General features: G+C 38.2%; 12 protein-coding genes, 1 long non-coding RNA gene and 1 other non-coding gene across 15 annotated transcripts; 4 read left to right on the top strand and 10 right to left on the bottom strand.

Moving 5' to 3' along the window:
• Positions 1 to 3,257: 3,257 nt before the first annotated feature.
• LOC116248914 (calmodulin calcium-dependent NAD kinase-like) lies at positions 3,258 to 8,693 on the bottom strand. Its single transcript, XM_031621953.2, has 8 exons — positions 8,332 to 8,693; positions 6,702 to 6,925; positions 6,564 to 6,625; positions 6,267 to 6,482; positions 5,974 to 6,100; positions 4,913 to 5,238; positions 4,258 to 4,402; positions 3,258 to 3,970 (listed from the first exon to the last, which is right to left on the bottom strand). The coding sequence occupies exons 1-8, from the start codon at positions 8,435 to 8,437 to the stop codon at positions 3,737 to 3,739; spliced, it is 1,440 nt and encodes a 479-aa protein (XP_031477813.1). The 5' UTR covers positions 8,438 to 8,693; the 3' UTR covers positions 3,258 to 3,736.
• An 8,715-nt stretch (positions 8,694 to 17,408) lies between these two features.
• LOC116246166 (uncharacterized) lies at positions 17,409 to 18,764 on the bottom strand. The gene is made up of 2 exons (XR_004170660.2): positions 17,846 to 18,764; positions 17,409 to 17,701 (listed from the first exon to the last, which is right to left on the bottom strand). It is a non-coding gene; the product is annotated as an uncharacterized LOC116246166 (long non-coding RNA).
• Positions 18,765 to 19,986: 1,222 nt separating this feature from the next.
• On the bottom strand, positions 19,987 to 25,725 carry LOC116246052 (probable prefoldin subunit 4). The gene is made up of 3 exons (XM_031617740.2): positions 25,516 to 25,725; positions 25,273 to 25,383; positions 19,987 to 20,480 (listed from the first exon to the last, which is right to left on the bottom strand). Exons 1-3 carry the CDS (start codon positions 25,693 to 25,695, stop codon positions 20,220 to 20,222), a joined length of 552 nt encoding a protein of 183 aa, XP_031473600.1. The 5' UTR covers positions 25,696 to 25,725; the 3' UTR covers positions 19,987 to 20,219.
• Positions 25,726 to 27,613: 1,888 nt separating this feature from the next.
• On the bottom strand, positions 27,614 to 37,486 carry LOC116265247 (E3 ubiquitin protein ligase DRIP2). The gene is made up of 7 exons (XM_031645808.2): positions 36,744 to 37,486; positions 35,712 to 35,811; positions 34,210 to 34,537; positions 33,274 to 33,719; positions 33,080 to 33,130; positions 29,675 to 29,747; positions 27,614 to 28,136 (listed from the first exon to the last, which is right to left on the bottom strand). The coding sequence occupies exons 1-7, from the start codon at positions 36,856 to 36,858 to the stop codon at positions 27,963 to 27,965; spliced, it is 1,287 nt and encodes a 428-aa protein (XP_031501668.1). The 5' UTR covers positions 36,859 to 37,486; the 3' UTR covers positions 27,614 to 27,962.
• A 9,730-nt stretch (positions 37,487 to 47,216) lies between these two features.
• LOC116258246 (magnesium transporter MRS2-I) lies at positions 47,217 to 56,074 on the bottom strand. The gene is made up of 11 exons (XM_031635366.2): positions 55,615 to 56,074; positions 55,129 to 55,158; positions 54,849 to 54,999; positions 53,247 to 53,368; positions 52,187 to 52,261; positions 49,968 to 50,195; positions 49,788 to 49,832; positions 48,615 to 48,659; positions 48,507 to 48,536; positions 47,932 to 48,051; positions 47,217 to 47,850 (listed from the first exon to the last, which is right to left on the bottom strand). The coding sequence occupies exons 1-11, from the start codon at positions 55,897 to 55,899 to the stop codon at positions 47,764 to 47,766; spliced, it is 1,218 nt and encodes a 405-aa protein (XP_031491226.1). The 5' UTR covers positions 55,900 to 56,074; the 3' UTR covers positions 47,217 to 47,763.
• Positions 56,075 to 67,926: 11,852 nt separating this feature from the next.
• Positions 67,927 to 74,614, top strand: LOC116246004 (probable galacturonosyltransferase 6). Of its 2 annotated transcripts, XM_031617672.2 has the most exons (10): positions 67,927 to 68,157; positions 68,274 to 68,440; positions 68,597 to 68,631; positions 68,748 to 68,789; positions 68,900 to 68,987; positions 69,061 to 69,125; positions 71,652 to 71,881; positions 71,969 to 72,326; positions 72,934 to 73,482; positions 73,925 to 74,614. In XM_031617672.2, the coding sequence occupies exons 2-10, from the start codon at positions 68,320 to 68,322 to the stop codon at positions 74,198 to 74,200; spliced, it is 1,764 nt and encodes a 587-aa protein (XP_031473532.1). In that variant the 5' UTR covers positions 67,927 to 68,157; positions 68,274 to 68,319; the 3' UTR covers positions 74,201 to 74,614. The 2 variants fall into 2 exon arrangements, with proteins under 2 accessions (XP_031473532.1, XP_031473531.1); XM_031617671.2 differs by having other exon boundaries at positions 67,927 to 68,440.
• A 7,366-nt stretch (positions 74,615 to 81,980) lies between these two features.
• On the bottom strand, positions 81,981 to 85,104 carry LOC116248549 (pentatricopeptide repeat-containing protein At1g08070, chloroplastic-like). Its single transcript, XM_031621405.2, has one exon. The coding sequence runs from the start codon at positions 84,665 to 84,667 to the stop codon at positions 82,484 to 82,486; it is 2,184 nt and encodes a 727-aa protein (XP_031477265.1). The 5' UTR covers positions 84,668 to 85,104; the 3' UTR covers positions 81,981 to 82,483.
• An 834-nt stretch (positions 85,105 to 85,938) lies between these two features.
• On the top strand, positions 85,939 to 88,851 carry LOC116249331 (histidine biosynthesis bifunctional protein hisIE, chloroplastic). The gene is made up of 5 exons (XM_031622583.2): positions 85,939 to 86,221; positions 86,580 to 86,825; positions 86,921 to 87,016; positions 87,124 to 87,275; positions 88,492 to 88,851. Exons 1-5 carry the CDS (start codon positions 86,018 to 86,020, stop codon positions 88,694 to 88,696), a joined length of 903 nt encoding a protein of 300 aa, XP_031478443.1. The 5' UTR covers positions 85,939 to 86,017; the 3' UTR covers positions 88,697 to 88,851.
• A 2,739-nt stretch (positions 88,852 to 91,590) lies between these two features.
• On the top strand, positions 91,591 to 94,387 carry LOC116248025 (protein OSB2, chloroplastic-like). Its single transcript, XM_031620587.2, has 5 exons — positions 91,591 to 92,109; positions 93,365 to 93,503; positions 93,590 to 93,671; positions 93,776 to 93,882; positions 94,004 to 94,387. Exons 1-5 carry the CDS (start codon positions 91,742 to 91,744, stop codon positions 94,181 to 94,183), a joined length of 876 nt encoding a protein of 291 aa, XP_031476447.1. The 5' UTR covers positions 91,591 to 91,741; the 3' UTR covers positions 94,184 to 94,387.
• A 1,576-nt stretch (positions 94,388 to 95,963) lies between these two features.
• LOC116246468 (mediator of RNA polymerase II transcription subunit 14) lies at positions 95,964 to 109,282 on the bottom strand. The gene is made up of 8 exons (XM_031618360.2): positions 108,890 to 109,282; positions 106,109 to 107,185; positions 105,575 to 105,669; positions 103,555 to 103,729; positions 102,014 to 103,055; positions 100,891 to 101,921; positions 98,725 to 99,842; positions 95,964 to 97,245 (listed from the first exon to the last, which is right to left on the bottom strand). The coding sequence occupies exons 1-8, from the start codon at positions 109,091 to 109,093 to the stop codon at positions 96,438 to 96,440; spliced, it is 5,550 nt and encodes a 1,849-aa protein (XP_031474220.1). The 5' UTR covers positions 109,094 to 109,282; the 3' UTR covers positions 95,964 to 96,437.
• Positions 100,049 to 100,196, bottom strand: LOC116246508 (U4 spliceosomal RNA). Its single transcript, XR_004170696.2, has one exon. It is a non-coding gene; the product is annotated as a U4 spliceosomal RNA (small nuclear RNA).
• Positions 109,283 to 111,890: 2,608 nt separating the features above from the next.
• On the bottom strand, positions 111,891 to 114,001 carry LOC116246190 (auxin-responsive protein IAA4-like). Its single transcript, XM_031617930.2, has 4 exons — positions 113,457 to 114,001; positions 112,754 to 112,971; positions 112,540 to 112,630; positions 111,891 to 112,439 (listed from the first exon to the last, which is right to left on the bottom strand). Exons 1-4 carry the CDS (start codon positions 113,666 to 113,668, stop codon positions 112,355 to 112,357), a joined length of 606 nt encoding a protein of 201 aa, XP_031473790.1. The 5' UTR covers positions 113,669 to 114,001; the 3' UTR covers positions 111,891 to 112,354.
• A 9,700-nt stretch (positions 114,002 to 123,701) lies between these two features.
• LOC116253573 (auxin-induced protein 22D-like) lies at positions 123,702 to 125,750 on the bottom strand. The gene is made up of 4 exons (XM_031628462.2): positions 125,212 to 125,750; positions 124,770 to 124,987; positions 124,556 to 124,646; positions 123,702 to 124,474 (listed from the first exon to the last, which is right to left on the bottom strand). The coding sequence occupies exons 1-4, from the start codon at positions 125,400 to 125,402 to the stop codon at positions 124,390 to 124,392; spliced, it is 585 nt and encodes a 194-aa protein (XP_031484322.1). The 5' UTR covers positions 125,403 to 125,750; the 3' UTR covers positions 123,702 to 124,389.
• A 10,930-nt stretch (positions 125,751 to 136,680) lies between these two features.
• Positions 136,681 to 139,650, top strand: LOC116260995 (auxin-responsive protein IAA16-like; the record flags this gene model as incomplete). The annotated part of the gene is made up of 5 exons (XM_031639599.1): positions 136,681 to 137,042; positions 137,148 to 137,368; positions 138,263 to 138,386; positions 138,531 to 138,592; positions 139,350 to 139,650. Coding segments are annotated over 5 exons (807 nt in total), but the record flags the coding sequence as incomplete, so codon positions are not given.
• Positions 139,651 to 142,419: the final 2,769 nt, after the last annotated feature.

Raw genomic sequence — 142,419 nt, forward strand, 5'->3', positions numbered from 1 at the left:
CGTGTTCGGACTCCTAATTCTTACGAGGACTTCAGCGTATCGGATTTTCACCAACCCCGATAGACTTTATCTGGATTTTACTTTATTAAGCAAATGACTCTGAACTTCTCCACGGACCATCAGAATAACATGGAGCAGACTTGATATATTAATAACGACTAAATTATGGATTCCTGGTGACACCAATTAAAAAAATGAGACATTTTACTGTATTCTTCGCCTTGAGACGGTCCAGTTACTAAATAAACAGACAATTTATCGCTTATACCGATTTCATCTTAGCTTGCAAAAGCATTGGAGAGGGAAGCAGTAGATAATTCTAAATACGAGCATCACGAGAGGCTGATGTTGACAAATCCGGATATCCTACTCAAACTGTTAAAAAGAAAAACTGGATATGTAAAAAAAAAAAATCATTCAATTAAGGAATCGAATCAGATTCGGCCTTAAGAATGACATCGATTTGGGTTCTGATTTAGATAAATATCCAATCAGATTTAGGTTTGATTTTACATATATATCCTACATCAAATCTTTTCATTTTGAAGGTAGATTTGAGGTTCAGTTTAAAGTCGGATTTGGATTTGGGTGTGGATTTGAAAACCAGATCTGAATTGTAAATTCGAATTTGAACACTGATATGGTATTAGACTTTTCTTTATACACACTTGAATCCGAATATATGAACATTATGTTTCAAAAGGCATGGAGCATAGCAGACCGGGCTAAGGCTCTGTTGAAAGTAGACATCTAGTTTGATTTCCAAGGTGATATGCTCATGCGTTTTAAAGCAGTGGGGCACAACATCCAAGTTGAGGGGTGCACCATGGCCGTCGCTGATGCTTACACTGATGCAGCTCATAGGACCCTAGAGGCAAGAGGAATGAAGGGCCTTTGCCCTTTTTTTTTAGGAGTAGGGATGAACCTCTCAGTTATTCAAAATGTATGAACATTCTATAATCGAAATACGGCAAAGAATACATCTAATCCAAATCCAATCTATTGACATCAAAACGATAATACTGTTCCAAGCAAGATTCGAAAGAAATTTTTTTCAACTATTCGACCCTCATATGGATCAATTGACTTACTCCAGCAAACATTTGAAACGTTTTTTAAGTGTATATCAAAACCACAGGCCACTGGTCAAGCTCTTATACATGAACCAAATTTTGACAAAACTTACACAAAAGTGAACTTTTAGGCCATAATATAATATGTTCCGGCAGACTACCCACCACTTTGTTGGGTGTAGGAGTATTGCATGTCTCCACCCTTCATCTCATTCTCTCAAGTATCAGGTTTGCTTTTGGTGCTTTGGGATGACGATCGCTTTTGCGATACTTCAACTTGTATATCATTGTCTTTTTTTTGCAACATTTGAAGTTTATACCCTGAAAATTCGAAATAGAAACAGCCTCTATCAACTTTTTGCCCCAAAAATTGTGCCAATCCATTCGTCATGCTTACCAGGGGCTTCGTCGTCAAGAAAATAGCGCGTAAGGGAAACGGTCAAACACGTTGAGACTTTATAACCGAGAAATTTTAAGTACCAGGTTTGTTTTTGGTGTTTTGGGATACTGTGATACTTCAACTTGTATATCATTATCTTTGTTTTTGAAGTTTACATCCTGAACATTTGAAATAAAAATGGCCTCTATCAACTTTTTCCCCATCAATTGCGCCAACCCCCCTCGTGATGCTCACCAGAAACTTTGCCGTCAAAAAAATAGCGCGTATGGGGAACGGTCAAACACGTTGAGACTCAGTAACGTGAAATGCAAATGTATGATACTACGCTTATGCGCCACTCTGCATAACAGGAAAACCAATCTGTCAATTGGTTTGTTGACGAAGACATTTTATTTTTTAGCACGAGGTGGTCGATCCGTCACCCGAGCACTGCAGATGGATCACTTTTGTCTGCAAACGCCTCTTCATCGCCATGAAAAGGTGCGCAACTTAGCATATAAGTTGGACTTAGCATTGGACTTTTAAAGTGCATTCCATATTTCATTAATGTTAATGAAATATGGGACCTAACATTTCATCTTTTCAATTTAAAGTCATTCATTAATGTTGATGTGAGAGCCCACTCATAGTTGTGACAAGCCGAGTTTGAGCAGAGCTGGACCAACTCAAGCTGGGTGGGATTGCCTAGAACTTGATCGGAGCTCGAGCTCGACCGAGCCTACATGGAAGACCTTATGATCTCAAATATGGTGGAGGAACCGTGGTTCTAAACTCCTTTAGCAAAAAATGACAACAAACTGAAAGATGAAAAAGATGCATTGCCTCATGGTGCATTACTTGTGCAAGCCAAATAAATACTTAGTGCTAGTTCGACTAGTCAATGTGGAAGTATGTACGCTGTATTTTACCTCAAACAAAGGTACTTAGGCAAGTGTAAGTCTAACCCATTTGACAAATAGAATAGTTACAAACTGTTCAAAAATTAGGGCAGATTCATGAATCACTTTTTAAGGTATTTCATAAATCTGCCCAAACCTTTAGACCATACTTATAAAACAGTTACATACTATTCCGTTTACTAAACGAACCCTAAGCTGAAGTAACTTGTGAAAAGGATCGCGGATGATTTGGAAGGGAATTAAGTTAGTTGATTTTTTGTACAGAGTTGAATTACTGTATTATCTAGCTTTGTTGAGTATGTAGGTAATGTTGTGTTTGTCTTGGAAGACCAAATGGATGTAATAAAGACTTTGTAATGCTAAGAAGGTTGAACGTTCCCCCAGGCAGTAGCGAGATATTTGTTGGCTGTGGTGGGCCACTGCCCACACCAGCCCATCAAAAATCTCATTATAATGTGTTAACTTCACATTGTTATGATTCTAAATTTATATGTAGTGCCCACACCAAAGTTGTGTCACCTACACAAATGCTTCACCGGTAAAAAATCTTGGCGCCGCCACTGCCCTCAGGATGCAAGTGTTCATTACATTACTTGTCCATGTTTCGCTGGTATTTGGCATCAATAATGGGATTTTGAAAGTGGATATATTCAATGCGTCAGAATCAATACTCTATCTATGTGCTAGCCAGTTGACATGGTGCATTGGTTGACGATGAATATTTGCTATTGGAAATCATGGTTGCAAAACTATTTGGAGAACATCCTTTAGTTTATTATACTTATCATAAGGTAGGATCTCAGTTGATGAACAATCCTCGATAGGATTATCTATTGCAAATAATTTCAAAAGACTGGAATTTTCAACAGAAAAACATATACCATATGCAGTCTAAGGCCTTGCTATTAGATTAATTTCTTGGTAAACAAAAATTCCGACCCAAACTACACACTTGTTCACATCTAAAAGAAAAAGAAATTATACATAAAGATACGTAATATGTCTCAATCTCCTAATCTCCTGTAAGAGTAAATCATAATATGAACTTAGGAACAACCAGCTTATGTGGATAAAAAGACTTTATTGTTTAATAACACACCATTTCTTTCGATCCCACTCACCAATACGTGCTCTAGGCCGATAAGTGGATCTCTAGGCTCGAAACCAGCCAAGGATCCTGTTTATTCTTGCAACTAGAAGGATTAGTACATATAGTGAAGCAATTGCATTCTAAATGTTTGCCGAGAAAACTAGCTGGATGGCAGATTTTCTGCGAATTACATGGCTAAGTGAGATTCTGAGAACTGATGTTATGAAGGCTCAAAGATTGCAGATTATCTGCAGCTCTCAGTTCAGTTACCAACTCATGTGAATTCAGCCTTGGTAATGGCATTCAAGAGTTGAAGTTGGTTCTCTTTTCTGGATGGAAAATCAATCACATCTTTCCACACCTCGCTTGCCTTACTGCAATGGTTTGCGTTACTGTACAAATCTTCCACTGATTTTGCATTCATGTTCAGCATCGACACCTTATTAAGCCAATCATAGTCTGAATCAACTGGCTGGATGGTTGCTCCCTCTTCCTTCTTTCCAATCAACTGAAACCATGCCATTGAAAACCTTGCATTAGAAAAAGTACAGAATGCACATAGATTAACAGATTTCTATATGAACAGTCTAATGAAGTATAATGAACGTCTTTTAAGCTTCCAATGATATCAAGTTATCGGAAGTTTCTTGGTCGTCAATTTCTTAATCTATCCTTGCTTGCCATCACTGTATTTTATTATCTGAATTTGGGTGCTGTCTTTGTATGTGATGTTGATGTCTTAGCTAGCATTCGAACAGTTATGAAGGACATGGTTTCTTGTTTCTGGAAGCTTACCTTAGCAGGACCTCCCACAGCATTTGTGGAGAAGAGCATGGCTTCATCTACCAGCTTACAGTACTTAGGGAAGCCAGTGGCGAACATCTTGTGAGATCTCAGTTGGGAGCTTACCCTCACTGCTCTCCCCATGATAATGGCCCTCCTGAAACCAAAACTTTGATCAGAAAACCTATACAATATAATGCATATATGTAGACAGGGAGACATATACAAACGCATACATATATACATACACATTTCTGCACGGACCGTAACTTATGGAAATGAATAACCTGGTTGTGTGGCATAATAATAATACATCTTCAATGCATTATATATATTTCATATACTATGTCTTATTCTCTTACCTTTTCCAGAGTTGAAAACAAAAGTAGGATCAGGATCGGATTCTGATTGTAAAGTTAAAAGCAGATTTTGATATCATATAAACTTTTTTGTTGTTCATATTTGAATCCTAATCTCAATTCGAAAGTATGAAAATTCAATAATTGGTATACAATATCCAATTCGAATCGAATGCAACCTTTTCAACGTCCCTATCCATGCATGGAAGGAACATCAGAAACCATCTCCTCCTTCGAGAAGCGTTCTGTTTTATGTCCTTGGGAACACACATCAAACACCCTCGATGGATCTCAAGTAGTTGAAGTACCTGATCCCGCGGACGACCGCAAGGTGAGCATCACAAACAACACCCACAAGCTCAATCTTGTAGGGATGCCTTTCCTTCACTCCCTTCTCGCTTGGGACGTCGTCTTCTTCAGCTTCCTCCCAGTAACTCTCTGTCACAGAGCCATCATCTGCAACCTTGTACCCGACTCCCATCCTGTAGCGCTTCCGGTGGACGTTCCGAACCATCTCAATCGTCTGCCGCACGAACGGCTCCCACGACAAGGTCCCGTCCATGATCACGTCCCGCCCTTCGTTCAGTGCGGTCACCAGCAGCGATGAAGCCGCATCGGTCGATGACTGGTGCACCTGATTTTACCAAATGCATCGAAGAATTCAAATCAGTATTCATGCACGGCAAAATTTCATCTCCTCTTCACATTTGATTCGCGTACATCATATCTGTTTTGTTTCCCTTTTTCTTATTCTTTTATGCAGCAATACGTGGTCTTCTGTTCTGTTCTGTTTTCCTGCTCAGCATTTCTTCCTCTCTCTCTTTCTTTTTTTCCTTTTTTTTTTTTTAATTTTATTTTATGGCAGGTCAGCTTTTCTCACTTTTATTCGTCAAATTAAAACTCTCTTTTACTTGATATTCGGTATTTCCTTTTTCGATAATTAATAACATAATTTTTCATTGAGTAGGGAGGTCCTAAGTCTCTTTGCTTTAATGCCGATGCACTCATTAGATTAACTATAATTTTACATTCATGAGGAGAGGCCCTCAATTTATTTGCTTTAATGTCGATGAACTCATTAAATTAACTATAAGGAATCAAATATCAATATATGAACTTTTGATTTTAATTTCTTAAAACATGCAATATAAATGTAATGGCAAGTTGTATTTATTGGATTAACTACAATAAATCAAAAAATGACTTAAATCTTAATTATATTGATACTTGTGATTTTAATCTCTTAAATCATTCAATATAAATGTAACAACAAGTTAAATCCAACCTAAATACATTGTGTTTGTGCGAAAGTTTCGACCAATTATGCTATAAGCCAGTTGACAAGGGAGAGAAAGGGGGAGAGAAATACCAACTCGGCCGTGTGGATAATATCATCGTGTCCTCTAGCACTAAGGGCTCGAAAAAGAACGTCTGTCTCCTTGAATGCATCCGCCTCAACCACCACTGCCTCCTTCGCCGCCTCTGCCCAATAACCCCTGCATTTCAGCCCACCCATTCAGTCCTATTAGCTCCTCATCAAGACCCACCCACCCACATGGGTCCGAGCCATCTGGAACCCACTTTGCCTAAATACCCACAAGAAAAGTAGAAGAGGACCGTAACGGTCCGGTTTAGGTCAAGTTCAGTTTGCCCGGCTCATACTTTCTCATGATCTTCTTCAGCACCGTGCTCTTGCCTGCACCCATGCCACCACCCATGAAAAGGAGGACCGGTCTCGGGTCTTTGGTCTTTGCGGTGACCGTCTCGACGGCACGTGGCAAGTCCCGCTTCGTTCTGATTGCATTGATCTCGTCAACCAACGTCGAGAAAACCCTAGTCACCTTGAGGTTCTTGGTCACCTTGTCGATCCTTTGTTTCCTGTGGGCATCAACGGGCTCAGTGCAGGTCAAGTGAGTCTAAGTTGGTCCGCACCCGGTTAAGTTAGATTACAAAACTCACCTAGTAGCTGACATTACCATGCTTTTGAGCTTGCTCTTTTTCAGCTTACCGACGCTTAAAGCCTTCATAAAAGAAGCAAACAAGCACAATAATGAGCTAACTTTAGAGAGAGAAAAGGCCAGTAAATTCATTGTTAACCTCGTTAATGAAGGACGATGCGTGGCTCCAATGGAAGGCCAAGTAGCTAAGGATGCATGACTCGAGCTCATTAGTGAACAGCTCATGGAGTGCCGTTGGGTCATTTTGATTCTCGAAAAAATCGTAGATTTCTTCCGGGCTACCCTTTGGATCTCTTAGGTAGTCATCAGCTAATTTGCAGAAGTTTGGGTATCGCTCTGCATCTTTGATGCCCAAGTGCCTAGCTGCATTTTCCAAAAACAATCTCCTCATATGTCTTATACTAAATGAGGGAAGATAGCTTTAATTAATTATCCTTATAAATACTCTAATTTAAATAATTCACACACACACATATATATATATATATATATTAAAGTTATTTAGATAAGATTTATTGATACATAGTATTGCATCGGGCAGTGTGTTCAATCACATCCTAAGCATGTTATGATTGGATGGAGAGCTCGGAGGATTTGAGTTCATATAAATATATATATAAGTTGGTAAACAACTTGGATAAGGAACAAAGACCAAACCCATTAAAATTATTATTAAAGTATTTTTTTTGGCAACCTAAGAGATACAATTACTTTAAGCGCGATTCGTCAAGAAACATAGTTTAAGTTATCATTTTTTAATTTAATAACGTTTTCTGAATAATTGAAAAAATGAATGGTTTTTATAGTATTAACATTTTTTATAGTAGAAAGATAAACTTTTTTTCATAAAAATAATATGAATTAAAGCACGATTTGTATTAAATTAATGTTTATAAACGCATAAAAATTCATTTAAAACAATTTTTAACACAAATTTAAGAGATTCGGATTTTACCGGTTTTTACCAAAATATGTATATAGCGGGAACCCCTTTCTGTGAAAATTTTCATTATTTGCTTTGCTGTTGTCGTTCGCTTTTCTATAATTCAATACGGATGATGGATGTGACCCCTCACATTTAGTTGGTTCCAATGGGTTTCTTTTTATATAAAGATAATTTTCTGTCGGTGGTTTTTTGCTGAGAAACAAAAATATATGCGTGGCATTTAACATGATCTGGGGCCGCCCATGGAAAGGTTTGGCCAATATCATTTTCCAAGACATAGAGTTTACCGTCCTTTTATGATGAATTTAACTATGCAAACATACTCATAAGATTGTTTAATAAGCTTATGTCATAAAATTCATTGAACACGTTAAAGCTAAGATTGTTTGACCCATTGTTTCATGATCTTTGGTGAATGAGAAGCAAATGACTATATCTAGAGAGAAAGAGAGGTTTGACCCATTGTTTCATGATCCTTGGTGAATGAGAAGCAAATGACTATATCTAGAGAGAAAGAGAGAGCCGATAAAATGAGAATGTATATCAAACTTTAAAGACAAGAAATCTTCCGAAACAAACCCCAAAATAGAAGCAATAGGAAAAGATTATGTTTGTAGGAGTGCGTTGGAAAGGAAAACAAGTAAAGAAGAAATTTTTTTTTATGGAGCTTTCTTTGCAGCTTTTTATATATGAAAGGGCATTTACATACATAACAACAGACATATTTAAAGATATTAATTTGAAAATGAAGATGTCAATTTGAAAATGAAGAAACCTTGAAAGGAAAGGTTGAGGGAAAGGAAGATGTAGCAGTGAACGTTACCAACGTAGTGAGAGAAGCGTTCAATCTTCTGGAGGCGACCATCGTCGCCGAAGACCAGGAAAGGGACGAGCTCCCGCTCGCTCCCTCTCGTCAGCTCGCGCTCCATTGCAGCGAAGCAGCCGGACAGCACCTTGCTCCGAAACGCACTTGGAAAAGAAAAGAACAAGAAGATAAAAGAGAGAACAGCGACGCTGGCTCCAAGAAACGTGATCTCTTCTGTTATGTCTTCCTCCCTTTCTCCGTGGAGAAATGTCTGTTTTCCCTGCGGCGGAGAAATAGATGCAGGAGTTTTGACTGCGAGAGGAAGACGAGACGGAGACGGATGGGGGGACTGTTCAGTTGTTGAAACTTGATGAGAGTGGTGGGTCGGTGGGGACTGCAGAGTCCCCATAATTAAATATGACGTTGTGCGACTCGAGGTAACTCGAGGTTGATTATGTTACAAACAAGTTGCGCTTGAACTTAATGGAAAACTCGAGTTCATGAACGAGTAAAGTTTAAATTACGTGAACTCAAACTCAATTAAACTTAGAATAAGCAATTTCATTCTAGTTTTTGATTTGTAATTTTCAAACTTAAAATTATAGGAAGAGATTAAGTCAAATGAAGAGTTTGGTAAATTAGCTTAAACGAATCAAGCTCGAGCCGAGACTTGGTCTATTGAGTGAGTTTGACCGAGCTCAACTTGCAGATGTGCAGCCCTATTTAAATGGTTGTGGAAGTTTCTTATTGATTTAAAAGACTCGGGATGGCGTCTGTTGGCATGAGAAGGATTTAGAATGAAGAGTTTCGAGTAGATTTTTTTTTTTCTTAAAAAACGGTCATTTGTAGTCGCAGAGGTGAATTCTCTCTACTTTTCTTGGGAACTTTTACGCCTTATACGGTATGAGATGTTTGAAATTTGACTAATTAGATTCAATATAGTCAATTTAAGATTCAAAATGAGAGCTTAAATAAGATGCAAGGCTAAGAGTTAGATGTGTTTGTTAGATCTCAGTTGGATATCATGTTCTTTCACAAATCCAACCAAGTGAATTCAACATGAGACATAAAATCAAATATATCTAATCCATCCACATCTCTACCTTTTGGTGGTTCCCAGCGAGCTATATTTTATATAGCCTTGGGTGAAATTCATCGATGAGGTGAACACGGCGTATTTGAGATCTTCATTACTAACTAATTGAATCTAAGACAAACGCGTATCACCATATCTGCTTATCGCATATATTTTCAAATGCAGTAAGAATATCTAACGTATTTTTAACTAAAAATATAGGTTAACAAGTGCTTTTCAAGTGTATGCTGAGGTCAAAACAACCATTGAATTTGTGATGGACTCCAATTTTAGATATGAAGCTACCAAGAGCACAGCCATAGGGTAAGGACAAAAATAAAAAATTAAAGTGGGTAGCAAGATCCTTTGGATTTGTGGTAGCATCCAATTTATATATGTATCATACATAGCCAAAGGTAAGGAAAAAGAAGAAAAAACAAAAACAAAAAGACAAAAGTAAAATGGGTAGGCTTTCAAAGTGGGGGAAAAAAAAAACAAAAGAAAAACTCTCATTTTTTATGGCCTCTATATTCTTCACGTTTAGGGTTTATAAAACATGTTAGTACAAGTGCATTGAGGATGTGACGGCGGTCACATTGAAAAGTCCCTTTATGAAGTGAACTGTATATGGATTTACTCAAGATCATGTCTGATAATGTTAGATATTTCAGGGTATATCATGTATATGTCAATTGTCATGAGCCACAAAGTTTTCATCACTTACTTTAAGGTCGACTGGTTATTTTTTATTTTTTTTTCTCATTATTTTTACTTTTTTTTTGTTCAAAAAATAAAAAAGGCCGATTCGCAAGAAATTGTTCGTCCCAGTATGGAAATCTAGCTCTTAAATTTGTTTCCGACGAAAATAATATGTTCTTTGAGACACAAAATTTGATCTACTTTAGCTAGTCGCTTGTAGATCTGGAATACAATTGAATTCTTGATTTTTGAATCATGAAAAGAACCAAAATACATGTAGGACTTCCAAAAAAAAAAAAAAATCAAAGATTGATGAGTTTCAACTTACCAACCTCGTGAATCACATGCTGAGGTTTAGATCTAAACATCCAAAGAGAAATAAAAGCTAATTATTAATGGTAGATGCACCTAAGAAATATACTGCTAAAATACACATGTTTGTTGGATACTGACTTGGGCTTCCGTTATTTAAAACATTTAATATATTTTTTAATATTTTTACAGTGTCTTGACAGGTAATGCATTCCTGATACAATATGCAAAATAAGAGTTTCTTCCATGGAGTAAAAAGACTGACGAACTTAGGTGCCTCGAAACTGATGCCGCACCATTCGCGTGGGGCGGGACGTCGGACTTAAAATATTCAAAGTGGTAAGAATATGCCACAAATGTTCTGAACGCTCTACCTGTCAAAAAATGAACTTGACTGTCCTATTATCTGTCTGACGTAGGGGTGAACAATGAGCTTAACTCGTTAAATCTTGACTTGTAAATGAGTTTGAGTCAAATCATTTGCTTAATGAGTCGAGCTCCAGTTTCATGAGTCGACAGGTTCAAACAATCAAGTTGAGGTGAAGCTCAACACGTAACTGCCAAGTCGAGCTCGAGCTTTAGTCGAGTTTGTCGAGCCTTAATCAAGTCGATATATTCAAACAAGTTTACGAGTTTGTCGAACCTTAATCGAGTCAAGCTCGACCTCAACACGTAATGATGAATATCTATTCTATTCAAACGAGTTTGTCGAGCTTTAATCGAGTCGAGCTTGAACTCAACACGTAACTGCCGAGTCGAGCTGCTTCTGTCGAGCGAGCTTTCATTAGTTGAGCCGAGCTCAATCTGACTGAACTCGGGCTCGACTCGGCTCGTGTTCACCCATATCCTGATGCCGATACAACTCTAAAACAAAAAGGGGGTTGTGGAGGAGAAGAACGTTTTACTCACGTTTGGGTGGTGGGATAACCTTCTGTTCACCCAACGAATGATCTTGACCAATGGTTTAACGAATGATCTTGACCAATGGTTTTCTTCATAGATACTGTTGCAAGTAAAAAACTATGTATACACACACACAAATAGCTATCAACGAAGAGTTCCTCATCACAGAAAACCCAAAAAAAGAAAAATTAATGTTACTATTTCACTGTTGGGGCAATTCCATGGCTGACATGAAATCCAACATCAAAGCTGAAATGGGTACTCAGAACTACCGCCAATAAAGCAGCATTTTCCATGAAGGAAGGCCCACAAGCTGACAGCCAAGATGCATTCTCCTAGCTAGTTCAAATTCACCTTCAATCCCTTGCATCTAAAGATCAGTAAGCTACAAAAAAAGGTTGAGAAAATACGACAGACATTTAGGTGGAAGAAAATAGGAATGTGAAGATGCATATCACCTCTAGTCAAGGGAATCTGGAAACATTTCCTAATCTTGGAGATACAATGGGAATACCAAAACCCAGTCCAACAAAAATTTGTTTGGATGTGAAATGCACGGCTGTTTTGGTTCTAGCTTTGCATAGTGCTCAAGACCCAAGTAGGAGACTGAGATGGAGATCATTAAGTGCTAAGTTGAAAAATACAAGCTAGAAAGTCAATAAGCTGGGCCACACATACTTGACTAATTGGCTAAACTCAAGATTCTGTGAACAATTGCGATCTTTCTACCTGGATGTTGGTGCTCTATCTTCGCTTGTTGGTTCTTGTCTAATCTGTCCACAAGGCCAAAAGAGGTGGAAAGACTTTCTCTGTGGACAGGAGGGAATGAACAATAGGTTATTGCAGGTGGTGGACAAGGAGATAAACTCCTCACCGTAGCGACAAAAAAGCGTATTATTAAAAAAAAAGTGTTCGAAATGTCAAAAGCTGGTTAGCCGAATAACATGTGGAAAAAAAGTTCTCTTAAAAAAAACATCAAAAATGAAAAAACCATTCGCACTTTTTTCACTTTTTCATGTTTTCCACATTTTTTCGTGTTTTTTGCAGCTTGTACTTACCAAAATTTTATTTCCACATTCTCCGCATTTTAATTTTAAGATTTGGGACACTTTTCTTTTTCTTGCCAAAAGATTAATTGTTTTAAAAATTTGCTGAAATTTTGCATTTTTTTTCCGTAAAAAACAACTTTGTCGTCTTATACCTGTACAAAAGCTCATCATGTAAAACCCGAAATCGATATTTGTGGCCATGTTCCTCACATACAATTCGCAAAAGGAAAATGGATCCAGTGCCAATGCTAACAACAATGGCTTTTTAAGTGAACCAATTAGGGTTCTGGTCCTCACACATGATGGTAAGACTAACCAGCTTAGAATAGAACTCAATTACTGGCATTCTCATACTATATGATCAGATATAGAACCTCCTTTTTCTACTTAATGAGTTGAAAGAAAAAAAAGATATTAACAGTGGCTGATGATTAAACAACATTGTGGAACCTTGAATCGCATTTAAGGTTTGGTCCATGGCTTCGTCCATTTCAAAATACTGGATCAAATGTCACTGATTTTCAATTGATTAGTTAGATTCTACAAAAAGTTTCTACATTCAGTTACCAATCCAATTCATATTTTGGTATGTAGCAATCGAATCTGAATCCAAATTTGATATAAGACTGAGATTGAATAACGATCCAATCCATGGATATTCTTATGCTAGTCTAATCTTAATTAGATTTAAAAGAAAATGTTCCAAACTCAAGTGGAAATTTGGATTTGATTACCTAAAACATATTAGGTCGAATTTGTTATCTCCGAGAGGGTTGGTACAACGGTCTAAGCGGGGCCAGTAGACAGCAAGTTTCTGTATCTTCAAGTTGAAGCATAATTGTTGTACTTTTTTCAAGGCATCATAAGCAACTCTAGACCTTAAAAGATGGATGAGCGAAAGTAGGAGGGTTGCTTCAGTGGCAAAGCACGCACTCTCAAAGCGAATCCCCAAAGCACTCGTAACTTCAAATTGCTGAAGCTTCTAAATGAAATTGCTGAAGCTGACTGATTCATATCAGAGCAAAGTCAGTAACTTTAAATTGCTGAAGCTTCTAAATGAAATTGCTGACCTCTTATGAAGAGTGTTTATTCAGATAAAACTCTTTGGTAATGATCACCATGAATGACATACAATTGCCTCCATCAAACTTAGTATGGTGAGCACTTTTTAAGATTTGTCTAACTTGAATCAATGACTTTTAGTATCAAGAACCATTCAATACGATTGCAATGACCATCAAATTTCATAAGCACTTTGAACGATTTGTCCGACCTGAATGAATCATCAGTCATTCACTCACTCGATGAGCTCTAAAATCAAGTTGAATTTGTTAAAGTTGGATTCAGCCATAACCTGAACTGTTTAAATATTCATAATCATAGTCCACAACTTAACATATGCACAATTATTGCAACTTCAACTTATAGGTGCAATTAATTCAACTTCAACTTATGGCCCATGAACTAGCTCCCATGAGCAAATGAAAACGAGATCCAAGGTTCTTTTCGTCACACATTATTATATCTCGACTCTTCGTGTCAAATTATGTAAGTATTGTCACCTCCACACAATTAAACAAAATGCAAAAAATAAGGGAAATTTTTAAAAGCACGCTTAAGAATTGGCAGTAATGAAAAACATTACTAAATTTTTCTTATTTTTTAAAGGAAATTTAAATTTTTCTATGGTTAGTCAAAGAGATATTGCTTAGCGCATTTAAACTTTTGTTCAATGGCTACTAAAACCATCATGTAATCATGTATTAATATTAATGAAATTATAATTTATTTTCACTAGAAGTATTTTGGTTTTTTATCAGCTTTTCCTAAGCTTAAATTAATAATAACCTACCATTAGTAGGCAGATTATCATTTTTTACTAATGGTGTAAACTTAGGCGACTTGTTGCGGGCTCCTCCTGAAAATTTACAAAAAGATAATTGTAGCAAAGTTAAATAAAATCCTTGACGCATTTGTTTTGAAACTTTAGTTTTTTGCTCCAAAAAATTCTGGCATATATGTTAATGTTAGTGTAAATATGTCAAATAAATTAACCAAACCACTAATTTTCACTGCCAATATTATTACAAACATATAAACAAATGGCTTTCATAATACATTAATCCCTTCAGAATCCTATCCGATGCATAATATCACCAGAAACATGCTGAAATTTGTGAACTATGATTGTATTTCTCTTTTTGCTTTCGAGTTCCAAAGGGTTAGGCACACCCCTCTTGTTCATTCCGAAATAAGGTGATTTGTGTAAAGCGATCAGGCATACATCAGAAAACACTGAATCACCCAACATACCCAAGAAATCCGCAACTCCTATTCTAGTTTCTTAATTAGAAGGAAAGAAAAAGATCACCATGTTCATGACCATGGTTATTTACACCCCAATAATCCAACCTTTACCCAACACCAACTTTACCTTGTTCAACAGATAGATAATATGAAAAAGAAGAAGGAAAAATAACATGAGAACTTTGGCTAAATTTTCTTTCTGTCGCTGTCTAATTGCCTAATGATATGAACAACAGAACAAACTCCTGGGTATATTGGCAGGAAGCAGAAGGAAAGAGTAACGAGAAAACTATTGGTATGAGTGGAATAGGAAAGACATAACATTTACAATATGGAGTAAAAAGCGTCTTCCCTATTCCACCTAACCTGAGTCTTCCAGAGACTCCTTCCCTCTTCTCACTGCCCTTTCTCCATTGCTGCTGCTTGCGTTCTGCTGCTACTGTTGTAACAACAAGCAAAAGAAGCACAAGGAAAGAGTGAAAGAAAAACCATGGCATGGGTGGTATGGGGAAGCCAAGAGCTCAGTTGTCTGCCAAAAGCATTAATGGCCTCCCCGACACAACCCAGCCTCCGTTTTTCTGAGCACTCCCTCCCTCTGCCCTTTTGTCGCTTCCTCTTCAACTCTCTCCACCAAAGCTCCTAACCAGAAGAAGGGGTTAGATTACAAGCCAAGCGAGTAAAAGGCCATGGATGGCAGGACAGTGGTTTTGTAAAACTGCTTTAGTTGCCCATGGTTTCAAAGGGCAGCTTCCTCCCGCTGTCCCTCTTTTCAATTCTTTAATGGGGATGCTCCTGCATGGAAGAACTGGTTTTAATGCGGGTGTTGACTCCGTGCTCGACAATAATGCAAGCTCTGGTGGCCCACTGGTCACGGCCATCGAGGCAGCCGAGAAGCTGCCGGGTGGCGGGTGGGTATCCCATTTGAGAAACTCGGAAAACTTATTGAAGTGCTCGTGAATTGCTGGATATTTCCGAAGGACTACGCCCAACAATAGTTGGGCACCCTACCATACTGTGGACACGTTTGCTTCCTGCAAATTCAGATAAGGATTTACTCATCTGTCAACAATTGATGGGAGGGACGGCGGTCTGTGGGTCTGTATCTGACGCCTCCTAGTTTGACAGCGGAAAAGGCGGAATCTGATTAGATGGTATCTGTTTTTAATTGATTTCTAGATATTGTTTTTTAAAATTTCAGACTAATTCGCTGGCTTGGTTGGACTTGGCTAAAAGTGTTAAATAGTTAGTTTCAGAAATAATAAAGGAAAAGTAAGTAATTAAGTAATATGTAAAAAAATGTTTAACGAAGTTTAGACTATACATGGCCTCCTTGAATCAAACACCGAATCAACCATCAATTCTGGACTTATAATAACATTGAGTTAGGCTATATATATGATTTGTAAAGATTACATGGCACCTGAGAAATGGAAAAAGCAGCTAAAGAATGGTTATAAAAGAACGACCGTTAGGGCTATGGGCTAAATAAAGTCAGGGGCATGGACTATGGGCAAATGTGTTTTCAAAGTCAGTAATCCTGTTGTGGAAGCAGTGAGCCTAGATTCCAATGAAATTTTTATAGCATTTTGAACTTTGTTGGTGGCTGCCATTTTTTAGAAAACTTTATAAAATTAGTTGTAAATGAAGGTTATTGCTGTAATTAACCATCATATTCGCATTTCTAGCTCTTTTGAGAGTTAACACAAAAAGGTAGGTTGAAGACTGAGCTAGCGGCTCATTGAGGGGGCATTTGATTGCCCTTGTTCTAACATCCTCACGATTTGAGAATAATGGATTTAAGATCAAAACTCTACTTTCTCCTATCTTATCAACTTGATGTTTCTTGTATAGTTTTTCACACTTACTAGTATGATTAACGGACAAGAGATGAGAGATTAGTTCCTCATACTATCAATTTGTTCTCTTCGCTTTCCGGACATGAACATTTTGATGCTGCAAACTGATAGAGATTACCTTAACCTCAGCTTTGTTTATCATTGGATTAAAATGCGTCTGTTGTCAAACATAAACTGCGACAAGTGTCTACATGTGAATTAACCACAGCTTAATTTTTTTGCAGGCTTAGAATTGTGTGTTTGATTGGAAAGAGCTTCATTGGTTACCAGGGAGCCTTGCCTATCTACCAATTCTATAAATGCTTAACTTGATCGTGAAAACCAACGGAGCTAAATCAAGTTACCCATTATGTCGTTGTTTTATGTTTGGTACACATCTCAATCAATAATTTTCTTGCCCAGTGATTCTTGGGTAATGGATGTGATGGAAACTAGTAGGCAGCTGCCCAAACGCTCTCTTGTTTGGCGGTAGGATAAAATACTCTACTAGATGCACAGTATGAACCAAAAACGTACTTATACAGAACAATCAAACTGACCTAGCTGGAATAAGCTCACAACGCCTGAATGTGGGCTTGGCCAGTCTAACTCAGCGCAAGGCTCTCATTACCGCGCAGACCATGCTTCTAAGTCCCATTAACCGGGTTTTTAAACCTTTGTATGGAATAAGTTTAACCTATGTGACTCAAAACTCAAAATTTCAAGACCTGTGAAGATGAAGTAGGATGTAACCAAAGTTGAAGAAGGGAAATAGTTACCAAAGTTTGATTATCTTACAATGTCTTTTCTTATCCCTTTTTATCTGTTTCTTCATCACTTATGGTGTGTTTTGGCTGCCACAAATGTCATTTTTCAATTTCAGAAAGATACGGAGAGAGTGGGGGTTAAAGACCCTTCAATCAAAATCTGTTTGCTTCTTGGCTCACATTTCCTATTTTTGATATGTACATGGCGGAAATTTATCCTCAAGCACCAATCTTCTGTTTTCATTTCCACGCAGAAGATAACTAAGAGCCAGCCTTTGCTCAAACATGGTGCAAAATCAACTGATCTTTAATAAAAAAATAAAAATAAAAATAAAAATTAAGCAGCCTGCTATTTTCTTATACTCAGCAAATCTTCGTTGAAATCCATGTCTAAATGGCTTTTAGGAGCCGTGGAAATCCATTGAGCAGTCCTATATCACCCTTCTCAGTTGGTCCAAAAGTGATCAATTTCCAAAGGATCAGTCATGTTATGTCACAAGTTGAAGAAGATGAAGTTACGAGAAAACATCTTTCTAAGTAACAATACTATGCATAAATAAGCCATATTTGAATTAAGGAACATACCTTTGCAGCATCAGGGTTCCTCCATCTTGGCAAGGAGTAGAAGGAAAGAATTATGAGAAAAGTTAGGAATGGGTGGCATTGGGAGGGTTCACGACCCAACTTCCACGAAGGCAAATCAGGTTTAGTGAGCAACCTTTCTAAAATAAAGCACTACCAGAGATCACACCGTTTTTTGTAACAAAAACACTGCATTAGTGTTTCATAAATCTGTCCCAAAAATTGAGGCAGATTCATGAAACACTGAATTCCAGTGTTCCATGAATCTACCCCAATCTTTGAGGCAGATTCATGAAACACTAATGTAGTGTTCATGATATGAAATGCGTTGTATAGTTTCTAACAGTCCTTCATTTGAAAGAGATCACTCACCAAATTACCTTATTTTCCTTTGAGTATTTTGAGTGGAAGAGCATCTTCCCAGTGCCACACACCCTGGATTTTCCAATGACTCTTTCCCCCTGCCACATGCCTAATAACATATCAAAAAGGTTAAGGAGCCAAGAAGCACGAACCATGGCTAAAGAAAGAAGGAAAGATTGATTGGAAGACTACGGAATTGGTGGATTTGGGAAAACAAGATTTGTGTTGTCTTTTCCAATCCAACCAAACGCTACTTTTCCAGTCTCTCTTTCATTCCCAGTTTGCACATGTAACTGGGCAAAGTCATCAGGTAGAGGAAAAAAAAAAAAACACAGGGAAAGTAAAGAGGATGAAATTGAAGGAGCCTCCTGGAGGAAGCCATTGCCATTGTTGATCTCATCTGGTACCCATCTGCAAGCATGAGCCTCACATTTATCAGCAGAAGAAAACAGCTCATCACAGCCCATTGGTTTACCAATACCGCTAACTTGGCAGGTGTCGGATTCAATTCTTCTAGTTTACAGCAGTAAAAAGGTGAAAGAAAGCATCAATAATTGAATGTTACTGCTCATTGGGATGCTATACTTGACTTTGACTAAGCATCGGCGATGGTGGCCTCACATCACAATGCGTTAATTTAGTTGATATAAAGCGCTGGCATACCCAGAAGGGGCATTGAGATTCGGTCTCAGAATGGAACTTTGGTGCAATCCCCAGTTAGTTTGGATAAGGGATGCCAATGGCGTGGATATAAGAAAAAATTACATATCGATGTAGTAAAAATGGTAGAAGGCTTTTGGAAAGGAATACGATGGGTGCCTCAAATGGCTTACAGTGGTAGTTGGGAGAAGGTACTGTGGAACGTTGAGTCTTCGTTTCAATTCTCGTGACTCGTGGGTGTTAGGTTCTCGGGCCATGTGGAATGGGTTCCGGTACCTACCTGATGTGAAAATGCATCAGTATCATGTCTAATGCTGAAAGCAGATCAAAACCAAGAAAGGTTTGGGGTTGCTCTTTTTGTGGCAGTAAGTCGTAACCTCTTGTTCATACAGAAGGAATATGATAGATATTCATAATTACCAAAATTCCGATGTGATTACATCTTAAACTTTGGATGTGTTTTTCATCAAACTAATCAATATCCAGATACTCGAACATGGAACTGGTTATCTCTGATTGGAACTCATCTGCTTAGTTTGAACTTCGGATTTACAGTCTTCCAAGCCATATTTAAAAAGGGACTTTATTTTGAAACTAACGTTCTTTTAACATGATTTTTTTAAATATTTATCATTATCTCAATGAAAAGGGGATATATATATATCAAAACACTAACACGGCCATTGTGAGGACATGCATTAAAAGCTGGATTTGATCTTTTGAATGTACTTTCTGTCTCATGTTAGTCGGCTTTGATTACCTTCATGTAGTAATAGAGAACGAGCGCCTTACAATTCTCGAACAATGGCCATTTTAAAATGGACCAGTAAAACATATTAAGCTCCATTTTGTACTTAGATTGCCATGGTTAAACAGGTAACTCATCTTCAGAAATTTCCCAGCACCAACACAACTTTTGCAAATAATTGTCAAAAAAGAAGTGTCAGGTTGCACCTTCAAAATGACTAGCTCTCAACTTATGGAAGTTGGGACCTCGGAGACTGGAGAGATGCTTCAGCTTGTAAGCAAATTGCGAGAAAAGTTATCTCAACTATAGCTAAAGCAAATGGTTTGCATTCAACTATAGATCAATTATATACATATTGAGATTAATACTCAAAGACAAAGCAATTTCAGCAGGAAAATTTAACTTCCAGAACAAAATTCATTACATCAGGGAAATAACCTTTGACAGAGTAGCCCATGGTTCTAGGTTAAACTCTTCACGCCCATCAATATATATCCCATAATTAGAAGCGACACAAAACTGTCCTAAATCCAAGCAAAAGCTATGAAATAGACCTTCGTCACAATCGATAAAGTCCAACGAAGAGACAACATAATTTTGTTCTTATTAATCCTCCTCCAAATTGATGGAGTCCTTGAATTTTCCATACAGAATCTTCTTCAGATCGGCCATCTGCAATAATACCGAGGACTTCTCATCCTCCAGCTTCTCCAAATTCTTACCGACCTCCTCTTTCATCTTTTCCAGTCTATTCTCAACATCTTCCCTTGGCATGTGAGTGAAAACCTCCCCCATTTGGAACCTCACCATGTCTTCATCTGACAGAATCAGCTCATTGCTGGCATCCTCCAGGTTCTCACTCATTTCCTATAGACAAAGTGAACCGGTCAGTAGATAAATGGGTCTCATTCAAAGATGGAGAGCAACAAAGGGAACAAAATAGCATGAGATTGTTTTATAGTATAGGCACACAAACACGAAAATGCTTCCTCATCCTGAAACAAAGAGCAATAAAGAGACAGTAAGATAGCATGGTGTACAGTTCTCGATAGAATAGGCAGAAAAACAAGAAAATGATTCCTCATCCCAACTGCACCAAAATTTGCAAGCTTTGTCCTTGGATGATATCAAATGCACCTGAAAATCTTGAACCAATTAGTAAAATTTTTGCACAATCTGCAGTTAGTTGCAACAAAGCATTTTATATTTCACCGGTTACAAAGATTAAGGCAGGGAAGTGCTTTGTATGACTGCAATGCCCCTATAGCCCATTGAAAGGACAGATACGATGCCTCCTATGAAAGAATCCTCTACTCCAACTTCCATGAGAAAAGGCATGACAGCTTACTACAAGGTTTGCTTAGGCAGCCATTCTCACTACACAAACCAATAAAAATTTAAAAAACAAATAAAATAAGGCTTAGGTGAAAAGAGATACTTCTCTCCTCAGGATGCTGAATTGCTGACCTGTTTTGCATATCTCCACTATGCTTCATGGACCATGTCCACATCTAAGCGGGAAGCGGAGACAGTCACCAAAGTTACTAAAAAGCTATTGGGCACATTCAACCGCAATAAGTTAGTGTCATGCTGCTAACCACAAAATCCACTTTAGCAGGGACTCATAGGGGAGACTAGAAGAGTTGAAACTTGAACCTAGACCTAGTGCAGGACCATGAGGAGGCTTAGAAAGAAGGTATTTGGAGAAGCTTTGAAATCTAAAGGTAATCACTTCCAATTTTGGATAACCTAGAGCAATGGTGCAGTTGAGCTCCTATCACTTGTAAAATTAAGAACTATAGGACATAAAGCACAGACAGCGCTCCTGTAGCAAAAGGATTGGAGAGAGAATGAGATACCTTCTATTTTCTTACTGCATCCCTAGTTGAAGTCTAAGTTGAGGATAATGACTTGTTCTCTCTTAGCCACAAAATGTTACAAAATGAAGCTAGTGAGCTGCTGATTTATATTCAAGTAATCTCTGTTCGGGTAAGTGCCCTACTTAGTTTGGGTTGGCAATTATGAATGTATAGGTATGGTTATGTGCAAAGGCTATTTATAATCTGGACGTATATGATTATGTATGTGTAGTGCAAGGAAGGAAAATGAACTGATCATTCATAATTAGCAGGACTGCCTCTGTCCATAAATTTTTCAAGTACGTATCTAAAAACAGAAACAGGCTCATGCTTGGACATCTATGCAGTTTTCAATGAGTATGTTATGATCTGATCGTAAATATATACACATATATATGTTGCAAGGGTGTAGAGAGAGAGAGAGCTAGTGCAGTAACTATAGTAGATTAGAGTGTTGGTGGACTGTACTTGAAGTACACAGATCCATAGGCAGATTGGGTGAGCAGACCTTATAATTTTTTCATGTATGAGAATATTTAGACCGAAGTGCAGCATGTAGTTCTTGTATGTTGTTGTGTTTAGATGTATACAAAGATATCTAAATGCATACATATATGAAATAGAATATATATATATATATAGAGAGAGAGAAAGATGCATTCAACAATATGTCAAGTTAAACATTTATTTGTTAATGAGCATGGAATAATGTTGTTTATAATAACATGTTATGATAAAACTGTGCAATGCATAATTCTATGAGGCATGCCTACTAGCTTAAAGAAAATAGAGATGAGATAACATCGTTCTTATATGAATATATATGACAACCATGTGAAAATATCAGAGATAAGATAATATTGTTCTTATATATATATAATACATATATGACAATCAGATGGACATATCAGAGAAGAGATAATATTGTTCTTGTATGTATGTATATAACAATCATGTAGACATATCAAAGAAGAGATGATGTTGTTCTTCCATGTATATATATATCAACCATATGGGTATATATCAAAGATGAGATAATGTTGTCCTTACATGTACATATATGACAACCATATGGACATATCAGAGAAGAGATAATATTGTTTTTATATGCAAATATATGACAATCATATAGATATATCAGAGATGAGATAATACTACTCTTACATGAATATATATGACAACCATGTGAATACAACAGGGATGATATAATATTGTTCTTATATGTATATATATGACAATCATATAAATATATCAGAGATGAGATAATATTGCTCTTACATTAATATATATGACAATCATGTGGACATATCAGAGATGAGATAATATTGTTGTTATATATATATATATATATATATATATATATATATATATATATGTATGATAATTACATAGATATATCAGAGATAAGATACTTACTTGTTGTTCATACATGTATATCCATGGCATAAATTTGTGCACGTTAGAGTTGAAATAATGTTGTTCTTACGCATATATATATTAGGCAACCTTCTGTGCATGTTAGAGTTGAGATAGTGTTGTTTATACATATTTGTATACATGTCAACTGTATGAACACACTAGGGCAGAGATAATGTTGTTCATACATATGTATATTCAGGAACACATGGACAATCTTATGGATTTGAGCATCAATAATGTTGTTCATAAAAATGTTATATTGCGGGTGTAAATGAAACGGGTGCCTAGAGGGGTGTGTTTAGGTTGAGTGGTTGGACCATGTTGTTGCAGCGATGATCTGGGATATCTCAGGAGGTTTTACTACAGGTTACTCTTGGTCTTTGTAAATTGTCTAGTGAATATTGATTTTATTCTGCCTATGTTTGTGCCCGCAAGGATTTCTGTTGATGCACGTCACTATAATCATGTTTGGTGGTGGTTAGACTATTGGTGTATCTTAGTCACCCACAATGGATTGTGTTACTACATTTATGGTAGTAAACTTAGCCTTGGATTGACTTAAAGTTTCAAGTCACAGACAGTAGTTTGAGCTGCATGCTAGTTTTTGTTTAATATAACTACATATTTATTTTGTCGAACCATGCTCCACCTATGGTTGGATATTGTCATACTCAAAGCAATCTGACCCCATTTCCCTTCTATCTCTACAAGTAGTTCTTGATTGACTGATGGCTTTTGGAGGAACTCCTTCAGTTTTGCGACGGACTAGCATTGGCGATCTAGGCATTGAGTCAAGTTTGGGATTTTTTGTGACTTCATTTTCATCGAGTCGTTGTAGTCTTTTGATTGGGCTCTACACGGGTCCTTGACTCTTTGGGACATTGTTCTCCTTGTTGGATTTGTTTTTGTTTGGTAATTACCCAAGATTTGATTTGACTTTTAAGACTTGATGTTCGTTCTGCAATACATTTATATTTTCTTCTTATATATATATATATATATATATATATATATATATATATATATATATATAAGAAGAAAAAAGAAAAAAAAATTGTGTCAAAACTTGGGTCGTGACAAGAACACTACCTCAAACACAGATCTCAATATCGCTTGGTATAGTATACGAAGCAAAATTCATGCAGCAGGAGAGAGACAAAAGGTCTCACAAACTAAAGCACGATTGAACAAACAAAGAAGCCCTTGGTAAGCAGCACATATGCAATGTTAAATGCAAAAACGAACATAATCTTCTAGAACCAAGGGGATCACAAAGGAAGCAAGAAGGATGAAACGAAAGTCATCCATGTTTAATACTAAAGAGCTTAATAAGAACCATCCGTGACCACACCTCTTCAACTTAGGAGGAACTTCGTGGCATTCCATGTCAATCCAAGTAGATTTTGCTCTCGAAGAGAAACCAAGTTTCCTTGATTCAATTATTATGCTTACTTCTTTTTTTTTCTTTTTGTTGCTTCTCATTAAGAGTCTGAAGACCAGGGGATAAGATTCAACAGTGCAGCCACAAATAATTTAAAATGCTGCAGACATTGCAATCAATGTGGATACTATCAAGAAACAGGAAAATAGTTTATCATGAATCTGCATCGGGCCTAATTAAGCTAATCTTTCTTCTAATGTAGCTCTCCAGAAATCCAAAATAAAATTCAGGAAGAATCAAATGAAAGGGAAGTAGTTCCAGTAGCTCCAAGGGCATCAACCTTGTAGGCAGTTGTACTTTTGTCATATCACTGGATCTTAAGTTATTCAGAGTTTTGATGTGGGGAACATAGTTCATTCTCCAATGGTTAATTGACAAATCGATACAGTTTTGAGAGTATGTTTTATGATCTAATTTTGTAGCAAAGAGCAATTTTCGTAATTAAATGGCAAGTTTAACAGGTTAATCTTGTGGCCAGTTAAAACTGACACATCAACATTAGACCATGAATGCATAAGAGATTTCTTCTTTTCATAGCTACGGACTAGCCCACAATAGACAAATTATGAAATGGAAAATGATCGGTACAGATGGATCTTCATCAACAATTTATTTAAATGGAAAACTGTGCTGCTGGAAATGGTTTTATTCCCTAACTGCGGTGAATCATAGGCCCGATTCTTAAATGGCCTGAGACGAGAATCTCAGGAAGGAGACCATCGAACTCGAGTGCACAAGAAACAGAGACGGGTACCCAAAACTTTCCTCAAAAGACCAGTTTCAGACGCTAAACGACACACGCTAATTCGGATATCAAAAAGAAACTGATGGTTCCCAATATCTTCACAAAGAAGACGAAAGCCCACACACAAACAGCAACCAGAACTAAATGCGCATAAAAGAAAAGCGAACAAAGAACTCAAAAGGAAGAATATGGAACCTTGCTGGCTTTGATCTCATCTTCAAGCTCGTGGAATCTGCTGTTGAGTCTACCAAAGCGGTTGATGTTCTGCTGGTCTTCCCATGTAACCTCGGCCTCCACTCCAGAACCCTAAAATCAGAATGTAAACCATGACCTTCCGCAAATAATTAGAACGAAAAACAGGATTATTTCTTGCCGGTTTGCATGTTGGTACTTGTAATTTTGAATCTGAACATCCTAAGCTTCATATTTAACATTCACCTGCTGCATATTCGGCGAACAGCAAGATCGTGAAGATCTTCTATCTCCGGGGGCTTCCCTTTGTGTTTTCTCGGCTTGCTTCGAATCTGAAGGATGGCACGTTGGTATAATGGGTCTACTAAAGAAACTGTACTGTGTTTCTATGATCTCCTGCGAACAGAACGAATTTGATCCCAGCATTACGATATAGCAGATTGGATATTATCAGCACCTCAGGTTTGGACCCGTGCTGTCAGATGTCCAACCTGCAGATGGATCCATACTCATCAACACAACTTAGATCCGATACGAATTCGGCTTATTCATATTCCTACACTTTTAACATGGCCAACTTCTAAATTTGTCAATCATTCTAAGATTATGTTTAATTATTATTCAAATACGAAAAACAGAAAATAGGCCGATACGGTCCAATGCAGGTGGGTTGATATAACATGTTAGCAGAGCTTGACCTCGGCCACCTCGTTCTCGGCTCGAGCCACATATTGCTAGGCTCGAATTTGATTCGAACTTGAATCGAGCTTCATAAGGCGAGTTGGAGCTCGACTCCGTGAACCCAGTCTAATCTCGAGCTCGACTCGTTTAAGTTTGGTCACTTGTTTCATATATTTTCTTTAAATGAAAATGAAAAGCAACAAAAATGTATTAAATTCATCAAAAAATTAATGACATACCCTGAAGATTAACAAACAAGGAAGACACATTTAAACAAGTCAAGCTAGTGTAACTTGAACTCAGCTGTTTATAACTCAAGTTTTAACTCTAGCTCGAGCTAGACTCATTTATTAAAAGAGTCAAGCTTACACAAGCAAGTTCGAGTCGAAAGGCTCGACTTGTTGTACACTATAAGTGGGCGTATATCAACTGAAACACCATAGTGCTGAGGATTCCGAGATGAAACGAATCCGTAACAAAAATCGTATTTCAGTAAACTCTTGACCTCCTTAACTTGAAGTTCTAATGTCTCTAAATCCTAGCCAGGATGTCAAAATCGGTTAATATTACTTATATATTTTTTGTTTTCTATTGATAAGCAAGCTCAGATTAGGCGGATTGTTATATCAAACTCTTGCAATTAAATTCAGCTGGGGTGTTAGAAAATGCATTGTCATCCAAATATCCGTTCAGGCATCGCATGTTTATCCAAATCATATGGCATATCGGCCGATACATGCCGATGCGTTTCCACCCATATTTGTGATATAAAAGATATACACATATGTATACATATACCATTAACAAGTCTCAAAAAATAACATTTGAATATTGTTTATGCGTATATTTGTCGAGACAAGGAGACAAATTAGCATGCACAATAAATATAAAAAAATATTTGAAGTCGATCTTTTTCGAAAACGATGCCTTGCATTGGTCCGCAGTTTTCCATATTGTGTCATACTGTAAAGGTCATCCATCTAACTTTATATTTAAAACGAGTTTGCTCATATTCAATATGTTCGGAAACTGTGTTCGGATAGCTTCTGAAGCATTCCACCCTCCTCTTTTGAAAGAATTTTGATTCGGAAACTGTGTACTTCTGAAATTAGAATGACAATTTCAGTTCCATTTTCATTTGAGCTTCATAGTATGGACTTTTTTATTGTAGAATTAAAAATGTGTTGTTTGATAAAAAAAAAGGAGCTAAAATTATAGAATTTTGCCTTGCGCTCCAAAAAGAGAGAAAAGAATCTAAATTCTGGAGTCGTAATGCCACCCCTAAGGTGGGATCATAGTTCTGGAATGTTGATTCTAAAATGAGTTTGCAATTCTAAAATCGAAATTCCTTATTTGCCAACACAATTCCCATTTTTAAAAAATGACAATAATGGTTCCAAAATTTCATTGATTTCAAGTCAATCAAACATCCCCGGAACCATCAGATTAGGTTTTCGACATCAAGAATGTGGTCCTACTGTTAATTTTGCACATTAAACCTGTTTAATCTAGGCTTGTGCTTTGCTAGAATACATCTGCAGGTCAACAATGATCTACTCAATAATATATGACGACTCCTGAATCCTCTCTCTCTCTGTCCATTATACTTTTTGTTAACGTAGTCACTGCATAAAATGTCACCCCTCATGCCACTTAATCATACTGAATAGAAGATGGAAAATGGGTTCATAAATGCCAGCATTAACAATGTTTTGTTCTTAACCGTAATACAATGTAGAACATACTCATAATAGGAGACCTCTCTCTCTCTATCCCCCCACCCCTCCGATTAACTCAGTCCAGGTAAGTATCCCTCTCCGACACATACCCACACAGCAAAACATTCACACAGGAAAAAAATGACTAATGAATCCACGAATGGAAGAAGAACGCCAGATATCTCTTCAGGACAACCAATAAACAATCATAACAACTGAATTAATACTCAGCTAGTCCATACAAAAGGAGGGGAGAAGCGCAACTTATTTATTCCAAGAAGCAGCTTTCTTTTTTCAAGAGACTGAAGATTTCCTAGCATAGGCGAGCACCATCACCAAATCTTTGGCTGAGGAACCTGAAGCAGCTGCTACCCTTTTCGAAGTGGATGACTTTCTCAGCCACAAGTCTACAAGGCTATGCATTGCCAAGCTTGGGAGGACAGGTTGTCCACAACATGAGATTTCCACCTGTTAGGGGGAGAGAAAGGGAAACATTATCCATCTCAACGAACCTTTCATACTGTTTTCTAAACTAAAACATAGACAGGTGGCTAGCATCAAATTCTCATGAAAATAAATCATCAGCATACACTAAGACTGATAACGCTTTTCATCAATTTATTCTGCTGACAGAAATGGAAATGCATAAATTTTTCTAATAGAGATAGAGAATCAACTAAAGAATAGTTTTTGTATGAAAAACGTTGAGGCAACACAAAGGGATTATGAAATCAAACTGCAGATAAAAAAAATGCTCTAATGAAATTCAGGTAGAAATATTCAGATTTCAGAATGCCCTTTTCTGACATTATCATTTGCATGGTCTAAGTACTCTCTCGGAAAAATTCTAGACCAAGAACCATAGTATAAAGTACAATTTACAATTCATGCAAGCTGCTGTTGCAAACAGCAGGAAACAAATAAAAAAGGGAGGTGAATACACCAAAACAAAAGGAAGCTGGTAGCCTCAAGATACAAGTGAAAACATTCACGATGCTCAATACTGAAAGTGAAGAAAATTAGTTCAAGAAAATATCAAATGGATTCAGCCAATAGACCTACTAGCATACTTAAATCAGTCAGACAAGAGTTATGAGTCAATATATGCAAGCAAGAAAATGTAACAGTAAATTACAACGTACAATCAGCTACCAAATTACAAACAAGGCAAAATGAAAGTGGTAAACATAGATATGTTTTGCAATTCAAACAACTATTATGTTACAACTGTGATACTATATCTCGAAAACATTTGAGAACATGATACAAATAGAGGTTTGACTATGATGTTTGCAGCTACTCAAACAGCAACCAACATTACTGACATGCTAAAAATGTTAATTATGAATTGAGAGCTGCTTCTGGACACTTGCACGCATAGCACATAGAGGTAGACAGAAATTGATAATTTAGAGAACTGCAGCTATGGCCGTTTAACATATTCCTTGTCTAAAATAACATGAAGCTACACTTAGATGCATGCTGCCTACTTGGACTTGCATAGGCAAGCTGCAGACCAAGCTCGATCCTGCTTTAGCTGGGTCATACAGGCATCTCACAGTCCAACTCTACTGGTTAATATGTCTCAGTTTATATCTGATCGGTAGGCAACAGTCCATGAGGTCAAGTAGCCAATTAAAGAACACATAACCACTAAATCCCTGTAAATTTTGAAGCAAAATTAAACCCAACAGAAAAAACCTGGCACGCAGGATAGATAAGAGAATTCAATATCATTAAGACATTAACCCTAATCCATGACTTAATAGTGATTAGGAGGCGGAAACTTAAAAATTACATTAAGAGTCCACAAACTTATGAAAATAATAAGAAAACTATCTCCTAAAACATAAGAGCTTCACACGACCCCAAACTTATTCACTAAAACTTCATCTTTTTAAACACTCAACAAAATCTACAATTGTAATAGCTCCTCTCTGTGACAGTAAAAAACAATATAGAATGACTGTTTCTCTGAAAATTCACCAATTGGGCAGAAAAATTACCTCTGCTTCACTCTTGAGATCTAGTTTCTTGACCAGGTATTTCTTTATAAATGACACTGGAATGTTTCCATCTCTGCAACAGGAATACCAAAACACATGATCAGTGTTTAATATCTAAGAAAGAAAACTAACTTCCCATGAATAGATTGCAGAAGCTCCATGTCTGGAAAGGAGATAGTAAAACCATGAACAATTGAGTATCACTGGCTATTAAGTGCATAGACATTAATCGACAATTTGTTGGCTCTGAAACACCTAGCGGCTTACTATTTTAACAGGTCCACATACTTCAAAGAGAAAAGGAGAAAAAGAAAAAAAGACACATGCAATATGATAACTAAAAATGGCACTGCAAAAATTTTATTAAAACAACTAAAAAGCAACAAACTTTTTTGCACTAGCAAACATAAGGAATACGATACCCCAACTAGAAAGAAGTTTAATCATTTCGAGAATCAATTATTTATGCTTGTGAAATAAAGTTGTATATCCTATAAAAGTTAAATGAATTTTCCCCAAGATTTGATCCAAATATCCTATGCTGGGAGAGATGAAAAGAATATGATCTTTTATAATCAGTAGCACTGTAGCAGAGCCAACCAGGGGAAAAGATACTGTTTTCTTGGCAACCACCCCCACCCAACCCCTATCAGAAAAAAAAAAAGTTGGGTGAGGAGCAAACTCAGCTAAAAGCTCTCTAGGATAAGTGGATAACTGAAATTTCCCATCAATATGCTTAGGATAAAAAATGGCATCTGGGATATGAGGAGGGAAAAGCAACAGAAGGTAAAACCTCGCACCAGCACAAAGTTGTGATGCATTAATTTACCAAATAAAGATACTGATATTCAGCTAGAAAAGAGGATATAAATATAAAAAAGAGAAAGCTGTTTCATATGAAGCCTTCAGTCATTACTTGCTTCCCTCATGGATCTTCATTCAGACACTTGCTAATCAATTGTAAAAGGGAAGCAGATTAAAAAATGAGCAAAAAACCTTAGTGCAGATTATGCAAATAAAGTATTATTCAAAAAACAAGAAGACTGTACATACCATGTATATGATAAATCAGCTATCTTTGAAGATCTTGAATAGGAAATGTCCTTCTTTGTTACTTATGAAAGCACCTTGAATATGAAAACTTAAGGGCTTTCGAGTTTCAATAGCATTTGGAAAGTATATGGCAGGCGTGTCGCAAAAGGTTTTACTCTAAAACATGGGTTGGCTTATGATGAAACCTTCAACCTCATCATAAAGATAGGTACAGTTTGAAATTGTTTTTGACAGAGGATCAAGGAGGAATAATAATTAAATCGATGTAAAGAATTCGTTTCTACATGGAAATTTTTAGTGTACCATGAACAGCCCTACAAATATGTTTATGTAGACCATGTTGCCTATGTAAATAAAAAAGGATCTATTTATGATTTAAAGCGACCCACATGTTCATGATTTGAAAGTTTTTATCAAAAATTCGAAAATATGGATTTATTCGTTCACAACTTGATTATCTCTTTTCTATTTCTGAGAAGAAAAAACGTGTGAAATTTTTTTCGCATATACATGGATGATATGATAATAATAGGAACCCTAAATAGAATATTAAGATATTAAGGGTCTTTTTAAGAAAAAAATTTCGATTGACGGACCTTGGAAAGCTACAATGTTTCCTTGAAGCTGCAAATGACAGGATGGAAGATAAACTTGTTATGAGTTATGACTCAACAGAACACACTTGATTTGTTTGCCAAATTTGGTATGCAGGATTGCAAACCTGTAGCTACTCCAACTCCAATTCATTAAAAATAAAGTGAGAATGATGGAGAAGTATATTAGATCCTACCAATAATCGAAGCGCAGTTGGCATTGACCTTCACTAGAGCATACATCGACCACATAATCAATCGGAAATCGCATTTCATGCACAAACCAAGAATTGTGCACATGGAACCCATTAAAGGATTTTATGATACTTAATGGCACAATAGTAAATGGCTTTATTTATGAGAGAAGAAAGCAAAACCATGATATTTAATATTGTCTGCAAATTCAGATATGGATTAGGTGGTGATCTAGATGAGAGACGAATCAGTATCTGAATACTATATCTTTATTAAAGGGAAACCTAATTTCATGAAGCAGCAAAAACAAAAACGTAGCACTACGTCAAGTACAGAAGTAGAATATCGAGAAGCGGCATCAGCTGAATACAAATTAACTTGAGGATGAACTTGGAAAAATTTTACCAAAATCAGTTCTTTATTGTGACAACTAGATTGCCATTTAGAATTCATTGAATCTCATACAACAAGGAGAACAAAACATATTGAATGGAGCAGCATTTCATTAGACAAAAGATTGAACATTAAAGACCAGAAGCAACATATATTGGCAAAGAGAATCAAATTTCCAGGGGCGAAGGGAGGGGGGGCCCACCTAGGCCGTGGCCCCACCCCAACTAATTTAAAAAAAAAAAATTACATTACAAAAATTGAAATTTTTTGGTTGAGTAATGTATCTTTTAGATTCGGATTTAATTTGGCCCTACCCAGATTTAGTTTGGCCCTACCCGAATAAGTTTGATGGACCGTTTGGCCCGCCCCTGAAAAAAATCCTGGCTCCGCCCCTACAAATTGCAAACCATATTCACAAAAAGACTAATAATTGAGGAGTCTCTAGTTCCTTAAATCAAATTGAGCATGGTATAAAGGTACGCACAACTTGAGGGAGGTGTTAAGATGTGCTTATTTATATTGTATCTTGCATCTAATAACGCCCTTTTTTCAAACAAAACACAAATAGTGCCATTTTATAGCGTCATTCATTATCTAGACATATTACTTAAGGGCAGTTTAGTCTTTAGTGCCCCAGTATATCTTATTTAGAGAACTTGCCCATTGCAGAAGCAATTGCTCACACATCTCTTCTACTGAAATCTGGTTCGGATCTGCTCACCTCTTCCTTTTTTAAGCATATAATTCAAATGCTAATATGAACATACTTTGTTTTCAGGAATTCTGAGGAAGGAATTCTCAAGATTATTTTTTGAGCATAGTTATGCAACCCCTTCATTTATATCACAAGAAAACCTCATTATAACTTGTACTTCGCATGATAAAACTTTTCTTAGCAAGAAAAATTCAAAATACTGCTTCAAAGATATGATATGATATGTTTGAATAGAAAAGATGACAGACACTATAGAACCAATGAAAATGCAACAACCTTAAAGATGGTTCAACTATTCAAAAAATTAATTACCAATGCATCTTAGATCAGCCAATGAACAAATGAAAGACCAGATGTAAAGATGAACCAAACTGTACAGCATGCCAGAGATCACAGAAACTATAACAATCATGATGAAGAATTTTAGAGGACAGATGATGAACCTGCACAACTTACTTTATTCTTAAATAGCACGCAGAAATTTGTGGCAGAGCCTCATCTCCTTCCCTGAATCAACCAAGCAACAAGATAGAAAAAAGAAGAGTTAGTAGACCATAAGAACATTAAAACCATGATCACAAGAGCGCTTTATCAATAGTATTTTCTGGACGCATTTGTCATTATTGGAGTAATAAGAGAACTGTTCTCACTGGTTATCAGAAGCCACAAGGGAGAACCAAACATGACTTATTTTCTTTTCACGCTTCAAGCAGGAAGGAGTAACCATGGGTTGAGATGGGATGCTTATCTCCCTCGACATAGCTGCTCGCTTCCGGCTAATCCCATGAAGCCTTCTAGCTTTACCCAACCCTGAACGTGCAGAAGCAGTGCCTTTTTTATCATCCTGAAGTTTTGGTTTACGAGCATGCTCCTTAAACTTGGCCTTGTGAACATTCACACCACTATCGGGGTTGTCAGCTTGCTCTGCCTTGACAGAAGAAGCTTGAAAGTTTGACTTAAATGACTTCGACCTAGTTGCAGCCTCTAACAGACAATTCAAAGGTTTCCAAAGACCAGATTTTCCAAGCTGCTGCTCTGCTCCATTCTCTGTATTGATATTACAAACGTAGTTTGATGGCTCTCCATTGGATGGATTCTGCCAAAAGATTTCAAGGTAAACAGTTAACATATACTTTTGACAATGTAGTCGACAAAGAAAATAACCTTATTCATTAACTATAAAAGAAAAAGAACTCCATTCCTAAGAGAGAAAACAGCATAGAAATAAGCAAACATGGTAAAACCTCATCTTGTTAAATTGTGCAATACTAGAAATCTCACTTCAATAACTCCAGTTCCTTTGCTATATAAGAGTAATTCTGTAACAAGTTTTTGGTTGAACCTGATGAAAAGTTTCCCTGAAAATTCTGGTTAAAAGAAATCATTCCAATCCCATTATATATTATGTAGGCATAATGTGATATGAGGAAACCATGAAAACATGGACATAGAGACTTTTAGAGCATAGAAATGTAAGAGAGAATGGAACCTGTGTCCTCCAATGTCGCTTTGAACAATAAATAATGGCTACTACAAACTTTCATGCCAATTAACATATGCTATTAGCAGACCATTCCCTTACTTACCTGCCTTTGTGTGATTGTGTCTTGGGTCTCATGAGAACATGAGCTATCATGATGGTCTTCTGCATTTTCTGCTTTGATTTTTACAGGTTCGTCTTTGGCAAAGTTCGACCCACGTAAAGAAGCAGCTTTTCTAGCAATAGATTTAGTTCTTCTCCCAGTTAAGCCAGTTTGTGTTGTTACACGTGGGGTACTAATAACCAATGATGAAAGAGACCTCTCCTTTCTCCTAACAGGCAATGTAATGGAAGGCACAATATCTGCTGCTTTGCCCTTGCTTCCTTTGAGAGGAAATATTTTGTTTCTCACATCTTGCAAATTATGATCTGGCCTGAATAAGGATTCAGTCATTCAGTAGCGTTATTCAATGCAAAAATAAGAAATGGGATATAGTATCCCAAATCAATTTATTTACAACTCCAACAGAAACAGTCTCCAATGAAAAAAAAGTTATGGTGCAACCACTCTATGCAGGGCTAATCACATCCTAAAAGCTAGGGCAAATGTGACTCAGTTCCAGTCATTTCATGCAAAGAACTCATAGTGGTATTCACCAATTCAAATGCACTGACTTAAAGAAACAGATTGTCAAACAGAGACACATACTAAGTACTGATAAAATTGTTTGACATTGATAGTGTGAAACAAACATAAACTAGATTCAGATGGAGAAGATTGAGGCCAGATGATTACGTGTAGTGTGGTTACGGATGAAATGTTGGCAGTTCCATGTAAGACTGGACAATGAAATGTCAGCCAGACCAATTCTATTTATGCAGCAAGGTGACATAAGTAATGATGTCTGGCTTGTAAACATCAGAAACAATTTAATCAGAGAAAAATGAGGACTACCAAATCACAACATTAAATTAGAAATCAAGTGCACACCTAATAATTAATATGTGAATGATTTATTTAATGACCTCTAGGAAAAGGACATGATATCAAGCAATGGTTAATCCTCATTTCAAACAGAAAATCAAAACGCTACACCCTTTTATTTTTCACCATCGTTGGCTAAGATGGAGATAGAGAAACAATTATCACAGTTCTTCTAGTCAAGAAAAGAAAACACATTTGGCATTGCCTGCAAAGTAGTAATTATTCCATACTGACATAGTTCTAAGGTTGGTAAAATAAGTATCTGGATCAGTTAGTGATTATACCTTCACCATTAAAAAAAAAAAAAAAACATTTTATTTAACACAAAAAAAATGGTAACTCCCAAGTATAAAATTTTGGAAGGAAAGATGTTGAAATGAAATCCTTAAGAAAATACCCAAATCAAGGGGACTGTCATCGCAATAAACGTCTAAGCAGAATGTTTCTCAAAAGTTACTTGTGAGTACAGATCTAATGCCTCAAAACTTGGAACTTAGGGACCAGTTTTGAGAAGGATTCAAGGCTCGCACGAATGAAAAGGAACCCAACAAGATGAATTGACAATATCACATAAGAACAAATCAATTACATTCTAAACAAACAAGATAGAATGACAGAGCTACCTGAGTTTCTCCACAGGAACACAACCGAGATCAGTGTTGCAAATAGGGCAGCAGTCAACCTCCTCATCAGTGAGTTTCTCATAAATACACCTCCTGCAGACTACCACATTTGAAAACAAAAACGTGTCAGACACAACACTAGAAGCATTTTACTGATACACTACCCAGAAAAAAAACTTTGCCAATTGAAAGCAGAAGTAAAAATAAGCATGACCAATAAATGACAACTACAAATCACCAATTCTGACAAATACATGCCCATTCACGTCTGGCTGTCAAGCTGTGTCATCCAAATTAATTATCTTCTGCATCCAAGTGCAATTTTCTCCAGCCGCTTTGACCAAAGATAGAGAGACACAATGAGGATCTCATCTTTGAGATCCAAAAGTAACTAGATATAGAAAGTGAAAGTGTTTACACCTGTCTTAGTGTATGCTATATTGCTATATGATTGCAGTTACCGCAGATATGTCCAAATTCTCCTATAAGCCTACAAGTCGGCTAACAAAAAATACGCCCTGTTTCCATGCCAATCCCAAAGTAAATCATCAAACTTACGCATTTTTACTTCATTATGGACTTGACTTCGCAGGTTCATAAAGAATCATCCACACCCGTTTCATTACTTATGGACCTTTAAAAAGTCAAAAAGAAAGAAAAAAATTTACATTAATTTCACATTGTTTCTTCAGCGTTTCTGCAGATAGGATAACCCAACTTTCTTCATGTTGATTACAATGAGTCTTCAAATTTTTCACGCCACATGGAGACATGAACGTCACTATTTCAACTGCGGCTCACAAACTACACATCCAGGGCCACCGATTCACGAGTGCATGCCATGCATATGCACAATATAAACATAAACGTAGATCCAATACGGATTCGTGCACTTCTGCCGTCCGCGTGCATAAGCACAGAGAGAGAGAGAGGCTCGTACAGATCAGCAGCTTATTTATGCAGATATTAGAGTAATCGAGTAGAAGAATAAATCAAACTGACTTAAGGAGCAAGAGAGACCCAGAATCTTACAAGTGTGAAGGCATTCCGAGATGGTGGTGGCTTCTCTGAGCAGTTTCTTGCAAAGAGGGCATGTCATGCAAGCTGCAAGGGTCACCCTCCGGACCTTCACCACCTGGTTCATCATCTGGACGCCGTGAACTTCAGAACCTGCAAAGCTCTCATCTTTGCCTACATCCTGCGACCATTTTCTTACGACGAGAAAAGATCGGCTCTTCTTCCTTCTCTTGAATCAAGCTTTACGATTTCCGCCCACCACTCATCCGTCGATAAGCGAACAACAGAAGAGGGGTTGGAAAAGAGGGTAAGTACGAGCACTAAGCACGGGGAAGGAGATGACCATCGACTCAAGAACGGATTTTGATAAGAGATCCTTAAAATAAAGCGCTGCCCAATTCAGAAATGGTTGCTTGGAGCATGCCTCTGGGTCGAAATTGGGAGACAGAATGATGGGGAGCTAGAGAGAGAGAGAGAGAGAGAGAGAAGTGAAGAAAAGGGAAAACCAAATATTAAAGCACCCAAAAAAAGAATTTTGTGCTTCGACAGAAAAACACTCTACTTCACGCAATGGTTTGAGATGAATTACAGTTTGCAAAAGAATTTATTTTATCCCGCGTAAAAATTTACGAATTTTGTTCCTGACCTGGTGATTGACTCCAAACCTAGGCAATTTCCTACGAGGTTTTCCCCCTTCGCCGGTTAGCCCACGCCCAGCGTGAGCCTTAACCCGAAAGATGTACTCAACTTTGGAGGCACGAGTTTTCTCCTTGTCTTGGACTTAAAAGGACCAGACCAGGGCTCCCACTCGGAAGTAGTTTCACTGTTAAAAAAAACAGTTGGCCAATTTAGAGTAAACCTTTGAAATGAGAAATTGGAGAAATTGAGAGGAAAACACTATTCCTGAAAAAACATTTCGTACTCAAAAAAGGGATTCCTTCTCCCTCTTTGTCTCTTCATTTTTCTTGGCTGACGGAAATTTTCCTCATTTTGAAGGATACCCATAAATTGCATTCGATCGTCTCGGGTTTGAGACGTCAGTTTTGGATGCGACGTAGGATTCAACAGCTATGCCCTCGAGTAATACAAACAAACGATGTGATATCCGAGGACATGAGATCCCCATAGTTCCCCAGTGAGGCCTAAAACCTCCCATACAAACTTTTTTGGCAGTGGCGGAGCACAAGTTGGCAGTTGCTCCCACACCAGCCTTACAATGATAGAGGCTTTCAAATATTTGCTAATTTACATGGATGGCTGTCTCCTAAGGTATGAAACCTTTTACTAGACATTGAAGGCCCATGAGCCTCTGTTTCGAGATACATATTGACTTGGATCGGAATCCTTACTGCTTTCTAATTCTGGCATTGGAGTTTCGAGAAGGTTTAGTCCAATGACGTGTCATTCCTTCCTGTATATCTAGAGATGCGAGGATGTAGGAGTGCTTTGCCTTACAGGGAAAAAATTTAGATCCAAGGATAGGAGATCTTGTTTGAGATATTTCAGTCAAGGTGGATGATCCCTAATGGGATGCTTGAATTCCTCAACATCTTCAGAGATGTGATTACACCTAGATCCATGCCTTTCTCTTTCCCTTAATTTTTGCATGGATCCCAGGACTGTAACATTGATGCGGAGATTTTCAAATCCATGGTTCTTTGCCCTCCAAAAGAAGCAACACCACAAACTGTATGCACAGAGCACGTGCACGCACACACACACATAGCACTTGTCCATGAATAAACATGTGAAAGTCCAGGAAGGCAGTTTTCTCCTCCACACAGAGTTACAATATTTTGGTCTTCATGAAGATCTATCGTTTAAATAACCTCAAATTTTCAAACTTAAGAAGAAGAAAAAGGATGCGTGGAGGTGGGCTGCAATAAGTTGCCGCAAGCAGAAAATGTCTGACAGTTCATAACCATAGTCACGTTCAGCATGATGCCAAGACAACTAAAGAAATATTTGGCAGAAGGCAACTCATACGGCCTTTGGTTCTGAAACCACTGAGTTATTCTGGATTTAGGATGGGATGGTAATAAGATTGAGATCGATGATGTTTTAAGATCAAAATGGTTTATTATGGATTTTCACGATTATATAATCTTTTTATCTGTTCTGCATCTTGGCAGCAAGGTTAACGACTTTGTATCATACTTTAAAAAAATATTTGCTGCAATATTGAAATTTCACGGTTGTGTTGCATAGATTTGAAAAGCTGTCAGTCTGCCACCTGTTCAGAAGCTATCATGGTCTTCCTTTTCTTAGTTTTTGTCGACAAGCTGGCGCCTGGAAAACGTTACTAAATTTTATACCAACAGATTTGCACTATGGGTATGAAACTCTCTGACTTTCTTTTTTAACTCTAAAAATATTAAATCTTAGGCCATGCAACAGCAAGGTAGATGGAGTTAGTTCTGGATGAGCTGCTGTCATGAACTTTGTGCGATGGATGCAATGATATTATTGTGTTCTATATATCCGTGTGTATTTTTGTTATTTAAAAAAAAAACCTTTATTTTACCAATATTTTTCCATGTGAACATGATTTCTTTTATGAGTTCTTCCTGAGATTTTTCCCACATAAAGTCTGTTGACATCTATCAAAATTCCTTTTAATGCAACCAGGGGCATTGACCCCTTATCTTAGGGGGCAAGAAGTTGGGTGAAAGCTTTTGCTCTTTTTTGTGCAGAAAAATTAAATACTCCTCTTGCTCACGTCAAAACTTTTGAAGATTGAGATCTAATAAAAAGAAAAATATTTTTATGAGTATAATCATATAACCCTACGAAAATAAGAACATTTTTTCACCTCTTTGAACTTTTTCTTTGTAATCACATCCCCGTTTTTCTTTCATAAAAAACAAAAGAAAACGAAGTTCATCTCCCATGTTTTCCCTCAAGAATTAGAGGATCAATTTTTTGGCACCAGATCAAATAAAATTTCAAGAATCCTAATAAAATTCTACACAGAGCTGTGCTCTGTACCTTTGAAAACAATTTTGTATAATTAAGCTCCTTGGCACGAAAAGTCTCACCCTTCATCCAAGCCAACAACATGTTATTTTCATAATTTTGTTGTTATCACAGTCATTATTATGTAACAAGCTATGGAGATACAAACGGTCTCGTGTATGGGGAAACTAAATGGCTCATCCCTCAAGAAACGTAAGCTTTCAAACTTGAGCTTTATTTTGAAAGCCCACACACTAGATCAGAGAAGACAGATTATTATTGTTGGACTTACTTACTTGGTGTGTATAATCTAACTTCTCAAATAATTATACATGAAATCTCATGATGGCAGTTTGGATCCTTATATATAGTTAATAGTCAAACGTCACATGTCCTTAATTTTGTCCATGATGGCAATTTTCCGGGTGAGAAAGATGGTTCTCCCACCACCCACATAAGAGCCAACACCCTTCTCTTTCCCCTTGGGTCCAAATTTGTGTTAGTAGTAGGTGTTGAGATCTTCGCTTGGTTTAACTGATACATAGGACTCATACTCCTGTACAATACAGGAGCATAGCCACCCACGGGTTTCAAAATGGAGACATGCCTGAGTTCTCCACGAGTCCGCCATTTGATATATGACCCGAAGAGCTTCTATGAAAACAGCTTTTTCAGAAAACTTTTTTTTCTTTTAAATGTTGTTTTCATGTCACTAAACAAGTCAAAAAAATGAGTTTTGAAGGCAAAACAGCGTTTTACCTTGAAAATGATTTTTTTTTTTTACATGCATCCAAACATGCCCTAAGAAGTTGCATGAAAATTGAATCCAGGATGGCAAAACGTGAGAAAACCCTAATTTCAGGTCCAACCCATGTGCCCCCATGCTTTTAAGGCTGGAGCCTGCCCAGGCCCATTATAAGTGTGTCAAGAACTGGTTGGTTTGTGTTAACTTGTACTGGATCTGGCAGGGTCTGGGTTTTGTGGACAAAATCTTTAATGAACCTGTCTCCCTCATCATTTTCGAAGCCATGGATATGGATCTTCTTATGATAGCCAGATCTACACTGAGGTATTGATGGTGATTCTCAAATATCGCAGAACAGAATGTCATACAATGAGATAGAATGTAATAGAAACGCTGGTGCGTCTGATAAGAAGAACATTATGCTTTTGGAAAATATGTGTTTATAATGTGTGCTTGAAGAATGCAATCTTCTCAATTCAGAAAATATAACATGAAACATATTGTTACGTCCTCTAAGTTCAATGTTAAGATGTTAAGTCCAAAGTCACATTATGATCTGATATCATTAACACGTCAAACCAAACAACACCAACTATCCCACCTTTCTTTTAGATAAGCAAGCTGGGATTAGGTAGAGTGTGACCAAATTATCAGAACGTCAGTGGACAAAACTCTTGTCCTTACCCGTCATGAATGTATTTAAGACGGATACATGAAATAAAATGCGAATAAGATGAGTTCATGACAGATCTCGCAATTTCTGGCTATTAAAATATCCAACTTTCCCCGTATTTAGCTGTTCCATGTTTGACTCATTTGCAGCCTGACATCACAAAAGGACCACAAATGAACAGTAGATCGTACCATCTTCTACTTGAAACAATAGATGAAAAATGGGAACATCCTTGGACATTCTGTGCCAGACTTTTTCCACCATCACTCAAACACGCCCTCAGTACATGCCCAAAAGGTGTCCGTGCATGTAATAAAGGTGATACTTAGTAGATGCCACCAACTTGATTAACTATGATGAGTTGGAAACACGTAAGAATTATTTCTTGTCGCAAGGTCGGCGCTGAGTAGGCATGAAAACCTTACCAACCGTGGGCCGACCTAATTGTGACCAGTGAGTAGGAGACTCCCTTTTCCCCTTCTCTTGACCTACCAAAGAAAAGTTGGGCCGACCCACATAATGGGCAAAAGTTTGTTCCTTGAAAAGAATTTTACGCCATGAAGACGAACAGCTTTTGAAGGTCCCCGGAATTTGGTTGGTACCAAACACAGGAGAAACTTGAACAAGTTTGAAAGGAAAAAAAGAGAGATTTAATTGATTGAGATTTCAAATCAAATGGAAATGCGTGTAGAGCTCAATGGATGCCTCTGCTAGCTCATGTTTTTTTTGTGAAAGTATACCAAATTATTGACTAGAAAGACTTGAATGGTTTGGATTTGGGTTGGGATCGATTTAGTATAATCTTTCAGGAAACAAACATAAGATTCTGAATTGGTCCATTAGGATCTGGACTCAGCTGATTGTTTCTGTTTCGGATAATTTGAAGAATCATCAACTGAAGTTCAATAATCTCCAGTTCTGCCCGAATCTGATGCATTTACATCCCCTAAAAAAACAAATGTAAGATGCCTAGCTATTCAGTTAGAACTTGGTTTCCGCTAACCTAGTATCTGTTTGGTATAATTTGGAGAATCATCAATTGAAATTCAATAATGTTCCGATTTGACCTCATTAGTAGCTGTCGATCTTAGGGGTAAGGGAGACACTTTTATAATACCTCAAAAATTTAATCTCATGTTAAAGATTATGAATTATCTTTAAGAGCTTATAAAAAATGTAATTAAATAGATGGTTATTCTTTGGAGTCGAAACTAGTAGGAGGCGGGTTGGAATCCGCCGAAGCAAGGGCTCGAGCCTAGAAGTGGGTTGGGTTGTTATAGTGGTATCAGAGCCGGTTCAACACTCGGACCTATGGTCCCACACAGGCAAATGCATGTGCTTTAGAATGGGTGGATTGTAACATCTCAAAAATTTAATCTCGTATTAAAGATTATGAGGGATCTTCAAGGGCTTATAAATGAGGTTATTAAATAGATGGTCGTCCTGAATCCTAGTCTTTTTGAGGTTGAAACCGAAACTGCTATGAGGATGGTTGGGATCAGCCGAAACAAGGGCCCGAGCCTAAAAGTGTGTCGAGTTGTTACAACTTCGGCTCTCGCTTAGATGATGGGATACTTGGATTTTCTCCCGCTCAACCAAATCAACTAAAATTGAACAATTTCTAGATCTGACCAGAAGCGAACCCATTTAGATCCCCAAATAGTTGTTGATAACTCATTCTCTGACCTGTTGTGTGCCAACTAAAAGGACCATCTTTCTATCTTCATCTTTTTCTGCTCCAAAGGTGAAAGAATTTTGACTGCTTGATTTGCTTTTTGAGTTGCTGGCCAAGGTCTAGGGTGGAACAATCATGTCAAGCAATTTAAAATCTTATTTTCTCTTTGCTCATGATTTGAAAACTTTAGTGCTGGTGATCCTGAGGCCCTGCATAACTTGGGCACCCAACTTTGAAACCCCTTTTTCCCCAGTCTGACACAAAGCAATCGAGTTGTCTATGTGCACCCCATTTACACACCCATTTCTTGAGAATCAAATTGTAAAAGAAAACATTAAAAGGTTTTGGAAAAATGATGGGTTTCTCTTCTTTTTTTTTTTTTTTTACTTATGGAAGGAAAAATATGAGTCAAAGGAGACATGATATAGATTGGTAACAAGCATTGATGGTGTTGAACACAATGATGAGCAGGGAAACCTAAAGTGACAAAATATAAAGATCTTCCAACTCTGGAAATTATTTTGTTTTAAAAAGAAAATCTCAGGAAAACTTTAGCGCTTGTAAGAAGTACGAAAAAGCTAACAAGAATGTCAACAATATAAGAAGCAAGGCAAACTATTTTTTCACAGGTACGAAATCCTAGAAATAAGTGTTTTATTTATTTCCTTTTATTATCATGATGTCTGGTGTTAAGTGTACCAATATCTTTCTTACTAGGTTTCATGTTGATATGCCAGTTTTAGAGTCAAATGACAGATCTTGAACACCTTTTTGCGCAAAAGGAAAGAAACTTTTGTAGAATATGATCAGTGCAATGTTTGGTGAGTTTATAAATGCATGCCATATCATTTTCTTATTTTACTTGGGGAAACTCTTTCTAGAAAAGAAGCTTCATCGCTCATCTGGGCAAAAATCCTGAAAGCCATTTGATCGCACCCTTGGTTCTGGCATCGACTTTTGCAAACAAAGCGCACCATTAAGATTTGAACCAGTGACTAGCTGTCTACCAGCCCATGGCCCAACCAGTTATGTCACATCATTCAGGACTCATACAAGAGTTTTCAACTTGACACCCTTCACATCCTCCTCCTCTCAGGGCAGTACAATGAGTCGAGCCAACTCGAAGTCGACTAGCTCAAGGTCCACTCCCTCGAGCTTAACTAAACTTGAGTTTATGAACGAGTCAAGTTAAACTCAAGTAAGCCCATTTAATCTAGGTTATCATTTTTTTTGTAATTTAGAAACTTAAAACCAAGGAAAAAGATCCAATTCAAATTGGGAGTTGGTAAACAAGCTTAGGTGAGTTTCGAGCTGAGGCTGAGTCAAGCTTGAGCTAACCTTGTACAGCTCAATTTGAGCTCAAGCCAAGCTCGAGCCTAGCAATATATGAGTCTAGTCAAGTCAAGATGACTGATCTCGTGCTCAACTCGGCTCGGTACAGCCCTAGCCCCTTTCCCTTGGCCATGAAATCTTTAGCATAGACAAACAAATGAAGAAAAGGCTAGACTGTATCAACTTCAATCGAAGTGTGGATTCCACTGCTGGTCTGCAATTCTTTTGGAGACTCGTACGGGGATGCAATCACGTAAGCACATCGGATTTGCATTCAGACACCTGCCCATTCTAACATGTTAATCAGTAGGCAAATGAAATTCCTTAGATCCAAACTTGGTATGGACATGGGATTCTGCATCCAAGTCAAAACATGAGACCACTTAAAACCCAAATGTGAGTGGACTGGGAGATCAGGTCATACATTGGATCCAAATTCTTACTTGAAAGTTCAATTATGCAAGATCCAATTATGCCAGAATCCATAAAGCCTAGATCCAAGTTTCAACTCTAGTCAGACCTGTCCAGTTTCCATGATTAGTGGCTGAGATGGTGGACTGTATCAAGGTACAACAGCACTAACCCCATTCCATGATTGTCTCCAACGAAATGTCATGTTGGAAGAAAGGGCTCAGTTTGAGGGGTTGGTACACCTTTACAAAGCGCTACGTGAAAGCTTTGTGTTGTTTGAGCACTGATCATCCACATCCCAGGAATGATAGCTCCTAGATCCAAACAAAACAAGCCTAATATCAATTCCTGGATCAAGGTCTAATCCGAGATGTATAATTTTTTACTTCATTGACCAAGTTTGGGTAAACCGGAGTATTTCATCTTATCACCAGCTGAGAGCCGAAGCTTCCACCTTTCCCCTCATCTCCTTGGGTTAACAGGTTTCAATTTACACATTGGTCTCCTCCCCATTATGTCACATAGAGTTGATGCCTTAAGGGTTTGAAAGAGAGAACGGCCACCTACCTGCCCCTGCCCTCTGTTTGTGCCAACCCCCTCGGGCTCCCGTTCGAAGTCCCCAATGGTCTCCTAAGGAAACCCAATAAAAGCATGCAAATCATATTTCTGGACCCTCTTGAGCATCAAAATGATTCCTTGTTCCTTGGGTGGATTCAGTTTTTTTCTTTCTGTAATGGTTAATTAGGAATGTAAAATGGTCAAACTCGATTTAGATCTACTGTTTGCCAAATGCGATCTTATCAGATCTTTTCCTGTCGAATTCAAACTCACAGTCGGATTTGGACTTGAATTTCTTCAAACTGATTTCTGGATTCACAGGCATAAAACCTGCAGACCTTATCCTTGTGGGTTATCAAACTCAGGTCCAAATCTGGCTACTATTGTGAAACTTAGCACAAGCTGAAGTTTCCCTGCGAACAAACACATTGAAAAGCAAAAAAAAGAAATCCAAAACACTTATCTAGCCACTATCATGTAGGGATATACAATGAGTAGAATCAACTCGGGATCAACTCCAACTCACCAGTGTAAGCTCGAGCTTGAGTTAAAGCTCGAGTTATAAATGACTCGAGTTCGAGTTACACAAGCTTGACTCGGCTCATGTCTTCCCTATATACTAATTTTCAGGGGCATATTGGTATTTTTTATAAATATATTAACACCCTTTTTGTGGTTTTCATTTTCATTTTCATTTAAAGAAAAAATATATATGAATCAAGTGACACAAGCTTAAACAAGTCGAGCTATGGCTCGAACTCCCTTTACCAAATCGAACTCGAGCTAATATCATAAAGCTCTACTCGAGCTTGAGCCAAATAAATTAATAATATGTGACAAGTTCAAGCTTGTCTTGACTGCTGTATGAACCAAATATCATGGTTACCAAAGAAAAGGAATCCGAATTTTCAGAAAGTTCAGACACCAAAGCCAGTTACCCTATAAAAAGTGAAAGGAACTTGCCCTAAATTCTGGTGGCACCAACGCGCATGAAATCATGAAGCCCCTTTTTGCAGGACAAAAACGAACCAGTTCTCAGTTGCCTTTCTCTGATTTCACAAGACATTTTCCCACTCCCAAGGAGTAAAAAGGACACCGTACCTTTCATTCCACAAGTCCATCCATCATCATAAGGGCCGATGGCTACAGTAATTTTTCCCTTTCCCTACAAGTAAGCTCCGGTCTCATGGACAGGGGACACCATGTTTTGCTCACAGGTTGCCAAACTGGAAGAAAGGTTGCCCAACTGGAGAAAGTTCAGCTCCTTTTACCAACCCTCCTGTGCCACATCTTCACCAAGTTAGAACGTTGTTTAACCAGCATTTTTTTTTTCCTCCTTGAATGGGCAAAATGAGGTTTTCTTGGGCTTTCAGAGCAGCTAGGCTCAAGTCTCACAAGCGATGTGCTTGTTGAAGGTATAGCAGAAGTCGAGCAGATACCCTCCGAAGGGATTTTACCAATATCACGAAGCTTTGCTCCTTCTTATATACCACAGGTCGAACATGTAGACGCCAGGGGTTTGACCACTAGTTTCTCTTTAAGTTTGTCCCAAACTAACTGAGGATACTAAAATAAAATGCACTTCAGGGATTGAAATGTTTAGCTAGATGGATGGAGCTGTCGCCAGCTTTGAAAAGGTAAAAATCGCTTCAGAGTGTGAAGCAACAAACTTCCCTGACAGAGTTGGTCACATGTTAGTGGCTCTCAATCCCTACAAGGCGTCCCTTTTCTCCTGCAAAACTTTAAATAACAAGAAATCATGTTGGAACAAACTCGAGAAGATGCACAGCTTGTTAGTTAGCGGGTAGTTGAAGAATCACTCGGTAAATATGCTTGGAAAACATCAACTTTGCCGGATAGACTTTTCCTCCCTAGAGAGTGAATTTTGTTCGTCGATTAGTGTCCTCATTTCCAGCCCTCCTCTTCCCCGTCACACGATCAAATAGAACTTTTCATGAGAACTTTAAATTTCATGTAAGACTGTTAAGTTGTCCCTTTGCTTTCACGGATAGCCGCAATCTTTTCCCATATGTTACTTAGACTTTTCATATGACTTTTCTTGTCATATTGAAGCATGCAGTCGATCCTATCTGCTAATTTCCGTCCGCAAAAACCCCTTCAACCACATAGAGCAAGCAATAATCGGACATTCTTTCTGCTACATTCTTATATACAGAAATATTCTCGTGCTGAGATGCAACATAGTTCCATATACCTCTCAATTACATAGTACAATGGCCGGCAACACCTTTCATTCGCATAGCCAGTTTTTTATTCTTAGTAATGTATTCGATGGATGACATGTTTCTATAAAGATTATACACTTGTAATAATGAACTTGCTCCGACGCAAGCTCAAAACTAAGAATCAAGAAGAAAAAAAAAATAACAATGGCTACGAGATGCTGCCATCTCATTGGTATCAGCTGGTTACCATGCTCCTCCAACTTTCAGTAATTCCTCCTCAATAGAAGTGCATTTAAGCCACTTTTATGTGGCTGAACGGTAACAACAACGACGTTGACCTCCAAAGAAGAAGTTTGACTTTTTATAGATAGTAACTGCACTTTATCGATGCCCTGTTGCATATTTTCAACCAGAGCAGAACATGCTGCATAAAGAGCCTTCGCTTCTCTTTGGCGCCACAAGGTCAGGAGGGCTCCACTAGGGCAGAAGGTGCTTCGACGTCAACTCCCAACCAGACCTTTGTATCGAGCATATGAAACGATAAGGGAGAACAGCAACAAACAACCAACTCCAGAAAGGATAACCACCTATTAAATGCACAATATGATTAACATTGTCGAAAAGCAAAAAAAGTACAAAAAAACTGATAATAGAACTTGGCAGTTTACCCATTTGAACATATAGCCATGATCATCGTTCCATGTATAAGGGATATTCATGCCGAAAATTCCAGCAACCAATGAATATACGGAAAGGCAAACCGTGCCAGAACTTAGGAAGAGCTCCAGCTGCCATCAATACAACAGAGGCAATTTGAGAATATGATACACTAATCCACCAAAACGAATGATCATATAAAAAGAGCCACAAAGCAAATGTGAATTGACAAAGTCAAATTGGTTTCTTTAAGCACTGGTAACAGGTATATTTCTTTATTATAAAATGATGTGACATGGGTACTTCCAATGATCCACGTCATGCAAGCACTTTTGGGTGTAATTGCTGGGAGCTTCTAGGAACTGCCATAATATCCAGGCTATATTTTATTATACATTGCACACACTTTATATGCATATGCTTTTTTAGACATATTTCAATGTTATCCAATGCCGTTAAACCATCACAACCAGATGTCACTTTATCCCTTTCTGAAAAATAATTGCTTAAATACAATGTATGAAACATAGACGATGCAAACATGTAGACAGTTATATCAGATGATAGAGGTACTCAAAGCAATCACCTGAATCAGCTGGTTCCGATGATTATCAAGCTGGAAAACATGGCAAAGAGAAGGTTTAGTCTGGAGACTTGCATGGTCAAGACAAAGGCCATTAAGACAGCCAATTACCTGGATGTTGATGTAGTCTTCTGTATCATCGATGTATTCACGCAGCTGCGACGTACAATGGAAAATTGTGCGTTACACATGAACATAAGTGATGGAGATGATACATGATATAAGCCTTGAAAATATATTATTTAGCAAGAAACAAGTCTCTTAAACAAAACTCCCCAAAGTTGTTCATAGAAGCTGAAGGAAACAATGCCATCGGCCCATCGCTACTTATTTAACAAAAATTAGTTTAGCTACTCTATGGTGCTTTCCACCTTCCAAGCTCAGTCATGCCTTAAACTCTCAAAATAGTCGAAGACTGAAAGCTGTAGAGATTTTTCCTTTTTCCTCTTTCATAATTGAGCTTACAGATCTAGCTTTGACATAAGCATATGATCTCAAAAGGGCCATTCTGAAGAGGATTACTACTTAAAAATATACTAATAACCTCAGAATCGTCTAAAGTGTAACAGCCCATTCCTTCTGTGTTCTTTTTCTCCACCGTCAACTATTTTTGACATGCAAGAACATCATGCAAGTAAGAAACTCATTCTACATTCTTTGTGCATGCCATGAAGCAAGACGGTTAGCCAGAACAGTTTTTCAAAACGTCAGATTCCCAACTTGATTATTGGAACACAAGTAAGCAGAGATGAAGCAGATGGGCCAACTTATAAATAGTAAACTCCAAGTCTTTAAGTCCAAGAATGAAAGCAATCAAGAGCAATGGAGCACAACTTTATTCACAATGCACAAATAATCAACCTACCACCTTTTTTTCATATCTTGACAGGCAAAACTTTGCTGACCTAACAATTGGCCATCACAGAAAAGAAACTTTATAAGGAAATGGCTTATCAGTGATAAGATAGGTTCTTGATTCCATTACATTATCAGGCTCACAAAAAGCCAACAAGACTTTGGCAAGTTGAGAATCGATGTAGGCTGTCAAAAAATTGATAAAACAAAAAAAATTGATAAAGGAAATATAATTATACTCTTTGCTCCTGGCTAGACAAGATGTTCCTGCTGTTCCCAGCCTTCATTAGAAAGCACCAAAAAGTAAAGGAACAATAACTAAGACACATACATGCACACACACATTCACATATACAAATCCAAGAAACAAACTGGCATGTGCATGGGCATTTTATTCTACTTGTTAGTTATTACAGGAGTAGTGCTCACCGTGGTAAGCCTGTTAAGTGTGCCATCAATCTGCATAAAGTATGCCTGCAAATGGCCAGATTTTTTGTTTAAACAACACAAGGAATTGAAAAGAGAAAAAGAAATTCAACATATGGATTGATTTTCTTTTAAACCACAAAAAGGGATTGGAAAAGAAAAAATAATGCAACAACTTTTGACCTCGAGTAACATCTCAAGCTCCTCAATATCATTTTCATTCCCATGAACCGTTGCAGCACTAACACGGCTAGCCCTAGATATTTTCGAAGCAATTGTAGGAGAAGCAGGAAACCAGTTTGGTGCACCGGAGCCACTGATGGGAGAAGTTGCACCAGCTGATTTCCTTGTTAAATAAAGATCTGCCATATCATCATCATCATCCAATAGTTGTTCAAGTTCATCTCTGACCTGTGAACAAAAAGCATTGGGTAGTGGACAGAAGCTTGTAAGGGGAGAAAGTTCACTCCAAAGGAGATAGAAATCAAAGCATGAAAGCCATGTGATTCATAATTTTGAGACTAGTATTACATGAAATTCTAATTTTTCATCTAAAACTAATCTCTGGAATAAACAAAATAGCCAAGAGCCTGACCAAGTCTATTCTTGAAAATTCATCTTCAGCATCCCAGTTGATGCAAAAAGACACAAGCTTCAGGACTGCAAACCTAACCCCAAAGGAGTGGACAACAGAAACACCATTAGCAAACACCACACCTTTAATCCCACCTATCAATGCCATTCATGATTACATTCTCTTAGCCCTTGTATAAAGCTCTTTGGGTTCCAAAATCTCAAGTAGTCTAACTAGTCATTTGAGTCGGATACTGACCGACCCGCTAAGCCACATGGGTGCCAGTACAGATGTAGGTGTAAGTACAGCAGTGCAGGTGTGCAAATTGTAAAAATATGGGTACAGAGGTATGGGAAGGCATAGATATAAATTAAAATTAGACATTTAGTTTTCATGTTGTTGCTTATTTTGTAATATACCTGTGCTTTATAGACTCAGTAAAAGTTGAGGATGCTTAAGAAAAATTTTAAACAGTTAATAGAAAGGGAAGTTTAAAGGTGATGAAAGGAAGTAAATCCTTCCCTCCCCAAACTCTCTCTTTCTCTCTCTTTTGAGTCAGCTGACACTGTCGAGGTATCTTTAAAAGCTTCTAACATTTACATTTTGGATCAGGTCTAACCCAAACCCAATCCAAAATATAGCCAATTGCCCTGTCGCACCCTGTCTCTGAAAGGGCATACCTACATGAGTACGGCAGGGTAAACCTTGTACCCATGTTACTTAGCCAACCAGTGTTTCAAACCGGTGACTAGTTGGTCCGACTAGTTAACTAATCAGCCTACTAGTTGGTCATCCAATTAATTCATGAAATATAGATATGTGCATTTTTAGTTGGATATATATATTTTTCTGCACTTAAGCAAAAGCATATAAGATTATGTATTTATAGTCAATCAACTTGGACCAACGAATCCCAATCAGCCATTTTGGGGTCTTGAATAGCTTGGGTCCGACTTCCGATTTTGACAACTTAGCATAGGATGTATTGACTACCAATTATCACAAATGCTGTGAAAATCAATTAAACTTCCATAGCGTTTCAAGTTTTAGCTCCTCCATAGAACTCCTAGTTACATAAAACTGACATGAAACATGGCCACACCTAAAGGTGATTTGAACAATGAAGACAACCTTACATTTCAAATTCTCACCTAATATTAGATTCAAAATACTTTGATCATAATATACAAATATTCTTGGCTTTATAGTATGAATATGAACCTTTCATTTTCCGCATTTGCTTTGCTGAATCCTATTGTGGCCACACCTAAAGGTGATTTGAAAAATGAAGACAACCTTACATTTCTAATTCTCACCTAATATTAGCTTCAAAATGCTTTGATTATAGTATAGAAATATTATTGGCTTTATAGTATGAATATGATACTTGATTTTCTGCATTTGCTTTGTTGAATCTTACTCTGAATCTGTCATTAACAACAAGAGATTTGTTAGGAGTTACAGGAAGCATCAGGTGGAAGATAGACCTACAGTTGACAGAAATGAAGAGCTCCTAAGCTTCAAGTGATTTGTTAGGGAGAGACAAAGTCACAAAAGGAACTTAAGCTTCTTTTTCTAAATGCAATTTTACTTACCAACAATATCTTAATCAGAACAGTAAGTTAACTACAGTCTATCTTGGGGTTCAAACGTTAGTCACATATTGCATCCTTTGCCAGAAATAGAGGGAGAAAAAGAGAGAAAGAGATCTGAAAAAATGTTGAAATCCAAAAGTTCCTTCTATTCATCAAGAAAAACCTTAACACCAGCAACTCAGGAGCCTATGACCTAAAGATTTAATCATCATTTATTGAGAACGAGAAAAAACCTTTTGAACACGACCAGTCAACCTTGTCATAGCACTCTTCAACTTCCTCACACGGTCCAAGTTCCGGCTGCTAATCTGCACAAAATCATATCCATTGGCTTTGAGAGTGCAAATAAGAAAATCAAGAACTTTTCAGTGGAATCTTCTTTAGATAGGAATAGATGGTTTCTCCATCATGAAGTAACAAAATGATACTGATTGGCTTCCACAGTGCAACTAAGAATACCAAGATGTCCACACTGGAATTTTCTTTAGGTAGGAATAGACAGTTTCTCTGTCATGAACTAGGATGAAATGATACCCACTGGCTTAACGAGTACAAATGAGAAAATCAAGAACTCCATACTGGAATCTTCTTTAGATAGGAATAGACAGTTTCCCCATCATGAAGTAGGAAAAAATGATACCCATTAGCTTCCACTGCACAAATGAGAAAGCCAAGTATTCCATTACTGGAACCTTCTTTAGATAGGATTAGACAGTTTTCTCCATCATAAAGTGGAACAAGAAATTGGTTGAGAATGGAGACATAATTCACGTCTTTCTAGACCAGAAGTCTCAACAACATGGGTCAAGAAAGGTGCTGATGGCTGAACTGGAAAAGTTGGTGGCTTCTAAGCTCTATTATATTCTTCCCAAAATGTATAAATTAGCCCATGTTCAACAAAACAAAACACAGTGTCATAAATTTTCCTTCTCATCCGGAACATGAATCTTGAACATCTTACAAGCAAATGCCCATAAAATATACAAGAAAATGCATATGTGTGTGTGTGTGTGTGTGTGTGTGGAAACTAAAGCTTCATTGACATGTATCTCTGAACTGGATTCTAACAGCTACCAATCCTAATAATGCTGACTACTGTGTCTATATCTCCTCTCCCCTTCCTGTTAAATCATGTTTAACAAGGAAGAAGACTAAAGAGATAGACTAGGAAGTCAGGATGTCAGGATGTTTTTAGTTGATAAGATCTAGTGTACTCACGCACACACACAAACACATATACTAGGCCCTGACGACCAACAAAGCAAGTTAAATTTTGCAGGAGAATCGACAAACCTTGGATGTTAGCTCATCTAAGGCAGGGTAAGCAGCAGTTTCCAGTTCTGTTGTGCGTGCATCAAGGAAGCTGCAGATACCTTCTAGTGCAACCTCTAAAGCTCGGAATTCAAATGGAGGTTCTACAATTCAGGATCCAAAATTATCAGGGACTCGTATGCCACATGTGTGTGCAAAGTTCTTAATGCTCAATGATAACTCCTTGCATCCAAAAATCAGAAGAGGCAAATGAAAAATAATTTCAAGGTCAACAATCATGCATGAACTAATATATACAAAGAGGGCTATTTCCTCGAGCAAATGGAGTTTGCACTTTGCACACTATTATAACTTTGGATTTTTGTGTTATTTTAGGCTGTTCAGTATTTGACTTTATGGATGTGACCCAGTGCAGGTTTTCTAGTAGGAACCTATTTTAGGTCACCAACTTTACAACACATACGTAGGCATTCAGAGGACTTAAGAAGTTGGTGGATTTAGTTTTCATGATAGGTTTGCGGTATATTTAGGTCTTAAAAAATAACACTAGCTCATTTCCAAGAGTCTATTTCTATTTTCTAGCAAAAGGGTCTACAAGAACCTTTGTAGGAACTTGTTTCGGGGATAAACTCTCAAACATGTAAAACCAAGACTGCCCATAACATAATGATGGTGCCACGTGGATTTGGATCATGTTTTAAAATGTTAGCATTTCGCTCTTCAAAGTTGAGCTAAAAAGCACGATTGGTTTTTCCACCAACCTCAATGTCCAGGAACTGTCACTATTTGATCTGGCTTTCTCAAACTTTAATATCTTACACGTTCAAGAACTGTAAGTCCTTGATTTTTGGATTTCTCAAACTTTGGATATCATAATGTACTAAAAAAATCAATTTCAATACAACTGTCCCCGTGTATGTGCATGGGGGGATCACGTTTTGGAGCATGTTTTAAGATGTTATCATATCCCACATCAAAGTTGAGTTAAAAACATGATTGATTTTTCACCAACCTCCATGTTCAGGAACTGTGAGTATTTGATTTTTGGCTTTCTCAAACATTCAATATCATGCATGAATATATATTCAGCAATTCTAGTCCTTGATTTTTGGCTTTCTCAAACATTCAATATGATTGCATGAATACATGCAATGCTAGTCCTTGATTTTTGGCTTTCTCAGTTTGATTTTTGGCTTTCTTAGACTTTGACTATTGGAATGCACCTGAAGTGATTAACAGATGAATCAATTTCAACAGACATGCTTGGTTAAATGAGCCTAGATCTAACAGCTGATGTTGCAAAACAAGAGTTCCCACCACCATATTGTGTTAGAAACCACCATATAGTTTCCCATACATATTACGAGCATTGGATTTGTAACGGTTACCAAGTTATGGCAAGGAGTACAGGAAAAAGCAGAAAAATGAAAGCAGAGATATAACAAGAAATGGGAGAGAAAACCAACACCAAATACGTACCTTTTAGCATGGGTTATTCAAATATGAAGGACAAACAAATAAAACAAAAAGTAGTTGCACGCAAGATAGCCACATAATTCAACCTAAGACCATGCAGCCAACGAATAACAAATAACTAAATGGAAAGAAAGATGGAATACGGACCATCTTCTTCACCAGCATCCATGTCATGTTGCCCGTTCACGTGCTCTTTCCCCTCCCCATTTGGTTGGACTATATTCCCTGGGGGCAGCCTCCTTCGGAGCTCCTCAACTACGGGAATAACATTGTCATCCATGGGATCTCTAAGCAAAACCTGGGCCCAAAAAATAAACCAATAACGATGAAGAAATGAATTAGAACAACAATCTCACAAGAAATTGTCAACATCAAATTTTAGATAAATAATTGAGAAGAAAAGGACTCCTAAGAACCGAGGACTCACCTCTTCTGAAGTAATAATAGCCTTGATATGCTGACAAAAAAAAAAGCCCAGAAACACAAAAAAGGAAAAAAAAAAAAAAACTATCATTAGCAATCAAACACTTTCAGATTAAAGGTGCCTGTAAGCGGAAACAGAAGCAAAAGGCAGTCGAATATAAGATAACAGACTACACAATACAAGAAGAAGGATATAAAAGCCAAATTCAGAAAATTCACACGAAACAATAAGATCGACCAATTATTCTATTAAAAGGAAAAGGACGAAGAAACCAAATTAAAGGTACAGTAAACCCTTAATAACTCATAAAAACAACAACAACAAGGAATCATCACATCGAGAACAACCAATAGTAAGGATGCCAATTCAGGCGAACAGCATTTATATATCAATTGAACCAAACTAAAGACCTCACAATTAATCAATCTGAAGCCTTCATCACCTCAATTCAATAGACATGCGCGAAGGAAATGATCTAAAAATTCAAACCTCGAGATTGAGGACGATTGCCCGCTCGCGACCGAGGATTGTTGACGGGTATGACAGCAAGGGATCGAGGATCCGTAGGTCCCGGGCATGAATTTGCACGCGGTGCATTATGGCGTACTTGTCGACATCAAGGATCGTGCCCTCGCCCGTGCAGTCCATCACGATCCAGCTCCGAGACGCCGCTGCCTTCTTCTTGAGTCCGCCCTGCGAATCAGCGACCACGAGCGACGCCTCCCTCCCATTCCTCTCCCCGGAGCCACCGCCCGAGTCGCCAACCCGGTCCATCACATCTCCGACCGAAGACCCTGAGCTAGGAGAACACCGGAATTTATGGATCCGGAAGGGGTCGGCCCCAAAACCCTACAATCCGCCGGAGGAACGAACCCTAGTCGCCGGAATCGTAACGGGAAGGCGAATTTAAGGCCGACGGAATCAAGGATAAAGGCTGCGGCAGTCGCCATCGGGAGGGGAGGGCCTCTGGTGGAGGGAGCTTATAAAGTGAGAAATTACAAAACTAGCCTCATTTCTTTCCGAATTCATAATTTTTCGTCAGCCGATTCAATTTTAGCTGCCGTAACATGAAACGGCCCGAAATGGTTCATACTATTTTTTATTTACCAACAAATCGCAGTGAAAATCTCCTCCTTAGAAAAACCTTTTGAGATAAAATCTGGTGAATTTCATATTTTCTGCGGAAACCTTTTGAGGGAAAAAAAATGGCATATGTTGCATTAAAAGAACATATATAAAAATTAAAAACCAAAATTCAAGTCTCTCTATTTAATCAAATGTCATGAATTTTTTTTAAAAAAAAAAATTGACCTGACCTCGTCTCAGGCAATTGTGCTAGACAATTTTCATGTTGTTGAGGGTATTTAGGTAATTTTACGAACTTAACTTTTATTTTTTTAGACCCTTTACTTGGGGAGAACAGAGGAGTTGGCGGGAGTCATTTTCACACGTGAGTCTGCAGAGCCCCACATTTATCACGCGTGCGGGGTTGCGTTGGCGCTGTGCGAGTGCTAAATGACCGCTTTACTTCTAATCTTTCTTTTTATTACCTAAACTCCCCGACACCTTTCGGATCCGATTTGGATGCATTGCTTACCAGATCGAACCCAATCGGATCTCTGGGCCTTAATCAGATTTGAAGTCACACTCGGACAGCCTTAGGCTTTACTTTTTAGGCATTGGTTGTCTTGGACAATTTGTTTATTAGGGTATTGTGTCCTCCGTTCATTTGCTTATCATGTCTCGATCATTTCATTATGCATTTGAAGGATCTCAAATTATTGGAAAATTAATGTCCCCGGGATAAAATTGTCCGACTTTACCACTAGGTTAAACTATGGGCACAATATAAAACGCGTTAAAAAGTCGATCCCTTTAGGCCTTAATTCGAATCGCAAATTATCTTTACCTAAGTTGCATGTCTGTACCAAGTAAAGATTAGGTCACACCTGTTTCACTTTTATATTTACCGTAAGCACTAAAGATGTTAGTAATTTGGCACGACTAAAGTTATGAATATGTTTATATATTACAAGTTCAAAGTAAATGGAATTAGGAGATTACATCTGAGTAGAGTCCATCCCCATAAAACAGGCTTGAGCTCGACTCCTTTAATTCGTTTTTGTTGAGTTTGACTTATTTATTTTAAGTTGTTAATTCGTTTAACTCATTTAACTTGTATAATTGATATTCGTTTAATTATTTTTTCATTGCATTTTATCACAAATTTAATTTAAATGGGTTTATTTTATAATTCAAAATCAAGTTGTTTAACATTTTAAAACTCGAGCTCAATTCATTTTGACTATAGGGTTTGAGTCCAACTTAAACTGACTCAAATAATGAACAATTTATTGCCAAGTAGTCAATCATCTCTGGGAGTGCTGTTTCTAGTTGATTTGATTTGACTTCGAATGAAATAAATTTATTAAGACAAGGCGCTTCTGGTGTCACGTCAACTTGCCAAAATAGAAAAAAAAAAGGCTAGCAAAAAGTGTCGCCTCAGCGGCATTAAAAGAAAAAAGAACGTTCGGGTCCTGGTGTGACATGTTGACCAATAGAGAACTCCGAAGTCTGGGTACATATGATACCTGCTCCATTTCCTTTTGAAATCTGATATTTCTTTAGTATGTTAGGACTTGTCACAATCTCATTGAATACTTATTTCAAGTCATAACTGGATGAACCATTGGCGAAGAAAAAAATCTCGGCAATAAAATGGAGAAAAGACAACAAATTTTTAAAAAATAAATAAAAAATCCTAACAATTATATAATAATAAAATAAATGAGAAATTAAAAAAACATTAGAAAATAGCGAGATAAGCAACAAATTAATTTTAGGTACACCTCTCAAACCAACTTAAAAATGTAGAGAAGTTAACTCCATTTTTGTGTTTAAAAGACGTTTTTGTCATTAAAAAGAGCATCCAAATTAAAAAAAACCAATTTTTTCATAAATATTACACGGGTGCCATATTCAAAAAGATGTTTTTGCCGGGTCCAAGTTAAAAAAAACCTATTCTTTTACAAATATTAAACGCGTGCCATTTTTTTAAAAAAATATAAAAAAATGTATAAGACGCGTTTAGTACACGTCTTTTATTTTTTACCTTTTTTTTAAAAAAAAACGAGTTATATTCCTGTTTTATACGAGAATGTCGTTTTTAACGTTTAATACGCGTTATTTTTAAAATAATAACGCCGTTTTTTGTGACACTTCAACAAGTTGAGGTAACTTGAACTCAACTGGGTTATTAAATGTTCAAATTTGTATGCTGCCTCTTTGTTTAGAAAATAAATTTTTTAATGAAATGATTGGTTTGGCTCATGACAATATTCGACAATCAAGCTGAATTCGAGTTTTAAGAACTCGCTCGAGCTATGTAACCAATCAGTTCACCACTAATTCAATAAACTGATCCGATTCAGGCATGTCCCGAACGAGAAATATCAAAACAAGGCTGGTTGGTTACAACTTAAAGCATAAAGCAAACGCAGTATTACTAAGCAAACGCAGTATTACTAAGCAAGCGTTTCAGCAGTTATTAGCTTTGCGAGAAAGAGTTGCAGTGCATGGCCTGGGTGGTTCATCTCCAACGTGACGACACTGTGCACTTCTGCTACAAACTGTGCTAATAAACAAATTGTCCAAGACAAGACAACCAATGCCTAAAAAAGTAAAGCCTAAGGCTTAGAGGCTTGCCGAAGTGGGTACCGCCTGCCAGGCCTCGATAAATGGTTCGATAATATTTGATTATCCTTGTCAATCAAGTATTGGATCCAAATCCAAGACAGGGTTTAACTAACTGGATCTGGGACCTGACAAGGATCTGAACCCAAATCGTACCCGTACTGGATTTGGCTTTAGAAACTCTCAAACTCATGCCCGAGTCCGGGTCTGACTTCAAATCTGATCAAGGCCCGGAGATCCGACTGGGTTCGATCTGGTAAGCAATGCATCCAATTCGGATCCGAAAGGTGTGAGGGAGTTTAGGTAATAAAATAGGAAGTTATAAGTAAAATGGTCATTTAACAATCGCATAGCGCAACCCCGCACGCGTGATAAATGTGGGGCGAAAATGACTCCCGCCAACTCCTCTGCGCTCCCCAAGTGAAGGGTCTGAAAAAATAAAATTTAAGCTCACCAAATTACCTAAATACCCTCAACAAATAAGCACAATTGTCTGAGATGAGGTCAGGTCAATTTAAAAAAAAAAGTTCATGACATTGTAGGACATGATTAAATAGAGAAACTTGAATGTTGATTTTAAATTTTTTTATATGTTCTTTTAATGCAACATATGCCATTTTTTCCCCCCCGAAAGTTTTCCACAAAAATTTAAAATTGACCAGATTTTATCTCAAAGGTTTTTCTAAGAAGGAGATTTTCACTGCGATATGTTCAAAATTGTTGATAAATATAAAATAGTAAGAACTATTTCGGCATTTCGTATTACGGCAGCCAAAATTGAACCGGCTGACGAAAAATTATGTATTTGGAAAGAAACGAGGCTAGTTTTGTAATTTCTGACTTTAACGGCTCAAGCATATCAAGGTGATTCAAGGATTCAAGCAATTCCGCTTTCCATTGTAATTCTATTCCTTGCTAAATAATGGTCCTTGTTCTTGGTGGCCGCCAGCCCTAGGAGTTGGTAATGGGGTTTGGTCTTCGAATCGAGCCAAACAGTTCAACCTTCGGCTTCTAATTCCCAGAAATGTACGTGAGACGGCGACCTTTGACATAGAAATTCTCTTACACAGTGGCTGAGAGCTCCATCTATTTATAATCAATGGGTGGCCTTGCATAGCAACCAAGTAAAACGTGACAAGCTGTTGCTAAGGACAAATTGTCCAAGACAACCAAGGATTTAGAATCCTTGTTAAGGATCATGGAGCTGACAAATCACATCGGATTTAAGATCCAAGAAAACCAATCAAACACTTTTTCAGGCGTGTTTGCTTTGTTGAAAAAAAATCATTTTAACCATGAATAACTTTTCCAAAGGAGGGTGTCCAATGCGTGTCTGGTTAACTTTTTTTAACTCGTGTTTGTATCAAATGGAGTTAACATCTTCTGTGACAGAAAGAGAAGTAGGGAAAAAGTACTCTAACATCCATAGGTGCGTTTGAATTCTGTGACATTCTTCACTTTCTAGTGATCAATTTTTTATAAAATAAACAATGGCCATCCTACATGATGTTTCTACTTTCTAGTGTGGGTTACATGTGGGCCTATACTGATCCCCAAAAGTTATATATATATTATATATTTTTTTAGCAATTATTTTTCTTTATGCATTAGCACCCTTTAAAAATTTTAAAATTTATACATAATCCCCTGTAACCAGAATTTTTTAGCTCTACCTATGCCCTTCAAAACCACATGGTGTAGGTTCTTCGTTGCATTATTGGTTCATAGCGTCACTTAGGTTCTACTACCAGCATTAGTTGTAATTGTCACAACCAACACTTTAAGACGTTTTTTTGTTGTATGTCTTAATTTTTCTAATGAATATTGTTTTTTTGTTGTATGTCTTAATTTTTCTAATGAATATTGGGAGCAGGAATAGAGCCAAGATTTTTTTCAGGGGCAGGTCAAACGGGCCAAGACGATCGGCGGGTCGAGCCAAATTAAAAAAATTTGATTTTTTCAATATAAAAAAATTTCCTGTGCTTACCCGAGCCATGGCCCAGGCGGCCCCTCCCCCTCCCTCCGCCCCTGATTGGGAGTGACATGAACTTTTATTTTTAAAGTAATCTAAACTTTCTCCAAAGTAATACGGGTTTGGATCCATTTAAATATTTGAGTTTTTGAAAACCAGATCTAAACACAGCAAGGGGAAGATCCGACTTTCACATAATATCCGATAGGTTCTCAGACTCAGACTCAAATTAAGACTTAAATATCTGAACCCAATTCGAAATTGGATTCAACTTTCTCTCCGGGTATCACTTCATGTTGGCAATTGACTTCTACTGAGCCATTGACGTCTTTACTCATAAAATAAAATAAATAAATAAATAAAGGCTAAAGAAAGACGCACCTACCAGGTGATCTCATACTTCGCTCGATTTATTAACAAAAAATTTTATATCATCTAAAAATTCATATAGGATTCATCTCTCTCTGCATCTAGACAAGTAAGAAGGTAAGCGGTAAGAAGACGGCTACTGATGGGCGCCGGAGAAGAGAGAGAGATGAGAGAGGAGAGGAGAGGAAAGAGAAACGACTGTCGATGTGCACTAACGAAACACAGAACGAACGAAGACGGCCTTCGATTGACCCTTGCCTCCCGGGCTCGACGCCATCTTCTTGAGCAACGGTTTACATTTTGGAGCCTTACTTTTATTTAAGGCTCCCCGGTCTCGATATTTTCTGAGAAATCAAAGAGAGTACCGCTTACCTTCTTACTTGTCTAGATGCAGAGAGAGATGAATCCTATATGAATTTCTCTGTCTCCCTCTCTCTTTCTCTTCTGCTCACACTGGGGAACCGTTCCTTCCTCTCCCTCACGTCTCTCCCTTACCGTTCCTTCTCTCTTTTAACTTCTTCTTTTGCTGAGACACCATTCTGAAACTTAGCTGACGTATCGCCCTTTGAGCTTCCCTTCACTTGAACTTCCTCTTCTTCTGCACAGACATCGTTCTGAAACTTAGCTCCCGTCTCTCCCTTTGGCCTTCCTTCTCTATTTAACTTCTTCTCTGTGACGTCCTTCCGAAACTCAGCTCCCTCTTCTCTCTATGTTCAAGTATTAATTTACATTTAGAATTAATGACAGTTTTTTCTGCTTTTTTAGATGATATAAAATTTTTTGTTAATAAATCGAGCGAAGTATGAGATCAAAAAGGAAATTTTTTCTGCTCATCGAAAAGGAATTTTTTTTTTTTCGAGTTTCACATATTTTCATATATTACGTTTCTTGCTCCTCGCCACTAAATTGTGGCATTTGGAGGTTCCTTTAATGAAAAGTGTGTGAGCACCATGGACTGTCTGAAACAAATAGTCCAAAACTTTTTGTTAAGTAAACCAAAATCCTTATGGTCAACCGGATTGGCCCATTTTCACATGGTCATCCATTTTTTTTAGTTCATTTTTTAAAAATATTGTCATTAACTACCTTTTTACTAACGAGGCCCCAGAATTTGGCTGTCCGTTGGTACTCGGTCCAACTTGAGTCCGAACTAAAAAAAAAAAAGATATTTTTTATTAAATATATATAATATTTTATTATGATTAATTATATTTATATATTATTTTATATTAAAAATATATTTTTAAATTTAATCGTCCATACTCGAACTTGGGTTTTAATGGTCAGGTCAGGTCGACTTACTTTTTAATGTGAACGAAGGAAACAAATATTTAAAAATTTTCTAAGACACTTTCATCTTTTCCATAACAACTCCCTCACGGGAACATCAAGTTAAATCCCCTCATTCTATCAAATGCACAATTCTATACGTTCTTACTTCATGATTTCTAGTTAATTACTCTCGTAGAAATAGAAATGAAGAAGAAAAGCGTGGATTGTTGTGGGTTGTTTGAGAGCAAGCTCATCCTTGGATAAATTTTACCATACCTTAGGTACTTATTTCCCTCGATTAAATATGGGCTGGTTTTTTTTTTTTTTTAAATGAAGTCATGGTTCTGTCATCCAACCTTTTTTAATGAAGTCATGGTTCTGTCATCCAACTCCCCGTACATTGAGGGGAAATTTATCCCAAATAAAATGGAATATTTTTCCGTCCAAATGTGATAAAGTGACTTTTTTTGACCAACGACTATACATCTTATAAGGACAAAGTTAAACTCCTTTTGAGGAAAAGAAGGTCCAAGAACATGCCTAGCGTTAGATGGTATTGAAAAAAATGCTTAAGTTTGATTTACTTTCATTTTATTATCAATTTGCATGTAAATTAAGCGGTTTAAATTGATACACAAAGCATATTCGAATCCGAGCGTGTTTTCATTACATCCTTACCAAGACGAATTTGTTTTCTAAAATTTTCTTTGTGACTCAATTCAAAACTGCATTTTTTCAAGTGAGCAAGTAGTTAATAATTTATTGTCTACAAAAGAGGCTTGAATGTAGGGGTGAACATGAGCTGAGTCGAGCTCGAGTTCAGTCAGCTCAAGCTCGGCTCGACTAACAAAACCTCGAGCTTAAGAATAGCTCGACGGAAGTTGCTCGAGCTCGACTCGATTAAGGCTCGACAAGTTCGTTTGAATGGAATTGATATTTATCGTTATGTGTTGAGCTTGAGCTCAACTTGATTATTGCTCGACAAATTCGTTTAAATAGAATTGATATTCATCGTTACGTGTTGAGCTCGAGCTCGACTCGATTAACACTCGACAAACTCGTAAACTCGTTTGAATATATCGACTTGATTAAGGATCAAACTCGACTCGGCAGTTAAGTATTGAACTTGAATTCAACTCGATTATTTGAACGAATCGACTCGTTAAGCAAATGACTCAGCTTCAACTCGTTTATGAGTCAAGCTTTAACGAGTCGAGTTCGAGTAGCTTGACTCGTTTGTTCACCCTTACTGGAATGTTCCCTCATTCGCCTTACTTCCAGTTTCCTGTGACCTGGTACATTACACCCATCAAAAAATATCAAGGTCCTATCATTTATAAAAATAACATCCACTGAAAAACTGACGATGTGTTTTTAAAGTGCCGTCTACTCTTTTAGGCATGGTAACCTCTTTGGGTTGCAAACTCTCTTTTTCAAAATGCATTTTCCTAAATATATATCTCGTTTTTGGGGTTGGGTACAGATCAAACCATTGGATGGACGGCACATATAAATCGATCTTGTGATAGACGGCTCAGAAAGGGGCCCCTGTTGAAACAGAACAGCAGTCAGGCACAGAGTGGGGGAGAAATTGTCCTCAGTATGGGTGTCCCTTAGGGGGTTACAGTAGGATAATTAATGACAGATGGGTAAGACACCTGACAATGAGTCCAGGAAAATTTGTCATAAGTAAACTGTACTATGCCTAAGCTGTTATATTCCACTTGTCCTCAAAGCTCAGATGGACTGACAACAAGACAATTTACACTCTGCAATAAATTGTCCTCCTTCCTTCATCATCCTCTCGCGAAAACCAAGACAATTTATTGCTCGTTCGAATTTCCAGCCATTTTGAAAATTTACCACTCTTCCTTATCACGCATACCCAACGGAGAGGGTCTTGTCAGATCTGATGCAAAATCACGTGATGCTTTATATTTAATTTCGAAAAATCAACATATATGTAAAATATAAAAGAATTAAATGAACTTACGGATGCATGGTATTTAAAAAAAAAACTGTCTTGTATGGCGAAGTTGTTAATGTTATACATGGAGCATTTTTTTTTGCCTTTGAAATATATTTAACCTTGTATTACACTTTGAAAATCGCTTATATGGAGATTTTGAGAAGTTATTGACATTTTTCACTTTAATTTGCCGCATGCAAATTATAATAGATAGTTAGAAACATTATCGTTTCATGCCTACTTCTTACTTATAATTTCGAAAAAAATAATATCTTTTGTGGTTTTGGTTTTTTAAATGAAAGCTTCGCTATTCATGAAAATAGCCAAATAAAAGCCTGGAATGAACTCATGCTAGCTTGAAAAATAAAAGAATAGATGTATTTTTTTTCTTTCACGAAATTACCTTCTATCTAACTTGCATCCTTATTATTTTTACTTTTTTTTGTGTTCCATGTTGACAAAAATTATTTTAGACTCTAAATTCCCCTTAAAAAGTTTTTTTTAATAAGCCAACGGTAAGCAAAAGCGTAATGTTATCTTGGGGAACCACATTCACCGTACTTTAACTTGTACATCAGTGGCACCGTGTTTATAATGCAACTAAGTTGACACCTTGAGAATTAGAAATGAAAGCTGACCACTTAGGATGATCTGAACTTCAGTCCAAATCCAAATGTGTATATGATACTACTCACTTCAAGTTAGGAAGATCCAAGTAAATACAAACTAACAATGTTTCAGAAAAGATCCATGCATTACTGCAGATGCAATCAAGACAATGGATCCAACTTCCATCTGAACCTGAAAAACAAATGACGATGGATGAATCTGAATTTGAACCCATACATGCTTTCGGATCTTCAGTTTGAAGTTTGTTACAAAAAACGCGTTTTATTAAAACAAAATGCGTATAAAACGTGGAAAACAAGTCGGCCGTATAAAATGTGAAAAAATGTATTACAAAAAAAGCACCAAAAAAACAAAAAACACGTAAACCCATATAATACCCACATTATACGTATTATATGTGTTTTTTCTCATTTTTTCATATTTTTATTAAATTTTTTTATAATTTTTTAAGATTTATTAAATGTTTTAAATTTTTTAAAAATTCGCCGAGATTTTTCCGACATATATAAATTTACCGTATTATACCCAAGAAATTTCTCACCGTATAATACCCGTACACATTTTTGTGACAATGGACTTTGAACATATGCCTTAAGAAATACAATCTCAAATTTCTCTCATCTCGCCAAAGCCGATCGCTGGAGACTGAGATGAGCAAGAAAGGAATAAATGGGACTCGTCAAAAGTTACAGCAGAATTGATTAGAGAAAATAAAGAAACCCTAGAAAGAACATGACTTTGCAGAAGGTTGAGGGATCTGGTTGAACAAGAAAATAACAGCCCTTTTTCCTGCTCCCTCAATAAATACTTTTTAGATGTTTGTTTAATGTTTAATGTTCCTTTTCTCACTGGCTTTTAAAAAAAAAAATTTTTTTTCTGAACATCAGGGGCACAAGATCAGATCCAGAACTACTTGAAAAGTTAAAAGAGCCCAAGAAGAGAACCTCTCTGTCTTTCTCTGCATGTGCTTGTGTTGATGGAATTGAATGCATTCACATTGGAATTGAATTGGGCGCCCCTGATTTTAGCTCATTGGGAGCTCTGCTCTACTGAAACGAGTGCTGGGCACATTTTAAAGTCCATTTCTGATGATATTTTCAAAATTTTAGCTCCACATATTTTTGTTTAGGGCTCAAAACTTAGAAATCGACTCTTAAATTGCTTTACTTTGACATGAAAAGAAGCTGCAAGATTTTGAAGTTGTGATGTTGAAGCAATTTTTTTCTTTGAGCTGCTACCCAAATCAGATGGATCTTCTCATATATATGAAGAAATGACAAGAACCCTCATTTAGAACCCAATACATTTGAAAAATATAAGTTAGGTATTGATGAAGACACACTTTTTATACATTCGCCAAGCAATCACTAACATTATAGATCGCAATCTCATTAGATATAGCAAGCCAAGTAGCCAGGTTTTATTTAATTTCAAGGATAGTTTTCTTTGTGATTGAAAGTAAAATCTCAAAATCTAAGTTCATGATCTTATGATCACTGTTTCATTATGCAACCAATCTACGTAGCATCGTCCTTATATTGGTCATTCAAATGCGGATCGCCTCATTAATTCAGTGACAAGGACATCTACCAACTCATCATAATATAGATATATGTATATTTAAAAGCCGAAATTCACCATCTTGAGTTCCACGCTATGAGAGGTTGGGACTTATTTGCTCAAACTTGAATGAAAAAATATCAACATAAAATCGTGTTCTTTAAAAATGATTAAGCTGCTGAAACTTTTAATTTTTATGAAAACTTAATTTGCAAAAAAGCCAAGTTTTTGGGCCGAATATTCACAACCATGTTTGGTCTTTTTGAGAAAGAATAATTATGTATACGGAAATTAATCAGACTGCACTATACATATAGTAGAATATGTTATTTCGACAAGCACAAAAAAAAAATCCTTTTAATGTACATCATGAACCATATAACGTATAAAACATGACCCATCTATATAGAACGATATCATTTTTTTTTTCAAACGGTCTTCTTCACATTTATAACTTTTATAATCAGAAGGCTCGAATGAACCTTTTATAACTACTGTTCATTATGCAACCAATCTACGTCAAAATGGTCTTCCAATCTTAGAAATGTTATACATTTTGATTATATATTCTCATGAGCTTGATATTATCTGTTTTATTTGTTATTACAATCAACTATTATATTTATGTATATTTATATGACAAGCAAAATTTTTTATTATGACCAAAAGGCCCCTCAACCATTTGGTGAAGTCCAGTAAATGATTGAATTGGTTAATTCTTAATGAACCGGAGCTAGTTGGATCAGGTTGAAGCTTTTCCTTTCTTATTCATCTTAGGTCCAAGTCAAATCTGAAGCTTATGAGCGGAGTTAGGATTCTTTTATATACAAGGGCAAAAAAATATAAATTTTTGAAATTTTTAGATATAATAAATGATTTTTTTTTTAAATTGACATGTAAACTTTTTTTTTTTTTTGAGAGGAGGCCAAAGCCCTTGCCGTAACCTGGCTTCACCCAATGCAGTGACGTACCTTATAGAATTGAAGAACATAGCATCCACAAAAATCAAATTGAAGACCCAGACTTTCGTACACATCTCTGTCCAACCAACTAATCTATGCCTGCTTGATGCTTAAAATTAACACCGATTCAATTTCAATTGGGGATTTGATTATCGATTCGGTTTTCATATAGATATTTACTGACGGATACACATCGACATATGTTGACATATGAGCCGATACGCCACTAAATGGAAAACACAAAGAATTCAGTGCACAATTACGGATCCAGGATCCGATAAATGTCAAATGCACGTGCGAAGCTCTACCGGGCACGTGACAGAGACGATTCGAAGTGGCCAGTTGGATGTTGCCCGGTTTTGAGATCCCCAGGCTCAAAGTACAAGGTTTCGGGTCCCCCGCTTCAGGGTGGAGGAGGGGTGGGGACCCAATGGCCACCGCCGCTCACCGTCGCTACCATTCCATTACCATCTCATCATCATCCTCGCGATGATAACCATCATCATCTTCATCGTATCATCGCCACCATCGTCATGTGCCGCCTTTGGGGAACGTGAGCGCCATGATCAGACATCGTCATCGCCGAAATCACGCCATTTTCTCTAGTACGAGCGCTTCCTGACAAAGTTTCTCCGTCCAAATCTCGCAATCTTCCGATCATTACCTTCCTTCTTTCTTTCCCGTCTATTGGTCTCCGGTTGATGGGTTTTTGTCTCCCTAGAGATTCTAGAGAGAGGTTTTAGGAAGATATCAGGTAGGGGAGAGAGATGCATTGGCAGCAGAGGCTTAAGCGGCCGAGGGTGATCATCGTCTCATTGCTAGCCGTCTCTGTTCTGGCTCCTATATTGTTCTTGTCTCACAGAATCAACTATTTCTCGAATTTTTCGGGTAAATTTGCGAACTCCCTTGTTCGTTTACTTATTTTGGATGGTCTGTCGAGGTGCCAATTTCCGTTTTCTGAAAAGAAGGGGAGAAGGCATCCAGATTTCTTACCTATAGCACATTGGTATCTTCTAACTGTGTTTGCTTTTCATCCATTTGAAGTGCGCAAGGAATTGGCTGAAGAGTTCAGCAATATCGTAAGTGTCAAAAGGATTCAATTTCTTTTTTCTTTGATTGTTATTTGCTTTTGAAACGGAATGGATGTTAGTTTCTATGCTATTTATGTTCCTTTGATGCTTTTTGATTGGTATAGAGATTCACGACTGATTCACATAGGCTGAATGCGATCCAACAGGTGAAAAATTTAAACCATCTTTGTTCGACCTGTTTTTTGGACAGAACTTATTGCTGCCTTCATCCCTTTTCATTTATCTAACATTTGGTCGCCATGATTTTTTTGGTTAGGAAGGGGTCAACGATGTGAAGGAGCCTAAACGACTCATTTACAAGGACGAGAACAATTCAAATCGTTTTCCAGATAGAGGATTAAGTGGTCAGTTTGTTTTCCCCTAGTCTGCAACTATCTTTACTTTTCTCCATTTGGTTTTTGACTTTCATTCGAACAGCTCATGGGAGTAATCATCACGATAAAGACCTTCAAGAAAATCTGCCAGCGAAGACTGGAAAACAGGTGTGTATGACTGCATATATCTTGTTTGTATTTCAGATTCTACAACCGGTTACTGCTGTACGGTCCATTTTTTAAAAGTCGAAGATAAGATTCTTTTGTAGTTTGATTCGTTTCTGGTGCATTAAGAGCCATGTTGTTTTCACCCTTTGTGGAAGAGATCCTGCACAAGTGATTTTATCCAGATTTTGCAGAAACAGAAGTTTAGCATGTGCTTTGGTTTAGTAATTTAACTTCAGGCAGCATCTCAAGAATAGATGCTGCATATGCCAGATACTTGAACACTCTTGTTTGAAGTGGCGGTTATTCGACACGCATGCATTCATATCTTGAAATTCTGCAAGTAACCGGTGGAAACAACTCTTATTCCTTGCCTGAGTTTCTCTCAAGCAAGCTTGCCTGGAAGTGCATATAGGTAGTTGCATTTCTATATGCAAATACATAGATTTGGTCAACATCCAGCATCATAGCACCAATAGGAAATTTCTTTTTGAAATGTTATTACCAACATACACATTGCAAAAGGCTATAAATGAAAACATGTGCTTATTGTATGAAATTTCAATGTCAACAGGAATGACATTAGATCCTCTAAGAATCTGATATCCCAGATGTAGTCATTTTTAAACCAAACTCACGTGTAAGACAGTTAGAGGGTTTTCCCTAAATTTTTTCATTGACCTTGCTAGTGACAGGCATGCATTTCCTGCCCCGATTTTGTACTTTAAAAATGATGTTCAATTATTTTCTATTATGCCACTTGTTTTGTGTATTTAGATGCTTTTGGATGCAAATAGGTGGATTTTTTTTTATGAAAATTACAGTATATATGGTACTTTAGATGCTTTTCGATGCAGATAGGTGAGATTTTCTATGAAATTCGCAGTATATGTGGTATTATCATGATTTTACTACGGGGTTGCCACATGTTTGGTCCAAGTGTAGTTTAGCTGACACAAGCCAGGGAAATAACTAATCCTCAGTTTTCTAGAGACATAGTGAAAGTATGTCTACTGCTTCCCAAAAGCAGGGCCACTGATTCCTTGCTTTCTTCAGTTGCGACCTTTTCTTCGATCAGTTGGAAGTCATCTAGGCTGCTGCCGTCATATCTCTTACAACTCTTTTTGAGTAGTTCAGTAGAGGTGTTGCTTTTGAATCAAAGGTTCCTTGCTTTTGTTGCAGTCTATTGCGTCCTTCCAGTGGCTTTACTTCACCCTTGCATTTGACTCTGAATATTTTTGTTTTGGTTCAGCATTCCAGTCACAAATTTAAGCATGCTCACTTATGCATATATTTTTTCTTGTGTCTGTTCGTGAAGCTAGCCATTTATAATTTCACAAACACCCATTTGTCAGTTGCATGTTAAATTAGAGGACATCTTCAAATGATCTTTACTGCAATCTTGGTTTACTGTTAGGTTCCATAGGTCATGGGTCTGTGCCATTTACCTGTCTAACTTGTGATCTGGAAAGTTCCAATAAATACTTGGAACTTATTATTCTTCATTATGAGTTATATCCACACAAATTAAATTGAATAAAACACAAACATGGTGTTAGCCACCGCTAACCTTGATGAACCCTTACAATAGAAAACCCCTAAACTCCACGCACACACTCATCCCTAATCTCCATATTAGGGTTTCTCCTCCCAGAGGAACACCCACAAGTTTCTGCGATAACCCTCCCTTCTGGCCGTTCCCCCTATTTAAGGCAGTTATTGGGTCAGTCCAGTGGACCCGACCCTTGATCCCATACCCGATATCTAACACATGCTCATGTGAAATCTATGAGCTACATGCACAAACTCATCTACTTAGTTAAATAACTTAACATCAGTGGTGGAGCTATGTTGTAGCTGGTGTGGGCAGTTGCCCGCATCGGTCCTCAAAACTTACTTTATTTACATATAAAAACTTCATTAATTGTCAGTTTTTTACATATTAGTGCCCCTTAGAGTTTGAAATTTAAACTTAGAGGGTCCTTCAGCTAGAAATTTCTGGTTCCGCTACTACTTAACATCTATACGTCTACATACTCCTGAACAAGTTTTGCATGCACAGCAGTAGAACATCATGGACATAGTCAAACTTGTGTTCTGCATGTGTCAGTGGTGGACGTCTTCAGCATCATTCTTTTCTTTTTCTTCTTTCTCCTTATATGCGTCTTTCGGAGCTTCACAAAAATGAACAAGTATAAAGCACAGCTTATCTCCCTCACATATTTTTTTTTTTATGTTCAACCAATATGTATTGTGGAAAGTGAAAGTGGCATGAATAATCACCATCTTAAAATTTATTTGAACCTTACTGCCTCATTTGTTTTTTTTTGGAAACTAGTAGCTTTTAGCATGACTTTGAACTTTGGGTGCTATTTCTCGGTTGTTCAAGTAAGGATCATGGGTTTCCTCATTTTCAGGGTATCATATGAGTATCCACACTTATGTGGACATGGTTATGCTTTCTTGTGACATCACAAATCTTATTCTGACTGATAAGCTACAGTTAGCTGCATTACCTTTTATCTGCAGAACCAGACGACCTGGCAACCTGGAGCTAGAAGGGGACAAACCCCCATTTCGAGGCAACCAACTGATGAGAGAGTGAGATTGATGAAGGACCAACTTATCAGAGCCAAGGCCTACATGAGCTTTGCCCCGCCAACTAGTAACTCTCATTTAGTTAAAGAATTAAGGCTGCGAATACGACAGGTTGAACGAGTGGTTGATACGGCTACCAAAGATTCAGATCTGCCAAGGAGGTAACTATAAGTGTACAGTGGTTCCACATTAGCATTTCTATCAGATAAGACTGGACATAAAGTAAATTTCTTCATGTTGGTTCACAGTGCAATGAAGCGCATGAGAGCCATGGATGCTGCTTTATTAAAAGCTGCTGCTGTTTATCATGACTGCCCTTCTATGGCAACTAGGCTCCGTGCTATGGCATTTAACAGTGAAGAACAAGTCCGTGCACATACGAAGCAGACGTCATATCTTATAAAGCTTGCATCTGGCACTCTTCCTAAAGGGTTTCACTGCTTGTCAATGCAGCTGACAACTAACTACTTCACATTGCACGAACATCAACAGAAGCTTCCCAACCGACAAAAACTTTTGCAACATGATCTTTATCACTTTGCTGTATTCTCAGACAATGTTCTTGCATGTGGAGTGGTTGTGAATTCCACGATCTCCACTTCAATGGTAATGACATTGAGTAATGAAATTATTCCTGTCTGCATTCAAGGCAGTCAATAGACATGACAAGATACACTTAGTACCCTTTAACCATTGTCACAAATATTCAAGCTATTTTTAAAATATAGTGATATTATCACAAAAGAAAAATAAAACGTATTTATCAGGAAAATATTGTGACATTTTCAAAATGCTACCACAAAATAAATAATTTGATATGCAGCACTATAGCATTGTTGCTTTCTCAGGAAATCCTTTTCTGTATGTATTTTGGTTGTAATTCCATTTCTTTTGTTTCTTTTATTAATTTATTAACTATTTTGGATTTCAAAAATCTTTATCGATAATTTTATAAGAAAATTAGTGGTCTCACATCTCTATAAAATCTATTATTCTTTACATATTTTTCTTTTTGAAGTTTCCAATAATTTTCTGAGAAAATTAAAATTAAAAAAGGAAATATCTCGGAAAAGTTGAAATCCCAGTTGATAGATATCCAAGAATAAAATTCATGACAATGCTCTTGACTGATTAATGGGAATCAGCTTGCATATTAGTCTTGAAACATGCTTGGATCAATGCTAATTTTTCTTTTTTTCTTTTTCTATTTCAGAATCCTGAAAAAATAGTCTTCCACGTGGTAACTGATGCCATGAACTACCCAGCCATGATGATGTGGTTCCTTGTAAATCCTCCAGGCAAGGCGACTATTGAAATTTTGAATATTGATGAACTCAAATGGCTCCCGACAGGAGCTCACACCCTCTTGCAACAGCTGGAAAAAGACTACTCTAGCTCCTCCATTTCCAGGAACAGGAACCCAAAATATGCATCTCCACTTAACCACCTTCGTTTTTTCTTGCCAGAATTATTTCCAGCATTGCACAAGATCATTCTTCTTGACCATGATGTGGTAGTGCAGAGAGACTTGAGCAGGCTATGGCGCCTTAACATGCATGGGAAAGTTATTGGAGTTGTGGAGACATGTGGTGACAGTGAATCACCACGCCACCTGGACACACTCCTCAATTTCTCTGACCCACTGGTGGCAAGTTCATTCAACAGTAACACATGCTTGTGGGCGTTTGGAATGAACATCTTCGACCTGAGGGAATGGAGGCGCCAGAACTTGACAGCAGTGTATCACAAATGGCAAGAATTGGTAAGAAAGTCTTACATTGACTCTTTGATTCTTATGTGTTCTAATTGGAGTAACCGACCCTTTCTCTAGTTCTCACTTCTCAGTGGGAAAAATTTGTTAGGAGACAAAACTGCAAAGGCCACCTAATCCTGATAATATTGATCATGCTGGTAAAAAATGAGTTGAATCCATCCAAAGTACAGTTGAGTCTGCCCGAAACAAGTGAGCTGCATTCATTGGTCCAAACATGATTTGTTGGTTACTTTGGGTCAAGCGTTTTGCCTACTTTCAATCTTATATTGATTGCTTGAATTTTCTGGGGGTTTAACATTCCTCCCCTTATGAACTACTTGTGTTTGAGTCTTAAGACTGTGTAGGAGCAAACTCGTACTTATCTTCGGTCGTCTTTTTCTTTTTGCTATCTTTCTTCCTCCCTTTTCAAGCTGTATTTTTTTCATGGCAGAGCAAAAGAAGGCATTTATGGAAGCTGGGGAGCTTGCCCGTGGGACTAGTCACCTTCTATAACTTGACGACAGTGCTAAACCATAGATGGCATGTGCTCGGCCTTGGCTATGATTCAAGCAAGAGCAGAGAAGAGATTGAACGGGCTGCTGTGATTCATTATGATGGGAACATGAAACCATGGCTTGACATTGGCATTCCCAAGTTTAAAGGGTATTGGTCCAAATTTCTTAATTATGACCAACCCTATCTACAACAGTGCAACATCCATGAATAGCTTCATTCATACTTAGGAAAAACAGAATACCACTTTTAGAGAGCTGCAGTATGATGCTCAATGCTCAGAAACCCTTGTTTGTTAGAGGTATGATCATGCTCACTGCAACGTCACAGCAGATATATTGAGATATACAGGTCACTGCTTAACAGAGATCCAGGCATCTATCATATTTGATTTTTCATTCAGAGTTTCTGCTGCCATTGCAGGTGGAAATTTCTCTTCACATTTCTGCCCAATTTTTCTTTCTTTTCATTTTTTCCCTGAGATTTTGGTTGTGATCCTCATAGCGGTGTAAACTTCAGTAATAAATGGAAGAGTTCAACAGTGGTGTATAGTTTACCTTTTCAGTTATTAAGCAGCAGCAATTCTTCTTGATACAGAATATGAAATAATATCTTGTATGTTTTTCTAGGTCGACAACTTCAAAGAAATAGCGAAGTTTTCTCTATGGGCGACAAAAAGGGGATAGAATGAATCTTTATTAGAAGGGTATTTTGGTTTATTTTCGGTCAATGGTCTGTTTCTCGCATTCTCATTTTTGGGTTGTGCAATGGAAAGGTAATTCTGGGGATTTGGGGACTTGGTACTTGATCCACGATATCTCCCACCCAATGTCTTTCCATCTTCCGTTGTTTTTGCTGAAGAATGGGTTATGTTTTCGATTGGCCAAGAGTCGTAGCCCCCATCAGCCAGACATGTTTCCTTGTATCTCTTTTACTCTTTTGACAGACGTATCTGCTAGATTAATTGCATTTCTGGGTTTTCCACGAGAAAAACTTTGACGTTGAAGTTGAACAATTTTATTGCTTTCAGCAAGAAACTTAGAATAATCCATTCTCCTTTATTACATGATTGATTAAACTAAACAGAAGGTTCTCTTACTCTCTCGCTCTTTCTCTTTGGCACACACATACAGAGCTGTGGCTGGGGACACGGATGGCAAAATGTGCCAAGAGCCCCATGTATTGAAAGTGAACTTGAAGCGTTTTGTGGTGAAGTAAAACTTCAGTATGTACCAAAGTATGGGCACCTTTCCCTGGTTTGTGTATCGTCCTCATGTTTCGAAGAAAATTACTCTTACAAGCGCCGATTTTCAACTGATCAAGTGTGACTAAGTGGACCATCAGAACTTGAGACTTGGATTGTTGTGCTTGTGCTATAAATAACAAGTGGTTGAATACTTTATGTTTAAGATATAAGGTGATTTGAGGTCTTAGATTTCAATATTATAGATCCTTGATATCCAGTATGAACCTGAAATCCTTTGTTTAAAAGATGCAAGAACCAATCTCAAGTCAGACGGTATATCGGGGATCTTAAATATATGAGTTGAAATTAACAGTTTGCTAGAACCATAGTTTTAAACTGAGCCTGCGTAAGATCAGACCATCGGCTCCTGACATGTGAAAAACGGATCTCGTGGTAGTTTTCTTTCTTTTTCCGACTAATTATTTAATTTTTAAATTTAAAATACATTGTTAATCAAATCCGATTCACGAACGGTTCTGATTCCAAATCAATTCACTGAAATCATTTAGCTTTCCGATCCAAAAACCGATTTTAATGACATTAAAAACAAGTGAGCAGTAGTCTTCATGGAGTATGTATAATAGAAATCAAGTAAAGAAAAAGAATAAAATTATATATAGAGAAAATTGATAAGGACGATTGGAACATTTTGCCCTCATCAATGTGAAAGCAAGTGTGCGGTCCTTTTCATGGAATACTGACCATGGTAATTAAGTAAAGGAAAGAAAAAATAAAAATATATATGAAGAAAAATAATAAGGAACACTGGAAAATCCACTCCTTCCTTATTTACAAGACCTTGTTTCAGGTAAAACTGTTCCTTTCTCTTGGGTAACAATTGAATGAAGCATGAATGTCTATGAGGTGGTTTGGTCTTCGCCGGAAAATAGTTGGAAGATAGTTGTGTGGGAAGCTGAAAGATTTATGTAATTAAAGATCCAAAATAGACATACGCCTTTGCTTCTCTTACCAATTCTCTCCAAACAAACAGATATTAACAAATAAATACTTAATCTAACCAATCTAGAACCGAATATGCATAACAATACTTGGATGTTTAACCCAAGGCCAGCAAATTAAAGATTTTAAAATACTCCTGTCATACCTTACCAAATGCTAAGTATTAATGACCAATATACAACAAAAAATAATTCTTAATATTTTATTTTTCAATGATAACTTGGGGTTTGGTAGTCTCAAGACTTCATAGAATGTGAACTTGCATGTTTCTATATAATATAATCCTTTTACTTCATAGTTACCAACTAAACTATTCATCAATCCATTGAATCCTCCACATCCACTAATAAGTCCTCCGAAAGCCACATAAAATTTACATGTTTTATATTCAAAGTCAAAGGCTTTCGTTTTGACATGGCCTCAGCGATTTAGTGATTCAGACAATTTTAGCTTTTAGTGAATAAGTTATGGATCGATTCGGAATATGACTGTACATTTTAACAAGATAAGAACAAATAAAACGTAATATATATAAAAAAAAAGTTGTATGGCGTACGGCGACTTCAGTCAGCCGGTGAGTTGAATTTGTTTGCCGGTGAACTGAATTAGTTTGCCACCGATCCGGCCGACCTTTAAAATTTTGTGACTAATCATGACGTAGGTGAATTTCTTGTTGGGTAGCGTTAAATGGGACGAGAAAGGCTCCGTGGTGGCAATTGCCCACATGTAGACACTGGAACCATTTGCAAACAGGGAAGCTGTTGTTAAGGCTGCACATGAGTCAAGCAAGCTTGAGTTGGGTCAGCCCGAGCTTTGACTAGACTCAACACTCTACTCGAACTTGATAGAATAAGCTCGAGTACAACTTGACAATACAGCGTGGAGCTTGAGCTCGAGCTCAACTCATTTCTGTTAAGCATGTCTCGTTTCTTTTAAATAATTTAGCTTTTTAACTCGTTTAGTTGTTACTCATTTAACTATTTTCTTATTATTTTTCAACATTTGTTGTATAGTCGAATCGAGTAAAGTTTAAACAAATCCAATTCTTACAACTTGACTTGGACTCGTTTGAGCGTACATTTGAAGTCAAGCTTGAGTTGAGCTTTGACAAGTGAGTTCAAGGCAAACTCGAGGCCGGCTCGACTTGTTGTGCAGCCCTACATACTCAACACACTCAGATCACGCGCCATGGGTAAAAGCCGACCCTCGCAAATATCTATTGGCTAAAGGAGAAACATCCACGAATTTAATCAATGTCTTACGAAGGTTAAGCTTTCAATACCTGGGATTGTGGGACATCTTGGCATATGCTACCACAGTTGAGAGAGAGGGAGAGGGAACCTTTTCTTTAGTTTAAACAATCATGCGATAGAGGAGTTAGAATTGATTCTGACGCTCTTTATGAGAGTCATCAAATTGTTCAACTGCAAGGTCAAATTTTGTCTTGTGGAAAACCCAGAAGTGCAATTATCTAGCAGATACATCTGCGAAAAGAGAACAGGGAGATCGAAGGAACCATGTTTGGCTGATAGGAATTAACTCTTAGCAAATCAAAAAACATAATCCATTCTTCAGCAAAAAGAATGGAAGATGGAAGGGTCTTAGGTGGAAGGGACTTCTCGTCATCCCGTTTAGGAATAGATAGAGATATCCTGGATTAAGTCCCAGCCCACAAACTCCTGGGATTAGATTTCCATTGCACAACCTGAACATGAGAATTTGAAAAAGAGGCCATTAACTGAAAATAAACCAAAGTTTCTAATAAAGATTCTTTCTGTGTTTCTTTTGTTGCGCATCAAGAAGCTTCGTATTGCTCTGACACTACTCAACATTCTGTACTTAGAAGTAAGAAGAATAGCCGCTATTTAACAATTGAAATGATAAACTACACCCAACTATTGAGCTCTTCCATTTGCCGAAGTTTACATCATTATAAGGATCATACCAAAACCTCAGAGAAAAATGAAAAGAAAGAAACGTTGGGTGGAATTGGTGGAGAGAAATGTCTACCTGTAATGGCAGCAGAAACTCTGAATGAAGAATCAAATACCATAGATTCCTGGATCATGTTATGCAGTGACCTGTAAATCTCAATCCATCATCTGTGACATTGCAGTTGGACTATAGCTTCCAACAAGCATGATCACTCCCCTAACAAACAAGGATTTTTAGCACTGAGCATAATGCAGCTCTGTCAAAGTGATATTCTGTTCTTCCTAAATTAGAATAAAGCTATTCATGGATGTTGCAATGTTGGAGATAAGGTTGGTAATAATTAAGAAATCTGGACCAACACCCTTTAAAATTGGGAATGCCAATATCAAGCCATGGTTTCAAGTTCCCATAGCCAAGGCCAAGCACATGCTACCTACGATCTAGCACTGTAGTCATGTTATAGAAGATAACTAATCCCACAGGCAAGCAACCCACTTTCCATAACTGCCTTCTTTTGCTCTGCCTTGGAAATACTGCTTGAAAAGTGGAGGAAGAAACATTGGAAAAAGAAAAAGACAACCAAAGATGAAATAATTATGAACTTGCTCCTACAGTCTCTGGACTGTGTATATGTGTGTGTGTGTGTGTGTACACAATTTCATTCACCTGTGCATGCTTGAAGAAAAAGAGGATTCATGTTGTGATCTAAGATTTCACCTTAATGACGTTGAAAGCTTGTATACAGTCTTAAATTTCATTACAGTTATTGAATCTCAGTAGATCTATGTACTGCAGTTTGTGAATAAGTGTACATTGGTGCATCCTATCATTAGTACCCAAATAGTAGAATCTCTATTCACCGGTGGTGGAGCTATATATGGGGAACGCCATGTGGGACTTTTCAAAAGGGGCCATAGAGCATTTTCAAAAGTTCTTACGTGTGAGAATGCAAACTTTTGGAAATCCAAAGGGGTTCCCCCATCCCTGTCATTCATCCAGCTAGGTGATTGGGCATGAGGCTTTTGATCTCTATCTCTCTTAGTACATACTACATAGCAATCTAAAATTGTAATGATGAAGTGTATTATCTCATTGTACAATGACTTAACATTATCATTGCACAGACTTAATTAATATCTCATTGTAGCTAGATGGCTGCATTGGATCCAATATTTGAATTTGTTTGCATAACCAGAAGGAATTGGTCGACACATCCATTAAAAAGGCAGCTTCTTCCGAGATCCACCCCTTCAAGCCTGCCTGCGGAAGTGTTGAAGGCATCAGGCATCAGGCATCAGGCATAACCAAGTCCTAATCTCTATCAAACACAAGGTTTAATACTCAAGTTTGAAGCATGTATAGGCCTCACAGTGTGGGGCACTGGGCTGGGCTTTTATGACTTTCCCGAGATAGGTGTGTTTATCACGACAGGTTTTCCTTAGAATTTTATCAGATGAGCCAGAAACAATATATTGAAACCAAAGTTTAGAGGGATTAAAAACGAACTAGTATGACATTGTTGCACTCTTTACTGAGAACAAGAAGAAAGAAAAGGTTGAAAAGAAGTGGACAAAAGAAGACAATTATACAGGAAGCAGAGAGAATGGGTCCTTTTCTTGAAATTATGGTGATTTGTAACTTAGATTAATGCTTGTCCGTAACATATTTAAGACAAAATAGAAGAATGAGTTAAACTTCATGGTAATTAAGCCTGAAGTTGCACCCAAGTGATGACTTCCAGACCTCCTAGTACCTGTTGCAGTTAGAGTCAATGTGGTTCATCTCTAATAGTGTGAAGTAATTCAAGTATCTGGGTAGGCCTAGTGATAACTTAAAAATGAAGGGTTTGTTTTGTTCCATAAAAGAGTTTGTTTTGTTCCATAAAAGAGTCATCGTCCGCCCTCAACAGGTTTTCTTCTGCACTTCTTCCCGATTAACCTATGTAAAAGGTCTCTAATGCAAAAAATCTGATTAAACTCCCATGGTCTTGTCATATAAAAAGCCAGTGATGCCTTGTTCTAATCCACGTTAAGCATAGGATTTCTGTTCAGATACCCCATGGGATATTCAGCTTTTTTAATGTCTTCAAATTTTCTCAAAGGGCCTAAACCCAGTGTGATTCCACAAATACTGAGAAGAACAATGCTGGTGGAGCTTCCAACCAGTTGCTTTTCAAGCTTCTGCAGTGAAGACCAGACTAGCATCTTCATGCTGCCAGTTTGAGAACTTACAATTGGACCAAGCAATAACCTAAGCTTTTTCCATTTTCTGGCTTATTTTCATTGTAAAATTTATGTTTCAGAAGAATTCTCCTTTTCTGGGAAAAAAAATCATCCTGTGAATGCGAGCATGCATGTGTGTGTGTGCATGGGTATATGTATGACCTCTGGTTTGTAATTTTCCAACTTCTATTTCTGTGCCAAAATGCCAGCCTGGGCGCGTTCATGATGGCCTGTTGATAACTGACGCGAAAGCTGCTAATATGTCTCTCCGAAGTTCAACATTATTAACGGTTTGGTGTAAACAAATTGAGGAAGTAGGAACTAATAAAAAGGTTATAAAAAATTTCAATTAACAGGTGGGCAAATGTTACTGTATACAATGATCTATTCACCTGCATTTTACATCTATCAAAATATTAAGAAATAGTCAGTTTTTATGTGTTAAGCTTATGCAAGAAACGTATCTTGATGAATGAGGCCTAAGGTACCCACTCGTAACCCATGTGGTTGACAGCACCGACACACAAAGGGCATAGGTGAGTCCTATGCTCAAATTCTGTGAAGTTAAATTTGAAATGACAACACTATTAAAAGCAAGTTTATCAGTGAGGTTGAAGAAAATATAAGAAGCGCATGCAGGAACCTTCAAGGCATGCGTCAAAATGATGTATTGCACAGAAGTAGCGTTTGAGAATTATTTGCGCCTAACTTCACTGTTTCGCATTATGTATACCTTAAGTGAATCATATTACATATGGTTGTATATGTGCATGTCAGCATGCTTTTCCATCATTTGAGTTCCTGGAACATCATGTCAATGTTTCATGAAAACATGCTCATGTAGGCCATATGAAAATTAACTGAGCTGTGTAGGCGAGGATTTGATTAAAGACATGCCATGGTTTTTTTTTTCATAACAAGCTGCATGAAAAACTTGCTCAATTTCTGTTGCTTCTGCAGGATCGGTCTGACATTTTGGAATGAGTTGGCTTATGCGGTTGGAGATTTTGGAGTAATGATGTAGACACCAGAATTAGCGTATCATATGCCTGCTCGTGTCACATGAACCATAAGACGAAAATCATGCGTTCCTTCCACCCACGGAGCAACTTTTCAGAAATGGATCAACTGTAGTTAATCAGAAATTATGTCTACCGAAAACAAACTGCTCCTGCAAGCAGGCAATGCATTTGGCCATACTGAAGGATATTTGCTACATTATCTGCATCTTAATCATGAGAAATTATCAAAACTTTTGACTCATCTCTCTGGAGAGACTGCATTTTTGAGTCAAAGACAGCCAGCTGTGACTCAACCCATGAAGTCTTAAATTGTTTTCCAGAAGTTCAGCATATCATACAAAGGCGGTTCTTCGGATGGAATATCATTCAATGCTTTAATAGGCGATTCAGTAAGAGGGAGAGGTTGCTCCGTGGGAGGAAGGAACACATGATTTTCGTCTTATGGTTCATGTGACAGGAGCAGGCATATGATACACTAATTCTGGTGTCTACCATCATTACTCCAAAAACTCCAACCGCACCTGAATAGAAATATGTTTCTGCACATTGATCTAGGGACTGCCTCCTACCTAATCCACTAAGATCCTGCATATTAGCATGGCTCCAGTATAATCAATCCTTCATATATTTGGATCACTGATGTTCATATACATAATAGTACCGCGGAAAAATTGTATTCCACATACAAAGCTTTAGAATTGAAGAACGTACTATTTGATTTAACTTGTTTCATCTAATGACTTCACCTTTCACGAGATATTTTTTCTGCGGACAATTCTGACCCGGTCCATGGTCTGATAAGAGACCACAACAACGTCTAGACAAAAGACGCATTCAAATTATAGATTCATCACTTCAGAACACCATGCTAAATTCGTCCCACAAACAAGTGGGAGGTTGGACAGTCAAGCTTCACCATTTTAATCTCACACACCTGAACTTCCTTGCAAATGATAATCCAATGTGTATAGTCCGCAAATGGAATTTATTTAGAAGATTGTGTGTGATTTCTCCGCTGTGCTTTCTGCTGGTTTTCCAAACCTATCTTGGCTTGCTGTATCTGTTGCCAGTCACATTAGTTCCTGATTTCGAACATGATTCATTTGCGCCACTCACCAATAATCATTGCAAGAACATGATCCATCTTTGAAATGATGAAACCTAGTTCTGTCGCGAACAATAATTTCTCTTCCAAAGATCTTCGATACTAACTTTGACACTTGGTGACAGTCGCTGCAAACTCTGAGGTTCTTCACCATACGGATAGTCTGTCCTGCATTTGAGTGGATGAGCCCGAAAGCGATTGCCAACTTCTCGCTGTGTCGAGCAAGTGCATTTTCTTTCTCTTCTTCGTCCAAATCAAGAAGCACTTTAGATGTATTTGGCTTATAACCCACCCTTTCTAACCTCCTACTCATCTCATCTAACATAAGGTAGATTTCTTTGGTTTGTGGATGTGTCTTATCTCCAACTATGAACTCATGAACGAGGCCACCCATTTCTATGAACGTACAACCAGGAGGTTTCTTCACTCCTGAATTTTTCATCATCTTCCTCACCCTGACTGCATCTTCCCATCGACCAGCAGAGCAATACATGTTTGATTGCAGAACATATACACCACTGTTTGATGGGTCTAGTTCAATCAGTCGTTCGCCGACATCCACAGCCAGCTCCACGTTGCCATGAACCTGGCAGCCACCCAGTAGAGCTCCCCAGACGAACCTGTCTGGCTCCAACGGCATTCCTTCTATGAATTCTTTTGCTTCTTGGAGCAACCCAGCACGGCCCAGGAGATCAACCATGCAAGCGTAGTGCTCCATATCAGGTACAAGACCATACTGACTCCTCATTGCTCTAAAAAGCCTACGCCCTTCGTCAACTAAGCCTGCATGACTACACGCACATAAAACCCCTACAAATGTCACTCTGTTGGGCTTCACCCCTGCGAGTTGCATTGCAGAAAACTTCTCCAGAGCATCGTTTGCATGCCCATGCATGGCTAACCCAGTGATCATGGCAGTCCAGACCGATACATCCCGCTTTGAAGTTGATTCAAATACCTTTTTTGCATTGTCAATGCTGCCACATTTCGAGTACATGTCAATAAGTGCAGTCACCACAAACTCATCGATGGGGATCTTTTTCCTCTCCAGGTAAACATGTGCCCACATCCCCTGCAGCAATGCACCCAAATCAGCACATGCAGACAGCACACTGAGCATGGTGATCTCGTTAGGTTTCACCTTAGAGATCAACATATCTTCAAATAGGCTCAATGTTTCCTTGCTCATCCGACTTTGAGCATATCCAGCCAACATTGAATTCCAAGTTACCAAATTTCTTTGAGGCATTTCATCGAAGACTTTCCTTGAGATTGTCAAGCAGCCACACTTTGCATACATATCAACCAAAGCAGTTTGTAGGACCACTCCAAGCTTCAGTCGTCTCTCTATTATCCATGAATGGAGCCGCTGTCCTGTTTCCAAATTCCCTGCTTGGGCACAGGCAGTAAGTGCAGTCACCATGGTCACTTCATCTGGCTCCACACCGGCATCCACCATCCGCTCGAACATAACAAGCGCCTGAGTGTAATCTTGAGATTGCACATAGCAATTGATCATGGTGTTCCAGCACACCAAGTCTCGCTGAGGCGTTTCATCAAATACTTTTTTCGCGGCCGCGTGATCGCCACAACTCGAATACATATGAATTAACGCATTCTGGATAAAACCATCTCCGCCAAGCCCGGCGGCGATCGCCCGGCCGTGAGTTTCCCGACCCCGAGGGAGCGATCCCAGTCGGGCACACGCCTTGATCAGAAACGTGAAAGTGTGGTGGTCGAATCCAGCTCCCGACTCCTGCGTTTCTCGGAAGAAGTCAAGAGCAAGCTCAGGGGTGGCGCTGCTGGCGTAGCCCCGGATGATGGTGTTGGTGATGAAGGTGTTGGGATTCTGAATCTGAGAGAAGACGAGGCGGGCGTACTCAATGCTGCCGTGTGGCGAAATTGCGCAGAAAGCCACCACGCGACTGATGGGGAAGGTAAGTGAGGACAGATGGTGCCTGATCATGTTGCCATGGATCACTTTGAGTGTCCCCATGTCCCTGCATCTCTCTAGAAGGAGGAGACATGGATGATGGGAGATGGAGATGGCTGACGTTCCCCATTTAGGTGCGAGTTCCGGTGGTGGTAGTGGTGGCGGTGGTAGTGGGAGCTTACAGTGGAGCAGCATGGGTGTCAAGGAGAGCGATAGATTGTCAGATTTGATGGTTTTGCAGAAACCAAGATTTGGCATTGAAGAGATCTGACGATCAAAATCATCGTCACCACTGTCATGTAGACTTTCATGAATTTGATCTTATCGGATACCAGATTTAGGCAAGAATAAACGGCGCGAGTGACAGTACAACAGAGTGCAACTTGCAGAGGAGGGATGCAGGATCGTCACTAAAGAGGGCCTTAGTTCAAATCCTGACGACTGTTGCATCCTGCTCGAGTATATACTGACCAGAAAAGATCTGGTATTTGATGACATCGAAATCCAGATATTTACTTTACGATTTCAACGTTTTGATTGTTGTCTTTTTTCGAACACTAGATGCTTCAGATTTAACGTGGCTAGGTGCTGAAGAAATAGTTCAGGCCTCTGATTCTACCATTTTCGACTCTAATTTTCATCAAGAATGCTTCAACCAAAATTGCCCAAAAAAGGATTCTCCATGATCCCCTTTGGTATTGGTACAAATCATTGAAACTCAAATCGGATGTAGATTTCTCGTAGCCGCAACGATAGATGGTCGTAAGCTTTTTAAGATGAAACGGCATGCTTTTTTCCTGGAAAAGCAACAACTGTAAAACCCGGACTATACCAAATAATCTCTCTCTCTTTCTCATACGTATTTTGTAGACGAATCCGGGAAATCAAAATTCTCGCAATATGTTCAAACTTCAAAGCATTGGTTTCTGTCAAGAACTGAAAAAAGTCCCTATGAATGTGGAAACAAATTTGTCGAGCAACGCTTATGGGTTCGTCAGTTTTCTCAGTAAATGTCTGCCTGCCTATTCCTAAAACTTCATTAAACTAATCTTCTTTGCAACACACATATTAACTACTTTTCAATACATTATTAATTCCCTGACAGCTAAACCATGAAAAATTTCATTCAGAACCTGCTTTCCAACATACGACAGTTTCTCACAAATTTTAACTTTTTTCTTTTTGCCCTCGTCATCTTTTTCATATTTTTAACTTCAGGCATCTTTCTCAATATTTATATAAAACCACCTTCCACAGATTTAGTTCAATTTTCTGCTCACTATCTTCGATTGCACTTCATTTAGGCACTTAATCTTTTTCTCATGATTTAGTCAATATATCGCTTAGAGCTCTCTTTCCTTCAGCATTTCCTTGGTCACAGGACTTTCAATAAGGTGAATAGATAGCAGCAAGACTGTCAACGTTTACAGTGACAACAATGCTAATAACGTTAACGACGTATGTGTCATGTCTTGGTAATGTCCTTATTCTTGAAATTATTCTTCAAAGCAGTGCTTGCTCAATTAACATAATCCGTTTGTGAGCACTCGCTCGCTAGAGTGCAATAATTTTAGTCGCGAGAGAGAGGGAGAAAGGGCGGCGAGCGCCATGGCTGCGTCCCTTTCTTGTCCCGGCAGAGCTTGGATCCAAGGTGGTTCTACGCTATCGTGGAACCCTAGAAAATCCACACTTGTATCTCCGTTCTTCGTGAAATCTCCGAGGAACTTCACGGTCGTGAGGATGGCCGTCTCCGTCGAGAAGAGTAACCAATCTCCCCTCGAGAGATACGAAGCTCACTTGGATGATGCCAAGGTATACACGCCCTCTTCTTTCCTTATTTCCATTTGAGATGAACGTTGGATCCCCATCGTTTAGTTCCTCGCAAGCCTCTGGCGTTCATCAGCTCTTCTCAGGGAGAACAAAGAAGGTGACCTAATTTGGCGTGGTCATAAGAATAGGGAGAATCTCTAATCTCGAACTCGTGAGGTTGCTAAGCCATTCATCTCCAATCAAATTGATGGATTTTTAGTCTTCAGTCCAAGCATTTTAGTCTTCAATCAAGTCCTGAATGATGTTTAGGCTTAAAGATTCTTGGGCGCCAATAATCTTTAGTCTAGTGCTTACCCAAAAAAATTATATTAAATTTTGTGATCAATCGTGATTACTGTAGGTGAATTTATTGTTGGATAGAATTAAATGGGATGACAAAGGCTTGGTGGTGGCAATTGCCCAAAATGTAGACACTGGAGCCATTCTGATGCAAGGTTTTGCAAACAGGGAGGCTGTGGCTACAACCCTCAGATCATGCAAAGCAACTTTTTACAGCCGATCCAGGCAGTCTCTATGGACTAAAGGAGAAACCTCCATGAATTTTATCAATGTCCATGATGTCTTTCTTGATTGTGATCGGGATTCGGTGAGTGTTTTACGCTTCTTCTCTAAGGAAACTCATATTCGTCTATGGTATGAAGCTGCCAGATAGAAGGTTGAGTTCGTTTACTCTTTCTGCAGATAATCTATTTTGGGAAGCCTGATGGACCAACTTGTCACACAGGTGCAGAAACCTGCTATTACACATCAGTTGCTGACGTGCTAAAACTTCCTCAGGTTTTTTATCTTAGCCTTTTACTGAGCTTCTTTTGTTAGATTGAGATTCATGCGTTCTTAGATTGAATATACTGCTCTATGAAACGTTACTTTTCATCTTTCTACAGGTTGAGGAAAACAGGCTGGCGTTAACGACTTTGTACTCTCTTGAATCCACTATAGCTCAACGTAAAGCTGAAATTGTAGAGGCACAAAATGCCAAGCCTTCATGGACGAAGAAGCTATTGCTTGATGAAAAGCTACTGTGCTCTAAGATCAGGTATATATGTCTTCTTGTGCATAACGTTGGTGATTAAATTTCATTCCCTTCAAAATGAGAACATATGCATTTGGTTTGGGTTTAATATATTTTATCCATTTTGTCAATAATTTCCTTTCTTCCTTAGGGATTCGTTTTATGGATTTATTTGTTATGACTTGTGACTGTTACCACTTTCAGTTTGGTAGCTGAGCATTTTTTTGGTGTACTTGAGCCAAGTTCACATTATTAAATATTAACTAGATACTTTACGGATTTTTCAAAATGCCTGACCATGGTATATGGTAAAGTGTGACGGTGAAATCATATAGTCAAACTCTGTTGATGATTTTGCCAGGGCACCTCCTTCAAATGTAATACCAGAGACTTAGATGCATGTTTGAGGAAAATGAGAAAAATGAAGCAGTAATGGAACTATGTTAGTATGATTAGATAGCTGAGACAATGAATGAACGAACAAAAAGAAAAATGAAGAACGTAAGAGGTGAAGACTTAGCAGAAGAAAAATATTGTCGTGTAATTGATTAAAAATATTATAATTAGATATGCTTAAACTGCTAAAGTAACTTATCTTGAAAAACATCTAAAAGAAACAACCAAACAGAAGAAATCATAGCATTACACAAACACACACATGCACACCAAGGACGAAACTGTACACTAATCTTGGATATTAACGACTCTTTAATGGAAAAAAAAGGAAGAAAACGAGATTTTCTAGCACATTGCTGGTATCATATAGTATATTCTTGTTGAGCTGTTCATTTTGAGGTCTGATTCATCTTTGTTGTTCGAATTTCTAGCATTTGAGGCTAATAGATTTGGCCATTAGGATTCCTGTGAAATGTTGTTTATTTACGTGGAGAAGATTTCCACGATCTAACATAAAATTTGCAGCAGATGATTGAACTAGGTCCTCTACTTCCGGCTTCAGCTGTGGATAGGAATTGTGTGTGCAGAACCAGAGTACTTTGTTTACTCAATTCCTTTAAATCTTCATACCTCACAGATTATTAAGGTGGTTCAGGGAGTAGCTTATGCATCAGTAATTACGTATATGGTTCAAAATGCTCTTGTAGAATACAACCATTGCAATCTCTAGTTAACAGAAAAGTACTCATTTGAGGGTTTTATTTCCTTCTGTCGATGGTTAAAGGTTACCTTCTTGTTACTAAATTGTATTTCAGTTCTGATCATGGGATGTAGCTTTCTCCAGGGAAGAGGCCGGCGAGTTGTGCCAAACATTGGAAAATGCTGAAGAAAGTAAACGGACAGCATCGGAAATGGCAGATGTACTGTATCACTCAATGGTCCTGCTTGCAAATAAGGGCGTAAAGATGGAGGAAGTTCTTGCAGTCCTCAGAGAGAGATTCTCTCAGTCAGGTATTGAGGAAAAGAGCAGTAGAAAACCAAAGCACTGAGAACCCGGCTATAGACTAAAGTTATTGGTTTCACTCTGACCCTATGTTGTGCCTTCTTCTTCTTCTTCTTCTAGTGAAAGGCTACAACCATGATGTATGTCTTATTTTGGACTTTGAAGTAATGCTATCAATGAAGCTTCTAAAACTTCGAACTCTGTGATGCAAACTTTCTGGGAAGTGATGTCTTCAGTTCGAATGTGCATGTATGCTATACGGTTGTATATTTTCTGCAAAAATACGTCTGAACTTTGAACAGGCAGCAACCGAGCCTACTGGAGTTATGGTTATGTATTTGAGCATGCATCTTTACAGCATATTTGAGCATGCATCTTTACAGCATATTTGAGCATGCATCTTTACAGCACCTGGTTTTTTCCTTTGTGTGTGTGTGTGATTTGATCTAACCATGAGATTCACTTCAACATGCGGTATGTCATTTAGGTGCCTATGGTTAGTTTTCACTTTGCTTGTTCTCAAACACTGTATATCTAAAGAAAATTTTGGTAAAGCATTCATCTTTTTACAAAAACTTGCGTTGCAAGGAGAAGTTGCTCAGATGGTGCTTCTGCAGAAAGATTCGTCCATAACAGCAATCATCAATGAGGTGAAAGTAAGCCTAATTATATCTATTGTTCATAAGAATAACTCCAAGAGAAGCCTAATTATATCTATTGTTCATAAGAGTAACTCCAAGAGAATCAAATTCTCTTGACACCAATTGGTGCCGTCTGAAGAACAGGAACGACACTTCATCAAGACAACTAACTAACAAAAAATCAGTATATGTGACGTGGCCTTGGCTTCAATAGTCATGGCAAGTCTCTTCCCGTATCCACTGAAAGAACATGCCAAATCAAACCACTTTCTGCACCTTTTATACCTGCCGAAACAGACACGTAGCTAAATTAATGTGTACATAACTAAATTAACTCCCACATGTAAGTCTTCATGTAACATGACAAATTCAGCATGAAAGCATATAGGATTACAACTAAAACCTATCTGCATATGCAGTAGGCACACACACACACACGCAAGAGGATCCAAAAAGGGCCATTTTCCTGTTGTCTGTGCTTATGAACCTATTAAGCATTTTAATGGTCCTGTTAGTGACAATCTGTCAAGATACTTCATTTAGGGGATCAGATTTTTATTACCTTATAAAAAAATGATAAAACTTTTCTGATGACCATCTTCTTTTCACAAAAATCGTAGAAAAAAATGGACGGCTCCATTGATGCAGGGTACCTCTGTTTTGGTGAAGTATTTTTATACATCCGTGATCATAATATTCTTAGAACATCTATTCCAAGCATATACACTTTCAAGAAACATAACCGTGTTCTATCAAACACTGTCCCACATCTTCCAAAAATCATTCCTCACATTTAAAATCTGAAGAGAAGTTTAAAAAAGCCAATAAAGAAGGAAAAAAATCTCAAATCAATAATCAACTACACCCAATGAAGTGCTAGAAAGGCGGAGGAGGCTTGAACTTCAAATCATATCTTAACCAAATCTTTTATTGCATCAGCATGTTCCACTTTATTAACCATTTGGTATATTATAACATTTTTTACAGCCAAACATTGAAAATTAAATAGGTTGATGCAATATAAAATTTAGATGAAATGGAATTTCTATACCATTTGGAGATCAAGCCTTCTCCCTACCACTTGATGTAGTTGATGACTGCTTTGTGAATCTTTTTTTTTTCGACTCTTTCCATGTCTGTTGCTTTAGCCCACACACACGTGCGTGTGTGTGTGTCCGTGATTCTTCTCCTGCTTATTTCCCTCTCCCTTTGTGCAAGTTTTAAAATAGCTAGCGAGCACCCATGCAGACATCTTCACAAGTCCTGCCAATCTTAAAATTTCAGTCGCTTAAACTAATTAAGCTTGGTTGATTTGATTTTGAACCTTTATTTCAATACATGCATTCTGCTTCATGCATTTACCAGATTTTTAAAAATTAACTATTGAAAAAAAAAGTAAAAAATTTACGTCAGACTTCAATTATAGCTTTAGAGGACTTTGTTTATAGGTGTAGATTCTTTGCCTCCTCTTCCTCCGAATCATGTTCTTCACGAGGCATGCACCTCCCTGCTCAAAGATACTCATCACAAGACCAGAACCCTGGTCTATTCAGCGCCTAATCCTGACCAGAAAGAATTTGGAAACACAAACCTGCCCTGATAAATATGAGCAAACAATGGTTAGAACTAAACATTTTCCATCCAAAAGCGAGTTCTTGTTAAATGTTTTCTTACCACAGGCAGTCAAATAAATTGTCTTTGAAACGTAAGGCGCTCCTGTTACATTACTATTAGTTATGCGTACTTTGGTAAATTTTGAAACAAGAAGACAATGCCAAAAGATCTAATATGTCCAAAGGACATTCCTGTTAGAAACCCGATGTTAACATCAAAACTTATAAGTAGTGGCTGACCAAGTAACCACACGATTACATTAAACCCACCGTTCTGCAGCAATAAGGGGTCAAATGCCGCTGCAGGGAGTACCAAAACCTTATAGAACATGGCAAATTTGCTTAAATGGTAGTTCTAAAACCACTACTTTTTTTCAATAAGTTGTGAACATTTGCTTTCCTCCTTATACATATATTAACTATATCGGAGTGAATAGCGTTTATGCATCATCCTTCTTATACCTACAAAAATCGAAATAGAGACACGGCAACTACACCCCTGCCCATAAAGCCTTCTTATTCATACATCGCTTGTTTTTTTTTTTTCTTTACCTTGTTTTATTTACTGGTAAACTATGATCAAGCATGGACCGTTCTTCACACACTCATGTGTCCAAGATTAGGTCCGAAACCTTTTACTTTTATCGTGTCTTCGGGTCAATGTCTACCCAATCACGGCAATCCCTCCACAGCCTCAAAACCTCCTTTCATACTTTCCCATCTTAAACCCTTTGAGAGAGAGAGAGAGAGAGGGGGAGGGAGATATGGCCTAATCCTGTTGGTTCCATTGCTCTCTCGCCTCTCCATCTCCAAACCGAGCGACGGAGAGAGACGGAGATGGCATCCCTGTTTGGGCTTGCGGCTCCAGCCATATCAAAAATCATCTATGGAAGAAACCATCTTCCTCTCTCGCCTTTGAAGTCCAATTCCGCTGTCTCTCTCCAATTTACTGTGCAAAGGACGGATAAGCTTGGTCTTCGGTACAATTTTCCGAAATGCTCCGCCCGGTACACCACCGACTTCGTGCAGGAAGAACGAGTGGTCTATCCGCGGCCGTCTGAAATCCCTTGGCAGAAAGAGCTCGCCAATTCCGTCAATCTCATCGGTGTTGTTGGGACGCCTGTTCAAATTAAGCACCTGGATAGCGGGAAGGTTCTTGCTTGGACTCGACTTGCCGTCAAAACGTCGGCCACAGAGACACTCTGGTTGAGTTTTTTGTTCAAATGTTTTTCAGTCTCTGGCTTTTCTAGATACGACTTTGGGGAAGCTGTGAAAAATCCCCTTTTCTCGATAGTTTCGTTCCGCTTGTTATTCATGAATTGATATTGGTGTTGCTTTAGGCTTGTCAACTGCCATCAGCGAACGAATTAAAGAATATTTGTGATGGTTTCACCATGTTCTTAGCATGAGTTGCTCCTATCCGTTCATTCGTAGCAAGTGCCGATAGAATCTGATACTTTAGCACCTGTCTTTCTTTCTGTTTTCTTGTGTTTTTATGTAATGATAGAACTAAAGCTCATTATGCATTGCGTGCTACTCTACTATAAATGAAAATGTCTTGTATTTAGTCTAATTAAGATAGTATAGACTTGTTATATCTGGGAGTTCGTAGTTGGAAAATTTTGAACAAAGCATGACTTTATCTTAAAAAGTTGATCTAATCTTTTTATTCGTGTTATTTTGAAATCCAGAAGCGAATATAATTTATTACAATCGAAAATGAGCTTAAAAAATTGATAGCATTGCTGCCTCGAGAAATTTTGAGCAATTGGAGAAGAAAGCATAGAAGATGAACTTCATGATAATTAAGCCTGAAGTTGCGTCCGTAGTGACGATTTCTATACCTCCTAGTATCTATTTACCTGTGTTTTACATCTATCAAAATATTAGGGAATACTCAGTTTTTATGTGCTAAAGCCTAAAACTTATGCAAAAAAATGTATCTTGATGAATGAGGCCTATGGTACCAAGTCGTAATCCATGTGATTGACAGCATTGATACACAAAGGGCAAAGGTGAGTCCTTGGTGAAAATACTGTGAAGTTGAATTTGAATTGACAACACTATTATAAGCAAGCTTATCGGTTAGGTTGATAGTGAAATCGTGAAAGCATAAGAAGCGCATGCAGATTGCAGGGACCTTCAAGGCATGCATAAAAATGTATTGCACAGAAGTATATTTTGAGAATCATTTTCTCCAACTTCATTGTTTCACATTATGTATGTGTGTCATCCGTACCTTAAGAGAATCATATTACACGTTTTATATATGTGTGCGAGCATGCTGTTTCCATCGTTTGAGTTCCTGGACCATCGTGTCAATGTTTCATGAAAATATGTTATTGAAAGCCATATAGCAAAAACTGAGCTGTGTAGGCAAGGATTTGATTAGAGCAACGCCATTTGTTTTCCATTATAAGCTGCATGAAAAAGCTTGCTCAATTTCTGTTGCTTCTGCAGGATAGGTCTGACATTTTGGAATGAGTTGGCTTATGTGGCATTTCAGCACATGGAAAAAAGCCAGAGAATCTATGTATCTGGCAGGCTTGTATCAGATGTAGTTAATGGAGATGATGATAAACCCCAAGCATACTACAAGGTTTTGTTCTACTTTCTGCTACCTTTATCTGCTCATTCATGTAGCGTTTCTCTGCATGGACTGTTAAAATGTTGCTTCTCTTGTAGGTTGTCGTCAATCAGCTAAATTTCATTGAGAAGAGCTCAGGTTCCTCGTTATATGAATCAGATAAAAACTCCATGAACTCAGGTGCATGATTTTCTTCGCCCTTGAACCTTTCTTTTCTGAAGTCAGAACATGGTTGGAACTAGCCTTTCTTGGTCCCGAAAACTCTTTGTTTTGTTGGCTTTTAGGTGAAAGGCGTGGAACATATTCTGGAACTCAGACAGGCACGACTCAGGAGCTATGGCAAGCGTTTTTTGCCAACCCTTCTGAATGGTGGGATAACAGGAGCAGCAAGGTAGATGATCTCTCACCACATGCCTGCAATAGTGCACAGAGAGTAGCGTATGCTGGAGGTTCTAGCTTTAACCATTATTTTGCTCTTGTTGTTGATGCAAAACTTGTCTTCACTTTTGCAGAGAAATCCTAAGTACCCAGATTTCAAGCACAAGGACACTGGAGAAGCTTTATGGATAGAAGGAAGGAACAATCCGTCATGGGTTAAGTCACAGCTGGCTGTCCTCGACTCAAAAATGCAGTCTCTCCAAAGAGACGAGTCAAATATGCAGTTTTTGTTCTCATCCAGCAAAGACCTCTAGCCCTTCTGATTCCCTGGGAGCTCCTCTCATTTTTGCTCGCGGTTGGAAAAAAAAAAAAAACCTGCCATATTAAGATGATTTAGTTCAATGCGCACAGTTTTCCTCTGCATTTGTATATTTGTCATCTTTTATCGACCAGTATTAATCGTCTCTTATCAATTTGTTGGTGCCAAGTTTCTGTATAAAATTCTTAATTTTGGTTTTTGTTGGAGTAGCTCTGATTTGATCATATCAAGAAAATGTTGGCTTGTTGATTAACCTCATAAATTTTTGAATCTTTCCCATGATTATGACCCTGCTGAGTGAGTTATAGGACCAGGACATAATTCACGATTAACTAATAATTGATTCAAGTTCTGAAAAGTTAGGGTCTTTAAAATGCTTTCCAGAAGTTCAGCGTATCACGCAAGGCCGGTTCTTCGGATGGAATACCTTTTAACGCTTTAATAGGTGATTTAGTAAGAGAGAGGTTTCTCCGTGGGAGGAAGGAACACATGATTTTAGTCCTATGGTTCATGTGACACGAGCAGGCATGTATGGTACCCTAAGTCTGGTGTCTACCATCATTACTCCAAGAACCCCAATCTCACCTGAATAGAAATATGGTTCTGCACATTGATCGAGGGACTGCAACCGTTCATAATCCAATAAGTGCATAATAGTACTGCAGAAAAATTGTATTCCACGTACATAGCTTTAGAATTGAAGAACGTGCCATTTGCGACCCTCCAATTTTTACCAAGAATGCTTCAACCAAAATTGCCTAAAAAATGGATTCCCCATGACCCCTTAGATAAAGAAAAAAGCATTCAAATCACTGAAATTCCATTGAGGTGTGATTTCTTGTTAGACGCAACGATAGATGGTCGTAGGCTTTTAACACAGAACGACATACTTTTTCCTGAAAAAGTAACTGTAAAATCCAGATTGTACCAAATCATCTCTCTCTCTCTCATTTATTTTGTAGACAAATCTGGGAAATCAAAATTATCGCGATATTTTAAGGCCTCTGAGAAACGTGGTGGGTGGTTCGTAATAGGCAGTTTTTCCGGTAAATATTTTTTCACGACAAAATGAGAACCAGCCGAGTACTGTAGAATTTGTCCAACAAGGTCGGACAACAAAAGACGATTGGAATTTTAGCGGTCAGGTTCATCTAATATTCAACAGAACTGCATCACCAAGTTGCAGTCCACATAACCTTCCACTTTTCGGGGATGAACAGTGTATATATCGACCATAACTAAATGAATTACACAGCAATACGCACCGATCATTCTATACTGCTGAAAATCAATTTCTTCCTCTTCACGGCTGCTGGCTATCGTTATCGGGGGCAGCTATGTGGTCTGCTTTCAGGAGCGGGGAGTCACAAATTCATTTTTCGCTCTTTTCCAGCTTCGTTCAACTCGTGAGAGCCACAAATCGGCAGCGCCAGCGGCTACCACTAGAAAGCGAAGGAGGCCAGGGACATAGTAGTGTACAGGAGGGACTTTTATGAAATCACAACCGAATCGACACCGGATACACGATTACCGAGGTCAGAACTGCCTTGATCTTTTACATTCTATCAGTTCACAAGATTACATTAACCGGTAATAATGAGAACATATACAAAAATTATTTCAAAAATTAAAAAACATTACGTCCCCTATAGCCCACATTTCCCATAGACATGGGGCCTCAGAGCACGAACCAAATATTGCACGCATGAATGGAACTCCCTCTCACGGTGTGGTAATAGGTTTCACTCGACCAATACACTGAAAAAACAACGGGAGAGAGAATATAAACCACCTTAATTATTAAGGCTGGAAACCACATACAAGCCTCACTAGTCACCAATTTGCACGTACATCTTGAACCAGAGGGCAGTGCTCAAAATTTTCAACACGAATTCCTCTATGAATCTACTGCATCCAAGTACTATTACATCAGTCACTGTACATCTGTAAATAATTCCAACCAATTTTACAAAAACCCTTGCCTTTCACCATCATCTCTGTACATCCTACGACCGACTTCCACCCAATTCAACTCTTACCTTTTTGTTAGGGGTGCCCTCAATCTTCCAGTTTTAGCTGACGCTGGAAAACAGCGACTTTATTATACATCCATAGTCCGCTGCAAATGTATTCCAGAAGAACTGACGAATCGTGAAAAGAGATAATTGGGATCTAACGTTTAGTGCCTGCAGCATGACTGGTGAACAGTGAAAAAATACAGGATAATATTCATCTTCTGGTCTGTGATTTCATGTTGCAGCAGATGTCACATTTGCAGCAGAACCGTCTCTTAGTTGCTGCAGAGAGTTTTGAAGTGCCCGCAGCAAGAACTCTGCTATTATTCTTAATCTTCCCTGGTTGCCATCAACACCAGCATTTCCACTTCCATAAACCTCTACTGCCCTTGTTACTCTCTGCTTGCATCTCTCCCAGTCTTCAAGGCGTGTCCAGCAAGCTCGCCCGCCATGACTCCCTTCCATTCCCAGAAGAGACATTTGTGTTGTCTCGCCAAAAGTGTATCGCAATCTAATGGATACACAATATGGAAGCCAAGCTGCACCACCAGCAGCATTTATATGTGGTACATGAGTTGGATCCAAAACCAGGGTGAGGCCAAAATCAACAGAGCTATGTGCCCGGTCATAGTGAATATTACTTTTTGACACTCCGCGGCCAGAGTTTTCTGTGTGTTCATCTGCAGAAAAACCACCATGACTCTCGAGGCACAGCTCAATTTGAGGCTTCTGCATTCCAGCGGCATCCCCAAATTGCCCCTGTAACAACCCTTTCTTCCAGGATATCAGCTTCAGGAATTCACGGAGAACCGAAACGGGAAGTGTTAGTAAGGTGATAAAAGAAGCTACACGAGATGCATCATAAGGCTCTGATGCTACACGCCTGCTAAAGTAGTCACAAATTTCTGCTATTTCAGATGGAGTGAGCTCCTCCTGCACATTGTGATTTTGTTGCTGCTGCTGTGGATTGTGAAACCGTTTGACACTAAGCACTTGGAGTAGAAGCTGCATACGATGCACACTGACAGCAAAAACATAACCCCTGCAACAGAAAATGAAAATGATGTTAGTATGACAAAAATAGACTATAATGAAATGAAAACAATTAAAACATAGGAGCATAACTCTTTTAAGTGAATGTCGGATGTGACCTGAGCCCCTGATCATTTCTTTTATGTGATATTCATAGAATGTAAGAAAAAATCCAAACGGTATAAGCATTAGTATTTTATGTGTGTGTGCTCTTGAAGAATACACACCTCAGCAAGAGACACACAATTTGCAAATAGGCATCAAAACAATCTATGTGCATGTATATGTGCATATGTGTGCCTAAGTCTGCTGAGTTTTATCTCTGTGCGCAACATCTTGCAGATTCCATAATATCCCACAACAGATGAGTAAATTTAGCTCCATATAGAGGTCAAAGAAAAGTGAGCTCTCACCTTCATTCCACTTAACCTAACAATATATTTATTTCAGTAAAAGATGAAAACCAAAACGTAACAGCTTCAGAAACACCAACCGTAGCATCCAGATGAAAACCTTGGTCTACTGCATAACCAATCATTTATAGGAATGAGATGTCCAACCTCCCACTAGAGAGAACATTTTTTTCCCATTAAAGAAGATGTCTCTTTCTATACGAAGGATTCATTGGTTTTTTACTATTTTGGATTTTGACATCTGCTTATGCACTTTGTACAATAAAATGTTCAATTCAAAGAACTGCACTTAGCAGCCCCTTCCCTGCATATGAAACAGCTCTGCAGAAATAAATGGCAGAAACCTGAAACACTGGATTAATTCATTAGCCAGGAAGAGGCCTAGAAGTGCATTCACTTTAGCGGTGGGAATATTCTTTGTTTTGCCCTTCATCTCAGATTCCTGCCGATTCATGCGAGCAAAATGTCATTTATAACCACCTTAATTTCTAGTTTTATAAAGTTTAAAAATCAAAACAATAAACATTTCACAAGAACTTGGCAGTATAAGAAATGTCTGAATCAAAGATGACACTCTTGAAAAGAGAAGGTAAAGACCTATATCACACAGACACTGGCCAAATGACAGCTGCACCCATGTTGAAATTCATGACACAGGTACAGACATGGGATACTGCTTGGAGACAGTCATAGCCGTGATCTGTGCACTACACATATTTTATGCACTTTTTCATCTAATTTTGCATGCAGGCAACTATAACAGACTCCAATATTGTGTTTCCTATAAATCATTTACAACTCCATAGCCCTTTCTTCATTAGGTAAATTGTATTATCCTTTTTCATATCAAAACCTTTGAAACTGTAAATATTTCTATCGTATGTTGTTTACAACATAATGATTATTTCTTCACAGTTTTTGTTTCACACTCACACACCATGCCCACACTAATTTTTGTTAAACTGTTCTGTACATGAGTGTGCAGCATGTGACACAGGTAAAAACTAACATGGGATTAGATGCTTACAAACAAAATCATTTGGACCAAAGAAAGCATCTCATATAGATGCACTTACCCCACAAAGAACCTTAAGGCTGGTTGCTCCAGGTCCAAATTCAAGAGTGTTCCTTCATTATCTTTCAAGATTGATCCAAGTATTTCCTTAATAATGTCAGGTAACTGAGTAAAGAGCCACAAGACTCCAAAATATTTCAGGATATTTCTCAAGACCTTTTTCAGAGCAGCAAGAGGAACCCACCCTCCTCCATAGCCACCATCATCTCCAAGACCAATGAAAGCAGCGCTACTTAGTTCTCCTCTAACTTGAGCCGGGACTGTAGTCCCAGATGGAAGGCGTACTGGCAAGCCTGAGTTTGTCGCACCCAAGTTTGAAGCTCCAAGCAGGCTGTTGCCTATTCGGTTCAAACTAACCCCCTGGTTTCCAATCATCGTACCAGACCTAGGAAATCCAAGAGAAGTGACTGTGTTGACTCGGCTACCAGTGGTGGCAGTGGGCTGTGAAGCCACAGAACTTAAGCTTGGATTTGTAGTGCTTGAATTCATGGAACCAATCACATTTGGTGCTCCCCCACTAAAGTTGGTATCAAAATTGTTCAACCCTTGAGCAACATGCTCCATTATGAATGGCCGAAATTGTGGACAAGGGAAGGATCCACCAGCAGTAGGACCACCCTTTGGAGGTGTTGCTGGCTGTAACCAGACTTGATCACCAGCGAAGCAACGCATATCAACTGCAAAAATTTTACGGTAGAGGATACGTATCCAGTAAGGACCCCTCAGCACAACAGCTACATCTGTAGGCAACAGTGAGCTAGGAACTATTCCAGGTCCACCTCTTCCAGCAGCAGAGAGCATGGCAGTGTTATGAGGACCATGGCTGCCAGTGGATCCCATTGTAGATGTGCCTCCAACAGGATTCGCAGCTGCAGAACCTTGTGGCTGGTTCACATTTGAAGACAAACCTCCTGGAAGTAATCCTTGAGATGATAAAATAGCGTTTTGTCTAGGGACTGTAGGCATGCTAACTGTTGTGGCGTGGACTGCAGGAGAACCAGGACCAACCATACGTGCAGGTCGTATTGCACCAGCAAGAGCAAGCAAAGGCCCAGCAGTGAGGCGAATACAGTCTAAAAGAGAAGATACCTCACCTCCATTGATGAAATCCTCTAAGAACTTCAAGGAAATAAAAAATTCTAATTAAATTAAGAACTAAAATATCAGAAAATCAAAAGATTCTGATACTCAAAACAAAAACAAAAAGGATTCTGAGTAAGAAGAATGTTCAGGTTCCAACCAGATTATAATTACAACAACAGCACAAGCAACTGCTTCAACCAGAAAAAGTTTCAACATTCACTAGGAAGACAGTGAGAACCTAAAGTTAACTGCTAACTGCAAAACTGCTACAAGATAGGAAAATACTATGGAAACAGAATGTAAAAACATTTTCCTTATTAGTTTTCAACCAGCAATTGACACGTCTCAGTTTCACCTCACTAGTTGCGTCATTGCCCCAAGCGCAAAGATTCCTTATTAACCCTCATCAGAAGAAAAAAAAATTGTAGCATCTTGGAAATATTACAATTCCACAAACTGAACTTCACAAAAGATCAAGAACATAATCAATTGTACTAAATATTTTCAACAAGGTAGGAAAAGGAAAATGGAATCTATCTGCAAGAAAATTTTCCAAGTCATCAAACTTCAAAGTCCGTCCTTTGAACCATGTAAAACCTACATAATTAGTCGATGGAGCTGCTTAACGACTCAATGAAGGGGTACACTGCCAATTTAGACTGGCAAGCATATTGAACCCAAACCTGAGCATCAATATGAGAGTAGCAAGGCTAAAAACACCTTGTGACAGTAACACACTGATACCTATTGGATGATACAAAGAACTTGTGAGAACAAACAAATGAAGACCCTAGAGCTGCAAGTAGCAATTGAGAGCCTAGATGAAAAGGCATATATAAATACGTCATCCAGGATAGAGTAACAACATGAATCAAGGAGCCAATAAGAACCAACTGGGAACCCTTTCACATCTACATGCCTTTCATCAACTTCAATTTCTTTATTAGCTATAATTAAGCTGGAAACAAGGGTGTGTATTCATGCGTATGATGGGACCAACGTTTGCAAATTGATACCAACACGAGCAGCAGAAGTAACTAACATAAAGATCAAAAAGACATTTATGCCCACTTTGAGAGCTAACCTTGCTATGAGGCCACAGCTGGTCAGGCGAAACATGCATAGTACATCCCTTTTTACCTGTTTCCCATTCAACAACAAAACGTACCACTATTCCAGGCATTGAACCAAAGTAACTAAACCACAGACTCATTAGACCAACAGCTTCAATCCTAAAGGACTTCTTCAATTGATCAGATACTTTATCAGCAACATCAACTGTGCCCTTTCCCGCAGTCTGTCCTTTATCCTCAGAACCTCCATGAGCATCATCTGGCTTCTCCTCTATTCTTACACCTAGTACTTTCCGCATGCCAAGTGCAAATAAGCGTGCATTAGAAAGCCGTTTTAAATCCTCCACCAGTTTTTGAATACTTGATTCCTCAACAACCTTGTAACAGAGCACCACACCTTCTGAATCATAACGAATATGAGAATCTATATCAGATGCATTTGCAATTCGAACTCCAGATCCCCATGGAGTACTAGTATTTCCTTTCTGAAGCTCCCACAGGTCCCTGAAATGCTCGTCACTAACTTTAACATCCCAGCACATGGTTCCAGGCCTACCAAGACGCAAGCATATACGCTGCCATGAATTATCACCAGATAGTGGCAACCGGAACCATAAGTTACAGGATGGGTTCCTCAGCCCAACTTCCTCTACATAAGAGATGTCAAGAGCATCCATCTGGCTAGTAAGTCTGGCATGCTTAATACTGAGAGAACAGTGACGCACAACATGGAGGAGGACCGCAAAATATACACTAGAAGGTGCATGCCCATGATTTGCTTTGGCTAACAAATTCCCATAAGAGCAAGACTCTGATTTAGATGACAACAAAAAAGAACAAGTATCTGGTGAAGCAGCATGAAGTGAGCTGACGGACTCGGATATCTTCAGTCTTTTGTGTGGTCCAGATAGAGTTGTCAAGTCATGTAATGAAGGAATGCTGGTTAATATTGCTGAAATAGAACGCTTTCGAAGATTTTTCTCATTTCTTGTGGTTGCATCAGAAGTGGGGCTATGAGGTGTTCCAGATTCTGGTGTCTGACCTGCAGAAGGAGAATCAAAAGAGAGAGAGATAATAATAAGATAATGGGAAGGCAATACGGAAGCAGCACATACACAACAAGTTGGATCTTACATGTGGGAGATGCCATTCTTGAGCTGGATCCAGAACTTCTCATAGGAGAACCAACTGAACTAGTGGGAACTGAACTTCTCGGCCCGCTGGATTTTGCAGTCACAGTGGAACCTCGGGATGTTGCTCGAGCAGAAGGTACCAAATGACTGGCCCTACCTCCAGAAACCAAAGCATTTAGCTCCTTTGGGATTTCATTAAGTCCTTTTAATGGATCTTCATCCATTGCAGAGTAGAGACTAGCATCAACAGCATGGGTTGGTGATCTAAATGATAAAGAATCTATATCAGATTTTGGCAGTGATGGTTTTGGAACAGGTGGGCTTCTTACAGGGCCAGTTGAAGAAAAAGAATTTATTGCAGAACCATGAAGCATGTTCTTCATACTGTTTGGAGCATAGGAAGCATTACTCATTGGCAGGACCCCCGCAGAAAATTTGGAAAAATTAGCTTGTGGAACCTGTACGCCTCCATCAGACTTTGAGGAGGTTAACCCTACTTTCATTCCTTGGTAGGTAAATTGACTTGAACAAAGAGGAGAACTAGATGGTGTAGTCACGGATGAGATTTGACTCTTATTCGGTAAAGAAAGAGGTAATGATGCACCTTTTTCAATTTCAAACACCTCATCAACAACGGATGCAAAGGTCGACTGCTTACAACCAATAGTCTGAATAGAACCTTCATGTGAAAAATCAGTAGAAAGTCCATGTTCTGAAGAATCTCTTATAGCAACATCTTTCGGAGAAATATTTAACTTTTCCCAGTCCAGAAGATTCAAGGTCACCTCATCATCTGCCAAATGCATCTTGCTTATGTCAATTTTCTTGAAGCGCTTGATACTGCCAATATCACCAACTACACCAGAAGTCCCAGATGAATCTTCATGTGACTCCAGAAGTGTAAATAGTGGTTTGAAACCTTTATCTAGCTGCATCAGCAGATAATAGGAGCTTCCACATTGAGGAAACCCCATTAGTAACAAATCTGATCCAGAGGTGATGATCTTGGCCAACTTAGCAACTGAAAAGCCCCATTCATACACCTGAAAAGCATACACTGTAAAAGTCAAAAGCACTAAACAAGAGGAATTCTCACTACAGAAACATGAACTGCAGAGTGGCATCTATAAACAACAGCAATGACCAAACTAAATCTACACCAAATCACGAGGTCTTTATATATGCATAATATCATTAGATACGTTCAAAGAAAGAAAAAAAAATGTGGAGAAGTGCATATTCATATTAGTAGGCCAGCTAGTGCATGCCTTGCGAGAAAAACTTTTCCCCCTGAAAGGAATTGGAGAAAAAATTCTCTACCCAAATGTTTCACATTGATTTTTGTATCAGGTTTCCATTGTCTGTCTCCATATTTGGTATGCATAACAAAGAAAGACCGGATCACTTTGATCAACAAAAGAAAAATGAAAAGGAAACAAAAAAAACATATGCATCTAAAACCAAAGCAAGCCAAAGAGACAAATTCATTATAACAGTCAAAAGAACTTCAGAAATATAGACCTTTTCTAAGCATTCACGTACCTTAAGGCCTAGGAATCTGCCCATTGATGCAAACAAGTGCAAAATACTCTTATTCCTCAAAGCCATAAAGACTTCAGACGCAGTCATGCTCCCTTGGTTTAATGCTTCTTCACACTCTAACAATGCACTTGATGAAATAATGTTTTTTGAAGATCGAAGTACATAAGAGCCATTCCTGTGATTCCAGTGGTTGACATGCATAGAACAAATAATATCCATTAGAAAGCCAAGAAAAACACTTTAAAACACAACATAGCTAGGACCACGTTAGCAACTTAGTACCACTTCTTACACAACAAGAAGCAGCTAGACTTTGATATGCACCACATTGACAGCAAGAAGCACCATAACAAGGTGACAACCATGAAAGTTAAACTATTTGTTTTGATATGATATCCTATGGATTTCTTGTTTACTTACAAGCACAAACTTGAAAAAAGAGCCATACATCTGTGGATCCAGTGAGACAAGCATATTTACAGATTATGCCACAAGAGAGTTAACAATGAAGCCTTGTGGTTGTTGCTGGGCCTCATGCCCTTCTTGTTTACTTACAAGTACAAACTTAAAAAAAGAGTCATACATCTGTGGATTTCCAGTGAGACAAACATATTTACAGAATATGCCACAAGAAAGTTAACAATGAAGCCTTTTGGTTGTTGCTGGGCCTCATGCCCGCTGGCATATATTGTGGCATGAGACATGCAACCAAGATGGCAATCAACATGCAGGATTGAAGCTAGTACGTAGGTCATAATCAGGTATACATTTCCACTTGACCTCAAAACAATTGGTGTATTTTAGGCTTCTATAATCATGTATAGATGTCTAAGTTATGGTCTTACAGTTTCCAGATATGCAGCCCAAAGATCAGAGGTAGTGGATTACGACTCAAAGTTTCAAACAAGAACAGTAAGGATTCTTCATTGACCTCAACTGTCTCATAGTATGTCTCTGTGTTTCACTTGACACCAAATCCATGGAAAGAGATTCACATGTTTTGTTGGCTCTATTAAGACATCAAGAAACTCCTTCAGGGGAGTAGTGGATTTAGGGAACATCTAGGTTGATGACACCGTACTAGGAAATAACCTTACCAGGTTAGAGTGGGTGAGGCCAGAAGGATTAGCAATTTTAGATGGAATCAAGTCAAACTCTAACATGGCTGGAGACAGAACACACACTTACCTGCCGATTGATAAGCAGGTACAAAATACCCAAAAGAAAATGAATGCAACTGCAGCCACCTGCCTCCTTCCAAATATTTTCCAGCTCAACCAAAATTAGGAAGGTGACAATCACTTACATTTAGTGGAATGTTCATGATCACAGTTTTCAATTCTGTAAAAGATGAAAGACGCAAAAATGTGACTGCAGGATAAGCTAACACTAGAGGCACTTTGCTGGTATGATTTTTCTTGCTGAATTAACTATTTTTTACATCAACTGTTCAATCAATAAAGTTGCCACTCCAAAAATTATACTATAAAATTATTGTGCAGCCAATTGTCATCATTTGGTAGCTTATTAACAGTCAATCAGAACCATTAAGGACCACTATTGAAGATTTTACCACGAGAAAATACAAAACTTAATCCACCTTCCCCTTTTCCACTTCAGACGCGGAAGCTGGAACATAATCTGTTTCAAAAGTCCCACCTCAGATAATGCAACTTAAACTATTTTTATGACACCTATACTACTATCTTTTCGGTTGAGAAAGCATGAAGTGCCATGTCAGTGCACAGCATCTAAATTAATATAAAATCAGCACCATCAGAAGCTGCAAGATTCATGACCGTCTGAGACAAATGAAATTGGTATCCACAGAGAAGTCATTAGGCATTAAGATTGTCTCCTATCCTAGTTGACGTGCATGGCACACCAAGATAATTATGGTAATTGTAAAATCCTGCAATAGCCTTATAATAACAATAATAGTTAAAGCTTTCACTGATGATCTATGAACTTGATATAATTTATTTCATCTGTAAGATAGTTAAATGGTGATATAAAAAACCTGATGTTTACTCCCAGAGTAATATATGATGATCCATAAGCCCGAACACACAATACTTCCTCCCCACAGTCCACGACATCAAACTTATAATTACCCTGCAAAAAGTCCAAATAATTACGGACAATGCTAAAGAAAAAACAATTCCAAATAGAATACATTAGCATAAGAAGCACAGCTGGTAGAAAAATAAAAAGAATCACCACTGATGAGGTGTGCTAGAAATTCAGAAACTCAATATTCTTTAGACCCAGCAATTTCCAAGAACCAGTTTGCCGTAGTTGACAACTCTAAATACCATTGAGGAGACTATGCTAAATCAGGTTTTGAGAAACTGGATTCTGTTAACAGCTAGATGTCCAAGAGAAGTAAAAAGTTGAAAACTTTCAGATACAGTCCTACGAAAAATCACATTTGACGCAGTCATGCAAACAAGTAAAATGGCTCGTGGAAGCAGTGAGATGAGAAAGAAAAAGAGAACTACTCATGCCAAGGACATTTACTCAAATAAGGTACACAGTAACATTCAGAAATTACCTTTGATAAGTCTGCCTGAGATTCATCAGACAAGCATCTAAGTGTAACATCACCGGCAGTCTGACAAATTTGACTATTATTGCTAAGCTCTTTATGAACTTCAAGCAAGCGCGTATGCCTGTTGCAGGTAATAGCCCTTAACAGCAATTGCTCTACATCAATGCAATTTTGATCAAGTGAGAACTCTGCTTCATTCCCTGTCATGGGGTCAATGACAAAGGTGCTATGAGAACATCTTATCTGCAGATCTTGGCCAGGCTCAATCTTAATGAAAGGTGATAAACTTGAATCAGTCCCCCCACTACTTCTATCAGGATCTAACCAGTACATAATTCTTAAACCAGGGGTTCTTTGGCCTGAAGTAGCTGATTCAGGTTCGGCATCCTGAGGTAACTGAACATGCCCACCTAGTCCTCCTGCTCCATCAGAGATGAGATCAAAGCGAATTGCATCTTTCCACCTACTCTGTCGAAGTATTTGGAGTTGTCTTATATTGGTGTCCATCACAAGTGTAATACAGAATTCATGAAGGATAGAGTATAATGTCATAAATGGATTCTCTGCAGCAGCCATTCTGCGCTCCAACTCATCACCAAAAGCATATCTACGCGATTCCTCAAACTTAACAAGCCCATTTTTGTCACCTACAAGAAGCTCCAAATGCAATATCCTCCACATCGATAGATATCCTCGATATCCCAGAGTAAGCATCACCCTAAATTCTCCATCAACACAAAGTTGTGCAGTCCCATTAGATACTGTAACTTTAGAAATTTCCTTTGGCAGCAATAACTCCAGTAATTTTGACCTCAGAAGTGTGTCTAACTTTAGCAAAGCAGGTTTTTTCTGCTCCTCAGGAAGCACAATTTGTTTGCCAATATCCTCAATGCATTTTGGCAAACGCTGATACGTTCCAGTAAGAAGAACTTCAATAGCTGATGGAACATCATATATAGGGGCACGGGCTTGTTGCAATCCTTCATGTGTGAAGAACAAATAATCTGCAGCTTGGGTAAAGCAAGTATCATGACTTGAAAGAGTTGATGCAAGTTGTTGACAATATTGGACCAACGGGATCTGAAAAAACATAAATTAGAGCATTTAATAGAAGAACCACGATTGCATATAGTAACTATAAATTCAATGACAAGCCCATTGATCAATAATAGACTACCTTAGTTTCACAACAACACTGCAGTTTGCAGTGCTAAGACGCAAGTGCCTTAAAAAGTTAACACTCAGGCATTCTAAAGCATTAGTATCCAGATAAATGTGTGGGATTCCAAACCTTTTCACGGAAGGACATGGCCACAAGCTTCTACTTGTCCTTATTGAACATGAAAAAAACTTTGCATAGATATTTTTTTGTGTACCTTATGAACTTTCTCTTCCTATGAAATTTTCTTCCACAAGGCTCCACTGTCTCCACACTTTCATACTCACTTTTTTTGTTTCCCATCAAACATGAAAGGAATTTATTATGGGTAGAAATATTTGAAGAAACAAAATGTTTCTTTCCTCCAAAGTTTTACCTCTTCACAACATCTTATCCAATAATCAGATGAAATCTATGATGCCTCTGGAACTGATATCGATTGTCATTGGACCTTTGTTGGCGTTGAGTAAATGGAAATTGAACAGCTGAACATTTTAAAAGTCCTAAATATGCTACAGAAAGGGTGTACGTGAATTAGTTTGCAATTGATGAGGGATTGAGCAAATTCATTCCTAACTTTACATCCCTATCCTTTAATTAACAATTCCTAAGTGGTCTAAACATAAATAACTATATATATATATATATATATTTATTTATTTATTTATTTATTTATATAATCCATGCCTAGTTGCCTACAACTCCAACAAGATCAAGCTCAACTGCAGGAGCTTAAAAACAAATCAAGTCAAGGGCATAGCCGGGGACAAGACCATACTTCGGATGGTGGCAACCACTAATGCAGTTAAACAACTGTCTAGGAGGTATCTAGGATTTTTTTTTAATGTTTTAAGACATTGAGAATGCTTTCTTTTCTTCTTTTTTTGATTTTAATGTTTTAAGACATCAAGGAAACCTGCTTCTTTTTCAAGTTCTTTAAATAATGCAGGTTACTACAATGTTTCATTGTTCTCAGATTAATCACGTAAACAGTCGTACATCCCGACAAAAGTATTTGAAAAGTCCTTAAAGAAAAGAAAGAAAGCTTCATCAAGCGAAGTAGCCAAGGTTTAGACAACTATCTAGTTAAGGTTTAGACAACTATCTAGTTACACGCCCTAAAATAAGGCAGTTAACAGCTCGCCAACAAAAGTCAGAAACACCACCTGTGGCTCAAATAAGAAATTAAGCAAATTTAGCAGCAAGAATCATCAGAAACAAGAAAACACCAACTCTGTAACACATTGTACTGATCAATTAAAGGAAAATAGAAGGTTAAGAAAACTGAATAAAATGCGAAGTAGGAAAAAGAGAGAGAGAGAGAGAGAGAGAAACGGCGCCTTCTCAAGAGAATCGAATTCAGCAGCTCAAATTCCAGACCACATAATATCTTACACATAGGAAAGTCCCGCGAATCTAATATTTCGCACAGCTACGCAAGAAAAGAAACACGGCAAAGCAATCACTAAATCAAATTAAACCGATTCATTTATTTAATTCCGCCAAAAAAATGATGCTTCCGCGTCAACACAAACACTACGGCTGAAAAACATCACGCGAAGCTTCAAAAAACCAATAAATCGAAACTCCGGACCAAGAAGCAAAGTGAACCACAATCTCCTGACCTGCTGGCACCACTTCGCGAGGACGTGGAGGCGGAGCATGCGCTGCCGCGTCCGGTTGATGTACTTGAGCAGGCTGATCTTCTTCTCCGAGTCGGACTGCCCCGCCGACCTCTCCACGAGCTCCTTGAGCGAGAGGAAGGAGTCCTCCGCGGCACGTCGGACCAGCGTGGAGAATTCCACCGTCTGCTGACCTAAGCCCGCCATCTCCTCCACCGGCCACACTCCTGGCACTCCGGCCACCTATTCCAGTTCGATCATGAAAGCTGCCGCTCCCTAGGGCAGGAATCCGTCTTTCTTTCGGCGCTGCCCTAGGGCGGTGTTCATCAATTCCCGACGAGGAAGAGAAAAAGAGGGCAAAATCGCGCCCCCCCACCCTCTATAACGAACGAGCGAAATGCCGAAGAGGACCGAAAAGCCTCCGCCGTTTCTTTTATACCCGGGAACGTCTAGAGAGAGAACACCGGAAAGGAGATCCAAATCCAAATCCAGATAAATAGAGAGACAGCGAGCGTGTGCATGTGTTCCTTTATAGGAACGGATCCAATGCGATCCAATTCCAACGGACCACCTGCTATTTCAGTTTCAGTGTCTACTTTGGGGAGAAAGACGTTGTTCGGTACCCTGTAGGGCCCGAAACGGAGCCGACGAATTCAACTGTTCCATGTTCAAACTTTTCCGACCAACAAATTGATCGTAGCAAAACCTTATTTATAATTATATAACTTTGTTTCATATATTGACATAAATATAACTGTGCAACTGAACAATAATTGTATATATGAGTGATCAAACGTAAGAGAAAATACTTTAAATTAAACTGTATGCATGTATTTATACACATATATAGGAACTTTATGTTACTCAATGATTAAAACTTAAAAATTAGTCGCTAAAAAAATATCCGTTGCACAAACATTAGCGACAGCTTATAATGCGTACACAATGGTCGATAGTGTTTCTAAAAATGATTCATGATACTTTCACCAAATAGATTTTTACTTTCTAAGCATTTGGTACATGACCATATATATATATATATAACAATCGAGATCAAAGCAAAATTGCCGCCAATTTTGCTTCAAACGTAGAACCGTCATACAATTTGAAGAATCTCAAAGGAAGGCGCGATTATGTGTTTTAAGTGAATTTCCATTGACGAGCCTACTTTCTATTGTAACCTTGAATTTAAGGCTCACATTTGTTTTTCTTGATTTGAGTCTCAATTTTGCTACGATTCCACAAAAGAGCCTTTGAATCACAACATTTTGGAAGATTTTTATTCACGCTTGTTAAAATGCCTCAAGTCAAAAGTTTGTTCTTTCTGTCTTTTCTTTTTCCAAAAAAAAAAAGACATCATTGCCATTTTCGTGGTATGGATCATGCAAGCAACAATCTCACGAATGCATTCCTTTGCATTTTGTGGTCATAAAAAGTAAGTTTTATAGTTTCATGCTTATTTCACCCATATATTTAGACATTTAAATTATTCATTAACATTTAAGAACTACTTATAAGCTTCGCATTAGCGGTAACATATACCTCTTATTACGATACAATTAGGAGCATGATTTTTCATTTTGATATATATTCGGAAAATTTGTTTCTTAGTTTAAGTTTTAGTTCGCGTGCTTTTGCATGACAACCATACGTGTTGAGTAAAACTTATCGTAATTGTTTTGGTTTCGGAAAGGAACTGCATCCGGAGTTTTTCTGTCATTAATTAGGCTTAGTGTGTTCTGTGTAAGCATCACTAAGGCTCTTCAGGAGCCACCTTAGCCTGCATGTACTAGAGTCGAGCTCGGCTGGAGCTACCATTAGCCCAGCTAGGCTTTGCTCGAGCTCCAGTGCTTAATTAAGCTCGAACTACAGAACTGCAGCCTAGAGCTTAGTCACACACCGTTTATACTTAAGTACAAAGTGCAACTGAGTTTCGAACCATAATTTTTTTTTTAGAAAACCAAACGAACACTTTATTGAACCCATAACATATCATATAACAACGGTAATAATATATATATATATATATATATATATATATATATATATATATATATATATATATATATATATATATATATATATATAATGAATTTATTCTCGCTTAAATTTTAAGGGCATGTTTGGATGACACCCTCAAAAAAACTTGCCTCAAAAGAAATCAATTTTTGTGAAAAAACTGGTTTTTAGTCTATTTCTAGAGACATTCAAAACATATTTTTTTGTAAATAAATTGAAATCACCATGATGTTCAGTTCCTTTCAGAAACTAGGTTTTCACCTAATTATCGTTTAACCAAGATTGTGTGATCCAATATAATGAATAATTTAGAAAATAAGATATGATGGACATTTTTGTCATCTAATATTGATTAACTTGTCTTTTTTCAATGATTCATTAGCTTCAAATGGATAGCTCCGATTACACAGTTGCCTGACTTAGCTAAAATCATTTTTCTCTCTCTCTCTCCATATATATATATATATATATATAAATCACTTATATTTCTATCATTTATTTTTTGACATTTACTGGCCAGGAAATGCTTATTTTTTAGCTTATTTTTCTTAGACCCAAAAAAGGACGAGTTCAACGCTTTTGGCAAAACAGAATTAGTGGATTACCAAAAAAACAGCCTATCTTGAACGCTTATATGACGTCTTTAATTCAAATTTCTTCGACCATTTTATTTAATTTTTCACACACAAACAGGAAATGCGCAGCTTATTTTTCATTTTCTTTTTATTACCAAACCAAGAACTAGTTTACACTTGAGATCCAAATAATAACGAGTTCATGGCTTTTGGGCAAACCAGATTGCCAAAAACCAAGATATCCTGAATTTTATACTTACGAATGAAGAAAAAAAAAAAGATTCTCCCCACGTTACTTTCTGTTTAGATAAACAAAAGTCGGCAAGTTAATAAATTACAAGTTTTGAGTTTCTGTCACATTCATTTTCTGCTGAATCTGTAAAACCAAAACCGTGAATAATTCATCAAGATGATCATAAAACACGAACTTTATAGCCATGCATGCATCCATAGATCATGACAACTAAATATTTCAAAGGCAAACACGAACTTTCAAGATCCAGTTCAGGGTCACAGACCATACCACGTTTGGAGATACAACAGCGGCACCACAAATAAGAACGGGTTTAGGTTCTTCCTATACAGTTGTATTACGTAACGATATACATCTCTCTACACGGTGTTTCTCTTCATCACATTATTCAAGCAAAAAGAAGGGAAGAAGAAGGGAAAACATTACATCATGATCAAAGGCCTCAAATGCCCCTGTTCATAATGAAATGTCAAACACTTCAAAAAAGGTAAATACAACAGGGCGGGCATGAACTAAGGCCCCCTCCATGGCCATTCATGATGCATGGGGGAACACCATGTTCGAGTCAAACTGCAAATCCCACAGAGAACTCCAGTACCAGTTTGATGTGATTCATCTAGTTCAGGTGTGGGAAGCACCTGAACTCAGACCCCTGGCTTCTGATCCTTTCATGATCCTCAACTTCTTGCAAGAAGAGATGAACATCCTGAACGAGAAGAAAGAAAAAAACATAAGATCTTGTCCCATAAAACTAGGCCCAGATGAGACGGAGATTTAGAGAGAGAGAGAGAGAGAGAGAGACTTACTCCCAAGGGACATCTCCAACCAACATCCAGTCTCCATCTTTATCTTCATAGGTTGGCACATATTCAGACCCATCTCTGTTTGCAAATTCACCTGATAAGGCAACGGAACACAGGTTCAGCAGAAAAATCAGAAAACTTTCATGGAATCAAGGAGTTCTATGCTGACAGGAAGGCAGCCATGGCCACAACAGGTAAGAGCTATTTCAGAACATACCCATGGTGAAGCAGCTAAACATCTTCTCCAAGGCCTTGAGTAGATCTTGGTAGTCACTGTATGTCTTGAGATCTATCTTCCTCAGGTAGGGAGCCCCATCCATGCTTACTTTTACAAGCATCCCTGGTGTCTCGGCTTCATTCTTCTTTGAGATACTTGAAACGTTTAGGTTGTTCTTCCTGTATGACCTGATTGGTGGCCATCCTACCACTTGTGCCCTGTCAAAACCAAATTTTAAACAAACTAGTCTCAGATTCATTGTCTAAAATCACTACAATCAGGACTCCAAGGTACTGTACATTATAATCGTACAACATTTCTAGGCTGACGAGCTTGGCATGCGGAAAAAGAGAAAGAAAGCAAATATGACCAAGTTTCGGAACATCTTGAAGAACATGAACAAGTTCATGAACTTGATAGTGTTTTCTGAAAAATGTTTTCAACAGCTGCACATATTTCTGTGATGGAAAGCGCAGCTGTGAACTTCTATTGTTCGGTTCATTAAAGCACGTAAATTTTTTCTGCATATTGATATGGAGTCTTTGTCTGGCCGGGTTCTAGAACCAGTCAGAGTACTCCAACATCCAAGTTCCATATGTGGACCTCTGATGTCCCACCACTATTTCATGCCATAACATGGAGCCGGAAAATCCCCCTCCCCACCGGATTCCGGCAAGTAGAGGAATATGAACCAGTGACTTACTTGGCAGCCGGGGCGCTCTCCTTGCCCAGGGACTCCTTTTCGTCTTGCAGACCGTCGTTGGTTACACCAGAGACAACATCGGAAAACGCTCTCTTGTTGATCTTGGACGATGCAGTTGTCGCTGCTGCCTTCTCCATTACATCGCTCCCCGGCAACCCCAATCTCAACTCCGTCGCCTCAAGGTCACAGTGGTACCTCGCGGATTTCTCCATCTTCCGGCGTCTTTTCCGGGCTCTTCCACTGCTTGCAGGTCAACAAACCTTCCAATCTCCTCAAATCTCAGCTGTTTACTGTCCCTTTCCAACCTCAGCCAACTTTCCTCTACTTTCCAGGCACACCAACAAACTCTGCAGTCCCAGTTGCCAATATCGAACGGAGAAAGCTCGCAGTAGACTACAAAGGAAGCAGCGGCGAGTGTCGACCTTTCTTCCCTGCTAGCGGCTTGCTAACCGATGCAAGAGAACTTCAAAGGCCAAGAACTTTCTTGGTTTGTGCAATGAAGATGGTGAGCACCATGAAAGCAACTGATTTTTATAAAAGAAGGAATCAAACCAAGAAAAGAGAGAGAGAGAGAGAGCATGAATTGATCATGATAGCCACCAAGAGAACAGATGGGGACACCAACAGCTTGGCCTGGGGGAGATTGCCTGTCTGGGGAGGGACAGGCCCCAGTGGCTCGAATCTCTTTCAATGGTGCTTTGATCCAACGGCTGAGGACCCTTCAGCGGCCAGATGGTGGCCGATCGCAGTCGTCGGTCGACAGCCCATGTGGACAAAGTGGCGTCGGTGGCCGTGTGCGGGTGGGGGCACCTTCCATGTGAATCATTGGGGAAAAAATTAAGGAAATAAAAAAAATAAATTCATAATAAAAAATAAGTGGGAAAAAACCCATAATAATTAATTTTTTTTTTTGAAAGAGAATCGTCCACACCCACATGGCATGTGGGCATAATGCGAGGCAAGGCCATTGGTGGTTGCAGAAGCATAAATATTGTTTAATGGCACCCCAGGTGCTTAACTTTAGTCTTCTCTTAGACCAGCACCATTAAAGTTAACATCTTTTAACACTACGCACTGTAAACTATGAAGATCTCGCATTCACAAGACGATCATAATAAAACCTAGAGATCAGAAACAGGGCAATTGTGTCGGTAAATTATGGAAAAAAGAATTGTTTAAGACCAATGTGTTTGATGGAAGAATGAGAACTTGCTAGGTCCCGTCTTTCTGAATTAATTCCTTATGCGAGCCTGAATTAAGCTGCCAATGGGAAATGAACTTGGGTTTTACTTCCGTCCAAAATTTTAGTAAATTAAAAATCTCCACATGACACGTCTTTTCTGAGCAAAATGAATAGGAATTAAACTCCAAAACGAAAAAAAGAGAAACAGAAAACAGGAAAGCATGTCCTGATTAGAAAAATCGATGTTAGATTGAGCTTTTAATTTACGGTTTCTAGTGAGCAGTGGCCTCATGAAGGAATTTGGTATAGAAATGAAGGTGCAATTTGGGAATCTGGTGGAAGCTTGACGGCTAAATGAAATTCTCTCTCATTAATATCGACTCGGCGTGAGAATGGGAGCAGCTTTATTATGAATTCGATCTAGTGAATTCCAGCTTTGACTGATATTGGTTGTTGTTTAGCTTTACCCAGAGTTGGGTGGACCACTAATTCTTTGTCTGATCTTCTTGTAGATATGCTTGGAGCAAATTGGTTAAAAGTGACCTCTATAATATATATATATATATATATATATATATGGAGAGAGAGAGAGAGAGAGAGAGAGAATTGTAGGAGTAAGCATGTTCAAAACAGATTTCTTTATAATTTTTTCTCTCTCAACCAATTTTAACTATCCAAACAGTTGAATTTCTGCCAAGCATTCAATGAAAAAGTAGAAAGAATTGTTAAATCAGTCGTTTTAAGGATTTAGCTTTTGGTATACCTCTCTTTCTCTCTAGCTATATATACAAAGAGCCTATAAAATGAGAATGTATATCAAAATTGAGGGACAAGACGTCCTCTAGATACAAAAATTGGGGACAAGAAGTCCCTTAGTTATAGTAACAAACCGCAAGACAAAAGCAAAAGAGAACGTATAAATACAACATACAGAAAAACAAAAAAGAGATAGAAAAAGAGTGGAAGGACGGACTGACATACTCCGGCGAAGAGAAAGTGCCCCTAAGCGAGAGAGAGAAAGTTTGGCTTACTATTCTGGTTAAAATTGTTGAGTTGATACATCCCTACCAACCTTTGCTAGCTGTTACATGAGGATGGTATGACAAATGCTAAAATCAATCATTTATATACTTGGCTCATGTGGATCATTGATATGACTTGAAATGCACACACTCTTTCCAAGTGATTGCAGAAGCAAGTGAGAATCCAATGTTGCACGCAAATCGAAGCAACAAGAAATAAACTGAAGTGGTTGTTTGCTGAAATGGGTAAACCTCACGGTTCTCAAGTCTGGCCTTTTGTGTAACTTTCAACAGGGTGTTCGATAGAAAATGACTAGGTTCCACAACTTTCTTTTAATTCTCTCTAACTGAGAGAGAGTTTTTGCATTTTATCTTTAGAAAAGAACTAAATCTTTCACCCAGCCCTTCATCTCTTTAGCATACAAGGCATGTTTTGGTATCTGAGAGTACCATTTTCACCATGTTTTAACTCGTACATTAGTGATTCCAACAAAAAACTCAGCGCCTACCAGCCCCCACCGTTACTGGTGTGCTAACCCCAACATTAAAACCATATATACTTCAATTTTCTTCTTCGCTGTTGTGCTGAAACTAAATGAAAATTCAGGAGGAAATCAAACCGAAGACTCCCCAATGAAGCCTTACTAATGTGAGAAGAAAAACTGTAACTCTTATCATTAATTTACGGATCTCTTACATGAATCGTGTTCTTTATTTTTTTCTTCATTCAAATGCTATTCAATGAGCAGGCAGAAAATTAACACTGATGTATACATATATATATAATATATATATATATGAGAGAGATAAAGAGAGAGTATCTTAACTATCAGCAGGCCGCCATTAAAAGCAGAGCGTGGACGTCCACGGTTAAAAGCCAGACAAGTTCCTGTCAGGACTTGTCTCGAATTAAAAATTTGAATAGCATCTTGTCAAATTTTCTTCTCTTCCTACAGTGAAGGTTCCTGTTTGGTCTAAATGTGGAGGTGGCTCCTTGAAAGCTTATCCAACCTCCATTAAAGCTTCTCATAAAGTGAAAAGATACATTCAGTTGAGAGAGAGAGCGAAAGATGTAATGGCTTTTTGCAGTCATTGTCAATACATAATTACAGAAAAGTTTGGCAGCAGGAAGAACTTTAAAAGCCATGAGAAAATCAAAGTAAGTGCGATCATCCTTATCTTTAGATGAGTTTGAAGACTAATCTCATAATGACAGGTTTTGTTTTCTAAGGACAGAAAGATTAAGCGGTCGGATTTGACAGAAACGCTTTTGGTTTATCATCCTCCAATACACACGGGTGGTATACATAAAACTAATAGAATATAAAAACTCATGATAATTACTAAAAGAGAAGATTGACGGATAGATTCTAACTTAATTAAACAGAATAGTTGTGTTCGGTTAAAAGAAAATAAAAAGGTAATAAGCATTTATTCATATAGTATCAGTTTATATATTTTTTTCTCAACTATTGATCTGTTTTAGATTGACGGCCCTGGTTAGATGGTGGACGACTCCAGATAATTGGAGTCATCAATCACTCACTCATGCTCAAAGTTAATTTTAGATAATAAAAGAACACTTAATTTTGAGGTCGAAACTCAGTAGGCCACCTACAGTTGCTACTCAGAAAGTGTGAAATTCTAAACAAAAGGCTGGTACTGCTATATATATATATATATATATTATTGAATGTTGATCTTCACTAATCAGACCGAGTACTATAAATTCATTAAACCCCACTTGTATGAAATAAAAAACAAAAAGATTATTTTTCTTTTGGGGGGCGGCAACGCAACCTAATGAATCTCATCAAACCCACCAAACTTGTTCCCCACTTGCATGGAGAAGGCTTTCACTAATCAAGTCAGCTAAGTACCTAATCACTTTATAAATCTTAAACCCTGAGGTACAAAATCTGAAAACAAGGAAGAAGTTCTCCACATATTTTAGTTAGAAGTGTATGATATATAATGACACGAATATGTTAACATAGCGCAAACTATTTTCTATATGAAATTTATAAGAATCTCATACATATTTTAAACAAATGATTACTTTCTAATGCGTTTTAAGCGTAGCTTCAAAAATGTTGTCTCCCAATTGTCAGCTCTCATTATGTCTTCTTTTTGCTGCTTTTGATTCTTTGGCGCGTTAAGTTGTCTTTCGGCCGACCAAATTAAGTTTAAAACCAATTAAATCTTCCACCACAATTAAAATTGTTTAAAAATGAACTGAAAATCCACAACGATCACTAATTAAACATTGTTTAGTTGCAATTGGCTGAGAATCTTTTTTTTTTCCTTTCTTATTCTCCATTTTTAAACAATTTTAAGCCAGGATGCCCTAAAGCTTTATAATTGGTACGCCTTCCCAGCCTTGAAAGCTAGAGATGTCAATGGATCTGATTCAGATTTGATATTCAAACGGAACTGCTTTACAAACTGCATCGGATTGAAAGAAAGAAAATCTAGATAAAAAAATCGGATCGAAATTAAAATTTAGAAATGGCATCTGATTGGATTGGAATTAGGTTTTAAACAAATATGCCATCAAATTTGGATCTGAATTCCAAAACGGATTTGGACGTGAAAATAGAAGTCGGGGTTCGGTTATATTCATATCATGAATTTAAGAATCGTAACCAAATATGGTATTAACCTTTCTTCATTTGAATTCGAATAGGATCCATTGACATCCCTACAAAAAAAAAACACTTCAATTATTTGCTTATGAGAGTCAAACCATGACTGTTCGCCAGACAGCCAATTCTCCCACATGCCAACCCATTTGGGTCTACCACAGGGAGAATCTAACAGTGCTAGTAAAATGAATTTGGATCATGGTTAGAAAATTGAAAATAAAGCCTTCAAACTCCCTTGAATTCAGGAATACAAGTATTAATTATCACCAAAGAATATCGATCCAATTAATTATCATCTGCATAATTATTTTCTCAAAAAACCTCTATGCCTTTTCAAATGTCTCTTATGTGTATGCCACTCATTGTTTGAAAATGTAGTTGATTAACTATCTGTACGCATCTAAAATATAGAAAAATTAAATTGGTGAAAAAAACTTGAAACTTCAATATCTAGATAGAACTTAATGCGCAAAAAACTTAGAGCATTAGTTTCTAACATATTACTTAAAACTTCTAGCCGTCTTATAAACTTAAACATTAATCTGCATATTCATCTATAATCAACGACCATCACACAACTTCCGAACCAAGAACCACTAGGCGGTTTGAGAGTGAGCTGTGTGCCTTATCAATTTAAATAAAATATAAACATCATAACATATTTATAAAAGCAAATTTGACATAAAACATGCTTTGAATCAAGTTGTTTTTATGAAAAATGTTGTTTTTTCTATTATCAAAATGATGGTGTTATGAGAGCCATTCATTTTTTCTTATTATAAAAACACTAATAAACCCCAAAAAATTGATAAACTTAATACATATTTTGCATTAACCTATCCTTAAGATCATATTGGTAAGGTTAGATATCAAAAGAAATATTTCAAATATCATATTTAAAAGGTCTGGTGTATATATAGGAAGAGAGACCATAACTTCTATAACTATAGTGCGAAGGCTGCCTCTTTTCGTTAAACATTAATACGTTACGTTCTATCACAAATAATATTTCTTTTCTCCATCCAACCTTATACTTATCATTTACATGTTTCAGTGGAGAATGACATGTAATATGATACAATTATAACTATTACATTGTATCTCTTAAGAACTCAATAGCCAATGGTGCACCGATTTAAATTTAAATCACCATTTCTACTAAACATTTCACAATCATAACTGTATATACAAAATGTGATCATAAAATGCAGAATCCAGCTCATTTCTAGGTAGTGGATACAGCGGCTAACTTTTTTATATATATATTTGTTATGTTATGTATACGAATGCCCTTTTGGATATAAAAATATGTGCCCTTTCTAGATTTTTTTTTTTTTTTTAGAACACACATATGCAGAAGCAACTCTAATGCGTGCCAGTGAGCAAATGAGGCCATGCATGCACAATGCACGAGCACATGCGACATGCATGTCAGCCAACGAATACATGATGAGGCCATGCATGAGGATGCATGTAAGCCAAGGGCCATATAAGTATGATGGGAACAAAAGAGATTGGGGACCCATGCATTATGATGCACACGTGCAGACGGATGGGAGTGTGGAGGAGAGGACAGGATTGGGGTCGTCGCCATGTCCTTGGATTAGCATCAGCATTTATGGCCATGACGCATTCCCGGACAGACTAGCAGCCATGCCCCATCCCTCCCCACACGGCCAGTCACATTACATACAACAGCCTGGCATCAAACTAGCTTTATCTTCATCCATGCATCACCAGTTTTTACCAGACAATTCAATCTAAGATATTTTATTACTTTATTTCCTTTCAATCGCATATATAAGTTAAATGTGAGCTTCCTAATCAGGACATCATAAAATCATATCAAAATGGCATTTTGTATGTCTGTAACCAACATTTTACCCCAAAAAAAAAAAAAAAAAACTCAATGGTCTAGCACATTTTGTATCTTATAAAACTCATTTTGTATGTCCAAAAGAGTATGACTTTTATTTTGGTTTTCATAGTTTTAAGCATGGAAAACATAATTTTAAAATTGTAGAAATGTGTGGCTGACAGGCCAGTCAATCGTTCTCTCTCTCTCTCTCTCTATATATATATATATATATATATATATATATATATATATATATATAAAAGAGAGGATTATCACAAGTGAAACAGCTTGGCTATTTATGAGGCGGCAAGGACCACTCTGACTAATTGTCCTTGGCAAGCAAGCGCCCTTAATTAGATGGGCCACAACCCTTAGAATTAAAACTCAAATTTTTTCACTAGAAGAGAAACTACACCGGCGCTTGGAGACCTTGGTGGCCCGACATGGATTAATGACGGGTTGGAAACTTGAGCAATGAAATCTCAGAAATTTCCGAGTGTTCTTTGCAAAACCAATGTTTTCATAGCTCATTTGCTACGTGTAGAAGCTTCCATGATTCTAACCTACCCCAAATCTTTGTGTCTGTGCATTATATATATATATATATATATGTGTGTGTGTGTGTGTGTGTGTGTGTGTGGATGCAAGGCAAGCCACGTCTCTTTCTCTCTATCTCTAAGTCGGTCTTTATCAACCAATCCAAGGAGCTATTGAAGGAAGATGATGATGATGATAAGGAGTTGAGTGAGAATGGGGACGCGGCATTGGCGATTGATGGTTTTGGCTCTGTACACATTTCTGCCGGCACGACGGGGGCCATCCGACCCACTCCAGTCTTTGCTCCTTTGAATTCTTTGGCCTCCCCTCTTTGTCATTTGGTTTGTTTTGTTCGACTCCTTAATTAACTCTAGCCCACAGAGTATTAACAGAAGAAGCATGAGTTGATTAATGAGAAGGCTGTCACTGTAAAATATTCTTATGAAATATTAATTGTTTGACAGCAAGGGAACGAATTCAAAGTCGTGTGATTTTTTCTTTTTTACTAAATCTGACGGATATGCTAGCCAGTGCTGCAATCGTTTGTAAATGTCTATATTTGGTTGATTGTGCATTTTGTATATACATGTTCAAATTCCAATCAGATTCCAAGTTCAACCAAAGCAAAATTTCTCATTGGCCAAATATAGAAATATACATAGTATATCTCAATCCATTCTACGATTAGCATTCATATGCTCACGCGCTTCTAGATAATCTTTTATCATCATTATTTTATTATTATTTATTATTATTCTTCATTGGTCGGAGGCTACTGTTAACTTTGATATAATCCTAAATTTCACTAAACCTTTCACTAAAAATGTTTTTAGTTGGTTGTCTAACACAAGTGTTAAAGAAATTAACCCAACCCGAATATCTCATATATATATATATATATATATATATATATATATATAGTGAGGAAACTTCAAGCATTATAAAAGGGGATGTTCAATAGTATCCTGGTTTTTAGTTCTTTTAGGTCTGGAGCCGAAACTGCTACAAAGTGGGTTGAGATATGCCAGATCAAGGGTCTGAGCCCAAGAGTGGGCCAGGTCGTTAAAGTGGTATTAGAGCATGTTCAACACTCGAACCTAGGGTCTCACACACGCAGACGCGTGTACCTTAAGGATGGTAGATTATAATACTCCAAAAATTTAGTCTCGTATTGAAGATTGTGAGAGATCTTCAAGAGCTTATAAAAAAGGAGTTGCTAAATATTTGGTTGTGCTGACTACTAAGAGGTGGGTTAGGATCTGTTGGACCAAGAGTCTGAGCCCTGGAGTAGGTAGAATCATTACATAAATGGTTCCGTGTAAATTATAATGGAACCACTTGTTTCATGAACTGGATTTGTCGATTCACCCTTTGTTTTGGCCGAAAATTAGACAAAGACGTGATCTACCTGGATTACATAAAACTTGACCAAGTTCATGAATTACGATTATTTGACTACTGCTATTAAATGTGAAGTGAGCTGAAAAACCAAAGTGCATGAAAGGGCCTAAACACACGTTGTCAGATGTAACAAGACAATCTCAAAACAAGTCCAAGTTCATTTATGGCCGAAACCTTTCAGTCACGTAAACCTTTGTAAAGACCTCAGAAGTTTTTGATTTTGATGCAACAGTTTGAGTAGTGGGGTTAGTAGGCGGTCAGTCTTCTTCCGTTCATGTTCATCAACTACAATTATCTAAATCCAACGGGTACACGAAGCTCAATGAGGTCCATAATTTCCGTGAACAGAAGCGGTCACATACTCCAAGTGGATTCGAATCAAGATTCACATGCATTTACACATGCACCTTTTCTTTTTTGCACTTTCTTGATATCGAATAAGGAAAATTTAAAGCCTTTCATTTTATTAAGAATCCCAGTGAAATAAATATATAAGAAAGTGTTTGATAGCTTCGGATCTGAAATCAAGAAGAACTTGTGCTACTACTGATATTGGCACTATTCCACCAATCAAACGAATTCATAGTAAATGGGACAAGATTTCCCATGATATCAAATACTCAAAACGTCTATGAGCAATGCTCAACAGTCAACAACATGCTTCAAATGTTAATGTGTTGAACCACTGAAAGAAATGGGCAATATATAACTCTCAGCTCTGTGAATGTGATGGCAAAATATAGTTCATAAGCATTCTAAACCACCGTTTTAAGTATCATGGCATCAATTATCTCGTAATTTTCATGTATTTAGATCTTTATTTATGTTTTCATTTCTCTTTTCCATTAAAAAAAAATTGATTTCACTCTTGGCCACATATTTTTCTTTCTTTCTTTTTTTGTGCAGATAAAATCCAAAGGTATTTATATTGGTGGGAACAACGAAAGTTAAAGCATTATTGTGAGCTTGACATGGCTTTCTTGCCCTTTAACGCACCCGTGTTCTGTCTTCAGCTGGGGTGGCATGTGGCCCCACCCTGTTTGTGAAGATAAGGATGCAAATTAAACGGATACCGGATTCGAATCAGATACAGCAACCCATATTGACTGATCCGGTACTGCCAAATCGGACCTTCCCCATTCGAATCTTTTCATTTAATTCATGACACATGAAATTTTGTCAATTATATTGCACTCGATCCTTTTTCCTTTTTAATTTTTATCTTAGCCCAAGTAAAGCATATTGCGTCCAATATATTCACCACTTTTTATCAAAAAAGAAATTATAGCAGGTGACCCAAACGAAGTCCAATTTTCCTTTAAATTTTACTTTCCAAATCATCATACCAGGTCGAGGTTGAGAGATATGAAACTGAGTTCGATAACATCGAACTTTACTCACTTTTTTTACAAGCTGTAAATCAAAGTAAGTTCCTTGCAAGTCAATCTGGCATTTTGGTATGCTTTTAGGTAATGTGTGAATGACACGCGAACAGGATGACATCAATGCATTCTTACCATAGTCTGATATGTATATATATATTTATATATTATATATAATTTTATTAGTTTATATATGCAATTATTTGTGGAAATAAAATATCGCATGAAAATTGAAACGTTCTGCATTTCTAAAAAAAGTTTGAGCAGATTACAGAAAGATGCCTAGCTTTCGAGGCATTTACACAAAGTTGCTAAGCATTTCGAACAAACCTAACCGTTAAGGTTACCAGCTAACTCATGAACTAACTAATGACCCCTCCCTGTTACCAAGGTTAAAATAACCGTGGTTAAAGACAGGTTAGCAGAAAAGACAGAGCTAACCCTCTCTGCCTTTGGGGTTAAACTCACACCGTCTTGTCTTCCTCGCACCTTCTGTTGAGCACTGTGATTTCTCCTTCGCGATTCCTAAACGTTGAGCGTTCCATTGATCTTTCATGGTCTCCACTTCCACTTTCTGACGATCTTGTTTTAACTTCCCTCACGCTTCGCAACCGCATCCCGCTTCGCGCTGCCTCCTCCCCTTGAGCATTTTGTTCCCCTATTTCTTGCACTCGCTTCTCCTCTCGCTTCCTGTAAGTCTTCCGTTAACGTGTTAAAGATTCTTGTCCTCGGACCTCATCTGCGCAGGACTGGAAGTGAACCTTGCTTTGGCTGACTCCATGAACATGCACGTACGGCTCAACACCATTTTCATGCCTGGGAAGTTGCTCTAGCTCGTGGGATTGAGAACCCCACGGAGAGTTTCTTCAACATACAGCATCATCTTGTTATATGCTCATTCTGGCTCAGACACGGGAAGCGCCTGAGCTCAGACCCTTGGCTTCTGCTCCTTTCATGATTCTCAGCCTCTTGCATGAAGAGATGAACATCCTGAAACAGAAGGCAAAACATCAGACCTTGCCCCTCAAAACCAGGCCAAGATGTGAGAGAGAAAGAGAGAGATGGACTTACTCCCAAGGGACATCTCCAACCAACATCCAGTCTCCATCTTTATCTTCATAAGTTGGTACATATTCAGACCCATCTCTGGTTGCAAATCCACCTGATAAGGTAAAAAAAGAAGGCAAGTTTAGCAAACAAATCAGAAAAGTTTAATGGAATCATGGAGTTCTATGCTGAGAGGAAGGAGGCCACGGCCACAATAGACAAGAGCTACTGAACATACCCATGGTAAAGCAGCTGAACATCTTCTCCAAGGCCTTGAGTAGATCTTGGTAGTCGCTGTATGTCTTGAGATCTATCTTCCTCAGGTATGGAGCCCCATCCATGCTTACTTTTACAAGCATCCCGGGTGTCTCGGCCTCCTTCTTCTTTGAGATGCTTGAAACGTTTAGGTTGTTCTTCCTGTATGACCTGATTGGTGGCCATCCTACCACTTGTGCCCTGTCAAAACCATATCTTGGATTAGTCTCAGATTCATAGTCTAAAACCATAGATTTTATTCATGAAGATTTAGCAAACCCCAGATCTTTTTATGTATAGTTCAAAAACAACACTAAAAATTTTCTGGGGAAGCATGATTATGGAGTCTTTAGGTGTTCAAGGACAGAAACCAGTCAGAAACTGGATACTTTAAGACCCACATGTGAATGAGGAAGAAGACTTACTTGGCAGGAGGGGCGTTTTCCTGGTCAGCAGGTGTGGTGTCGTCTCCGGCGACGGCGACGGAAAAGGCTCTCTTCTTAGTATTCGATGCCGCTGTCGCCGCCTTCTCTGTGACGTTACTTCCGGGTAACCCCAACCTCAGCTCAGTTGCCTCAAGGTTCAGATCGCAGTCGTACTTCACGGCCTTCTCCATTTCCTGGCCTTTCTTTGCGGTGCTTTCGACTCTTTTCCAACCAACACGGACTCTGTGACTCCTCCAACTCCCAAGTTTATCACTGTTTCTTCAAATCCCCGGCGATCTGCTCCGTCCCTCTCACAGACCAACAAATCTACGGCTTGAAAACCAACCTTGGCAGCGAAAATCTGCTGATGTGAGGGAAAAACTCGCAAAAGACTGATACAAAGATGACCACAAACTCGAATTGTCAACCAATCTCCGGCGAACTTCTTTCCTTACTCCGGTGCAGAGACGCTTGTAAGAGACGTTTGAAAGCTGAACTTCCTTGGCTTGTGAAATGAAGATAGGGAGAAGCAAGAGGACAACTACTTTTATAAGAGGAAGAATCAAAGCAAGGGAGAGAGAGAGAGGAGAGAAGAGAGAGAGAGAGTGCATGAATGGATGATACCCACCAAGAGAACAAATGGGGACAGCAACAGGTTGGCCTGGGGCAGGTTGCCTGTCCGGCCAGGGACACACCGGTGGGCCCAGAACTCCGGCCGTCCGTTTGGGCTCATCTGGGATTCTCTGATCCGACGGCAAAGGAAGGTTTGTTAGTCATGTGGTGGGCCGATCCGAGCCGTTGGAGGACAGCCCATGTGAGCGCAGCGCTGTCGGTGAGCTTGTGTGTGGCCGGAAAACCCCCCCATGTGAACGATTTATTGCAAAAAACATAAAATATTTACAAAAAAATAAAATTAAAAAAAATCTAAAATATTAAGCATCTTTAAAGAGGGGGTTTTCCAAGAGAATCATCCCCACCCACATGGCATGTGGGCATGCTGTGAGGCAATAACATTGGTCCTCGCACTAAATGACCTATTGTTTAAAGAACACCCAATTTCCTAATTTTATCCTCCCAAGAACACGCCCATGAAAATCACAATCTAGCAAGATTTTGCACTCTAAATCATGAAGATCATGCCGGAATTCTTGGTGACAAGAAAGAGTGAGAGAGAGGTGTAAATCTTCTATAGGGTTAAATTCTTGCCTCTTAATAAAAAAACTGCATGCGTTCTTAACATTTCTTGCCTTTCCCCATGTGGGCACCTGTTTTTTAATATTGAAAACTGCCAAACATTGGCCAGTGCAGATGACTCGGTTCTTTTCAAGGCCTTCATTTGGATGCTTTCCTTGATCAAGTATCCTTCACAGCCTGTTGGAAGGAATTTTCAGACCACCTATGAGCAGAGCTTTGATATTTAAAAAAGTTTTTCACCACAAGGTCTCTCTCTCTCTATATATATATATATCTACTCTCTCTCTCTCTCTCTCTCTCTCTATATATATATATATATATATATATATATATATATATATATATATATATATATATATATATATATATATATATATATATGTATGGAGTGAAAGTGTGCAAGTTGTGATGTAAGGCACTTCTCTGACTAAGATAAGAGGCAGATATATGCTTACTAGATATCGGGAGGACCACTAGTTAGCTGCGTGGCAGCTTGTTCTATGTATGATTGGAGCATATCGCTCTAACGGTGACTCATCAGTGGCAGCAGGGGCGCATCTCTCTCTCTCTCTTTTGTCATATTATTCTGGTAAATAGTGGCGAGTGGATATGTATTTGTGCCCACTATTCCAAAGTTAATAGTGGATAGTGATTTCATGGTACCCCTAAGATGAGTACATGAAATGTTGAAAGCAATCATTTGTACGAACATTGGCTCCTGTGATATGACTTGCAAAGCACATAACCTAAAGTTGAATATGTGATTGTTTGGTACCAGTTACAAATTGCTTTAACATCTTGTTTTATGAATCTATCTCAAAATTTACCATCTTATGTACATGAGAGATTAAAATGCCTTCATTAAAGTGAAAAAGGAAGAATTTTGAAAAAAATAAAAATGAGAATTATGAAAATATTGAAAGATTAAAAATGTACATAGCCTTTTTTTTTTAAAAAAAAAGTGTGCGTGCAACTCTATCTTCAAAATTTAAGGCAGAATAGTCGGATGGTAACAATCTGTTATGGGTGCCAAATGATTCTTGAAAACTTTCCAACAAAACATAATAAACTCTACCAAGTAAACGGAAAGATCATGAAAGCAGTAGAAAAATCAAGAGAAACATGAAAACAAGAAGCCCATTTTCACTTTTGATATCCAACTAAATCTAAGGTGGTGTTTGTATAAGTAACAGGATTAGGTAAAACAAGTCGAAAATTTACCAAACTTTATAGATGTCATCACATGTTGCCCCCACTCTCAAACAAGAATATTAATGGTGCTTGTAAGTATGTTTGCACCCGTCAAGTATCATGCACATGCTGGGGCCAAACAAGAAGAAGACAGCCCCATCCGCACGTGCATGAGCACCTACACTACATATCGCGAAGCGTTTGTGCACAACCGAGGGTTTAATTTCCATACGATTGTGTTGCCATCTCCTTCTATTCTATTTATTGGCATCAACATTTAAGATATCATGATGCATGCACGGACAGACTGGCCATCCCTTCCGCACGGGCACTCACAAAAAAACAGCGCGATCTACATATGAAAGTGACATATATATATATATATATATATATATATATATGAAATAATTTCAGCCATTCATTTTTTAAAGATCAGCAGTTGAGTGAGAAAAAAACAGGAACAACAAGATGATGAAACGTTTTCTTTTCATTTTTCTCTTGTTTCTCATTCAACTGCCTATCAATAAAAGATCACCTAAATGTCGAACGCATACCATTTCATATATGTATAAAATCTACTGGATACTTGATAGTTCGCTCTAGGAGCATTGCCGATTGTTTACGGTGTAACAATGGTTCATGATGTTAGTAATGGGTGTTCCAGCATTAGACTTTAAAATTTTAGTAAACTAACCTCCGGCAAATCCACTGTTTGAATATTAACTGATAACTAAAAATGAAAGATCTTCTCTAGTTACAGAAGCATTGGCGATGATTTATTGTATAACAATGATTGATGATGCATTTTTGGCAACTGTTTAAATTGGTTTTAACTGCAGTTTTTTAAGTTTTAACTATTTGGCAACATTAGATGGATTTGAACTTATACACACTCCCACATCTCTCTCTCTCTCTCTCTCTCTCTCTCTCTCTCTCTCTCTCTCTCTCTATATATATATATATATATATATATATATATATATATATATATATATATATATATATATATATATATATATATATATAGAGAGAGAGAGAGAGAGAGAGAGAGAGAGAGAATACAGACCACGTAAATTAGGACGGTTGGCTCGCTTCAAAGGGGAATTAATGTATGACAGAAGATGAGCCACGTCTCTCTCTATCACTTAATTTTCAGCAGCCAATATCCATTCATTCTGTGTCGCCTTGCACCCCATATTGCATGACAGAAGATGATGATCAAGGATGAGGACTGTAAACGGGTCGGGTAGGAAACGGATATTTCCATTCTTCTGGCCGATCAACTCACAGAACTACTTACTATTTTCACAGCAGAATGGTGCGGGCAGATCATTCACGGACCTGGCAGGCTCAGTCGCTTTGGGCCCATACCAATAAATGGCATGCTTGGTTTTGAAAAGACACTGATACCTGACATCGCCAAACTGTGTCCCCAATCGATCGAATAGGATGCTACTCGACGTTGACAGATTTACGGGGACTGAGTAAGTCTCAGATCCAGATTACTTTAACTGAAACTGGAAAAAAGAAAAAAATCTTGACGGACAATTATAAATTGCCCACCTGGGTAAATTGTTGGGATTGAAATTTTCGAGTTCAAAGCTGCTTTATAGCTAGAGATGCTTTTAACTCTAATATGTTGTTGGTGGTGACAATGGAATACATATGTATATGGCAAGGAAGAGAGAGAAAGTACACTTTCTCTCTCCCTCTCTCTGTGTTAAGAATTTCTTGGCATGAGCATGTGGGTGTGTATATGTGTGTGTGAATGGACTTTAGCTTTTAAGAGTCACTCAACCATTTAATTAGGACTGTTCAATCTAACATGATGGACAATTAAAGACAAATAATGAGAAAAATGTAACAGTGCTTTCATCTTCTAATATTAACTCACACTTTTTTCTTCTTATTTTTCTCTCAATTATTCCTCATGTTTGGGTAACTCTAAATAGCATGAGTCATCATTCACTCACTATAAGGTGATCTTAGAGGAAGGCGTACCTATTCTAGTGAACTTCGACTAGTTCGCTTAGTTTATTAATATATAAGACTAAGTCACTAGGATGTAGGAATATAAGCTCTTCAAGAATTTTTTCAAAATAATTGACATAACAGCATTCTTGTTCTCATAAAATGAAAGATATTTCATTGAGAAATATTGATATTTCTGATGTAAAGGAGCCATTTTGTTGGGAGAGATGTGCAGAGTCTGCCTGATCCCAATATGCACCATAATTACCTTTGATTCACATTTAGGTTATATAATAAACCAAGGCACTGCGTTCTCTAGCTAGGGGACAAGCATATAAGCAGATCTTTAAGGTTTCTTAAAATCTTAATATATATAGAATTCTCAAGTACTACCTAAACATCAACTGCTAGAACTAAGACATGAATAAACTTGGGTTTGGTTAGAGCCCATTTTAAATACACATGATCAATAATGGCTACTTCACCTGAACCATAGTTTCAGGAAAGGTAGTTCACTTGCTTCCCTGTTCTTGCTGCATGCTTCCGCAAGCACGATCGACGGTCGCCAACACCAATATAATACCTCCTAAAAGATAACACTTTCCTGCTATTGTCCAAGCTTGTTCAAAGCACCCGATATCAACTTGGGAGTTGAACGGTAACTGTCTACACACAGTTCTTAATCTGAAAATGAAAACTAAAGAACTTGTGTTCCAATATGGACAAAAAGTTGGTTTGACATAACATAAGCATGAATAATAAGTTCATGAATGAATTGATTATGCATGAATGATACCCAAGAAATATAATAACAGTCACACATTAAATAGAGGCCCCGACAAGCCTAATCGTTATCGTAAAGGGCATAATTAGACTGCAATATAATATTTCCTCAAATAAATGAAACATGATAAGTGCATAATTAGACTCTCTGGAATGGGCCTAATCTCACATTATGTATAAATGACTGCTGTTTTCATCAAATTATGATGTGCCCCAGAGAGAGAGAGAATGTTACGTGTTTGAATGGGCTACGTCTTGACAATACATAGATATTAATGGTGACCATGTTCATGAACTACAACTGTTTGAATACTATCGATGAACGAACCGCTAGAAATAAGTTCCACAAACTCTATGAATGGACCTAATCTGGCTCCAAATAGGATCCATGGGGACTCGACAAGATAAATTAAATACCAGAAAGAGATAGAGAAGAGAGAAAAACATATAAATCAAAGTGGGGATCAGTTAGGCAGGCGCTAGTTTTGTGCTTCTTTGGTAGAATGATAAAAGTTAGGATGTATAGAGGATTAATTCAAGCACTGTGCTGATCCTGATATTTTAATAAATATGCATACAAGTTAGTTAGGACGAAAATATTAAGTGAACAATGTTATACGTAATTATTTGTACGAGCTTTATCTTTATTGATACATACAATATTGAGTTATGTCATGGAGAAGGCTTGCGGTGTAATGTGGAGATTGTTTGAATTGTACGTTGAGAAATGGAAGCTACACATAAAAAGCGATTAGACACAGATTGGCTAAGTAAACATCAAAGCCTTACCACGATATAGAGAGACAAAAGGAGAGGAAAATAATAAAAAAAAAAACTTCCAAGTTTCTAAGTTTACACAATCGGTTTTCAACTATTGATTTCTGAATTTATATGATGTTTATGTTCACTTGGAAAAGGTTGTGAATGGGAAATAACTATTGCGGGATGACATGCATGGCGTTTATTCATCCTTCCGAAGCACAGCGGGGTGATCCTGTATCAAGCATGTTTGTTTGATGACAATGGTCCCAGAGATAAGCATATATATATATATATATATATATATATATGTGTGTGTGTGTGTGTGTGTGTGTGTGCGCGTGCATATAGTTTCAAGTGTCACTATATATATATATATATATGTGTGTGTGTGTGCGCGCGTGCATATAGTTTCAAGTGTCACTAATCCTTGCAAAACAATCAAAGACTATTTATCCCAACAACCAAATGTGATTTTGGGATGGTAGCATAGCTGGTATATTGTCGGTTAGATTTTCATAGGTGCTATTATCTTAAACTTTACAGGGCAAGTCACAAGATTATTCGGTAGGTGTGTTGTTCCCATACCCAAGCCCTGATGCAGCCCTAGCTCCTATTGGCAAGGGGTCCGGCCAAACCCACACCTGTCTTCCCCCAATGTTGAGATAATGAATCAAATAACTCTCAATCTGTTATTCTCATTAACAATTGACATTTAAATATTAAGATAAACTGATGAAGTTAATCAAGTTGAATTGTCAAACTCAAGTCCCCACACAGACACACACACATATACAATAAGAGTCTTCGAGGTACTGTGTTTTATCTTACGTCCTACAACTATAAAACTATATGTGCATCGATTTCTAGGATTTTATGAGCTTTCTATTACCTCTTTCCTTTTGTTGTTTTTGGGCGAATGATTGAGAATCGTGATACTCATGCAATTTGGTATTGATTCCTCCTGCGCCCTAGACCAATTTGCGGAGTAGAGAGGTGCAGAGATGCTGCCAATCATCTTAATGGTGTAGGGCAGAACAGGAACAAGGTCACCCCACACTACCGATGTTTTCAGATTATCTTTACGTTTACAGGGTAAGTTTATTGTGAAGAAATTTTCTGATTATGGATCCAAAACAACCTAATGATGAAATGAGCAGACCCACTGCGGCCGCCCAGTGGATCTCAACCTACTTCCTAAACAAGGTTAGAAACGAGGACAACCAACTTTTTAACAATTCTCTTTTTAAGCCCTTGAAGATATCCTCCATTCTTCAATACATGATTAAACTTTTTAAAAAAGGGGCATTACAATCTACCCCTCTTAAAGTACATGAGACAGTGAGTGTGAAACCTCAGGTTTCAATATTGAACTGTGCATAGATGCCTAGATGCCACTAGAACAACCTGATTCACTTTCATATTGGGCTTAGGCCCCCAGTTCACTTTCATATTGGGCTTAGCCCCCAGTTCGATGGATCTCAACATGCTTCCTAACAGGTTCAGTTACAGCTTGAAAAAAAAAATAAGAACCATGACAACTAACTACTTAACAACCCATTTAATAAACCCTCGAAGATCTCTGACAATTCAATACGAAACCAAAATTTTCAAAATGGGACATCACAAATGAATCATCAATCCAGTGAAAGTGAATCACAAGGAATGCTCGTAGCCATTCTAATGCTTACTGATAAATAATTAGGAGTGGTAATTAGGACTTCCCATAGTCCAGATTCTGATATGGATATGGATCTACATCTGGTTATAGACTATCCCAAAGTGATGGTACCCCCATTGCGTGTTAGACTTGTTGAAAGCTTTGAAACTTGTGGACCCAAATTGCAGCCCATGCCCACTTGACAACAAGGCCTTCTATATTTATGTTTGGCTCATTGTATAATGTGGGTCGGGTCAACTATGAAGAAAAGGGAAAACCTAGGGTTTCCATTATTAACCAACAAGATGGCCTACTTCTCGGACATTGATGCCCGGCCAGGCCCCCAGTAACGTAAACTACATGGGAAGTTCAACGACGGGCAGCTCGGTCAGGCCCACCCCACTGAACCCTCCAAACATACGGGCAGATCCATTAAGAAATGTCTCTTGTTCAACCAACATATGGAATATGTGTATAGAACTAAAACCTAAGCAAGATTCTCTTGTGATAAGTTTCTGATCATGGGCCAGCCAACCCCCAGGGTTAACGTGCGAACCATGGTTAACACATGTTTTGATTTTAATATAGGGGGAAGCCCCAAGGAATACTATTATATTTGCTTTTTGGAATAAATAAAAATAATAAAGAACAAAATCCCGAAAATTTTAAAGGATAGAAAAATTGGCACTTGTATTTGCTGCCTTTGAATCGTCCGGCCAATTCTTATAATAGTGAGAATAATTTTAGGGATTCGAAACCGAGACTACTTGGTTATGTTAGTGTGACATAAGCATATATTCTCGCTCTGTCAAGAGTTGGCAGATGTGTATTGTTGTGTAGACAAAGAGTCGTAAGCTTTCGTAAGCCCTAAATACCGCTGGAAGTAACTAAGGAATTTCCCGATTTTAGAGAAACCAGAGGAGCAAGTTGCCCTGGAAGAAGGAGAAAAAAAAAACTGTTGCTTTGTGTTTCATTAAGAAGGAGAGAGTGATAAATGTCGACCTTCTGTAAAGTCAATGGCTTATGACTTACTTTAACTCATTGCAATTAAATTATATGACAATTATTTCAAAAAAAATGTTGTTGCATGAGATTAAAGGGTTTGTTTCTTCAATGCAGTTGTAAACTATTATAGGCACTATGCCCTAAATCTTGCGTCACTCAATTAAGGAATAATATTAATTAAGAACGAAATAGTCTCAGCTAGCTTGTATTCCATGTTTGCATGTGTGCGTATGTGAGTGTGGGTGTTTGTGTCGGCAATGCACATGCACGGCCTTCGGCTTGAGTGCATGTATGTGTTTTTCTGCGTGTTCATGCATGCATATAGATACGTGTGTGCATGTGTGCGTGCATACATCTTTGCAAGAAAATATGGATAATTCCTTAATTTCATTTACTTATTGAGAGGGCCCTTTAAAATTTAAAGGTTAAACCGTTGGTAACTTCAACTAAAAATTCCTGACTCCGCCATATGCGAGTAGTACTGTACGTACGTAGTTAGCCAACACAAACACAACAATTTCAGTGTCAGTTATGACCGTGGGCTCACACTTTCGTTAATCTATTGTTTCCAGTGGGCAATATGAAAAGGTGGCGGTACCGCGGTATGGAAAATATAGCCGGGACAAAATATCCCAAAAACTAATGGAAAACTCGTGTAATTTTGTGATATCTTGACTAGCTAAGATGAAACATTCCCAGTCCCACAGCAAAGACTGCAAGCTCGCATAAAATCTATCTGGCTTAGGTTGAACATGCAAACAGCTATTATGTGGCCCGTTTTCCATGCACAAGTTTCATGTTCATGGAGATGGTGAAATTCTGCCATTAAAAGCGGGACAGTGAAAAGAGAAGCTGCGTGCCTTTCATTCCTGCGTAGACCAGCCAGCCACAAGTATCACGTCATGTCAAAATGGGCGCAGTACGGTGCTCTGCTTTGCCTGTGGTTAGAGACACAAGAGCTATTATTGCTCGATTTTTATGGCCCCATTGTGGCTCTTGATTGCAGTAAGAAATTTGATCGTCTTCTTTGCTCATTGTCTTCGGGTATTTTTCTGATCAACATGTAACGTGCTTCCTCTAGTGTGTGTGTAGATATATATATATAAAACTCATTATAAACAAAAATGACAAAATCCTCAGGCTCATTTATTACCCTACTGCTGGTATAATAACTTGGTCTAGATCTTATGTCATCCCAAAGAGCAGACTATTGCAAGAATATGGAAAATGAAAAGAAGGAAAATTCACCTGTAATCCTTGAGGTTCTACTTTCTGTCGTAGTCAGGCCCGGTTTTCCCAACATAACTGGATCAGTCAGTGCCCTGACTGATCCAGTGGCGTCCAACTCACTTGGCCTATATATGGACCCCATCTGGGTCAGATCCATGTCGGCCCCAACCCGGACCCAGCCAACTCACGTATCCACTGGATCCAGGTAACTCTGACTCGGGGACCACCCGGTCCTTTGCAGGAACAACCGAGGGCGGAAGGGTACATTCACGGAACAGCTCGGACGGTCGAGATTGGAGCACCGAGAGACCTACGCGCCAGATCTACCGTTGGACGGGGAGCGGAAGGCCCGACGTGGGGCCCCCGGGTTGGACCAGTAGAGGACACACCAACATCATCCCACATGCCGGTGGGCCCCACGGGCATGAAACCCCGCACATGCCCTTCTTCCCCGCCTTCTCTTCGTCCATCCCTTTTTGACTTGGCCAGGGCCCCGCTCTTAGAACTGTAGTGGCCCCCACAGACGAACACGCCCCCCGACTTTGCTTCGTTCCTTCAGGTGGGCCCCGCAACGACGGAACAAATAATCGCCGATCATGGCTCTGCGCTATAAATAAATTAAATAAATAAGGATATATATATATATATATATATATATATAAATTTTGGGGATACTTCGTTGAGGTATATGCAGGGCAAAGTTTGGTTTTTAAATTAATTGGATTGGATCTTGTTTTGATTTGTTTTTTTCCCTATGGAGATGCCAAACGGGCTGGAGTGGACTCCCTTTGGATCTGGGCATTCTTCAATGTGAATCAACTGAATGTACCTTGATTGGACTCGTTAAGCTTGGATTCTGAAGCAAATCCAATTAATGAGGTCCCCAATTCATTCAGATATAATACTTAATGCAGCATTGTTGGATCCTTGTCTTTCCCCATGGATGCACAAATTTGGTCCAGGTATGTTGGATCTCAGTACATCCTAACCAGATCCATAGTTTGTATCTTTAAGAACCAATTAGTGCCCAGGAGCACAAACAGTATAGTTGATTGAGATGGTGAAAGTCTGATCATGGTAGCTGTGTGTTCCCATCCAAATCTTGAAACAGTAGGAAGAAAAACGAAAATGCTTCCCGAGTTGCTTCAAGATCCAACTAGATTTGGAATTTGCAATCCAACCCATAAAGGGTAGTTCTGTAATTAAAAGTTGCCAGATTCTGCCCGGTGACCATGGGGACAGTTCTGCACTTTTCGTGCGTCCACCAAAATCAGTTCAAAAATGACTATACTACCCTCCGACGGACGTTGGCCTCATCCCAACTCCATCGTATACGGAAGGTTAGGGATGTCTTTTCAACTGTCGAGGAATTCCCCAGGGTAAAATAACGTAGCAGGTCGGCAATAACCTACCCAGCAGTCGCGATCGCCGATTAAATCGGCCCGACCATTTGAGCATGCTGCGGCGCCCAAGCTGCCGCAGCTCCACCGCCGTGTCCGCCCCCTCCACCACAATCATTCAGATCCTCTCCCTCTGTCGACGTCATCTCCGCCGCGGATCCTTACGCTTGTCATTTTCCCATTGGCTGGATCCTGCCCCCCCAAGCGGCTTAGAAGCCGGACTCATGCTGCCACCAAAATTTTTTTCATCAAATTACGTCGCCTTTTTAAATCCGATGTCTCGAAAGGATAAAGAGTCCTAGTACAATTAAAATCTACTACTCTCTGCCGAAGAGTTGGAGGAAAGAAGAAGGAGAAGAGAAGAGAAGAAAGAGTGTGAGAAGAAAGGAGGAGGAGATGGCTCTCAACTTCGATGCGACCGAGCTGAGGCTCGGCCTGCCCGGCGACGTGCGGCCCCTCGAGAGCGAGACGCCGAAGACGGCCGGCAAGAGGATGTTTGCGGAGACGGTGGCCGAAGTGGACTGTAATCTCAAGCTGGGGGACTCGCCGAAGGCGGCCGTGGCGACAGATCTGGTGGGGAAGACGAAGGAGAACCTCCTTCCTTGCACCAACGATCCCGCGAAGCCATCAGCACCCAAGTAAGACACAGCCCTTCACTTCTCCTGAAGCCTCCTAGCCGTAGAGTTCCTTGTATGCATGGAGATTTGTTGATTCATATGAGTTTTCGTTCGTATCTCTTGCAGAGCACAGGTGGTGGGTTGGCCGCCGGTCCGGTCGTTCAGGAAGAACATCCTGGCCGTCCACTCGGCAAAGAACGGTGAAGATGGAGAGAAGGGCGGTGCGTCGTTCGTGAAGGTGAGCATGGATGGCGCACCCTACCTTCGCAAGGTGGATCTGAAGATGTACAAGAGCTACCAGGATCTCTCCCTTGCCCTAGAGAACATGTTCAGCTGCTTTACCATCGGTGCGTTCTCGAACCCATGCATGCGTCCATGCAACCCGTGATGATGATGACGATGTTGGTTGTGGTCATGTTATTATGATACATGATGATGATATCATGCATAGGGGACGCTAGGCCATGATAATGATGATGATGATGGACGTTGTATGTGTTTTAATGAAATTGATGAGCATGCCCCACCATGATTTGCTCAATTCATGATGTGGTTGTTGGCCTGGGCTGGCTCAGCAGTGCTTGGCCTGGACCAAGCTCGGCTGGCTAGTAGGTTGTCTGTGGACTCGATTGTACGTGGCAAGACTTAGTCAAGTTTCTGTAGCTTGTCTAAGCTTGGATCTTGAAGATAAGGTTGACTTGCTTTTTCTCTCGGTCAACCCACCGGATAGTCTCTTAGCCCTTGTTAATATACCTAGACGCAGCGGGACCAGGCCGGCCATGGTCCAGGCCAAGCTAGCATATATAGTCGAGCCATGCATGGAACTAGCTAGGCCAAGACGATTCATGAGCCGAAACCTTAGACCAAGTTACAGCCACGACGACCTTTTCATTTTCTACTTTGTTTATTTATTCATTTGTCAACTTGTATGCATCCCAATTTGTGTATATCTTACAATCATCTCCTTCTGATATTAATATTTGAGGAAAAATTCATCTTGGACTCCTTTGAAGCAAGAGCAATAAGTTTTATTTTTCTAATCCGTAGATCCAGAGTTGTTCATCCAGTAATCATCATATGGTTTTACTTAAACTTTTGTATTTAGGGAGAAATAAACTTTGATAAGATTTAAGTGGTAGCCTACACCCACAACTGAGGCAATCTTAACCGCTGTTGCAGTTAATGCTATTTGTTGTCAATGAAACTCTTTTAATCTGATTGGTCATCCTTTTGGGTAACAGGAATGAACGGTAAGGATTTCATGAATGAAAGCAAATTGACGGACCTGCTGAATGGGTCGGAGTATGTGCCTACATATGAAGACAAGGATGGAGACTGGATGCTTGTGGGAGATGTTCCATGGGAGTAAGCCCTCATGAAATACCCAAGATCCATTTACATAAACTCACAATTGTGTTGCAATTCAAATAATTTCTCTACTTATACATGCTAATTAATTGAGTTTTTGACAAGTTTAGTTTGGACTAACTCTGGAAGTAATTACCCCAGGATGTTTGTTGATTCCTGCAAACGACTCCGCATAATGAAAGGATCTGAGGCCATTGGACTTGGTATGTAAACTAACGTCATATTCAACTCCTAGATTCTTGCTTAATGATCCTGACTTGTATACTTGAACAATTTTGATCCCGCCCTCTGATTTATTCTCTTTGGATATTGATACCCTTCAAAAAATGGAGTTTTTTGAAAACTAGGATATGTGAAAACTTGGCTTCTGCGACCTGTTTCTCTGTTTGGGTGACAATACAAGAAACGAGAGCGGTGGTCAGTTTTTCATTCCCTTTCGAAAACATCATTTTACTAAAACTTAGTCTCCAAGTTTGAGTAATCACTCAAACACATCTTAAAACACTGTTTTGGAGGCAAAAGGAGAAACGCAAGTGAGCTTGCTGCACCAAACCCGGCCCCTTAGGGGCAAGTTTTTGTCAAAGTTGGAGGAGGAAACAACTAAAAGCCAGAAAAGTTGAAGTTGGTATGTCATTAAGAGTTATATCATGTCATCTATTCATCAAACATTATCAACCATCAATTTCCCTAACGTGTTTCTTGATCTCGGAAGAGTCTCGTAGTTGCCATTACATTGAAAAAAAAATCGTGTTTAGTTAGTCCATCTACATTCAAAATTCCACTCATGAATTCTGTTATCCAATACAAAACATAAAATTTTAGTCACAAATCATTTGTCTCCCTATAGTTTAATATGCATATATGATTGTTTTCTCTTTCCTTTATAGTGTTCTCGTTGTAAGACAATAAATTGAACAATGAAAAACTAATTTTGCCCTTCTTTTGTGTCTCATTTTTCAGCTCCAAGAGCAGTGGAGAAGTGCAAGAATAGGAGCTGAAGCTAAAGAAGGATGGGATTGAAGAGGAGTTATGTGTGTGATCAAGTGTCTTGTATCATGATTTGATAATAGTCGTAAAGCAAATGTGGCATAACTACTATGTACAAGAATCAATACCAGTGGTTTTAGAGACTCTTTATTTTGTAATGTGCTAGTCTGTTTGCTTGATAAAAATGTTCTTTATGTTTGTTTTCCCAAATTTTCTTATTCTTGAATTTTTATTCATTAATACCATTTTGGAAGGGATTGATCTCCTTCTAACATCTTTCCTGTTTTTAATTTTCTCATTATAAATTAAAGAATGCCCACATATTTATCTACTATTACGGATGCTACCATAATTTAATTATTTGTCAATGGGCAGCCCATGTGATATGTTGCTGAAGTGCTTGTTGTGTTGTTGGGAATGTACAATCATGAAAGTGCCCAAGGACATTGAATCAATGAAAGAAAAGCTTCTAGAGAGTCACAATCTATTATTCAAATGACAAGATCGATGCCCAAATGTTGCTTGATACATTTACTTGTGGTTAAATTAATCAAAACTATCGCCAACAGTATTCATTTTTTTTTAGTTCTTTGCTAATGACTGGTCAAATATGGAAAGGCCAATAAATTATTCTGCTATGAATTAATGCTAGAGGACCACATGCACTGCCGCAAATCATGCATGCAGTCCGAATATATATATATATATATATATATATATATATATATACAAACATTGAAAAAGAGTTTTTCATTAACCATATTTTTAGTTTTTTTTACCCTAATTAATGCGTTAGATATTTCTATTTATTCTCAAAGACATCGTCTACAATCACTGCGCACTACAAATTTGATGAAGACAAAATCCATAAATGATTTAATCCCGTTAATCTTCTTGAGGGCACTGAATATTTTTGGGATACATATGTCAACATAGTTTTTGGAAAACTCAATTATATATAATATGGTGATGTTTTCAATCTATTGGTACATTTTGAGCTATCCCCATTAATGAACCCGTGATTATTCATGTATCAATTTTCTGTCCATTCATCAACTAAATTCATATCAAATACAAACAGCCAGAAATGGTCCAAGTACATCAGAAAGTTGAAATGCCGCCAGTGAAATTTCGTCTTTCTAGTAAAGTTTCTCTTCTTTCAACTGTCAAGTTCAAGAACAGGTTCATTTTGCGAGCTTATCAGCTAAATGGAGCCTAAATATTAAGCGAGCCTAGATTAAGGCAACTCGAACTCATCTATTGCTCGAGTCGTAGGGTTGCTCTCCACCAACTCAACTGAGTCGAGCTCGGGGCTGAGCTTAATCAGATTGAACCTATGGCAAGTTGCAGTGAAGTTAAGGGGCTGATTGATCGCCATTAATATAAGGGATAGAGCCAGATTTTTTTTTTTTCATAGCACTAAATATATAGTTAACAAATTTACAATTGGCCTTCAAGCAATGACCCTCATGGAGTTGGCCGATATAATTAAACCCAAGTCCACCAAGGTTGAACATGTAAATTCAAAGTTTCATGCCCCACAGAGCCCCTAACTTATCTGCGCCTCTGCTTAGTACCATTTCGACGTCTCTTTTGCTACGAAACTTCCAACTGCTTTGGAGTCACGCTCCTGACCATTATTTTTAAAAAATTGAAGAATTCTGCTATGAAACTTAATTAATAAGAGTATATAAAATGGTGTTTGATAAGACCAGAATTATGGAATTGTAGAATTAAAATTCTGATTTTTTATGAACTGAAAATTTTGTTATCAAACAAAGAATTCGGAATTATAGGCTTCTTCTTCGTTCTATGTCACTGGTAGAATTATGATTTCAGAAACTTACATTTTTTTCATATCTCTTGCCATGATGGTTATATTTCATCAAGTTTAGAATTTCAGTTCTTGTTCTATGAAACACATCAATTTCATTTCATCATCAAAATTCCAAACTATGAATCTCAAAAAGAAACTAAAACTGAAATGTTCATTCTAGTTCCAGTTTGAGGTGAATTTTTGTTTTGTAAAATTTTAATTCTATTTGCCAAAAAAAAATCAAAAGCAAACGGCACAACGTGAAATGGCGTTGCATGTAAAGGTGGCATGAGAAACACATAATAATATTATTATTATTATTATTATCATTATTGTTATGCTAAAAATAAAAAAAATAAGTGGACGGAGCACCATAGATGCCCATGTCTATAATAATGTCCATCTTGTCTTCAATAATGGCGGACTCCATCGCGTTGCAGACACCAAAAAGATTGCAGTCATGTGGTTTGCTCCGTTGTGGATTTAGGCATCACATCAACCAAAAAGCAAGAATGGAAGATGTGAACGTGAAACCGCCATTTTTATTCGTAGCTTTTTCAGGAGTAACTGTGACGAATCTGGACCTGTCGAATGTATATCATCGTGCTTAACTCCAAAGCTCTGTTGAAATTCCCTTTTCCTTCGCTTCTTTTGAAAAAAAAAATAACTCTAAAGAATGTGATCCCCACAAAAAACAAAGGGAGATCAATTTTGCTCTTAGAGTATGTTCATTCGAAAACATAAAAAACGTCATGAAGTTTCTTGTAACAGTCTAGCCCAAAGTTAGCTAATTAATTGGAGCTCCTAGTTGAACGATCTTAATCCGTCTGATTGTTTACTTCTACTTGTCCACCAAAAACATTTGAAATGGGTTGTGTGTTTGATTAACTTACATTTTAGATCAGAAGTGATATGGGTGAGATCTTAGATTTCAGGGTCTTAAATGTATGGTTTTTATCAAGAATAGTAGTTCATTTACTGGGTCTTTAATATGGACAACAACAGATTGGACTCAAATCGGATGTATACTTTACCATATCAGCTTTTTCATATATCTATATAGTCTGATTCGAATTTCAATAAAAAAAAATCTGTCCAAATCTGAAATCCAAATGCAAAACCGTAATCAGATTTTAATTAACATCCAAATCCAACTTTTAAACTGAATCCAAACCATATTATAGACATTGAATATAGGGTATTTATTTAAAACTGTCCGATCTGAAT

This window comes from Nymphaea colorata, chromosome 1, assembly GCF_008831285.2.
Source record: "Nymphaea colorata isolate Beijing-Zhang1983 chromosome 1, ASM883128v2, whole genome shotgun sequence".
In the NCBI taxonomy this organism is placed as follows: domain Eukaryota; kingdom Viridiplantae; phylum Streptophyta; class Magnoliopsida; order Nymphaeales; family Nymphaeaceae; genus Nymphaea; species Nymphaea colorata.

What these genes read in the sequence shown, in the direction of transcription:
- LOC116246004 (XM_031617671.2), top strand. Translation starts at nt 68,320, where the DNA reads ATGCATTGGCAGCAGAGGCTTAAGCGGCCGAGGGTGATCATCGTCTCA. An exon ending in GGCTGAATGCGATCCAACAG is followed by an intron (nt 68,790 to 68,899) that starts GTGAAAAATTTA and finishes TTTTTTGGTTAG; the next exon opens with GAAGGGGTCAACGATGTGAA. An exon ending in TCCAGATAGAGGATTAAGTG is followed by an intron (nt 68,988 to 69,060) that starts GTCAGTTTGTTT and finishes TCATTCGAACAG; the next exon opens with CTCATGGGAGTAATCATCAC.
- LOC116249331 (XM_031622583.2), top strand. Translation starts at nt 86,018, where the DNA reads ATGGCTGCGTCCCTTTCTTGTCCCGGCAGAGCTTGGATCCAAGGTGGT. An exon ending in CTCACTTGGATGATGCCAAG is followed by an intron (nt 86,222 to 86,579) that starts GTATACACGCCC and finishes TGATTACTGTAG; the next exon opens with GTGAATTTATTGTTGGATAG. An exon ending in CTACTGTGCTCTAAGATCAG is followed by an intron (nt 87,276 to 88,491) that starts GTATATATGTCT and finishes AGCTTTCTCCAG; the next exon opens with GGAAGAGGCCGGCGAGTTGT.
- LOC116248914 (XM_031621953.2), bottom strand. Translation starts at nt 8,437, where the DNA reads ATGGAGCGCGAGCTGACGAGAGGGAGCGAGCGGGAGCTCGTCCCTTTC. An exon ending in ACGCTTCTCTCACTACGTTG is followed by an intron (nt 6,926 to 8,331) that starts GTAACGTTCACT and finishes TGGAAAATGCAG; the next exon opens with CTAGGCACTTGGGCATCAAA. An exon ending in CTGAAGAAGATCATGAGAAA is followed by an intron (nt 6,101 to 6,266) that starts GTATGAGCCGGG and finishes GCTGAAATGCAG; the next exon opens with GGGTTATTGGGCAGAGGCGG.
- LOC116248025 (XM_031620587.2), top strand. Translation starts at nt 91,742, where the DNA reads ATGGCATCCCTGTTTGGGCTTGCGGCTCCAGCCATATCAAAAATCATC. An exon ending in AACCCCAAGCATACTACAAG is followed by an intron (nt 93,504 to 93,589) that starts GTTTTGTTCTAC and finishes CTTCTCTTGTAG; the next exon opens with GTTGTCGTCAATCAGCTAAA. An exon ending in GGGATAACAGGAGCAGCAAG is followed by an intron (nt 93,883 to 94,003) that starts GTAGATGATCTC and finishes TCACTTTTGCAG; the next exon opens with AGAAATCCTAAGTACCCAGA.
- LOC116246190 (XM_031617930.2), bottom strand. Translation starts at nt 113,668, where the DNA reads ATGGAGAAATCCGCGAGGTACCACTGTGACCTTGAGGCGACGGAGTTG. An exon ending in GAGAGCGCCCCGGCTGCCAA is followed by an intron (nt 112,972 to 113,456) that starts GTAAGTCACTGG and finishes TGGTTTTGACAG; the next exon opens with GGCACAAGTGGTAGGATGGC. An exon ending in GTTGGAGATGTCCCTTGGGA is followed by an intron (nt 112,440 to 112,539) that starts GTAAGTCTCTCT and finishes CTTCTCGTTCAG; the next exon opens with GATGTTCATCTCTTCTTGCA.
- LOC116253573 (XM_031628462.2), bottom strand. Translation starts at nt 125,402, where the DNA reads ATGGAGAAGGCCGTGAAGTACGACTGCGATCTGAACCTTGAGGCAACT. An exon ending in GAAAACGCCCCTCCTGCCAA is followed by an intron (nt 124,988 to 125,211) that starts GTAAGTCTTCTT and finishes TGGTTTTGACAG; the next exon opens with GGCACAAGTGGTAGGATGGC. An exon ending in GTTGGAGATGTCCCTTGGGA is followed by an intron (nt 124,475 to 124,555) that starts GTAAGTCCATCT and finishes CTTCTGTTTCAG; the next exon opens with GATGTTCATCTCTTCATGCA.
- LOC116246468 (XM_031618360.2), bottom strand. Translation starts at nt 109,093, where the DNA reads ATGGCGGGCTTAGGTCAGCAGACGGTGGAATTCTCCACGCTGGTCCGA. An exon ending in CTCAGGCAGACTTATCAAAG is followed by an intron (nt 105,670 to 106,108) that starts GTAATTTCTGAA and finishes GACTTTTTGCAG; the next exon opens with GGTAATTATAAGTTTGATGT. An exon ending in GCCTTAAGGTTCTTTGTGGG is followed by an intron (nt 97,246 to 98,724) that starts GTAAGTGCATCT and finishes TTTCTGTTGCAG; the next exon opens with GGGTTATGTTTTTGCTGTCA.
- LOC116248549 (XM_031621405.2), bottom strand. Translation starts at nt 84,667, where the DNA reads ATGCCAAATCTTGGTTTCTGCAAAACCATCAAATCTGACAATCTATCG.
- LOC116258246 (XM_031635366.2), bottom strand. Translation starts at nt 55,899, where the DNA reads ATGGACCGGGTTGGCGACTCGGGCGGTGGCTCCGGGGAGAGGAATGGG. An exon ending in TGACTGGTCGTGTTCAAAAG is followed by an intron (nt 50,196 to 52,186) that starts GTTTTTTCTCGT and finishes TTTTGTTCACAG; the next exon opens with GTCAGAGATGAACTTGAACA. An exon ending in AGCTTGAGATGTTACTCGAG is followed by an intron (nt 49,833 to 49,967) that starts GTCAAAAGTTGT and finishes GGCCATTTGCAG; the next exon opens with GCATACTTTATGCAGATTGA.
- LOC116246052 (XM_031617740.2), bottom strand. Translation starts at nt 25,695, where the DNA reads ATGCTGGGATCAAATTCGTTCTGTTCGCAGGAGATCATAGAAACACAG. An exon ending in GTTCGCCGAATATGCAGCAG is followed by an intron (nt 25,384 to 25,515) that starts GTGAATGTTAAA and finishes TTCTGATTTTAG; the next exon opens with GGTTCTGGAGTGGAGGCCGA. An exon ending in ATGAGATCAAAGCCAGCAAG is followed by an intron (nt 20,481 to 25,272) that starts GTTCCATATTCT and finishes CTTTGTCTATAG; the next exon opens with GAAATGAGTGAGAACCTGGA.
- LOC116265247 (XM_031645808.2), bottom strand. Translation starts at nt 36,858, where the DNA reads ATGATGAACCAGGTGGTGAAGGTCCGGAGGGTGACCCTTGCAGCTTGC. An exon ending in CTCGGAATGCCTTCACACTT is followed by an intron (nt 35,812 to 36,743) that starts GTAAGATTCTGG and finishes CAAATGTGGTAG; the next exon opens with TCTGCAGGAGGTGTATTTAT. An exon ending in ATCTCAAGAGTGAAGCAGAG is followed by an intron (nt 28,137 to 29,674) that starts GTAATTTTTCTG and finishes TCCCCCTAACAG; the next exon opens with GTGGAAATCTCATGTTGTGG.